This window comes from Phaethon aethereus (genome assembly GCF_964289735.1).
Source record: "Phaethon aethereus genome assembly, chromosome: 18".
Lineage (NCBI taxonomy): Eukaryota > Metazoa > Chordata > Aves > Phaethontiformes > Phaethontidae > Phaethon > Phaethon aethereus.
Genome location: NC_138594.1, coordinates 5,700,310 through 5,840,025, shown reverse-complemented (window position 1 = coordinate 5,840,025; position 139,716 = coordinate 5,700,310). Strand labels below are relative to the sequence as shown.

General features: G+C 55.5%; 1 protein-coding gene across 2 annotated transcripts; it reads left to right on the top strand.

Annotated features, from left to right (window-relative positions):
* Positions 1 to 29,063: 29,063 nt before the first annotated feature.
* On the top strand, positions 29,064 to 96,940 carry MGAT5B (alpha-1,6-mannosylglycoprotein 6-beta-N-acetylglucosaminyltransferase B; the record flags this gene model as incomplete). Of its 2 annotated transcripts, none has more annotated exons than XM_082007953.1 (17): positions 29,064 to 29,131; positions 35,697 to 35,809; positions 52,722 to 52,866; positions 64,241 to 64,353; positions 65,706 to 65,779; positions 67,225 to 67,395; positions 68,249 to 68,413; positions 69,085 to 69,254; positions 79,859 to 79,990; positions 80,912 to 81,045; positions 82,374 to 82,504; positions 85,251 to 85,406; positions 86,127 to 86,273; positions 87,881 to 87,997; positions 94,750 to 94,824; positions 95,320 to 95,591; positions 96,742 to 96,940. In XM_082007953.1, the coding sequence occupies 17 exons, from the start codon at positions 29,064 to 29,066 to the stop codon at positions 96,938 to 96,940; spliced, it is 2,382 nt and encodes a 793-aa protein (XP_081864079.1). The 2 variants fall into 2 exon arrangements, with proteins under 2 accessions (XP_081864079.1, XP_081864078.1); XM_082007952.1 differs by having other exon boundaries at positions 82,374 to 82,510.
* Between the last annotated feature and the right edge of the window lie 42,776 nt (positions 96,941 to 139,716).

Sequence of the window (139,716 nt, the reverse complement as noted above, 5' to 3'; positions counted from 1 at the left end):
TATTTAAGTATTGGTTTTGACATTTGATCTGAAGAGACAGTTCTCAGTCAAGCTTATGATGACACGATTGCTTTTCACTAATTCATATTTCTTTGATTTGTCAGGAGGTGAAGTATCCACTCAGCCATACACAGTTGTTAGTTCAGTCAAAATTTTTGGTATAGCAATATAAAGAATAGTAATGCTAACATCCATTTATGATTCCATCTCTTTATCAGCATTTACCAGCCCTGAGACTGCACCCCATTCATTTCACCTCCTTGGCCTTTGAACAATTTCATGTTAATCTGAATTGGGAGCTTACTGTTAAATTAAGTGGGATTTGAAAAAAGGCTTTTGCCGTCTTTGTGATGTTGTGGGTTTGTTTTATATCAGGGATTTTATCTTTATAAGTGAAATTACACATTAAGTTGCTTGGGTTTATTGAAAAGAAGTCTTCCTTTCATTTGTGTTTTTTTTCTCATCGTTTTAGGTTGTTACTAAGGTTTAATATTTTGACATATCACATCCTCAAGTTTTTCAAACAAATGCTAAAGAGGAAATGAAAACTGATATTCTTGACATTTGAGTGCCAAAGAAGCTGCTATAACTTAGTCTTTAATGCATATCTGTATTTTTGTCTTGCCAGTTGATTTTCATTTTGATATATGAATGTATGGAAAGAAAAAAACTTCTACAACTGTAGACCTTAATCATAATTAAGTGATATGCTTTTACTTCTGTTGTGTTATTTTCATCAGGTGCAATCTATGTTATCAAGTTGAGATAAGTAAGAGAACCATTTATAAAATGTTCTTTATAAATCTAATCTATAAATTTCTGCGGATGCAGCTAAACTCATAAGGAATGTAAAAAAAGAGGAGGAAAAAACCCAAAACAAACCTAAAAAACCCCATAACCTTTACTGAGATCTCTGTTGTAGCAGAAGCCCTCCTGTGGTAGTTATTAAAAACACGAAGTCTTGTGCTGGTATAGTTCTTTGAATTTCTGTGACCATTTTAAACTATACTGGAAAGAGAACTTCCTGGTGGAGTTCACTGGTGTAACTATGGAAAAATAATTCATGTGTAGAAAACCATAAATTTGGGACTGTGTCAGTTAACGAGAGAGAGACAGCTACACTTGACTTCTTTTGGATTCCGCAAGTTTGCTTCAGCTGGGGAATGTGTTTTGCCAGACACCAACCTGTCTTAAGGGCCTGTAATTAATGCTACAGAGGTTGCCTAGCAGCTTGCCTCTGAAGAGTAGTGTCTGAAGAGAACCTCAAAGGTTGTTTTCTAGTGCAATGATTAATTGTTTGCTGTCAGTATAAATAGGAACCACTATGTTCAACATAATGCCAGTGTAGACACGATACTCAACTTTGACTCGAATTGTGCAACTATGTTAGTTAAGACAGGACCATTAATTTTTCTAGCGAAATGCTTTTTCAAAGACTTTATCCACACCATTATTTTCCTTGTAAGTCTTGTAGCCCCACTTAGGCTAATTGAATGGCAGCAGTAATTAATACCAGGATTACCTTGTTCCTGGTAAGTCTTCTAACTTGCTGGCAGAAATATTAAAAAATGGGATAATTTAAAGGTGGAGAGGAAGTTGAGAAGTTAGCTGCTTAACAGTTGCCATTCTGCTATGACCATGCTGGTTCAGAAGCAAGGTTGAGGCTCTGTTTGTTGTCATTTTCATGGATGAATTTGGAATGATGCTTTGATAAATTTACCTTCAAAGGTTGCATTAGTACTGCGGAGAAGCACTACTGAGAGAGTGGGAAAAAACATCCTTAAAGTGCAATAGAGAGCAAATCTGGAACTGAGAAGAATTCTCAGCAGGCGCATAAAGGGGATGCTTTGTTCAGTTGAGTTTGGGCATTTAGCTGCTGCTGGCATTGACTCAACTTCTGTTTGTTTCATGCTTTCTCTGCTATCTTGGTTATTTCAGCTGTTGACATGTCCTTCTCCAAGCTATCTTTTCTCTCCTGGTTATATTTTGACACTCTGCAGAAGTCTATTTTAAATGATTGAAACTTTTTTACCTTAATAAAAGATGCCTTTGGGTTAAAATTGGTGATAATTGAGAACAGGCTCACAGAATGATTATTGTAATGAAAATGCTGATTTCCAGTGAGTGTACTGACTCTTTACTATATTTCTTTTGATGGTCACAGCCATGCAAATAAAGGCGAATCACAGACAATGGTTTTGTTGATATGTTTGTTAAGTTGTCAGAATTGCTTTTGTCACTGTCGTTTGTCCTGGTTTCAGCCAGGATAGAGCTGGTTTTCTTCACAGAAGCTAGCGTGAGGATATGTTTTGGATTTGGGATGAGAAACTGTTGATAAGGTGCTGATGTTTTGAGTTGTTGCTAAGCTGTCAAGGACAGTCCAGCTTCTCGTGCTGGCCTGCAGCGAGCAGGCTGGGGGTGCACAGGAAGCTGGGAGGGGACACAACCAGGACAGCTGACCCAGGCTGGCCAAAGAGATATTCCCTACCATACGATGTCATGCCCAGTACATAAACTGGAGTTAGCCGGGGGACGGGAATCGCTGCTCGGGGACGGGCTGTCGATCACCGAGTGGTGAGCAATTGCTGTATTGGGCATCACTTGGTCTTGTACATTCCTTTGTCGGTGTTATCGTTGTTTCCTTCTCTCTTGCTGTCCTATTAAACTGTTTTTATCTCAACCCATGAGTTTTTTCCCCCAGGAGGGAGGAGTGAGTGAGCGACTGCGTGGTGCTTAGTTGCCGGCTGGGGCTAAACCATGACACAGTTTTAAATGCTCTTGCCAGGGCCTCTGGAAAGGGGACACACTGTCTTAACTGATGGATCTCAGAAGTGCTTTGTGGCACCTGTAAGGGCTTGCTTAGGAAAATTAAAATGCTTGGTTCAGTGCTAAGCAACCCTTTTGAACCACTTAATTCTAGTCGTGGCGTAGACTAGTGAAATGTCTTGGGTAAATCGGGGTGGCTGCTTCAGTCCCAGCCCCTGTTCTTTCCCTGTCCTGTCTGAGATCCCATCTTAAGAAAACTGATGCTGTTTTTGAGAGGAGAATGTCTCTAATGTTGACTCTTTTGTGTGTGGGTTCCTCTTCCAGTATCCTTTCCCATGACTTTAGATACTTTTCTCCAAACTCAAGTGTTGTGTGTCTGAAAGACTCCACAAAATTCATCAGGATTGTGGAGTATTTGGGTCCTGTTTATCTAAAATTAAATGTAGATGTGGAGGGCTATTGTCCAGCCAGAAACTGCATGGCCAAAAGGCATGATTCAGTCCTGGCTTCAATACTGCAACTAAAGGGCATGGAGGGAGCCGCAGAGAACAGCTTTGCTTACTGTCATTTGGCTGGATTGTACGTGAAGGAATATGATTGCAGAGATGAAGATGCTGAGGGAAGGTAACAAGTGTCTCATGCAAGGAGGCCAGTACTGACAATTTTTGCCTGCAGCATTTTTTCCCCTCGAGATCCAGCCATTTGTGGATTTTTCAAAATTCACTGTGGTTCCACTAGTGTGATCTCTGGATGGCCTTGGTGTTCTGATTTCTGAGAGAAAAAATCTGTATTCAATAGCTGACTGTAAAATCCTTTATGTGAACAAACAGAAAAGAACCTTGCAGGTTAGCTTTTGCTGTGCACAGCCCTTTGAATCTTTGGATAAAAGGACATTTATGAGTTTGCACTTCAAAGTTGGATCATGAAGGAGGGGGGAGGAAGGTTTGTGCCTTAAATGAAAAAAAAAATCATTCTGTCATATTAAAGGGAAATTGCTATTTGTTACGGTCACTTAGTGAAATTAGCTTCAATTAAGCATCCTTACTAAATGCAGTGGTGACTGGTTATTGTCAGAGCCACTCATCTTGTGGTAATGCCTGACCTGTGGAGTTTGTTATGATTATTAATCTTTGTAAAAAAAAAAACAATTACACAGATAATAACCCGTTTAAAAGAGCCTCGCCACCATACATCATTATTTGTTTCGTGCTCACGAAAATGTAACTGGTACAGAGCATTTGTTTAATGGCTCCAGCACTGAAGGATTATGCTAAGGAAGTAAAGTATTTCCTCTGTAGCAATAAAACGGTGGAGGATGCTCAGGGCTGAGCCGCTCTGCCGTAGGACTGAGTGTTTGGCACTAAAAGCGAGGGGCAGTGAAAAGGATCACAAGCTGCTGGAGTGCCTCTGGCCTGTTCATGCAGCATGGTTGATGGAGGAAAACGCAGGGGGAGGATAGCAGTGAGTGCTCAGCCTTTTCCCTTGCTGAAATTTCTCCAAATGCTCATCTAAAACTTGGAGACTCAATTTCTAAACTACGTTTCTTCCTATTATATGTATTTCTGTAAAATACCTGTATAGGAAAGAAATGACCTCAGCTTGACACAAGGTAAAATCAACATTCTCTTTAGGTGTTTCCTCTGTGTGTAGGTGACCCAGGCTTGCAGCATGATGAAAGTAGCTGGGATTCCTCCTCCCCGTGGGGCTGGGATTCCTCCTCCCCGTGGGGCTGGGATTCCTCCTCTGCCTTCAGAGGCAGCATGCTAACGGCCTGGGTGTGAGCGGATGCTCTCCGTTGGCGTGTTAGAGCACACAGCAGGTAGACACAACGCACTGCTAAACTCATGACTACAATGAGCCCTTGTGCTGTAATTGGAAGTTCTGGAGGAAATAACAGCAGGAGTGAGACAGCCTGAAAAATGAGTGTTCCAGCGTTCACATTCATATGCCATCCTTACCTCACTGCAGAGTGAAATAGAGCAGCAATCACAGGCAGATCTCAATGACATTTATGAATAATTATAATAATTATACTTCATAAGAGCTTAATTCTGCAAATTCTCAGACATGTCAGTAAGACATGAAGTGCTGCCCTTTCGCAGTCAGTGGCAGAGGACGGTGCTCGGCACCCCTGTGAGTGCTCATCAGAGTCGGTGTGGAACAGCACTTGCCTACGCTTTGTGCTTTCATGCTGGTGCTGCTGTGATTTGATACACACATAAAAAAAATTTCTGTAGGGGAAGGAAGGGGCATGATGCACACTGGGTTTCATTTCATGCAGAAACCAATTGGATTTAAAAGTTTGCTAGCCGGTAAAAATATTTATGGTGATCTGCAGCAAACAAATAAACCACCAGTCTGGGGGACTGGGCGGGGAGGATGACTTGAAATGTGGCAACAGTGGAAGCTTCATGTTCAAGATATGCTTCTCGGATGAGACGCCTTTGTGCTGAGGGAGATCCAGGCATGCCATGTAATGCTGTTAGTTAAGGAAAGTGCCTGTCGGACTCCAGTGGAGAAGGGCCAGTGACTGTAAGTAGCCCCAGGATGTTCAGAGGGGCTTTTCCCCCTGCGGGCTAGCTATGAGCATGTTTGCCCATGGCCATTTCCCTAGCTCCACAGTCTGCCCGGCCACCTTGCTCTAACCCCCTGCTCCCCTCTGGAGCTGGCTTTGAGCTCAGTTCCTTACCGTTGGTCCTTGTTTAAGCTACAAAGTAGGTCTGTGCGTGGCCTCTTACTGTACTGATCCTGACCAGGTCTTACTGATGTGACTGACTTAGCCTTGGCCCTGCTTTGTCTAGCGACTGCTGGCTGTGGTAGCCCTGGCTACCATCGCTGGACCCAGTTTGGGGACTGGGCCTGTGCCCTTGCTGGTGACGGCGCTCTCCTGGCTTGCCTTGCAGAGCTGGCTCTGCTGCCGCTCCTGGGTGTTGAGCAGCTCAGCTTGCCTTGGGGGGGTTTGCTGTGGATGGAGCTCTGGGTTGATGGATGCATTCCTGGGGCTGTCACAAGGCTATGGACAATCAGACCTTGTTTTTTACTCACTGTGAGCATTTTTTTTTTACCAGGCAAGTGAAATATTGACATCCCATGATGGAGCTGGGGAAGAGGTTTCCAGGGCATAAACTAGTTCTGCTTAGGCAGTTTTACACACCCCAGTCCAAAAACTGTAGGAAAAAAAAAAAATTTTAAAAAAAAGGGTCTCATTCTGCTTTCCAACACCAGCTCATCCCCACCGTGGGTCTGGGTTCAATGTAGGATCAAAGCAAAAGATTTCAGTCTGTGAGGGAGCCAAAGGCTGTCGCTACCTGTGGCCAGGCAAGGCTGGTGAGAAGCAGAGGTGAGTGCTTAAATATGTAGAAGGAAAACAAAGGGGATTATTCTTCATATTTAGGCAACCAGGAGTTATGAAATGATCTGCTGATATGTAGCGATAATGAGGGATCAGCAAAGCTCAGATCCTGATTGTCTGTGAAAATGAACCTGTGGGCCACGCTTGTGCAGGGCACAGAAGAGCTCTCTGCCTCTCTCTTCACTGGCTTTTCAACGTGCAGCATGCCGTGGTGTGGTTTGGTTTTACTCTATGCGTGTGTGCACGTGTCACTTTACTTTGAGAGGAGCGAAGGGTCGTATTGCACCATTAAAAATTAAACTTCTTTTCAGATGGTGACAAAGTCTTAAGGTGGGCGGGGGCTTAGGCCACAGAAAAAGGAGCGGGAATATCCTGGTAAGTTCTAAGCAGCTGAAAGCACAACTTGATGGTCAATATTTTCATGAGAGGCTATTATTTAGCAAGAATGATAATGTTCCTGGGTCACTGACTGAAACTCTCAAATTAACTTGTTTTGTTTCTGGTGGAATTAAAGTCTTAGGATGTCGGTAGTACTTTGATGTGAAGACTGCTCAATATTTTCTACTGCAAAGTACTGCTGTGAAATACTTAATTTGTTTTTCCTCTGCTAATAAATTCCTCCTCCAAAAAAGACTTCATGCAGGAGATAAATACTGTAAAACAGGAGAATTTTGAAATGGAAAGTGACGTGGAATGCCCAAGCCGACAGGCATCCATCCTCAGCAGTGGAGCTGGGCTTAGCAGTTGGCTGCTCCCAGCTAATCCAGTTTGCAAATGCCCAGTCAGCACTGCTGTCCTGGGAGCTGCTCGTAGCTGTAAACAGCTTTTCCTCCCCACCCCAGGATGAAAAATACTGTCCAAAAACTGAACAGAAGCCTTCCTGTCTGAGGGCTGGGAGGTGGGAAGGGTTACATCTCTATGGGGTGATCAACAGCGGCAGGCTGTGAGGGCTCGAGGGGCTCGCTGCTTTGCGAGCCTGGGGGAGACGCTGGCTCTCGCCCCAGTTTTGCTGCCCCGACTGCTGGGGGGGGGAAGCTGCCCCCCTGCGCGGGGGAAGCTGCGCGCTTTGGGGGGAGCAGAGAGACACGCGCTGTATCCACGCTCTGTTTGGCAGCGCTGCGGGAAAACCTCTGCCGAGAAACGCCTTGAAACATGTTTGTGCGTCCAGGTGCTGTGAGGCAGAGCTTCGGGTCTCGCCGCCTCGAGACGGGCGCGCTCCGCGCCGGGTACGTACGCGTGGGGTGCGTTCCCTCTGATGTACCCTGCCAAAGGCTTGGCGCACGCAGAGCGCAAAGCAAACGGGCCCCGTCCGATTTAACGGCCGGAGCTGAGGGAAGCAGCCCAGGGCTCTGCAACCCGCCCTGAGGAACCCAGGCTCTCCGGGGTCTGGCCGCTCTCGGCGGAGCTGCAGAGAGTGCTCCCTGCTCGCCTGGCTCCCGTCCTCCTGGCCGCTCCGTGCGGAGCCTCCCCAAGGTGCCCTTTTGGATCTCGCTCCCACCGCCAGCAACTGGCGTTCAATTAAATCCAGCTCAGGTCAGCTCTTGACAGGCAGCCTCCCTTGTAACTCAAGGAGGTTACCAGCCAGCAGATTCTTGAAATGCATCTTAAAAAGAGAAAGGCTTGGGCTGGGAGCCAAGATAATTTATTATATTTTTTTTTCCTACTCCTTTCTCCCCTTTCCTTCTCTGTAGCAACCCTTTCTGCAGAGCTACGGCTCTGATGGGAGGTTGTGGGCACCGAGAGGTGATAGGGTGTGTGTAATGTTAATTAGCTGTTGTACCTGCAGGACTTCCAGCGTGTAAAACCCTGATAGACCCAGTTGTCATAATTAATGAACACAGAAATAGCAGAAGGGCTCTTAGACCGTGTGCTGGGGACTTTAAGCCAATTTCTAAGTACTAGAAGCCAGGAACAGGCATGAGTGAGGGCAGCTTGTCCGGTGTATTTGCAAAGGGTTTCTTGCATCCTCCTGAAGCAGCCAGAACATGATGCTCTGTGGTGCAGAATGTGGGATACAGCTGCTCTCAAATATGGTATCTTCTGATGGTGTTTCTGTGTCAATAAGTATAATTGCCCTCTGCTAATAAGAAGGTGCTTGGTGCTGTACAGCAGAGATGGGAGATGTGGTTTTTATTTTATAATTGAGGCCTCCGTAGCGTATTTTGTAGGTAGCAAAAGGAAAGGAATGAAGTGATGTTGTTTGCTTTGAGGCACTGAACGTGCGCAGCCCCATTCCCCTGTTGTCACGGGGCCCTAAACCAGGCATCGCTGACAGGGTGGGAGAGGAGCTGAGGCCCCTCTGATGAGCAAACTGGCATGCTGAGTTGTGCCAGCACCCGGGTGTAAAGGTAACTCCTTGCTCCAGCTAAGAGTCGGCAGGAGCTGCTGTTCCTGCTTGGATGGCTGCGGAGGCTGCAGGTCCTGGGTTTGGGGTCAGCTCGAGCGGGAAATTGCTGGAGGAACTGGGAGAGGTGTGGGGCTGACCTCTCCACTGGGAAGAACTGAATTTTGGAGTAAATCCTCCAAAATTTAGAGGGGAGCATAAGAGAGACATAGGAAGGGATGGGGAGATGCCGTAGTATCGGTGGGAAATTCATGGCCAGCTGGTAGGGGACCAGTGGACAGGATGCTGGTCTGGATATGAATTTGAGGATGAGGTTGAGCCTGGAAACTTCCCCTGCTCTTTGTGGGGTGGCAGCTTCATCCTGTTGGTTCAGGAAGGTGAGTAAGCACCTCCGAGTATTATCCTCTGAGGATATTGTGTGGAATGGGAGGCACTTTGTGATATTTTTGCATTTAATGTGATTCATCAGAGGCCTGGCTGGGGTAGGCGGTTCGTGCGTGACCTTGTCGGCACCTTTACCCTCTCGGTGTGACTGCAGAGGCGGCCACGCTCGGGGCAATGAAGCTGCAGGGTCCGTGCTGGGCCAGGAGCCAGAGGCGAGGTCCCACCTCCCTGCCCGCTTTGGGGTGGGGAAATGTCACAACGACGCAGCAGGTCCTGTCCCTGTGGCTGCTGGCTGACCGTGGGGCACGGTGCCTCCGCAGAGCTCCTGACCTCCTTTGCAAAGCACCTGCAGATGAGTGGGTGGGAATAAGCAGGTGCAAAGAGCCCGAGAGCAGCGGAGGAAACCTTTTCTAGCTGGCTACAGCCAGCAATGAAGTCCTGAACGTGGCAGCATCTCTCCTCCAAGGCACTGATGTTCCACCCACCAAGCTGGAGTTGGGGCAGCCCGCAGCTGGGGTTAGCTGAGCACGCAGCACTCGTGTCATCCCCTGCTAGGGCTGGTTTGTAGCAGCACTCACTGGCAGAGTTTATTGTGTTGGGCACGTACAGCTGCTGGCCTGCATTTGGCTTCCCCCTTATCTCGCAGCGAGGCGATTCCAGCCTCTCTAATTAATGAGTCTCTCTTGCCAGGGTCTTGGGTGAAGCATCAACACAGGAAATTGGCCAGGCTAAGTGGTGTCTGTGCTTGGATCCCGGCTGTAAAGGCAGACCTTAGCCAGCCGAGATGAATTGTGGCTTGGTTGCTGAATTCATTTTTTATCCTTGGGTCTGAAGGTGGACGCGGGAGTGGCTCCTGTGTGTGCGATCTGAGCTGCACGCTTACCACGCTGCTCCTCTGCCTGGGACCTCTTCTGTTGCAAATACCCCATGTGCAACATGGATAAGAACAGAAAGAGCAAGGCTTGTTGGTCTGTATCCCTGGGGGTTACCTGTGCTTCGGTTTTGCAATGGCATCCGGGGACCAGACAGTCCGACACCACTCCCCAGGGAGACAAGGTTAGAGCAAGCGAGCTGCTAAAAGGCAACGCAACCGCTCTGATCTTTCCTGGGGTTTGGTTAATCTCAACAGCTCACCCTGGATGTTGGTTTTGAGATGCCGTCAGGCTCCCAGGCACAAAGACAGTGTGCACCGTGGCAATCGTTTCGGAGAAAAACCAACTTACTCAGCTTGTAGTGAAGCATAAGATTAAACGTGCAGCAGGCTGCTTATTATTTAAGGAAGACTCCTGTTCCTGTACCCCCGTGCTCACTTATCGCATCTTTTTGTATGAATCTGGGTCCTGGCCGAACCCTTACCACTGCCGTTGGGGTCACCCGTGAAACCCTCCTCTCGGGCTGGCTGCCGCTGTGCAGCACAGATGTATCACGCGGGGAGACGAGTAGATGACTGTTGAATTGAATTGCCGGTTCTTTGGCATGGTGTCCATACAACCCGGACCTAGGCTTTCCGAAGGCTGTTGCAAGACAAATAATTATGTTAATGTGAAACGGCAGGTCCTGTTGCGCAGAGCTGCGCTGTGGATCCGGGGGTGGTTTTGTTGGGGAAAATGAATGTGCACGTTAGTGGAAGGGGGAGTTCTGTGCTCTCACTAGCCGAGGGTTTGTAGATCGGCAGCGAGGTCCAAAAGCGCCGAGAAATTGCAGCTGATGAGAATTGCTGGCAAAGAAAATTCAGAATCCATCCAGGTGAGGCGCCTGCTTTATTTTCACCTGTTGTGTTTGCTTTGGAAGGGAGCGGGGTAAACCGTGCTGGCCGGGATGGACACAGCTCTTAAGCAGAGCAGGTTCATGGCCAACGCTGCCTTCCCCTTCCCGCCGCTGCTGCAGGAGGTACTCGGGGAGATCCTCAGGTTGGGGTGGGAGGGGGCTGGTTTTGGCCAGCTCTTTTCTCCCCGAAGCCAAATACTGTCTGAAACGCCGTGCGCAGTCCAGCCTGAGGTCAGGCTCCGTTCTGGCTGGTGGCACAGGTCGTGCGTGGCTGCGCGGCTCTGCCCGAGCGCGACACCGGTACCAGCACGGCCGCCCCGTTCTCTCGCAGCAGAAAGCGGCAGGAAAGACTTGGGCCTGTAGAGAAAAGAAGCAAAAACTCCCACGGTGGACTCGGGGTGATGAATGTGCGGGTTACCTCCCCCCTTTCCTCTCTCTCCTTTACCTTCCCTGCTTCTCGTCTGCTGCCTCCGTCGCTTTATCTCTTTGTCCTTGCTCTCTCCTCCCCTGTAGCTACTGCTCGGTAGCGAGCTGTGGTCGCAGCTATCTCAAAGGTTCAGCAGCGTGACCTCGTGCCATGTCCGTGCGTGGTACAGATGAGGCAGGCTGTGAGCTCCGCTCCGAGCTCTGAATTTCTAATCCTGGCTCCTTTTTGCTGGCCTTAGATGCCTCAGAGCGGGGCTTGGCTTCCTCACCTGCAGGATGGGATCGTTGCTGAAATAGCCCACTTCTGGGGCATGAGGTGTGCTTGGCGGATCAGGTTTGAGGAAAAACGCTTGAAAAGGAATTTTTCAGACTTGCTGGCTAGCTTTGCTTCAGGGCTGTGGCCGGCCGCACTGGGGGCAGGCAGGACTGCCGGATGTGACCCCTGCCTTCAGGCAGCCCAGATAAGCTGCCTTGCAGCAGGAGGGGACTGTGTGACTGCTGCGGTGATGCTGCTGGAGGTGCTGGGTTAGCTCTGGAGGCCGGGTAAGGTAAGCGGGGAGCATCTGCCCTCTCGGCAGAAGCTGAGCCGAGAGGCTGGCCTGCCAGTCAGACCCAGCTCCCAAAAACCCATGGGTGTTAAAGCAATCCTTCACCTTACCGGGACGTCTTTGGAGGTGCTGCTGTTCCCCGGCCTGGGGAAGAGCTGGGCTCCCGCACCCCATTGCAAGAGCAGCCGCGAGGAGTTTGGCCCTGGGGAAAGGCTGTGGCAGTGCTGGGGACACGGGGACACAGACATCTCTACACACAGTTTCTTCTGCCCTGGGTGCCTAACTTTTAAGGTGCTTACGTTTGCTGTTGTTGGTAAATAAGGACATTTTGGAGGCTGTTGGATGGCTGGGCAAGGACTGCAGCAGCTTCCCGTCGTGTCGATGAAACTCTGCCAGCCCACCGCGAGGGAAGGAGCAGATCTGCTCGAGTCCCCCAAGGAGGAAAGATGCTGAGTGCATTCAGACGGGGTGGGTTTAAGCCTCTGCGTGCGTGAGAGGGAAAGTGCATTTTGCAGAAGTAGCTTTTCCTGGCATTGCAGTTCATCTTGTTAATAAATCTCTTGTTACACGTTCCCGCAGAGCCCTTCAAGAAACTGGCTAACCGGGAGAAAGTCGAGATCAAAGATAAGCCTCTTAATCCATTATCAGCAAATGCAATCAGACTCTCCATCTGCTACCAAAGGCCCCGGCAACCCGACAACTGGGAGCCAGCCATCCGCTGCCTGCCTGCGCACAGATGCTTGGCCACTGGTGTGCTTCGCTGCCTCTCTCTTGACTCAGCCTGGTGTCATCTTCGATTAGTGGGCTTGCGTTCGAAGCCTGTGCCTCCTCTCTGAAAGAGCCAGGTAGAGCTGTCGGGCTGAAGGAAACGCACGCACCTTGGCTGAAAAACAAGCGCCGGGTGGTTTATAGAGCCATGTTCAATTTAATGCTGTGTGCTCCGGTACGGAAAGAAGAACCTCTCTTGGCTGGGATTGCTTTTGAGAGCGTCTGCGGGAGGAGACAGAGGGAAACTCTTGTGATGGGTGTTTATTAACGACATAAGTGGGAGTGCTTGGTTTCCTTTCCCCCTCCCTCCGTGTTTGAGCTCAGACCTGGTCGCAGGGGAGCGTCAGCAGCCTGGCAGAGCCTGGGGAGCCCTGGGGCGTGCGGCTCCAGCACGTCAGGCCTCTCGGTGCCCACCAAGGGGACAGTCCTGCCTCAGAGGAATTGGTGCGGTAAGCTGAGGACCCTGTCTTGCAGGTAGGGCACAAAGACATTACCTGACTTCTCGATGGCATCCGAGCACGGAGCTGAGATTTGCAGGCGGGGCTGTGGTGTGCAGTGTCACCTTTCCTACAAGAGCATCTGTCCTGCCCTCCTGCTCCTCGGGTTGGTGATCACAGAATCCCAGACTGGCTGAGGTTGGAAGGGACCTCTGGAGGTCATCCGGTCCAACCCCCTGCTCAAGCAGGGCCACCCACACCAGGTTGCCCAGGACTGTGTCCTGGCTTTTGGATATCTCAAGGATGGAAACTCTTCCACCTCTCTCATCCTCAGGTCATCAGCATAGTCTATGGCTGACTCCATGAACAGCATGACAAGCTCTCTCTGGGGGCCACTCTAATTGAAGATGTCTCTGCTCATGGCAGGGGGCTTGGACTAGATGACCTTTAAAAGCCCCTTCCCACCCAAACCTTTCCATGACCCCTCATGCCCAAGCTGCAGAGGCTTTGCCTCCGCTGGTGGCCCTCATTTATCTCGGTGGTAGCAATGGAGCAGTAGTGGGACGGTTTGCTGGAGATCTACCATCAGTGCATGAAGTGTACAGCCACGCCGGCACGTCCAACCACGTCATGCTTTTCCCACCACCACATATTAATGTCTGGGGACACACTAACAGTTCCTACTTTTCTTCTTTCTCTATTCCTATTTCCTTTGAAATATTCATTATTCAGAATAAAAATCTATCCCAGGTAACTTCAGAATTCAACTTGCTTCACAAAATGAGCAGAAGAACAAAAATAATGGTGGGTAAAGAATGGTTTAGTTTAGTAACTCATTTTCTATAAAGTAATTATTTCTTTAAAAACCTGCCATTTGCTAGAAGTATCGCAATTACTTTTTTCATTATGGCTACAGAATAAAGCGCTTGTTTAATTAGTAAACATTTGGCATGCCTTTAAATAGGTTTTTAATTATATTAAAAGGACACTGTCAAGGTGTCTTTCATCATTTTTAATAGACCTGGATTCCACCCCCCCAGTCAGATGCAACTCTTTGGGTTTGATTGGCTGCTCCAGCCAAACACTGGAGAAGCTGTTTCCCTAGGAAAGATTAAAAAAAAAAAAAAAAAAAAAAATCTCATTTGTAGGTTTGGAGCTGAGCTGTGGTCTCCCTGCCCCCTCTGATCCTTGCCTTGCCGGCAGCAGGGCTCGCAGCCTGCTCTGCACCGTGCCGCCGGCTGGGCTGCGGGGCCGTGGGGGTGTCCCCGTCCCATCCCTAAGCGCTGCCACCCATGGCTCACCACCCTGGCTCACCACCCAGCGACCCTTTGGGCTTGGTGGCAGCTCTCCTGCCCAGCCAGCCCTCGGGCTCACCCCGTGCTGCCCCTCGGTGCTAAACCAGCAGCTCTTGCCCCACAACTCACGCTGTGTAGTTCGGGTTCCCTCCCTGCTGAGGCAGATGCTGGTACTACAGCCTTACGGCTCACGGCCGCGCCACATAGTAGCTCCTCATGGATCGCTAGTGCTCCGCTGGCCGAGCTTGGTGCGAGCTCCCGGAGCAAATTCCGCCCTGGGTGAGCTCCCCAGGCTCCCGCTTGCCTGCGGCCACGCAGCGTGCTCCTTCCCCGCACGGCAAGATGTTGGCAGAGGCCGGTGATGGGGTGCTGCTCGGCCCCTGGCTGGTTTGGGGGAGGCTGGGCGCACCCGTGCTGTTGTAAATGGCAGACGAGGCTCTGAGCAGCGGACCCAAGCGTGGCAGAGGCCCCGTGTCTGCCTCCCCCCGCTCCGCTGCACAGAAGCTCAGGTTTCTGGCCCCTTTTTCGGGGAAGGCTCTCTAACGGAAAGCGAAGGAAGCTGGTGCAGGCGGAGGCAGCCTGGCTTGGGCGAAGGCTTCCTGGGTGCCCCAAAGGGAAAGAAACAACAGCAAAACCCAGCGTGTGGCGGTGGGGAGGCAGTGCCGGCTGCACGGGTCGGCCCTGCGGGGATGCGTGACACTGGTGGCACTGGAGCCTGCTGGGGACACGCTGGTCCTTTCTGCCCCGCTCCGAGCTGGGTCTCTGCTGTGCTCCTTGTGCCTCTTACAGGCAAAGCAACCAGACCAAGATGCCTCTTGTTTAACTTCTGCCCGCGTTTCGGTTATCGTTGCTGTTGTCTGAGGAGCGGGAGCCGCAGGCAATTAAAATATCCAGTACCTTTGCTTTAATATTGTCGACTTTCTGCTCTGCTGGGTGCTGGCATGCTTCCCTGCAGCCGTCGCCTCCTCCAGTGTGGTCTGAGCACCTCCTCCGGGGTTCTGCAGCGTTTCCCCTTACTCCCATCTTTCTTCCTCCAGCCCGTCCACCACCTCCCCTTCCTCCTCCTGCTCTCTCCCAGCTCCCCACGACGTCCTTTGCTGCTCCTGCAGAGGCTGTCACCGCCCCGTCTGGCCTTGAGTCAAGGCGCTGAGTATTCCAAAGCAGATGGAGACGTGGAGCAGTGGGGGCCTGTGGGGACGGCTCACATCCCTCCGCCGCCTCGGGGAGCCCCGGGCAGGAAGGGTCCTGCCCACCACACCTCGAGCCGGGCAGCAGAGGAGCCGCGGCCTTTCATCCACCCCGCTTGCCGGGAGGGATTGCTGCACAGCTCGTCCACCCGCCGGGAAAGCACCGGGAGGGCTGGAGCTGGCAGGATCGCAGAGCTCAACATCAGGTGGTGGGTGCCCTGGGGTCCCCTCAGCCCAGCCCCTATCCCATCCGTGAGGGTCCCCGCTGCCCCGGGAGCAGCTCGTGTCCGCTTGTCGCGTTCGGCATGGCTGTGTGACGGCTCAGGAGATGTGCCTTTCCTGGGTGCCTCCCTGGGGCCACAGAGCCTCTTTGCTTTGCAGGACTAAGGCTGGAGAGGGCTGCGAGGCGATGGGTGCAGGAGCGGGGTCGTGATGGGAGCTGCGCTGCTGTGCTGGGTCCATGGCTGCCAGTGTCCCTTGTCCCCCGGTGGTACTGGGGGGATGGATGCTGGGATGGAGGGGTAAAGCCCAGCCTGTGCTGGTGCCCGGGGAACGTGGCTGCCCCGATGCTGCTCCGTGCCCTGTCCCCGGGGCCGTGGCGAGCCAAGGTCCCCGAGGTGTAACCTGCACCGCAGCTTCATCCCCGCACGCGCCACTGATGGAGAACTGGAGCGAATGGTTGTGAGTAACGATGATCGTGGCTTTGCAAGGCTTCCATAAAACGTGACTGCATGATAACTTCTGCATAAATTATTCAAGATAATCAGCACATCAGCACACAGGGGATATTTCCCTGGCAATTTCACGTGGGCTCCTGCAGCTTGATTGTCCCACCCGCTGGGTGTGCGGCAGAAAGGGAAGGGCCTGGGCATCCCAGGTCTCCCAGCTCCTCCCGTCGCTCTCCTTAGATTGCAAACTGTCCTCCCTCCCGCCTTGATGCGCTTCCCCCCAGTTCCCAGCGCCATTAACACCTCTAATTAGAGCGGCTTATTGACGTACTGCTGCTTGCCTGAGTGCAGCCGATCAAGGCAGAGAAGCCGCCGAGTGGAAGGGACGGCACCTCCCTGCCTCGCGCGCCGCAGCCCGCGCGCCCGACACGGCGCGTCTGGGCCCGGGGTCTGGGGCAGCGAGGAGAGATTCGGATAGGAAAGAAAGAGCCGAACAAGCGGGTGCCGCCAGCCACAGCCGTGCCCCGTCTCTGTGCCAGCAGCTCCGGGTTATATACTGGCGTTTTCCTCCCCGGCGGCCGTTGCCTCGGGAGGACGGTGTCCCTCGTGCGCCCGCCCGTGCTCAGCGCTGCCCCACCGGGAACGCCTTGTGTCACCGGTACGGTGGGTGCTCCAAGGGGGTGTTTTCTTTTGGGCGCTTACAGAAGCACCTTCCCCCCGGCACCTGGAGACGGACGGGCGGCTGGGTGCTCGCTGCAGGAGAGCCGTGAGCTTGGGGCGGGATCCAAACCCCCAAAAGCAGCTGGGGGTCTCGCCCCACAGCTGGGGTGCTGGGGGTCGTGGTCCTGCTGTCTCAGGTACCAGCGCAGGCACCTGGGAGGGCCTGGGCCTTTGCACCTCTGTAAGGCCACCCCCAAGGTGCCACCCCATGAGGGTGCGGCGGCTGCTGGGGTAACTGGCGTGGCGGGAGAGAAAGGAAGGATTAACGTGGCGCCGTGAAAACGCGCCTTTGGGCTCTGCCTCCCGCCAGCAGCCGGGCGAAAGGCCGTGCGCTGGCCTGCGCGCGCTGAGGCAGCTTTCCCGGTCTCCTCGCCTCGCTCTGAACCCGGCAGCAGCTCCTGGGCCACGCGCGCTGGCCGGGGAAGGTGACACTTGGCTGCGGGGCCGAGTCACCGGGAGCTGCGGGAGGCAGGACGCTGGCTGGCCCTAAAGTGTGGCAACCCCCCGGCACCCCAGCTGTCGGACATCCCAAGGACGAGGTGGAGAGGGCGATGCGCTCCGGGGGGAGCATCTCCCTTCCCCCTTGCCGTCGGGTTTTATTAACGCCTCACGCGGTGAAGTCTCTATTAGTAACGGCTCTAGGATCTGGCTGGTAAGCTGGGTAATGAGATTCTCTACCTGCTGTTCCTGTGCTGCTGTGATTGTGTTTGGAGGACAGAATTCTATGTGGATTAATTAAAATGAAAAACAAAAGTAAAAAAAGGGGTTGGTTTGAATTATTTACGAGTTTCCAGGAGACAAAGCAGTAATTGCAAGTGTCTTATAGCAGGTCTTTGGGAGGGGGGATGCTCCCTCCTCCGAGCGAGGAGCAAAGTCTGGTTATTTACTGGTGTTGGAGGAGATTTATCAATCCTCACAAATGCCAAGCGCAGCCCCGATCGCTTCTCAATTTGCTGATTCTGATTTTCTCCTCTTGGTTTTGGAAATTCAGAAGAGACGGGCTCCAGGACGGCTTTGACGTGGGTAAATGTGGGAACACACGCTCTGCCAGCAGCGCGCTCTTCCCTCGTGTGTGAGCAAACGTAAGGGAAAAAACCCAAACCATCATGCCCTGAGGAGCTGCCTGTTCTCCATCGGCTTTCCATCTCTGCCAGGGCCTGTCTGGGTCACACAGATGCCACCGTGTGTTCCTCGTGGTGTCCCTTTCTGGCCCCGCATCATGCCAGATCCTGAAGGCAAGGGCGATGCCCCTGGGATGGGGACTGGTGCCCTCCGGGGCTGCCTGAGCTCTCATCCCTAACGGACACATCTGGCTCCCTAACCTACGGCTGGATCCTACCCCAGGGAAAAGCCACTGTGGGCCGTGTCGCAGCCGTCCCACCGCCTCGGGGTCCTGCGCCCAGGGTGGCTTCGGCGGCGTGCCCTGGCCAGGCTCTGCCGGGGTGGGGATGGAGGGCAGGTATAAAATCAGGTGTTGAGAGCCTTCTTCCTTCACACACCCCCTGAGCTGATGGATCAGCAGCATTTGGGGGAATTGCTCCATGCGTTTTCCTGCTCTCTTACTCAACTGCTTCTCCCCCTGATTGCCTCCGTCTGTCTCCTCTCAACCAAGGTCCTTGGGAGCCACCTAACTGACTTCAAAGGGAACAGGACTTGCTTGAAATTGAGTTTTGCATTCCTCTCAGTCTCCATGACGGCGAGCCTGGTGACCCCATCTCCAGCTCCTGCAGCAGTTCACCTTCACTGGTTCATCTATAGGAGAAGAATGATAGAAAGAAAGAAAGAAAAATGAAAGAAAATGGTGCAAAAAATTCCGCTTAGTAACGTATGGTCAATATTCCTTTGTCTCCGTATTCAAATTGTGAATCCTGCTGAGGAGAAACAAGTGGAGCTGCCTCGCTGGAGATGAGAAGTTAATCTTTAAAGCCAATAAAGATTTATGACAGTGTAATTACTTTAAGATTTGATACTTTAGACTATTCAAACTTTCAATTTTTAACCCAATGACCTGGATCCTTGGCAATGGTGACGATTCAAGATGAGGAGCAATGACACCTTGGCATCCTGGAGAGAACCCGTGGTGATGCTCTGCGCCCTGGGCTGCAGCCCCCGTGGTCGCTCACGGCTCAGTGGTGGTGGGTGACACATGGGGGACATGCGAGAGCTGGCTGCTGCCTGCCCCCGAAAGCATGAGCAGTGAGTAGAGAAGAATGGGATGAGAAAGGATCTACTCTGGGAGGTGAAGGAAAACGCACAACCTGCATGGTAGGGCAGGATTTGGCCAGGAGCTGGTGCTCATGCGGGTGGGTTTTGGCAGGTCCAGGCTGTGATGCAGGCATGCCCGGCTTCAGGAGCCCCCCTTTGCCTCTCTCCCGAGCAGGGATGCTGCCCGTCCATTGCCCTGTGCATCTGCCCCTGCTGAGCGCCCACCGCGTTGGACCCCACAATTGCGGGCGCTGGGAGCGCCGGGGGTCCGCAGCCACCACCGGCAACGGCCAGACCCATCCTGGGGCATGGAGGCTGGAGGAGGCAGAAACACTTTTCTCCCTTCTCAGTTGTCCCCGCCGGGGTGAAGGGGCAGGAGGCCATCCAGAAAGCAAGCCACATGCCAAAGCGAAGCAAACGAAGCAGCTAATTAGAGGTTATTACTCACCGAGGAGATTACTGGGGCTGGGAGCTGCAGGGCAGGGCTGCGATGGCTCCACATCCCTCGTGGGAAGCTCAGCCTGAGTCCCTTCCCCCGGGCAAGGGCCGGTCCCCTCGGCGGGCAGGGGGAGAGGCTCCCCGGGAAATGTCCTGGGGGATTAGGTGCCCTTTCCCAACAGCAGTTGCCTCCGGCAAATGCAAGCCCTGCCAGGCTGCTGACTGCATTCCTGCCCGCAGTGCAGGCAGCCGGAGGGCGGGCAGGAGCAGCCCGGCGCGGAGGGCACCCTGTGGGTATGCCCACGAGGCTGGTTTTTGTGCAGGGCAGCCCCAGAGGTCCCGGGGGGGGTGAAAGCCCCCCCGTTTTCCGCTCAGACGGCAGCATTCCGCTGCGATTGCAAAGGCCGGGATCTTGCTCCGGGCGCCCTCCAGGAGGAGGGGGGCAGCCCTAAGGGGATCGGCAAAGCGCAGCACCCCTTTCCCTCCCCTGCTGGGAGGGGGCAGAATGAAATCCCGATCTTTTCTGCTGTTGTGATTTTACAGTGTTTATATGGTAAGGGAGCGCGTTAGCGATGAGGTAGATCATTATGTGCTTATATTATCAGCAGTAAAGCAAAGTTGCTTTTAATTCCTAATTCCACCATTGTCTGACACATTTCTCTGCGAGTTTTCTCTTCATCTGTATTATTTTTTCCTGGGTCTCCACTAATAGAAATTGCTTTGTTGTTAAACTCAATTTCACTCTTGACTGGATTGAAATATGCTTATTTCCCTTCTAAAATAATAATAATAAAATTCTAAAATTATTTCCACTCATTGTATATGAAAAGTGAACATTTTTCTTCATATGGCCTATCAGGTTTAAATGTCTGAGGGTTTCAGAGGTTTATTTTTTAAAGGTTTAATTGCATGTCTCAGCCCATAGCTGGGGGCTCTCCAATTGTTGCTTTATGAATTTGAATAAGTCAGGACAATATATGATTTCCTGGGTGATTTTTGAAGTCTTTTGGCAGAGATGGGGCTGCAAAATGAGACTTCGCCCAGTTTCTGCCTCCCGATGTAGCAGCTTTCAGCATAGCTAGGGCTGGCGGGCACCCAAAGAACTCACCTTGAGCATCCCCCCACTGCTGGCTGGAGAGGTCTATGGGTTGACGCCTCCTCCTCAGCCCCCAGCTCCATGCTCAGATAATCCCCAGCACCGCCGGCTCCCGGGGCTGAGCCCTGTGCCTGGAGCTGACCTCGCTTTCTGGATGGGGCTGAGAGGGTGAGGAAGGTGCTGGTGGCTCCCGGCGTCTACCAGGTGCTTTGTGTTACGACAGAGGCTTGGTAACAAAAGCTGCCTGTGCCCAATGTCTGTATCTGCTTCCATCAATGCTGGGCTGCTGTGCTTGCTGAGTTTTGGGGCTATTGGGGTGCAGTAGCTTTGCCGAGTCCCACAAGAGATGGGTCTGGGCAGCATCCAGAGCTTGGGGGGGGGTCTGTTCCCTCTGGTTACTGAAGGGGTGACTGGGAGGAAAGCCCAGCAGGAGGTAGGGACATCTGAAACCCAGCTGGAGGCTCCCAATGTCCTCGCTGCAATGAGGGGACCCCAGGGAGCCTCAGCCCATGCTGGGCTCTCCTGCTCCCCTCCTTCTACCAGCGGTGTCCAAAACAGGACAGCAGAGGACCCTCTTTGGGGTCTGACCCTGCCATGCCCACTCCCCAGCACAGAGGCATCCCAAGCATCCCCAAAGTACAGTGCTCCCAGCGAGATGAGGCTCAGTTCATCGCTGGAGCGAAGCATTGGCATTCCCGCCCGGCTCTGGCACGCAGTCGGACCGTCACCTCCTCCATCTCCTCCTGCCAACCCCTGGGGACCAACAGCCACAACGGCTGAGCCTTTTCCCCATTATTTGTGAGAAAAGTGAGGTAAGGGGACTGAGATGCTGGGGTCAGTGCTGTGGAGATGCCATGCTCTGCTCGTGGATAACGAACGTGTATTAATAAGCATCGCAGGAGCCTGTGTCACCTCTCTGGTTATGACGGCGTGGGCTCTGTATGCTCCCCAGCTCCCTTCCTGGGACAGCCAGGGTGAGAGGAATGGGAGCTGCCACGGGGCATCATCCCAGCATGGCATACCACCAGCCGGCCCAGGGCACGCTGGCCAAGGCAGCACCAGGGGAGAGCCGGGGCTTCGTTAGCCAAGGGATAAGCGCGGGAGCAGGACGGATTTATGAGATGTGAAATGAAGATGTATGGCTCCCGTCGCGGAGGGATGCGCTCGCTGTCCAGCTGCAGAGCCAGGCTTGCGTGTCAGCAGGAGAAGCGCTTTGCCTGGGGTGCGTCTGGAGGCAGCTTTGGGGGCTGCCTTGGCTGAGACAGCGGCGCTTCCCTCCCCTCCGGCGGGATGCAAGGGATGGGGTGCGGGGACACGCACCTGCAGCTCCCCTCTGGGTGCTCGGACTGCGGCTGCCGGGCTAAGGGACACCGTGCACGTGGGGCAGAGGCAGCGAACTCCTTACAAACCCCAGCGGGAAGGGCTGTGAGCGCCGTTCAGCAGCCGTGACTCCCCCACAGTAATTAAAAGGTTGGAGAGTTCTTGCTTTCCCAACCCCTGACTTTATTTTCATTAATTACAGCTGAAGCTTGACATACCTTTTCCCTGTTAATTTGGCTAACGCTGGTGCAAGCCTTCCAGCAGCCCGCTGCTGACTGCCCTGGCCCGGGGACTCCCCAGATGCGTTGCATGGGGTGTAAGTGTCCTGCCCAGGCTCCTTGAGCTCATTTTGGGCTGTCGATTTGAACCCTGGGCCCCTGCAGAAGTCCATGCACATATGGGGGGTTGTTGTGGGGGGTTATGAGCTCTCCCTTCTTCCCAGCCCTGTGGTGCACCATTTTGCATCCTTCTTCGTTCTTGAGCTCAAACGCTTCTACAAATCGTGCATGTTGATGCCATCAGGTCAGCAGCCTCATTTGGCTGCGCCCCGGGGCCACGGGGGATATAAAATCCATCCAGTGGGATGGCTGGGGGTGCACCGGTGGCCCCTGGACCACCTCCCACCCTCTGAGGAGGCAGAACGTGCTGCAGGAGCTCAGGGTAACGTGCTAATAAGCCTGGGAGGTTCCTCCAGCCTATTTTTCTTGCGGCCTCCCCTGCGTGATGTCCTTTCGGTGCTAATTCGGTGGCTGAGCAAGGGAGCGTCCTCCCGGGACCGCGCCGGGCTGGAAGCGCTGCTCAGCGGACTGTGACAGCGGGGCCGAGGAGGAAGCGAACCTGAACTGGCAGCTCTGAGAAGGGTGCCTGGCAAAGGGACAGATCCAGCCCTCGGGTCTGACTTTTTTTTGGAGGTGTCTGGATCCAAGCCAGAACGTGCCGCCTTGTCCCCTTGCCGGCACGGGCTCTCTGGGGGGGTGTCAGCCTCAGATAACCGCACCCAAAGGCAGGATGTGCTCTTCCCCTTGGGAGCTGTGGTGCAGCATCTCCCACCCTTTCTCCCCGTCTGCTCTCCTTTACCCCGGGCTTGGTCCCTTCTGTGTTTCCTCTTCCCTGCCTGGACCTGAGCTGGGCAGAGCTGCCCACCGCAGGCAGCTGTGTCCCCCAAGGCCTCAGGAGTTCCCCCCAGGGGAACTGCAGCCCTGTTAATGCACTGCAGCGATACAAAGACATCTCTGTAATCTGCTGTACCGCTCTCCCTCTCTCTTTAATTTTTAATTGCTGCTCTTGTTTCCTCTGGGCATCTCCCTCTGCAGCAGGGCAGCCAGGAAACCCTTCTGACCGAGAAAGCTGGTTCTGGCTTTCCTTTTACCTTTTGCCTTTTCTTCTTGGTGAAGCCAGGGTTATTGCTGGGTTTAATTGACACCGTAAGAAAAATGCACTATTTTCTTTCTCCGGGAAGAGAAAGGGAAATTCAGCTTCCCTTCTGCTCTCAAAATGCATAATCCTATCGGGAGCTGAGGAGTGACCCTTACCTCTATTATTTTCCTCTGCTGTAAGTGAATTAGCAGCTAATGAAAGTGAAGGATGATTCACTGTGCTGACAGTTTTGCAAGGGCAGGAGCTTCCCAAATTCCCCGTGCAAGGCTGTGCTGACACTGCCCCGTGCTGACGGCAGCTGTAGAACCCCACGTTTTACACCTGACCTGGCTGTGCACCTCCAGCAGGTACCTGAGCACCGGAGCTCTAGGTCCTGTGCTGTGTTACCAGCACCGTGGGCTGCCGCGCTCCATGCCGATGGCAGCCGCAGCCCGGCGAGGGTTGCAATGCTCCTCCTGCTCCCCAAGCGGCACGGAGCGATTCGGCGAGCTGGGAGAACCCGGCCTGACTGCTGAGGGCTGCAACCAGCCTCTAACCCTGCCCCATCCGTGCTCGGGGGATGCTGCCGGCTCTGACCTTTAAGCAGCGCAGAAGTGCTGTACGTCACCGCTGGGCTCCCCGCTGCTGTCCCAGGGAAGGAGGGGGCAGGCGTCAGCATCTGCCGGGGGTTATGTTGCACCCCACCGGGACCTCAGCCATGCAGACAGCCCCAGGGACCCTCGCAGTGGGTAGAACACCCCCCGGGCTACTGCCAGGCGCACTCTTGTAGCTGCCTTTTAACTGAGCAGCACTTCAGGTTTTCAGGCTTTGAAGGGAAATGTTGCACCTTCTGCAGGCTGCAATCGCAGGGACTCTAAGCCAGCAGATGAGTCTTCAACATCCATGGCTTCAGTGCTCTGGCACCCGCAAGGCCACCCGTGCCGTTTGCTGCTGGAGATGTCCCACCAGCCATGGGACTGGTTTCTCTTGGTCCCTTTCAGCAGTCTTGGGGCCCGTGTGGCTCCTGGGCATCCTGTGCATGGGGTTGCAGAGGTGGCTTTAGGACACTGCCATCCCCTCCCTGCTCTTTGCCCAGTGTCCTCTCCAAACGCTGACATAGGAGCAAATTTAGGGCTGTTTTTGCTGCCCCTGGGAATAGGCAGAAAGGCTCGATGCGTTGCAGGGGTGGAGCAGGGCTGCCTGCACGGGCATCGCGGCCCTGCGGTGCCTGCGGGAGCCCCCGGCACAAGGGAGAGCACGTCGCGGCGCTGGCAGGCAGCTCTGCGCCGGCGCGGCGGCTGGTGATGCTCGCCGGCGTGGGAGATCGGTACCAGGCTCGAAGTCTTTCCGCCTCGTTGCTAGAGATGGACAGAGGCGTGAATGCAGTAACTGAGGCTGAGCCAGTGATGGAGCTAAGTTGTTTTATATCAATTGAGCGCCTTGTACCCAGCAATGTCGCTGGAGGGGGGTGGAGAAGTTACTGTGACTAAGTGATCTTATGCCCAAAGCACTTGGGCATTGCAGCTCCCGCAATCAAATTATATTTCTTATCTCAAGGGCAAAATTGTGCACGGGGAGAACTTGAGAAAGTGGCTTGTCGTAGCACATTACAGCTCGGTGGTTTGCTGTGATTCTCCTCCTCTGTGATCATTATTTTTCCATGAAGACCCAGTAGCTTGAGGCTCGAGAGGAGGCTCCAAGAAGGGACATGGGCAAAGTCTGAGCCCCAGGCTCTGGAAAGCATTGAAGAAGGGTCCTGGGCTGGAGCGGGGATGCTCTGGAGGGTCCTGGGGTGCCCTTGGAGCCTCTGCAGCACTCAGGCAACATAAGCCAACATAAATGCTGTCACTGTGACTTGTCTGGAGTTGCCCACGGGTGTGCTGCACACAGCTGAGCAGCTGTGGCCGTACTGTCTGTGCCCTGTACAGGGATATGACATTTTAAGCCTCGTCTATGGTGATTTACAGCCCACTTTGCATTTATAACCCCTTTTCTCCAGCTGTGGTGGTCTAAACTATCCCGCTCCGCCCAGTGATGGCTGGGTTAGGGAGCTTTGGGACTCCTGGTAACATGGTTACTCAAGATCAGTTGAAAATTCCTGAGGTCTTTTGCTGGGCCAGCGGTGCAGGGTGAGTCCTGGCTACGGGGGGATGCTGGAACTGCAGCTCTGCCCCAGGATACAGGCAGGACCGGGGAGGTGGCTGTCTGGAGCCCGTACCAGAGATGCTCCATGTCTACCTCTGGCTGGGCAGGGGCTCTAACTGGTGGAAAACTGAGTTCTTTCATACCAGCTGGCTGCTGAGCTGGTTCTCTCAAGTCTCTGCTGCTGCCTGATTTGTAACGATAACAAACATATGTGTGCGTGTACATATAACTTCAGCATATTGATTTTTGTGGCCATTGCTTCTCAGCCGCCCAAGAAGATAATTCACCGCTTTATTACCATCCTTGGATTTTAGATTTATCCCTCTAAACAGACAGCAAACTGGTAGTCCATTAAGCTTTTGTTTCAAGCAGCAGCACAGGGAAGGGACCGTCTGCCGCAGCTCTTCCTCTCGGGGACGAGGGCCCCGTGGGCCAGTGAATGCCACGTTTCTACCCACGGGGTGACGAGTCCTGCAGGCGACGGCGTTGGCGGGAGCCGAGAGCGGCAGAGGTGACTCTGCCTGGCTCCCCGGCCGGCGCGGCGCGCGCAATGGCTGCTCCTGCCGACCCCGGCACCCTCCCAGGCTGTGCGGATGGGATATGCCTTTCCCCATCTCCGGACAATCCTTCTCGCACATGGACTCGGGATGAGGCTGGATGTTCTGCAATAAGAGGCGCAAGACCTGCAGCAAGGAGAGCAGCGGGTTCTGCTAGCCTCCCTCCCTCCCTCGCCCGGCCGTGGAGGTGTCCCTGCACGTCAGGGTTCCCCAGTGATCGCTGGGTTTATGGGGCTTTGCACGTTGCTGCTGGGGCTGTTACAACATCACTAATGCCTGTGTGCTGCCATGCAGGGTAATGGAGAGTTGCTGTCTAACGTGCTGGCTGGAGCCTAAATAAAAGCTTGTTGAATGGGGATTGCCAAGAGCAGATTTCTGTATTTTATTTTATTTTATTTTATTTTATTTTATTTTATTTTATTTTATTTTATTTTATTTTACTTTATTTTATTTTACTTTATTTTATTTTACTTTATTTTATTTTATGTTTTTTGCTGGCTGGCGCTGCAGCAGGCACCTGGAGGAAGCCAAGGTGGCTGAGCTGCCCAAGAAATGGCCAGGCCCTCGGGGTGCTGCTTCCAGCCCGGCATCAGCCCTGGAAGGAGGCATGGGGGGCCACCATCTCCTCCCCAGTTCCTTCTCCTCCTCTGATGACCCTCACCCCCAAATCTTACAAAAAGACTCTGTCGTTCCTCACCATACCCCGGCCTTTTCCTGCTGGGACGCTGCTGCCATTGACCTCGGGGAAGAGCTGCCACTTGGCACGACCCAGAGCTCGTGGGATGCGCAGAGGGACCTCGGCACTGTCCTTACGGAGGTGAGAGGGGCGTCCCGTCCCACAGCAAAGTTCACCCCAGCCTGGAGCTCTCGTAGCCCCCTGCTCTGCATCCCCCAGGACAGGTTTTCCTCCCAATCTCTTGGGAAGGCGCAGCCGGCTCCTGGCACAGAAGAAGCAGCGATTTGGCTGCTCCGTTGACCACTTCATGTCGTGTGTTTACGTGCGTTAGGAAGGTTTCCAGCCCCATCGTGCTGAGCTGGGCTCAGAGTGAAAGGCTCTGCCTCCCGCTGCTGGAGCAGTGCTCTCGAGAGCAGCAAGTGGGGAAACACCAGGTTTTAAGGTGGTTTTACAGCTCAGAAGGGAGCAGGCAGGAGCAAGGAGATCAGGGACAGTAGGATGCCCACAGCACCTTCATTATCTGCTGCTTCCCTCCGTTCCCAACGGCCAGGTTAAGAAAACCAGATGTTTTTTTCCAGAGGAGGCCAGATGCACCAAAAGTCTCCCAACCGCACTGAAAATGGCAAGCACTGAGGCACCCCAGCTGGAGTTAGGTGTCTGTCCAGCCCAGTGGGCCTGCATGGTCATGTCCCCACGGGACGGGCTTTGGGGTGAGATGTCCTTGCCAAGATGTTGAGCTGCCTGTACATCAGGATCAGGGAGACCTGACCTAAGGGTTTGAATTTGACTTGGCAGCGCGGACTGCTGCTTCTGAGCCACCCTTTCTGTAAGCCCTCCGTAGGTCTGTGTGTCCATCTGCCTCAGCCCAGCGTTATCCTGCTCAGACTCAGTGTGGCAATGGCTCTGTCTCTGTCCCCTGCCCATGAAGAATGCGGATGAACACAAAAGTCCTTTTGTATTTATGAAACCCTAAAGGGTATGGTTTTTCTTCTCATTTCTCCTTGGCAAAAAGTGCTGTTTCATGGAAAATTTCCAGCTGAGCTCGCCTGTGGCTGATGGTGTTGCAGCATATGCTATGTGGAGCTCTGCTGACCAAAGCTACCCCTGGTTTACATCACGGAGAAGGAAGCAGAGTGAGTGCCTATGAAAATCAGAGTTATGGTCTGACAAGTCATAATACGGCATTTCTTCTTCATCAGCCTCATGGGAAAACACTGGGATTCTGCACAAGCAAAGGAGTCCACAACTAGTTTACAAAAGGGGGGGTGGTTGGCTGCTTGAGGGTGTTGAAATTGCACAGCGCTCGCGGAGTGGATGGTTGAACCATGCCAGGTTATTGGAGCTGGAGGAACGGAGCAGTGTGGAGAAGGGCTGGGAAAGACCCTGGGAGGAGAGCGTGCCATCATGGGGAAGGCAAAGGGGCAGCTTTGTCACCCTGTGCTTCATGGTGCCCAGGGTGGTATCTAGGGCAGAGAGGGCTGGCCAGCCACGGGGCCAGCGTGGCACCGGGGGCCCTGTTTGCAGCACAGCCCCCCCAGACAACAGCCTGGTCCTGTCCCGGAGCCTGGCCAAACCTGCACAGCAAGGACAACCGTCTCTTTCCAGCTCCCTGCAATTTTGTGCTCACCCCGCGGGGCCGTGCATCCTCTCCCTCACCACTGGTGGGGTGCACCCGTGCCGGCCGGGAGCCCTCGCATCGGGGGCTGGAAACGGGGTGCTTCTGGGCTCTGAGCACATTTGGCTCCTTTACGTCTCGAGCTTTGGGAGGCTTTTTGTGCCTGTCACCTTTCACGGCTGAGCCGGGGACACCTCTGCTGAGCTCAGCAGCTGCTTCTCCTGCCTCAGCTCCCACAGCCCCTTCTTTGTCCTCCCAAGGACGCTTCCCTGGCTCCCTGACACGGCCCCTCCATGCCACCCTGGTCCTTTCGGCAGCACCCAGGGGTGCCGGGGGACATTGGGATGCCACGTCGTGGGCCGTGACTGTGACCCGCCAGAAAGAACACAGGGTGATGGGGCAGCAAAGCCGCAGGACGGTGCTGTCAGAGCCAGGCTCCAGGACCCACCGCCCCGCCCCTTTTCCCCAAAAGCGGGGCCTTCCCTGCCCCTCGCAGCCCCCAAAAGCAAACAGCCCCCGCGGGGGCTCCACGGTGGCGTGACACCCTCCCCCCCTTTTCCCAACAGGGGCCCCCCCTCGGCCCCCGAAGTCACCGCGCCGGGGGCTGTCACCCGTGCCAGCGTGTGGCCGTCCTCCCCCCAAAACCTCCCTCCCCGCCCCGGGCACCCCCGCTCCGAGCCGCGCTGCCGCTAGATGGCACGCCGCGCCCGGCGCAGCCTCCGCGGGGCGGTGCGGAGCGGTGCGGGGCGGAGCTGCCTCCGCGGGGCTGCGCGGAGCAGCGCGGAGCGGGGCTGGGCAGGGCGCGGTGCCCCGCACGGGCTGCGCGGAGCGGAGCGGCCCGGCGATGGGCTCGGCCGGCAGCGGGTAGGGCTAGGGCGGGCGGGGAGGTGCTCCGCGCCCCGCCATGCGCCCCTGCGGAGCCCCGCGCTCCGCCCGCTGAGCCCCGCTTGGGTGGGGGGTGCGGGGGCCGCCCCCTCCCCGCAACTTTGAACGATGATCACAGTCAACGCGGATGGGAAGATAATGGTCAGAAGATGCCTCGTCACCTTGAGACCCTTTAGGTAAAGTTGTCATTTTCTTGTCCCCTTTTCCCGGTTCTCCCCCCGCCTTGCTCGGCCCCTGCGGGATAGGAAGCGGTTGTCGGAGCACATTTTGCGTGGGGGGCTGCGGTTCGCCGTGGGTGGGGGGGAATGAGCCCAGGTTGGGATGCCGGGGATCCGGGCAAGTTTGCCCGCAGGTCAGCGTGCTGGTCCTGCAGCGCTCGCTCTCTGCCGGCTCCCCATTCACTCGCCACGTTGGTATTTTGGAGGACTAATTATACGGCTGTTTGCCGCTGTCTTTTTTAATACCTTTCCCGGGGATGTTTGTACTCGTGGGAGAATCAGTTCCTCTGGTTTAAATCCGCTGGTGCTGATGGGGATTCTGAAATCCACCCTGAAGCAGCAGCGGGGCTGGGGTTGATATCCAAGCCTGAAATCCAGCACACCTGTACCCACTTACTGCTTTTTTCTAACTCTCCCTGTTTTTCCCTCCATGCATTTGCTTCCCCTCCCCAGTCCTTGCTCTCCAGCTTCCTTATTTCACCAGAGGTGCACTTAGGTTGCTCCCAGGCTTGAGACACATGGGAGACTTGGGTAATTGCTTGGTTTGCCTTTGGGGAGAGGGACCAAAAACCCACAGAAGGGGAAAGTGCTGGGGGGTGAAGCACATGGTGGGGTGAGCCTAGCCCAGCAGCTGCCAGTGCTCCCTGCTGTGTTTGGGGGCTGGGGATCCCCTGGGATCACCAGAGGGATCTGCTTGCTGCCTTTTTGCTTAGCCCAGGCCATTGCTGGAGCTGGGAAGGAGGATGGGGCTGTGCCTGTGCCCCTTGGCTTGTGCTCAGGTTTGGAGATGTTGTCTGCCTCTCCCCTGGAGTTGCCTGGCTCTGCCTTGCTTGCCTGGAGGGATTCCTGCAGCTGGATCCTGCAAAGAGTGCCCTGGGGCTGGGGGACTTGGCCAAGGTGATGCTGGAAAGCAGTGGCAGAGCAGGGGAATGAAGGGTCCCCACAGCTTGGGCTTGCTCTGAGCGTGGGGTGGAGAATGACTCTGAGAGAGTTGGGAAGGACACATGCACCCCAGGGGTATGCTCTTTGCTTGGCTATTTGCTGTCTTAAGTAGGTTTGAGGTCCATGGTGAAGAAGTGACTGGCCTGAGCATCGCTCTCCCCCATGCCCTGAGCACCGCTCCTGGGGCAGGGGAAACCCATCTGCAGCAGCAACCTGGGATCAGGCTGGGGGGCACAGGGAGTGAGCTGCAGGGTGGTCACAAGGTCCCATTGGAGATGAGGATGTGTGTGGACGAGGGGTTTGTGATGGCAGGAGAGCACCAGGCTGGAGGGTCCCTTGGGTCCATAGCAGAGCGGAGCACCTGCTGGGCTGGCTTCTGTTCTCAAACCAGTGCAGGCCAGTATGGATGCCACCGGAACCAGCAGGGTTACCCTGTTGTTAACCAGTCAGGCTTTCCCTGTGTAAGAGCAAAAATTCCCAAGACCTTCTCCTAGCTGCCCCGCAGTGTCCAGCTCTGCGCCTCCTCCACGTTGGTGTCATGCTGAGCCTGACCCCTCCATGTCACGGTCCTGTGTCACCTTGCTCCCAGCCCAGCATGGGCAAGCATTGACGCTGCCCCCCACTCCAGCTGTAACCTGGTGCAAATCAGCACTGCTTCCCTAAAATCAGCACCCCACATTCTCAGCTGATGGGAATCAGGGACGACTTGCAGGAGCAGGAAAAGATACCAGCAGTCAGGATGGGTCCTGTAAATCGGGTGCTCGTTGCTGGCTGGGCAAAGCCTCGCTGCTCTGCGGAAGCCCATGGTGCGATCCCCTGCCTGGTGTAGATTCCTGGCAGCGGTGCCATCAGCAAACAGTGAAGAGGAAACCTGGCCCTTTGCACCAAAACATTTCATTAATCATGCTCCAGACATGCTTAGCAAAGCAATGCAAAGCCCTGAGCTGTGAAAGCACCTGCAGCAAGTAGGAAGGGGAGAGAGAGAAAATCAGTGTAGATGCTGTTTGTAGAAATGTCCAAGGATGGCTCTGACTTCATCTCAGCACCAAAATGTGTTTCATTTGTGACAGCTCTGGATTCAGGCAAGAATCCCCCATGGAGCTGGGAGAACCCTGGTCCAGCTCACCCAGCTCTTGGTTTTGCAGAACATGGGGAGTTCAGGCAAGTTCGTCAGCTGGAAACCAAAGCCAGACTTTGCATGCGTCTATAACGCTGGCCAGTAAGAGAATTCACTGTGGTCCCCTTCATGGAGAAAGATTCCTGTGGCTGAGCATCACTTTGACAGCGCTGCGACGGTGTTGGGCTCTGAGCAAAACAAGGTTTGTGGGAGACGGAGCATCTTTTATTAGCCTGGCTGCTGCTGTTAGAAATTGTAGCTCAGCTTTTGGGTTCAAGAGACTTGGGTGTTGAAAATTCGTCTAAAAAAAGAGAATACCTTTCCCTGTAGCCCCTGGGTTCCCCGTGCACCTGCATAATATTCTCCCCATAGGTCCCAGCTGGGTGATGCAGCACTGTGAACAGTCTGTGTCACAGCCCCGTCACGCTGGGTGCTGCTGGCCTTCCTCCCCCCATCGCCTCCCAGCTCATTGCTCAGGTCCTCCTGGCCATATCCAGCTTTCAGTTCTGTGGGCCAAAATCTGCAATGACTGGGGCATCACTTCTAATTTTCACCAAAGACTCGGATAGTTTGGCTTCCTTCTCTTTTGGGCATCAGGCCAGAACCCAGAATTGTGAACACTTCAGTTTGGGGAGGATGTGGAGAGGGGCTTGGCACAAGAACTGTGCCCAGGTGATGAATTAAATGTGATGTGTGATGGCAGGCAAAGCCAGCATGCAGAGTAGATGTTACGTAGTCGTTGGAGCTCTATGGTCTTCAGTGAGTGAGACTTGATTTTGAGGGCAGAGGGGCCAGTGCATTTGATGGGCAGTTTGGGAGATCTGGGCTCTGGTTCTACCTACTTCATGGTATTTGTTTCTGCACAAGGAGTTTCCATGCAATTAAGGCTGGGCCAAGTGTTTTTATTTACCTGGAGGAGACCTTACGGAGAAGAAGTGTAAAGTAAAAGAGATGAGGTCCTCAGGCTGCAAGCCCATCCCTGCAACCTCCCTGCTCCCTGGAGCGCTGCTGCTGGGCTGGATCTGCTTCCCTCCTAGGCACATTAGGCTCTGATCCCTCTTTTCTTAGGAAAAGAGCATCCTGCATCTCCCCCACTCTCTCCGTAATCCAGTCAAAATCAAAAAGATTTTGTCTCCCAATGAGATGCTAGAGCACAGATCACCTTTGACTCTTTCCCTTTTCCTTCCTCTTTCCCTTTTCCTTCCTCTTTCCCTTTTCCTTCCTCTTTCCCTTTTCCTTCCTCTTTTTTCTTGGTGTTTTACTCCTTGCCAGAGTATAATTATGAAGATTAAACTGTGTAAACAAGGTCTTGCATAATGATGAAGATACTGTCAATAGCAGGGGTGAGAACGAAGAGCAGGATCAGCTCTGTTTATTTAATCAGGTGGTGCTTCATTAAAATGTCTGTTGGGGGAGAAGGCAGCTGGCAGCAGGATTTGGGTGGGTTTTGTACCGTGATGTTGCTCCCAGGGAGGACCCTTGGTCGTGGGGCACAGCTGGGCTTTGACCTCCTCCTCCTCCTCCAGCTTGTGCCTTCTCCACTGTGCTGCCGTCCTCTCCTGCCAGGGAGGTGCCACGGCAGACAGCTTTCCCCCTCTCCTGCTCTAAGGACAAATTCATCCCTCCGAGGCTGAGATGGGTGCTGCGATCCCCTCCGTCATGTTCCCGACAGCCTCTTCCGGACCCAGCGCTGCGCCGTGTGGCTGGGCACAGGCTGTGATAACGGCAACAGACTAATGTCCCCAAATCACGCCTTCCCTGAGCAATTTATGGGACACCACATCGCTTTGCAGCGTCAGGGATGCTCTGCTGCCTCGTAAATCACATCCCTGCCGGAACTGGACCACGGCTCTCTGGAAACCCTTCTCCGAGGTCTGCTTTGGGAGAGGGGCTGAGGTCCGTAGCCATCTCCACGCGCAAATGCTGCAGCTTGGTGGCTCATCAGCATCTGCTGGGGTGGGGATGGCTGTAGTCCACTGGTGGCCGCTTGTAGGGCATGCCAGCTGTGCCTATAGACAGGCCTTCAGGGACCCGAGTCTGGATTAGCTGAGATGCTTTTTATAGCTTGTTTAAACTGCTTTCCACCCCCCAGGGCAGGCTCATTCAGAAATAAAAGGGGCTTGAGCTGCTTCACTCCCGGAGTGCCTGCACAGGGATGCCAGGCAGTTTTACCGATGCACTTGAACGTCCCCTCTCCCAGGTGGGTCAGCTGTCCCGGCGCCTGGCCGCGGGTCACCAGGAGGGTTAGTGAGTATTTGCACTGCGTGGAGCGTGCTGCTCACAGGGCTCGTTAGTGCTAATGAGCCCGGGGTCTTGCTTTTTCTCTTGATTACGAGGGAGGTGAGAAGGAGATGGGGAGGTGCATGGTGCTGCTTGTGCAGAGACTGTGGCCAGGTGACCTTGACCTGCTGGGTCCCAGCTGGGCACGGGGCAGGGCTGACCCAGGGATGGAAGGGGGTTAGGGGCTTGTCTGCAGTGGGCAGAGCGATCCTCCTCCGAGCCGGCGGAGGAAACCCTTTGCCCTCGAGCTGCTGGATGCCGAGAGCCGAGCTGCCCTGGGTCCGGGGCTCAGGGGCGCGTTTGCTGCGCGACAGCGGCGTCGGAGCTGATGGGATGGAGGCAGGGAGCTGCGGGGTCCCCTGGAAGTGCTGTGTCATGTCCAGGAGCCTCTCTGGGCAGGGACATCCTGGCTGTGCCCTGCTGGGCAGCCGGGACCTGCCCTGGGAGCTCCCCCAGCAGATCTCCCCAGGGAAGCCCAGTCCTTCCTGAGCCGCTTGAGGCCGTACTTCAGCTCCCCGCAACATCTCCTGCAGCTAACGAGTGCTTTGAAACAAGTTCTTTTATTTGCCAGCCCTTTCCAGCAATAGATAATTGCAGTGCTGGCATGTCATAGCCCCGGCTTAACGGCTGACTCTTAATCCTCTGCCTTTTAACTACACAGTCGTGATTAGATGGAGGGCTGCGGTGTTCCTTCGCAAGCCTTTCTCCGGAAAAGCCCGGTTTCGGTGTTCGCTGGCCGCACTGTTTCTGCACGCGGCTCCTGAGCCCTGCGGATAACGCTGTGAACTTGTAAAGCAGAGTTACTGGTTCCCGTCGTCGGTGGTTTGCTTCCCTTTGGCTCAGAGACGCCGAGAGGCAAGAAAGGCCAGCGGGCAACCCGAAGGGCTTGCTCAGCTCCCTGTCCCACGTAGGATTTATATATTTTGAAGACAAACCTGTCGTTTCACGAGGCAGTTGTCTCTTCTCCTAGCCCTTCTTGAAATTTCCCTTGGGTTTGGCGGGCTGAGGTCCCCGGGACGGCCGCGGCTCTGGGAGCCGTCGTGCGCGGCGCCTGGCAGCGGCTCTGCCGTGTGTCTGCTGGAGGATGCCGCACCTCCGCGGAGGCGCGGAGCCGGCGGCAGCACCTCTGAGCCGTGGAAAGAGGCCAGGCGTCCGTCCCTCGGCACAGCGCGCGGCGCGTGCGGGCTGGGGAGACGGGAAGGCTTGGCTTTACGGTGCATGAGAGCCCCCCTGCTTGCACAGGATTCCTCCCTTCAGCCGTCTCACCCCCCAAAAAAGTTACCGGCCTGAATTTGGCCTGAACAGGAGCGGCGCCGCGAGCTGCCGCCTCTCTCGCAGCTCGAGGTGACCACGTGCTGGGCTGGGAGCGACGTGGGGGTCGGCGTCCTGCCTGGCACGTCCCCACGGGAGCTGCCCCCAGCCCGCCCGTCCCACGTTCTGGACGAGCAACGCGGCCGTGGGACGGTCCCAGGCCACCGCGTGAGCCGCCAGCGCGGGTCCCTCCTCGTCCTGCTGTGCGCAGGGCTGCGCACGCAGCCGGTGCCGGACGCAATGGCGGATACCGACACCCTCGTTACGGGGAACAAAAGACTTTTTTTGGGGGGGAGGGTTTAGATCCTTTGGGAGGAAGGGAAGGGACAAGGTGTCTCTTTTCTCTGGTGTCTCCCAGGAGGAATATGGGAATTGTGTATTGTCTGCGGGGGCTCGTGGGTCTGGCAGAGCGTCGCATGGGCGGTCGTGGTCTGGCCCGGCTTCCCCACCCGAGGTGCAAGTCCTTCGCCCCCTCTCGAGGCCGCCCGCCGGAGCATTTCGGGGATTTCGGAGGGTGTTGTCGGGCAAAACCCGCCCGCTCGGTGCCAGCTTTGGGCAGGAGCATCTCGGGGCTCCCCACGAAGCGTGCGCGGGTCTGGCCGTGGTTGGGGTGGGGTTCTGCGTGCTCCCACGGGGCTGGGGCAGCGGGGATGCTCCTTCCCTGGGCTGGAGAGGACGAGCCGTGGGGATGGAGCGGTGGGGAAGGAGGCAGGGATTGCTCGGGCTGCCTCTTCCAGACTTCCCCCCGCAAAAAGCAGCTTGTGCTGCTGTGCAGGGGGGTTACCCTGGGCGGGCGAAGGATGGCGAGGCTGTCCCGGGGAACAAGCCGGTTCCTCATCGCACCTTGCTACAGCTTTGCTTTCCCTCCCGCAGGATATTCGTGCTGGGCATTGGATTTTTCACCCTGTGTTTCCTAATGACCTCGCTGGGAGGGCAGTTCTCCGCCAAGCGCCTGGGGGACTCGCCCTTCACCATCCGGACCGAAGGTAAGCGCGGCTGCGTGCCCGTCCTGACCCGCGTGACGCTCGATGACCCCACGCGCGTGGTCCGGCCGAGCTGAGGAGCGCCAGGACCCAGGCTCACAGCAGAGGGATGGGAAAACATCGGTGACTGGGGCTGACGGGATTAGACCTTCAGCTGCTGGTGGCAGCGTGGGTTGCACAGGTCTGATGTGCTGAGGATTTGGCTCGGGTGCTTGGAGGGCTCTGTGGTTTTGGGCAGTTTTGGTCCGCAGGGAGTGGAAATTGTTCCTTAGGGATAAGAAAATAAAAGGCCTTTGAGGTTTCGTGGAGGTACTGAAACGTAGAAGAGAAATATTGTGATTTTTAGCAAGTGTGCTTTCTGTTACGTTTTTTAAAACACCTTTTTTGGGGCGATGTGCAGTCAGCTCAGGAGACAGCTGCCGTGGCGGGAGGGTCGTGTCCTGCCCTTGCTCGGGGAGGACTCCGCTGCACTGAACTGAGCTTCGCCCTGACTTTTCTGACTTTTCACCACCGAATTGCACAGAGGGAAATATCCAGCTTGAACTGCGGTGAGCGGGGTGAGATAGGCTCGGTCAGGCCACCGTGGTTTTCTCCTGCTCCGTACCAAAGGCGTGGGGGCATTTGAGCTCCGCAGCCTCACCTGGAATGTGAGTTTTGGGCATTAAATCCTTTCCTTGCGGCGCTGGAAGAAGTTGCTTTCCTACAGAAGGAGAGGACTAACGTGGTGGTTTCCAGAAGTCGGATGGTGCTTGTAAACTGCTTAGTTGACTTTCAGAGAGATTAATGCGCAGCCCGCGGCGGCTGGCTTTGTTTCCTCCCCCGCGGAGGGCGCACGCGGCGGCTCGTGTTCCCCCCCCTGCGCTCCCCTAATTGTTCCCGTCACCAAGTCCATTAAGCCCCTTCTCCAAGGGACTGGTGTTTGCCTGGCTGACCACAGCCTGAGCCGGAGCAGGTTGCAGGATTGGTGCCTTTGGGTGTTTTCTGCGCGTTTTATCGGGGTCAGGGTACCTGCCCCTGCGGGGAGGGTGGGTGCTGCGTGGATGTCCCTGACCCCACGCCAAGCGCAAGCTCCCAGGACGGCTGGTGAGTGAAGCCTGGTTATATTGGGGATTTCTTCCCGCTCGGAATGAGAAGCGACACGCGAGGGAGGTGGGCAGAAGCCCGCTGACCCCCGGGTCTGCCCCGCTTGGAGGGGAAGGCTGGGGGGGGGCCGCCGGAGGTCCCTCCCGGCCGGGGTGGTGCTGAGCTCAGGCGGAGCAGTGCCGAACGCATGGCCGAGTCGGTGCGGCTCGGTGGGAACAGCGATGGATGTGCCGCTTCCTAGCGCTGCGGGGTCTCAGTAGGTCCGTTTGAATAACAAACCGGCGTTTAATTAACGTGCGTTATGGATCCCAAGGAAACCCAAGAAATATTGCTGGCTGTTATCGTTGCCGTTAGGCGCACAACGCTGGTCTGAAGGCGAGCTCAAAGGCGCGGGTTAATTTTGCTGGGGTGATTAGCTCTTGATGTGAGTAATGGTGGGAGTCAGGCCAGCACGCACACGACCCTGGGCAGGTTCATGATGGGTGGCGTTGGAGGAGTTACTGGGTGCGTGGCCTCAGGTCTGCCTGAATATCTCCCGGGACTGGGCTCCTGGTGCGAAACCCGCTGGAGGGCACTGGGGGTCCTGCCCGGGCAAGGAGCCCGGTCCCCGCTGCCGCTCTCCTCTCCACACGGGCTCATCGAAGCGTTGGGTTTAATGGGCCCTTTTGAGCGTTATTCACTACTCGATTAATTTGGCATAGCAAGCTGGCAGCATCCTCTCCCCACACGCGCTGGGGGAGGGCTGCTTTACCGGCGTAGCCGGTGTATTTAGCCGGGTAGGTTTGTGGCTCGCGAGCGTCCGCTCCTACGGCCCTTCCCGGGGGTGATCCTGGCTTTTCCGGCTGTTGGCTCCGGTCCTGTTCCCACGTGTCCTGCCAGGCCCGGCAGCGACGCGGTGCGAGCGAAGCTGCCCGTGCACTTGCACTGCCGCAGGGCTGCGGTGGCTGCAAAGAGCCGGGGGGTCGAGCCCAGCGGCCGAGCACTTAAAAATCATTTGCGTGGGAGAAATCCTGTTGGGTTGTGAATAAGAGGCAGAGCTCATGGTCCATGGTCCAGTCTCGGCTGTTCCTGCTTCTCCCTGGGTGTCCCGAGCAGCCCAGCACTGAACCTCGGGAATTGTAATCCAAGGGGAAGCTTATGAAAACGCCCCAGCCTTGCCCAGAGCTTTCGTGGCTTCTGAACTGTGCGAGCAGCCGATCAAAACCAAAATGAAGATAGATGTGAGGCAGGAGCATGGAAAGGAGGAATGGATAATGTCACAGTCCAAAAGTTAATTCCATTTTTAATTTTATTTTTATACGTGAATCCCCTTCTCAGAGGCTCTCTCCAAAAGCCAAGTTTCTCGCTGTGTGCCAGAAATCGTTCCTCAGATGGATTCTGTGCTTGGTGATTCGATGCAGCAGAGGCTTTGCGTCTTAACAATAAATAAAAAAACCTTCTGAAATGCAAGTTATTTTATCCTAATCTACTGCTGTCAAGTAAACACAGACAAAAGGTTCCTTTGTTTTGAAATGGCCACCGAGAGAATTGTTCTACAAACAAAGATCTAGATATAAAAAGAGAACAAACAAGTCTATAAATTTTGAATGTGGGAGATGCTTTGGGCAGGGCTCTAGACTCGAGAGATTGAGTGTTTTGTGCCCTCTTCTCTTCTCCTCGTCAGAATTTAAAATGTTTGGGTGTTGTTTTTTTCCCCAAGCATCTTTCTTTCAGTTTTGTTTCACTGCCAGAGCCAAGCTGTCTTGGGGCAGCAGGCTGATCCTGAAAAAGCACCAAAATCTTTACTTGTGGCACTCGCAGTGCGGCTGGGGAGGGATTTGGCAGCCGTCCCTCTGCCCGCGGCTGTGCCCTGCTCTGGTTTCGGTGGTGATGTGCATCCCGCCGGTGGAGCTTGCTGCCGCAGGGGATTAACGGAGGAAAACAGGTTATTAAGTGTTAAAACGTGATTAGATGTGGCTGGAATATTGCCTGCAACTGCTTGTAGCTAGTTTAAAAAATGAAAAGACTTCTGGTTTCTCCAGCTGTTGATTCCTGCATGGTAGGGTACGAGGTGCTGGAGGAATTTGCTGCAGGTTGAGGGGACGTGTAGGACAGGTCCTGATGTCCCAAAATGGCTGGAGTGGAGCTCTGCCCTCTCTGTGGGCTACTGATTCTTGCAAGAGGGCTCTGATTTAATTTCAGCTGACCTTGGTGGTACTTTGATACAAGTGCTTTGAGTGGTTCATATACCTTGGTGCTTGGGGTCTGTGTGCTGCAACAGCAGCTCTCATGCTGAGGTCCGTGAATCTCGATGCCTTTGGGAAGCGGTGGTGTGCTGAGCACTGGGGTTGTGTGTTTACTGTTCCCATAACTGTCTTTTCAAGCCATTTTCAAGTGTTTCCTGCCTGGCTTGGTGCTCAGCTTGAGCGCTCAACATCTGCCTTTTTCCACCCCAAAACGAGCTCCCCGCAGCACCTCCAGCTGGTTTCCTGTTGATGGCCACAATCGGGCTCCTTGTTGTGTTTCCTCAACCGCTTTGGAAACAGGATCGGTGGGGACAGGGGACAAAGGGAGGGCAAGGGTGGGGAAGCGCTGATTTTAGAGCGTGAGCTGGAAAATGCAAGTGAGCAGGGGTGAAGCACATCCTCTGCAAGGCTGTTGCACCTTGTCCTAGGCTGCTGAGATGTGTTTTGGGGTCTGATCTCCTTGGGGCTGCAGGATGTGGATCCCGATGGGATATGGAACAGCTTGTGGACTGGGACGGGGGATTTTCCCAGTCCTGTGCCACTGGGACTTTCTGCAGCTGGGCAATGGTAACTGGCTTGACCTGGAGTCTGCCTGGAGGTGGGCAGTGCACCAGCACCTGCGGGGACTTCCCTTGGTTTGTGGCACAGCAGAAGTGCAGGTGGCCAGAGAACAGCTTCTGCTGCAAAAGAGTTGGTCATTTACTTTCATTTTGTAGTGGGGAAAAAAAAAAAAGTTGAAACATTACGGAGAAAGCCTGCTGGGGGAGTCCTCCTTCTTGGCTTGGGGCATCTTGTCCTGGATGCAGGCTGTGGGTGAAGCTGAGCACCGCTGCTTTCCTGGGGCGTCGGAACGGCTCTGGTTTGCCGAGCCGGGGCACGGCACTCCTGGGAGAGGGCCAGCAGAAAGCAGCCACGGCACGCTGCGCTGGAGAGGGTGTGTAACCTCACCCGGCAGGAACCCTGCCCGCTCGTCCCGAAGCCAGCAGCGCTCCGCCTCTCCTGCGGCCCGTGCTTGCTCCAGTTCCTGGGGTCTCACCTGCTTAAAGCAATTTCTTCCATCAATGAACAGAGAGGAGGAGAGAGAGGGAAATGGTTTCACACTGAATACTTCGGTGTTCGCGGCTTCTGTTTCTCTCCAGAGTAGGGATGTTGGTGGAGGGGGGGCGAGGGGTGGGAACTGTGCTGCAGAAGATAATGTTGAAGGTTGCTCGGGGTTTTGTAGGTCATATTCACCGTTCCAGAGTCATAGTACCGTGAAGCGATGGGGTCTCATGTTATTTCCATCCCTTGAACCGCTCCCTGAGGAGCGGAGCAAAGAGGCCAAATAGAAATGTGAGAACCTACATGATCTCCTCGGAGGGGTCCTTTGCTCCCGCTGCTGTCTCTGCTGGTTTTCCTTCTGCTCTGGCAGCATCCCAGCTGGGTCGGCGTGGCTAGGTACCACCGCCGGTTGTTCTCACAGAAGATGCAGAAAAGGTCAAGCTCGGGTTTGCTAACGATCACAGCGAGCTTGAACAGCTCTTGTCATCCTTCCTTGCAGTCAACTCTGCTGAGGGAGGAGGAGGAGGAGGTCTGCGCACGTGACCCTGACCCACCGCATACCCTCTGCGTGCGGCTCATGGCGAGGGAGGGCGGCAGAGGAGGGGATGGCTTGGTTCGGCTCTGCCGGCGAGGTCCTAGCTGCAGTAAGGAGTTGCTCAGCCTGGAGGAGCTTTAAAGGAAAACACAGTTGTGTTCATCCTCACATCCCAGTTCCCTCTGTCTTGGGAAGGGTAATTTCTGGACCCATTTGCAGACTTGGGTCGCTGCCGCTTGTGACAGATCCCAATCTGCTCCTCAGTTATTTCTTCTCGGCAGAGCACGTAGTTCTTCTGACAGGAGCTTGAGCTGGGCAAAATACCTGAAAGTTGTTTTGTGGTTTTGTCAATCCCTTTTCTCACCTGACCTCACCTGGAGAGAGCACCCGGGCGGGGGGGCTTGGGCTGCTGCCTCCTTGAGACGTGATGCACAGGCGCGCGGTCCCAGGGATGCTCGCGTTCCATTTGCCTTCAAAAAGTCATGCGCGTTACAAATTTATCTTGCTGCCTCCAATGCTCAGGGAAGGTGACGGGAGAGCCAGTTGCAAAGATTCGTCGAACCAAGTGATGGGGGGGGGGGCACCGGCAGAGCTGGGGTGGGAGCCGGACAGACTCTGCTGTGCCAACTCAGCACTGATTATTCCCAGTTTCTTCCCGAGTGAGTTATAACCCTCTCGCGGGCTGCTCGCCTTACGTTTTGATGTTGCTTGCCGAGCAGCTCGGGGTAACTGTCTGCAGCGGCTTGTAAGCAGCTTGTCAGGATCTGCTGCTTGCGGGTGTCTCGCCGGCCGGCGCCGGCGGCGGCCGGGTGCCTGTCCAGGCGGAGGGATGAGGCTGGCCCCGTGATCTGAATCCGGAATCTGCTTATGCAAAACCCCCTGGGAAGGCAGCGGGAGGTTCCCCTCTCCGATCCCCTCGTCCCGCAGCGCCTGTGGGGCCCCGGCCGGAGCGTTTCCCCCGGTCCCCGCGGGGGGGCTGTGGGTAAGCGGGTGCCTGGCACCTCCCTGGCACCAGCTGGGACACGTACGTGCCCAACGCTTAATTCTTCTGCCGCAGCATCCAGAGCCGGGTTTGAGCCTCCCGGGGCCGCGGGCCGCTGGAGGGGTGCCAGCCGGGCGAGGCCGTGGCGGGGAGCGTGCTGTGCGGCTCTGCAGCGCCCGGGGCTCGTTTCCAGCCTCGCCGCGTCTGTCCCGTCCAAAAGCTGCTCCAAGCAGCTCGGGGGCTGGAGCAGCCAGCCGATGCTGCAAGAGGCTGCCCGCTTGGTGCTTAGCCGAGCTGGTCGGTACTGGGAGCACGTCCTCGGTGAGGAGCTGTGCCGGGGGAGGTGGGCTTTTGATTCTTGCTCGCCTGGAAGGATGCTGGGGCGGCGGGGCCGGCTCTGCAGCCGGCCCCGAGACCCTGTGCTCTGCTTGGGACCGTTCCCTAGCTTCCTCGTTGGGGAGAAGGGGGTTAATGGAGACCTCAAAGCAAGGCAGAGCCCCGATGCAGCGTGAGGGCTTTCTGCCCCAAACGCTGCCTCCCCGGCCCCGCTCCCTGCCAGCTCCGGCCGGATGCTCGGTTGCTCCAGGGGCTCTTTTAAGTGGGTAACACCGCACGCGGCAGCAAAACCAACTTTGCTCTTCCTGTTGAGTACGGGGAGGCTTCCTTAATTATGGGTTAAAGCGGCGGCCTGTGCTGAGGAATGGCTGTTGGCGATGGGTGCCGCTGGGGCTGACCGCGCGTGTCAGCCGCACCCCGGGGTGCGAGTGCCGTCGGCTCCACCGTGCCGCGGCAAGAGGCTGGAGCCGGGGTCGCACCCCCATGGGCAGTGCAGGGGTGTCATCAATCTGCTGCTTTTTTTTTTTTTTTTTTTTTTTTTTTAGCAGACCATCGCTTTGCCTGGGTGGAGAAAATGGAGGTTGATTAAAAGCACGTGTCCTCTCCCACGCCTGCTGCTGCTGGTGTCCCCGTGGGCCGTCCCACTTCGGTCCCGGAGCACTGCATCCCTCGTCGGGGTGCTGAACATGCCCTGTGCTCCCATCTCCAACCCACGCTTGGAAAGGGAGTTTAAAGTGAAAGTGTAAAACTTTACTGCTCTTATTAAATTGCTATTGCAGGCAGTTAAAATAAGGAAAATTATTGCAGGCTATTACTGCAGTTAAAATAAGGAAAATAAAGGCATCCGAGGGGGTTCCGCGTGACACCAGGGGTTACTGCCCACTTCTGCAGGGGTGTGCTGGGAGGGTAAGATGCAGACTGGTGCTTTGCAGGGCACGGAGGCACAAGAAGTAGTGTAGGAGCTGCTGTAGTGGCAGTTAAGGCTTAATCCACCCTGGGAACATGTCTCTTACTGAAAAAGTGCCTGTTTGAGACGATTGCTGCTCGGAACTGGATGCCTGCAGGCTTGAAAAGAAAAAAAAAATAATGCCACCAAACTTATTGGAAGATGGAAGTGTGAATACATGAGTCTTAAACTGTTGGAGCAGCGATGAAGAGCTCGGTGCAGTGATGATCCCTGCCGCCGCCGTGTTGGAGGAGGGAGGAGCAGCATCCCGCTGGCCCTGGCCTCTGTTGTCTCCATAAGCAGTGACTCCCAGGGAGTGATTAAATCAATTAATTGATTTTCTACAGCTCATAAGGAAGTCAAATGGCATTTCCATCAACACGTGATGAGCAAACACCCCACCACGGCCAGGAGGAACGTTAATGACTCTTTATGCTTTTATTACCCCTTTTCACTCCTAAATCAGAATTCATCTGGAGCCTGGGAGGCAGCAGGTACTTCAGAAAATAAAACTAGCACAGTGGGAACCATAGCAGCCTCTGTAAAAGCTGTTTTTTCCCCACTGATTTATTTGTTTCTCTGGCCTAAACGAGAGACCAGGGCTCTGTTCAGCTCAGGCAGAGATTAGCCGAAGCTCGTCCCGCAGCTCTGCCAATGCCCCCCGGCTCCTGCGGGCTCTGCTTTGGGCTGCTGCCCTGCTCTGCTGCTGCTGGAAGGATCCGGCCGCTGGGCTCGGCAGAGGCTGATGGGTTTGGAGGAAGGGGATGATTTATTTGCCCCTGGAAACAGAGTGGCAGGATGCCCGGCAGTGTTTGGCCAATATTTTTGGCTGAAGGAAAAATGGTAATCATTTTGGAAATGTTAAATTAGTGAGTTCTGCTGTTTCTGAAACATAATGTTTCGGGGCAGCTGTAAATAAGGCTGCGTGCTCGAGTGCTGGACGTGCGGAGCCAGGAACGATGGTGCTGCCGAGCCTCCCGAAGCCTTCCTCCCGCTGATCTTGGGTCGGTCAAATCCTTCCTCTGCACCAGGGGTTTGGGCCGATTTCCTGCAATCCTGGGGGCACTGGCTCCTGATAATACAATTTTCCCCGGGTCAGCAATAGGGGATGTTAGGAGGAGAACTAGTTGAATTAAATGCCAATGCCCTTGGAGAGATGCCTCTCTTGTAAAGACCGAGAGCCGAAAGGAGGGTTGGTGACGGAGGGGGTCCCTGGCTCGTGGGTCTGTGGAGCTGCTCTGGGGCTGCCCCTCCACTGCGGGACCGGTTTGTGCTGCTCGTCGCCTGGAGCTGGGGGTCCTGGCTGCAAAACTTCGGTCCAGCTTTGCCCCTGGTGCCCACAGCATCCAGCCCAGCGTGGGGTCCAGCCGTGCCCCAAGAGCCCCGGTGTCCTCTGGGCTTTGCTACCAGCAACTGCCCTTGAGCCAGCCCTGTTTTGGAGCCCTGGTGTTTTGGGAAGCAGTTTAAAATCGATGTTAATCTTGTAGTTTGAAAGCCTTGCCTGCAGCGTGAGGTGTTTGGAGCACTGCAGAACAGTTTAAAAGGCAATTTTAAAAAGTGCTGGCTGGCAATAGAGGAGCAACTAAAAATACCCTGCTGGTACTTTTTAAAAAAAAAAAAAAGTGAAAGGAGGATGGGAAGGGGGGAAAAAGATGGGGTTAAAAACATAAAATAAATAAAAGCTGAACTGCAGCTCGTGCTGGGGTTGTGCATATTGGTCTCCCCCAGCCCATCTCCTGGGACTGCTGGGGAGAGGAGGGGACGAGCGAGCAGGTTGTGCCTGGAGAGTGGTGGCTTGTGGCAGGACTCGTGGGACTGTCCCTGCGTCCCACAGGGAACATCAGGCCTCTGGTGTGTGTTTGAGGGGGGTAAGGAGTGATAAAAGTTGGGGGGAACAGCCCTGCACTCTCCCTTGGGGTAATGAAACGTTCCTGTCTGTGAATGTAAGTGTCTATTTGTCTTGCTCAGCTTCCTGCCTTTTCCTATTTACATGGAAAGAGGGAGCGACCCTGTGTTAGGGCGGAGGTGGAGAGCCGCAGTCCGCTCCTCAGGCGTGCCCTCGTGGGTGGGGGGCCGGGGGAGCTGCTTGGGGTGCAGAAGTGGCAGGAGCCCCTTCTGCAGGCTGAGCTCAGGGCTGCCCCGAGGGAGGGAGCGAGACCCCAGACCCAACCGGGCTGGTACGGGGACACCGGGCTGGCTGGTGGGACCGGGGAGGTGGTGGAGTCGCCATCACCGGAGGCGTTCAAAAAAACACGTAGACGTGGCACATCGGGACGTGCTTGAGTGGGTGGGCACGACGGTGTTGGGTTGGCGGTTGGACTTGATGATCTTGAAGGTCTTTTCCAACCTTAACGATTCTGTGACCCTGGGCGGAGGCTGAGGTTTGCTCAGGACCTCCCTGTGGCCTCTCTCTAACCAACCTCCTCTGTGAAACCTGCTGCGGCATCGCCCTCGCGGGGGAGGACCTGCGGCGTGCGGGGGCACGGGGCTGCGGAAGGGAAGCGGAGGTACAGCTCGTGGCTCGGGAAGGCGTTGGCAGCGTGGGAGAGCGGCGGCCAAGGACGCGGCTTTGCCGTGGCCGCCCGGCGGCGGGGTGGGCAGGGCAGTGCCTGGCCGTAGGGGTGGCACGGTGCTCGCGGGAGTGATTTATGGGGCTGTGCGGGTTTGCTTCCCACCTGCTGGCACCGTTTCGGGCAACGTGCATGCCACGGCACAGCTGGCTCTCGCTTTCAGCCGGGGAAATGCTGCAGCACGTCGGTCCGCTCGCTGCAGCGTCTCGCCCCCAGGCACCGCCGCTGTGCGGGGGCTGCAGGAAAGCCGGGGGGGGGTCTCTGGAGCCCGCGGCAGCGTCGCGATCGCCGCTGTCACACGGCTGCGTTAGCAGAGCCCTGGAGCAGCTCCTGCCTGGCTCTGTCGCGGCACACGGCTGCCAGCCCCCGGGTGCTGGAGCTGGCTGTGCAGGGCTCTGCCTGCTCGTGGGTCCGGTGAGAGGGAGTGAAAATACCCCCGAGGCGGCACGTTTGCTGCTGATTGCACAGGAGTGGACGAGGGGAAGGATAAATCCAGGGGATAGATGATGGCAGGCAGGCGGGACATGATCCGCTTTACCAGCGGTGACTTAAGGCTGCTTAATTTGGCTGATTACCGGGGAACCAGTTTGTTGCCGGCCGTTTCCAGCGGCTCAGCAGTGGATCGATGGTGCAGCTGGAGCCGGACCGAAGCATCCGCCTCGCTGGCAGCCCCCAAGCCGCTTCGTGGCCTCCAGCTGCAGATTGCTGCTGCTGGCGTGACAGCTCCCTCTGAGGCTCCTTGCGCTTCTTGCCTTGGGGCACTAGCTAAGCAGGTCCGTATTTTCTCTGTATAACTTAAAGTAATAAATCCACAGCAGTTTAATGGCAGATGCGGGTGGGTTTGCAGGAGGCAGCGACTGGCTGGGTGTCCGTGCTGGTGAGTGGGTTCAGCCACCCGGAGGGACCTCGTCCATCCCTGGAGCGGCGTCCCCCGGGGTGGGTGCGGAAGGGATGGAGACGGGAGGTGGCCATCGCCGCCAGCCTGAGCCTGGCCTCGGGCTTTCTTGTTGGCAGTTAGTGCTGGGTCTCTGGGCTGTGATTGTAATGGATTATGTGTCAGGGTTAGCCGGAGCCCTTGGCTACTTGGCCCTTTGGTCTTTTAATCTGCTTGAATCAAAATCAATAGTGAAAATGAATAGAGGAACGTGCGAGGCGGAGAGAAGCGAAGGGCCGGTGCTTTGCTCGGTGGGAACCGGGGGGTTGCTGGTGTGGGGGCACCCCCAGGAGGATGGGGTCCCCAGGACAGCCCCGGGGTACCAGCCGCCCGGGGAGCCGGGCAGTGAGGTCTCGGGCTGGCTGCACCGTCGTGGGGACCCTCCAGCTTCTTTTCCAAGAAGTCCTTCAAGAGTACGTTGCCCTTTGGAGGGGTTTAAGTAGCCTGGAGTTGTTCTTTAAAGGAGAAGAACGAAGCAAAGCAAATGATCCTGTAGATTGAAATTAATTCAGCTGGTATTTTCAATGGACATAAGTAATATCTTACCATCTCTGAGCAAATTCCCTTCTTGTACTGGAGCATTCAGCTGTGGCGAGACAGCCGGGCAGGGATATGACTTATGTCTGAGAAGGGGGGGGAAAAAAATCAACAACAAATCAGCCATGTTATGAATAGCAGGGATATGTTGTGGATTGCATTTTAAATGTCAGGGGATGTTTCCTCACCGTCCACGCTGGTCTGTGGAGATGTGGGTCGAGGCTGTGCCTTGGTCTCCCCCCAGCATGGTCAGGGTCACGGTCTTGTGGCCGCTGGGTGAAGGAGGCTTTGCTGCTCTTGAAACCGGACTGGATTTTGGGTGGAAAAGTTCCCTGTAAGCGACAGAGGTGGGGTGGCACCTCTGCACCCGTGGGGTGGCATCGGGGTCCTGCACCCGCCAGGAGGAAAACACAAGGGATGCATTGGGCTGGGCAGCAGTGTGCAGCTCAAACCCCATTTCCCCTACGTGTTTCTTTTTCCCCATTTTCTTGGCATGAAGCTGACGCTGAGCAGTGCGAGACCCCCGAGCAGGATGGGGCCAGGGAGCTGTCGTCTGGGTCCAGCAGCGATGCAGGGCAAGGAGGTTTGAATCAGTCCGAGTGGCTAAAGGGAACGTGCCCCCAAAACGCAATTTCTTTCTCCCAAAGGGTTTAATCTCCTTTTGAAAACCTCAGCCCAAGTGTCCCAGAGCCACACGCAAACCGTGTGATGGGGTGACATCCCGCACGCTCCCTCCGTGCTTGTGAAGTGCTGGGTGGAGATGGCTCCCAGCAAGGGCAATGGTGAGGCGGTGTGGGGAGGATGCTTAGTATCCCAAAACATGATGCCTGAGCACAGAAACTACTTCCCATCGTCTCCTTCCCCCGTGGCACAACCTGGGCTTCGCCAGCACCATTCCGCATCATCTCTACTGGTCCCAGCCCCACACCGGGCTGCCCGGCAGGGAGTCCCCCGCGCCGGGGCAGCGCTGGAGACGCTCCGTGAAATGCTGCTTTCTCAGCTGCTCTCCGCTCCGGCGCGGTGGCCCTGAGGCATCTGGCATTGAACTTCACCCTCCCGTCCAGGGCAGCCTGCACACGCAGCAAAACTGATCCCCGCGTCCGTCCTGGCTCCCGTTCCCGGAGGTTTCAGTGGCAGGTAACGGCACGGGTTGGGACGCCTGCCCAGGGGTGTATTCACCCCAAGAAGGTATTTTAACAATGAGTGTATCGTTAGTGAATTCCCCAGGGTTTCGACCCATCCAAATTTGAGCATATCAGCGGTTGGCTATTCCAGTGGTTTTGCAGAGAAACTATTTCTTTTTTTCACCAGACCTCACCCTTAGGGGATGCTTTCTTTTTTTTCCCCCCGATTTCATCCAATTACTTAGCTGTATGCTCTTCTGAAGCACCATAAATAATTCTCCTCCCTCTGCTGTGTTTACCAGCATGTCTCATGAAATCCAGTAAGATATGATTGATTGCAATCATTATTTCCTAGTGCTGCTATGAAAACCTCTGTCAGGCTCAGTGATTGCCTTTAAAGAGTGGCTGCCACTCAGGGAAACTGTCAAAAACCTGTCATACTTTAGCAAACTCCAATTAAACTGTTGAGCAGTTTTACTTGTGTTTTCTTTCCCATCATTGCTGATTATCAAGGGTAATTAGAATATTTCTCCTTTGTAATTAGCAGCTTGCTTGCTTTTTAAGAAAAAGCGGCTCGCAGGACTATTTCACTGGGTTTTCATGCTATTGAGTTGGGTTTTGGTTTATCCTGTCTGCCTGCAGTGCTGGTTGTGAGTCGTTTGGGAATCTTCATCGCTGGCTTAAGGGGAGAAGCTGGGGGTACCGGCCGGGCTCGCCTCCATCCTCCGGATCCCCGTCGCTGGCACACGCTGTCAGGCAGCCGAGCAGCCGTTCGGCGGCTGTCTGGGTCTCCACTTCAGGTTAACAAATTAATCCTGGCTCTTACATTTTTAAAAGAGTCGCTTCAGCACTTTTCTTCCTTTCTTTTGGTTTTAATGAGACACACTTTCCAAGAGATGTAATAATCATTGCCAAAAATGTCAAATCGTTCTTGTTATCCTCTTTAAGCTTCTGGAACAACAACAACAACAAAACCAACCAAGAACAGAAAAAGAGAGGTGTTGATGAGGAAGGGCTTTGACTTCATCTCCAAGAACCAGGGGAGGGCTGGGGGTAGGTGTGCCCTGCAAGAGCTCTGCTTTCTGGCAGGGTGCCCGAAAAGATAACCCAGTGAAGGCTGAGATATTTTTTTATTACTATTTTTACTTAGGATTTGGGGTGGTTTTTTAATTCTTTATTGGAGAAGGAGTATCTCCGCTCACTGTTGACAGCCAAGCTCAGAGCTTTGCTGTAGAAAAGAATCCTGGAATCACTCGAAACCGGCTGGGAAATTGGATGATGGCAGTGACATGAGGGGAAATCTCGGTGAAGCTGCTGGGAGAGCTGGGGTGGGCTGGGCTGGTGTTGGGGGCTCGGCTGTGGGGCTCGGGCTTGCGGCTCTGTTTGCTGCTGGCTCCAGGATCCGGGGGGAAGCGGTTTCATTTCCCAGCAGGAATACCCCCGGCTCCCCTTATGGATCTGGGAGCAGAGCTGTCCTGTTGGCTGTGCCTCCGTGGTGCGGACTCAGAGCAGGCATCCTCGGCAGGATTGCCAGGGCTGTGGATGTAGCCCAAGCAGGGGGAAATTTCCGTCTCCTGCTCCTGCTTGAGCATGGGGTGATCCCTGAGGAGCTTCGCCCGGGCGGTGGGGACGTGGCGCTGAGCACCCCTGGGTGCCTGGCGCGGACATCATCTCACCGCTGCCTGCTGGAATCGTAAGCCCTGTGTGGCTCCAAGCCTCGGTTTCCGCTGTGCTGCTGCCCAGGGCAGGATTAGGCTCCCGTAGTGGGTCTGGGGAGGCTCCCAGGACCCATCCTGAGCCACTCGGGAAAGGGCTTTTCCCAGGTCTCCCCTGCGGCGGTGAGCTCTGGACGTGTCTCTCAGTTTTAACCGGGGCCAGAGCTGTTTCTCTGCCTGGGCTTTGTGAGAACGCATTTAAATTTCTGATGAGCTGCACCACTGAACAGGCCTTCTTAATTAAACGAAGGCAGCCTGGCTACAAACTGGAGCGACAGCCCAGCCCTGAGTGGCAAAGGCAGCAGCAGCTCTCAGTCATCTCCATTGCCTTCCCAGCCATGATCCCAGCAGAACCTGAGCCCCCAAAACAAGCTGGGATCCAAATCCTTGAGCCAGGTGTACTACTCCATCCATGGAAATGTCGTGATTATGGTTTACGCCCTTCTGGCCAGCTATCGGGTCCTTTTCCGTCCTCCAGGCTCACCAGCCAGCACAGGAGCATCCAAGAAGGTTGCACAGTCTCCATCTCACTCAAAAACTGAGTTCAAGGTCTAAGCTCTGACCTGTTGGCAGTGCCGGGGTGTTGGAGCAGGAGCAAATCCTGAGCAGAAATCCCTGTGCGGGGGGTGGTCAGTCCTGGAAGCCGCACGGGGCGGGTGGATGGAGGGTGCCGGGGGCTGCGAACCGCGAACACAGCCCAGCCGTGGTGGGGCTGTCATAGGGGTGGGCTCTGTCCCGGGCATGAAAGCCCGTGGGGAAATAACCCATGTGGATTTTCTGACTTAAGCTCATCTCAGAGCTTTTCTATTTTTCTTGGCTGTGTCTTTGCCCCGTTTGCTCAGCTGTGTTTGGGGAAGCCCCTGTACAAACTGAGCTCCAGGGTCCAGGTTTCCACTTTTTCCCCACACAGCGTCTTTTAATTGCAAGTTCATTAGCACTTCTGCTCTTTAATGGGACAGGCTGTGGCTCAAGTCCCACCCAGGGGATTGGGAGACCTTGCTGCTGGGATGGGCAAAGGTGGCTCCTGTGACCCCAGACTCATCCAGGGAGGTCTGGGGCTGCACAGGACCTCGGGCACCCACCCATTCAAGCAGAAGTCACTGCCGCCTTGCTGTGGAAGTGCAGGGAGCGTTCGGGGGAGAGCCCGGCTTCAGTCTTCGTGAATGCGGTTTACTGGGAGGGGGCTGCTTTTGCTCTCAGTTTTTCTTCCATTTTGTTAGCTAGCCTCAGGGAAAATGATGCGTTGCCGATAATCTCAGCCAAGCGTGGGAGGCAGCTCTTGGCGAGGTCTGGCTGGCCCGGCGTCAGCCTCTCAGAGGGGTTAGGGGTTGGCTTGTAATCGCGTGTTCACGCGTCGCGCGTCCGACTGCTACAGGCAGCCGCGGTGATGTGATGCTTTCACAGTGCCTGCCGGCGCGAGCGCCTGGCAGGGGGACGTGCGAGTGCCAAAGCCCCCGGTTTGGCTGCGGTCCCCTCCAGCGGAGCTGGAGAACCGACCCCCGGCAGCCGGGGCTCCAGCGCCGCAGCACCTGGAGCCGGAGTTAGCGGCTGGGGAGGGAGCCGGGGCCGCGTCTCTGCAGCAGCGGGAGCTGTCACGGTGAGCGGGTTCCCACCATGGCTATACACACCGCTCTCATCTGAATAGCACAACCATCTAGACCTCGCGTTCAGGCTGTTTGACGCGTGCAGCGGCTTGAATCGGCTCCTGCGGCGAGGAGGTGCCCGTGCCGGGGCTGCCCCCGGCGCGCGATGCTGTTGGGATGCCCTGTTCCATCCCACTGCCGGGGCTGAGGGGGTGCAGGGTGCTGTGCTGGGGCGGGGGCAAGACCCCGTTCTGCATCTGTCTGGAGGTGCGCGAGATGCCTGTAAGTCCCTGATAGCCACCCGGGGTGTCCTCGCCTTCCCAGTGCCGCCCGCCCCGCTCCTGCTGCTCCCTAAATGAAATCCGTGCCGCCTTTTGAAAAGCACATGTGAGTGGAACGGTGGAGATAAGCTAAACGGGACAAGTTCGGGGGATTATGCACTGATTAAGTTATTACTAACATGAAATGAGTCGCGCGGAGATGAAACAGGAGCTTTATTTTCTCTTCCCTGGCTTCAGGCTCAGGGCTGCCTGTCACTAGACAGCAGATCAAACCGGGAGCCAAGGGCTCGTGTATCCGCTGGCGCGTTCAGCGCAGCAGCAGGTCGGGGCCGTGCAAACCCTTAGGAAGCAGAGCGTTAAAAGGGGCTGGGCATCGGGGGCTTTCCCTGCCGGGTGGGTTTGCTGAGATGCAACACCTGAGAGCTATTTCCAGTGCTGGGGCATCCACCCTGTAGCAGATTTGGATAAAGAAATTCTTCTCTGCTGGGAGGATAAGTTGGGGGAGGACCATGTATTTGCTCTGTTTCCCATGCTTTTCCTTAAGCATCCCCTGCAGGCTGCTGACAAAGGCAGGATGCTGGGCTCGGTGGACCTTGGAGGGCGAAAAATAGAAGCAGAATGAAAGGCTGTTTGGTTAGTGTTTGGTTTCCCGTAAGCGCTCCGGACAGGCTGGATGGGATGGCCAAGTCAGGGATTTACGCCCCGAGAGGCGGGCGGGGAAGCTGGGTCCAGGGCCGATGTAAGCGCTGGCTGTCGGGACCTGCAGCTGCCCGGCCGGGTTCGGGGACAGGCGGGGATCGACCTGTGCTTGGGCAGGACGAGGGGGCTGCGGGTCTGTTGGCAAAGCCGTGGAGGGGACAGCAGGCACAGCAGGGCACCGAGAGGGCCCATAAAGCACCGAGCCGGCCGGCGGGGCTTGGGAGCGCAGGACCGCGGGCGGCTTTGGGGAGGGGGGGGTTCTCGGTCCGACACGGCAGCGCCCAGCCCGTGACCGTGTCTCGCTTGCTGTTTGTGTGCCTGCAGTGATGGGCGCGCTGGAGTCCCGAGGGGTGCTGCGGCGAATGAGCGACATGCTGGAGGTGCTGATGAAGAGGATGGACATCCTGGCCAGGCTGGAGAATAGCACTGACTTCCACAAAGGGGACGAAGCGCGATTCCCTCTGGACAGGTCAGTCGGCCGCGCCAACGCCCCGTGCAGACCCCGTGGAGCGGTGCCGGGGGTTCGCAGGAGCGAAAAACCCCAATGTGCTCTGCAGGGTCAGGCTGAGCTGCCGCATGGGGGTGGTGGAGCCCACCGCCATCACGGCGTGGGGCTTGGGCAGACCTCTTGCAGTCTTGTTGCTTGCCATTTCTGGAAACCTTTTCTTTTGGGATTTCTGAAACTACTGTGATTTTGAGGGTTTCCTGTAGCACCTGTCCCAGCTGCTAGTGTGGGAGGGCGTCTCTTCGCCGCCGTGCTGTGGTGGAGCTGGAGGTGGGACTCGCCGGTGGCTGGAGCAGTGCCCGCTGCCTGGGTGCCCTGGGCTGCGCTCCCTCTGCCATTAAATCCCAGCGCGAGCACGGGCCGCTTGCTTTGTGCCCATGTTGCTCGTGTAGCTGTCGAAATGATCGTTGTTTGAAGTCCAGGGCTGGTATGTTCATCCTTGGAGCTGGGCAACGCTTGAAATGGAATAGGAGGAAACTGTTGGGCCCCAAAACGCTTGCTGGGCAGAGCTGGCGTCCTGGCTCCCCGTGATGCGCGCACCGCATCCGTCCCAGCCGGCAGCTTGAGAGATGCTGTCAGACCTTCCCGTCATGACATGCTGATTTACTGAAGAGCCATCTCCCTTTGCTCTGAGAGCCTGTAAACATTTATTAATACTAATTTGGCTGTCGTGCCAAGACCTGCAAAAATGGCAATTTGAATGTGCAGGGGCAGAGATTAAAAAAACTGAGGGCCAGCAACTTTGCAATGTGGAGAACATGCCAGCGTAGATTTTGCTGGAGCGGCGTTGCAGGTGACACGTGAGCAGCGGGTGGCAGGGACGTGACATGCAGTGGTCTCCGCTGCCCTGTTGTGCCAGCAGAGCTGCGGTGCATCCCGGCGGCTCCTGCCTGGAATTCCCACCTCCCACCGTGGCCACACTCGACAGCCGGCGTTGTTCCTGTGCCTCCCTGTTTCCATCATCATTCCCATTTCTCTCCCTTGCTTTCCTTGCAAGTCTCTTTTGCGCCTATAATGGAAAATAGAGTAAGTGATCCTGTAATTAAAGGCTGTGCTGTGCTGTACTGTGTGCACACATGAATTAAAGCTGCAAAGGCAGCCTTGGAGTGCATGGTCTTGCCTTTTAAGTAACATAATTTCAGCCACTGAAAAGTATAATTTACCTTGGTAATGGCAGATGCTGGGGATGTTGTCGTTGTGAGGCTGGCTGGTACCCAAGCGTGCAAGCAGGACAACAGTAATCCCAGAGAGGAATGGACGGGACTATTAGAGCCAGTGACTGGAAGGCACTCGCTCACATTTGATGATTTTCTTGGCCCATCTCTCGTTAAAAGAACCAGTAATTTCAGGTGATGGTAATTTCTGTACACCAGCAGCCAAGAGACAACATTAAAAGCATTTACGTGAACTGGCGGCGATCGCTGCGGCTGGTGACCTGCCATGCGGCTGGTGACTCTGGGGCCATCGCTTGGAGAGACCGGAGAGGATGGGGGTTATGAACCCGGCACATCAAAACAGCCTCGGGTTTTGTGTATGTGCTGAGATGGGCTTAAGCGGTTGAGATTACGGATGTCTTAATTTTCAGGGATAGGGTATTCCTTGTCAGGGGCAGCTAGTTTATCACCTCTTGCTCCTTATAAATTACCCCTTAAGAGCATTCAGGTCCCTTCACTTGATCCTGCAGCAAAACCGATCTGCGTCATCTCCTTGTTCTCACCTAGCTTCTGAAGATCAGGTTTTGGTCATGGGGCAGAGCACCTCCAGATGAAGCAACCATCACGGGGGTGTTTCTTGTGGATGTGTTTTTGCTGTGAGGCTCTGTAATGAAGCATTGGCAGCGTTTGCAAACGCTTGTGAAGCATTTCCCAAGCGCTCCCCTCCTTCCCTGCAGCCCCTGGGTTTGGCTGAGGTCTGTGGTCAGAGGTGGCACGTTGGAAGCGTTACCGCTGTGCTGGGTCTCGGCAGGTTTGAGCGGCTCCGTCTCTGCTGCCAGGCGTGCTCCCTCGTCCCTAGTGCACTTGCTTGGCTTGTCCCGGTCCCTGCCCCGCTTTGTGGGGTGCGCGAGGCAGCTGGGAGGGTGCAGAGCCAATACACCCTGTCTGCTGCCCTGCTCCGAGCGGAGCCTGGCTCCGGGCTGACCCCGCTGCATGGAGCATCCCCGGGGGAATCGAATAGCAGCCGGCGCGAAACCCAGGCTGAGAACCCGTGGAATGGGGTGCTGAGGTCCCCGTCCCTGGGTGGTGACCAGCTGCTGCCCCCGGGGACCCCCTGTGCCGCACGGGAACGGGCACCACCGACCGCACCAGGACCGAGCAGTGTCTCCTGAGCCCAGAGCAGCCCTGGGGCCGCGGAGACGCCCTGGTGCTGCTCGTTATTAGGACCCCCAGACTCCACCAAGGGCTTGTTTCTGCCTTCCCTCCCTGTCTCTGTCTCTTTGATCACCAGTGACTGGCTTGAAGCTGTCAGTGGAAGATAATACAATTAAGGGGTGCTAATTTCAAAGAGATTTTATTCTTCAAAGCGTCTCTGGTTCGCACGGCGGCTGCCTTCGTCTCCTTCCCTGCTCAGCAAAGCCACGAGCGTGGGCTTTGCAATTCCGCCTGCCCAAAAGCGGATTAATTCTTGTTTTTACAAAGTGCTCTCCTGCTTAATGCTGGATCTCTGATGAAACTGGGAGGGCTTGGGTTTGCCAAGCCCAAATGAAGAGGTGAAGGCTTTGGTGGTCTTTACGGTATAGCCCCATAATTAATCACTCGCAGCCCCCATGAGTGCTGTCTCCCTCCAGCGCCGCTCCAGCAGAGGGCAGGGATGATTTCCCACTTGGAAAATACAAGGAGGAATTTAAATATATGGAGGGTAATTAATGACCTGCCTTGGAAAGCCTCTCAGCTGCCAGGGCAGGCAGCTTTATGGGGCTGAAAGTTACTCCAAGATCTTTCTTGTTCCGTAGGTGCTGTCTGAATACTCTATAGGTGCCTCTATATGTAGCCCACCAGCCTCTTACAATGCTTTGGATAAAACTCTTGGAAAGCCCAAATGTCCAATGTCCTCCTTGGAAGAGCTGCCCAGGGCTTTTGTGGGATGTCACGCCGGGGTAAGGGGACACAGGCTGCACCCGTGAACCAGCCTGCTGTGCCCCCCCCGGGCGTTGCTGGATCCCTTCTCCAGCTCCCCCCGGGCTCCCCGCTGCCCGCACCCTGCCCGTGCTGGGATGGCGAGCGATGGGTTCCCTAACGAGGGCGAGCAGCCTGCCAGTCAGCGGTGGAAAAATCAATGCTGCTGTTAATTGAATGCAACCCTTGTAAATCATCAGAGGGGAAGGAAATTAGAAGTACTTCGGAAGCCTCCCGGAGAGCTATTTACTGGGCAAGGGAAATAGTAGTTTGCAGTGGAAGTGTTGGTCCCCGCTGGAAAGTGCTTGGGAGGGAGGGAGGGGGTCTGAAGTGGCTGACCCAAGCCGGCACCGTAACCCGACAGTGCTGGGCTTCGGAGAAGCCCTTCTCCGGGGGCCGGGCTGCCCCCAACCTGCCCCATGCCCATGGGGAGGTGGCAGCAGGGAAGACTGGGGTCTGCAGCGCTGGCGTCCCCGGTCGTCCCTCTTCCCCACATAGTGGTTAGCCTGCAAAGGGTGTTACTTGCTAACGACTGATTAATCTTCAAGCTTAATTACTACCAAGGCTCAGTTAATTTCCACACACTTTAAGTATTTGTTCTTGTAATCATTACATGACTCCATATTCCCCCAGTAATTAAAAGTCTCACAATATGACACTAAATGGGTGATGTTCCTGCATCCTGCCAGCCTGGCTCGATTAATTCCTGAATTGTTGCCGTTGGTAAGCTGGCTTTAGAGAAATCACTGCCAGATTCTGCGGTCCCCTGCTGTCCAGGTGAGCCCGGAGCGGTCTCGGACCCCTCCACGCATCCCCTCCCTGTCTCCTCGGCGTGCTGCGGGGCTCCGAGAGGGCGTCCGCAAGGCGAGGCTGGTGCGGCGCGGTGTGAGGGCTGCCTGGAGCGGGCAGAGCCCCGAAGCAGCCCGTGGGGAAGGTAAGACCCGTGCCGTGATCCAGCCCTGGCGCCTGAGGCCGCTGCGTGCTTCGCTGGGTTGTTTTGTCGAGCGGAGCTGGGAGCAGGGGCCGGGATGCGGCTGGCCGGGGAGCCCGGCGGTCAGCGCCGCCGGAGCCTTCCTCCCCGGTGCTCTCCTTCCTCACAGGGTCCGCAACCCACTTCCTGCTGGCAGAGGCAGCCACTTGTTCCTTTCTTGCCAGCTCCTGAGGACGTCTCCAGCCTGGCCCTGGATGCCTTCGGCATTAGAGGGGACGGACACAGCACAGGGGGTCTCTGAGGACCTCTCACTTCTGGGGTCCCCACTGGGGGCAAGGGAGGAGACGCACGGGGAAATTCATGCCTGGGCAGCTGAGATAAATCACTTTTCTCTCCGAGGCAGAGCGGAACGGCGGCTGTGTACCACTAGCAGGGCGACCAGGGGAGCAGAATCCATCCATGTGCCCCCACCTTGCCCGAGGGGCTCGGGCTCGTCAGGAGAGACCTGCAGCCGGAGGGCGATGGACATTGCCAGCGTGGCGGGGGTATAGGTGCCCATGCGTGCCTGGGTCACAGCCCCCACTCTTGCATCTCCCCAAGAAGCTCCAGCTCAATTTGCTGAACCGGATTCTGCAGTAAGCTTTGCTCTGCGTTCCTTTCCTGCCTTTCCATCCCGAAAGACGGCTATGGCGGGGGCCGCTGTGTCGCGGGGCTGTGCAAATGGGGCTTCTTGACGCAGTAACGCGTGGAAGCGAAGCGCTGGTGTTTCTGTGCCGAGGTTGGTTGTGTTGTCTCGGGTGGTTTGCACGGGGAAAGCACTCGGCAGCCTGTCCCTCGGGGTGAGCGGAGCCCAGGGTGTCGGGGGGCTGGTGATGGTGCTGTGGGGTGGGGAGGAGTGTGGCAGCAGCCCGCCTTTGCCCGGGCCGTCTGTCTGTCTGACTGACCCTGCCAGGAAAACCAGATCCCCTTAACCCTCCATCCATTTGGGAGCAGCTGGGAACAAGCAGCCCCCTCCGGAGGGATGGGCTTGGGGGGCTTGGCAGCTGGGGGGCACGGGTGTGATGGAGGGGGTCGTCTGGGGAGGCTGCAGTGCTGAGGGTGGGTACACAGGCTGCCAAAATGAAGCAGAGCGTGCCCACAAAACACCCAGCTGGCAAAGAAAACGCGAGGCTGAGGGCTGTGGAAAAGCACAGGCTCAGGAGAGCATCTCCCCCAAGGGATCCCCATCCCCAGGGATTGTGATCAAAACCAGGTTTTTTTGGTCTAACTTTTGGGCAGGTCCCTCTTAGTCGAGGCTGGCAACGTCTTCCCAGCTCGCCCAAGGCGGTTTCTCGCAGCCTGCATCAGGCTACTCGAGCACACGGACAAATAGGTCTGATTTATGCCCTAATCAAGTGAAGATTAACGTACATCAAAGTGACTGATCCCGTACCCCTCCTGCCTGTCACCCTTTGTGTTCACATAAATAAAACCTGCTGCTGCCTGGGCATGTGGCTCGGTGCTGCTCTGGGAGTCAGGAGGAAAGCGACGGTTTGGGCTTGTGGCTTTGGCTTCATGTTCTGTTTGGGAAAGAGCTCGGAGCACTTTATAGCCTTCATAAAATATTTTAATTAATGATCCTGGTTATACTTTGCTGGCAAGTTCTCCCTGTGTTGGCGAGATACTGGCTTTGGTTGGAAAGTTGGTTTTCAGAACTTTTTTCATGAGATTTATTGCCAGCCCGCTAGAATGGCAGCGTCCTCCCCTGGGGTGTGCAGCCACGGGGTCTGGCGTAGCTCAGGGTCTGGTCCTTTAAATGCATTTGTGTGAGAAATGTCACTCTCAGTAAACTGAAATTAAAATAAATGGAAGTACCTTCATGGGTAAAATGCTCCGGTATTTTTATGCCATTTATTCAGTTCAGGCAGGGCTCTGCCCGTGCATCATCTGATATTCCGATGAGTTTTCAAGGAACGTTCCCGTCCTGAACCACGTCCTCTGGCATCTTTGCCCAGGGTGAATTCCCAACGAGCGCAAACGTGGCCAGAGCGAGCTCAGGTCTTTATTCAGGTGTTTGTGGAGGGGAGACTGAGCTGTTTGTCTGGGCCCTGAGGTGTAAGGGAAGAGATTGCAGTATACAGAGGTACCAGAAATTGATTTGGAAGCATACACTGTTCTGTGATTATTTTTTAAAATATTTTTATTTTTAAATTTTTATCCCATTGACTGGCTGGCGCTGCCTGTGAAGCACAAACCCACTTCTCAGGGGTATGGGCCTCTCGTACGTGGCTCTCGGGGAGGTTGCAAAGCTGGGTGCTGCATCCCTGTCCTCGTGAGATGCCAGGAAAGGCTCCGAGGAGCTGAGCGACCCGGCAGAGCCCGCGCTGGGAGCAGCGGAGCAGCGGGTCCTGCGCCTCAGCCCCGGCGCTTTTTTTGTTTTCCCCCCGCCTAAGGTTGCTATAAACTTCTGCCAAGCTGACAGCAGCCAGCGCTTCGGGCTTCTGCTCTCCTCCCTGGGTCTGAGCCTTTCCCAAGCAGAGCAGGGTGCGGGACCCTCCCTGCGCTCCCCATCGCAGCACCCCGTGTGCTGCCCCCCCAGCGTGGACCACCACCTCCAGCCGAGCCACGGTTGTTTATCCCGGCTTAGGGTAAGAGCTCCTGCACCGCCGTTAGCAGGATTAAAACCAGGATTACAAGTCAGGTAACCACAAAACGCGTAGCTGAGCCTCCTGAGCGGGACGCCCGCCCGGCCACCGCTGTCTCTCCTGCTACACCCCCCATTGTGAACCTCGGCATTGGGGGACAGGCACCCAAATTTTGGGGAGGGCACCAGCCACCCAGTAACCCCCTTGTGTTGATGTTCCCGTCCGTGCTGTTCGCCCCGCGGGCAGCCCTGGCTCCCAGCTCCGCGGCTGCAAGGCGCCTCGGAGAGGACGCAGAGATGCGCGCGGCGGCGCGGCTCCCCGAAAAAAGTTCTGCCTCCCGCGTCGATGAGATTTGCTAGGATCCTCTTACACCAGAGGAGCAAAGTTTGTAACCGCTCCCTCGTCTTGGAGATTTAAATCACCTTTTTTAGTTATCCAGCACTTGGATGAGGGCTTTTCCCCACATCCCTGGGGAACCCTCGGCTTTGCTCGGCGTGTCCCCCACCGGCTGTTGGGCGACTCCGAGCTCATCTCAGCTGGGTGATGGGGAGAGGAGCCTGAGCCCGCGGGATGACCTGCTGGAGATGGTTCCTGCAGGGGTTCCTTTCTTCAGGAGCTGCCCCAGCTATTTTAACAGGCGGCACCTTGAAGGCTGCAGCAGGAACCAGGAGGACGGGAAAGGCCCCTTTCCCCTTGCCGGGAAGGGCTGCCCACCCATGCCGCCCCCGGGGTTTCGCCCCCTGAGGCTGTCGTGGGGCTGGGCGCCGGGGACGCGTGTCCCTGGGGCAGGGGAGCAGCGAGAGCCGAGCACCGGCCCTGGCTCCCGGGCACCCTTCCCAGCTGCTTTCTGCTCTGCCTTGGGTCTTTGGGCCAAAAAAACAAAAAAAAAGACCTTTAGAGAGGCAAACGGCAGCGCAGACGCTGTGATGAGCAAGTTGAAATGGTGACTGCTCTGTGCAGATGTTGCATTTGCTGATGTGCTATCTTCAAAACATCTGCTTTCCTCCGTCGGTATCGGTCTTCCCAAAGTCACTGCTTGCACCAGTTAATAGCGAGAAATATCAGATGAGCAAGCAAATACGTTTAGGGCTTGTATTATGAAGACGACACACAAATAGAAAGAGATTCATCTTTTCATAACGCCACTTTTTATAAAGGCAATAAAAATACAGTGCCTTGTAAAGGGATAAACAGGCTGAATCTGAGCTGCTGCTGCGGGGTTGGGGACAAGAGACAAAGTGAAGGGAACCAAATTAATGCATAAAAAAGTAAAGGAAAACGCAACCTCTGGCTGTATTATATGGCAAATGATCTGCCAGTGGGGAAAGATACATCTTAATAGCAGTTTTTGAAACAAGATGAATACTGTATACAGTGCATTATAAGGCACAGTGTGATCTGAATCTTAATCAACATGGGGGAATATAAATCTGAAAATAATAAAGATGAAATCAATATTGATGGTTAGGAGTAAAAGTACTGTATTTGCTATAGTAAACGGTTTTAAGGTCCCAGGGAAAAATTTGTTCTAGAAAACCCATAGTAATTTACCATAGTTTCAATAGCTGGCACAGCCCCAGTGCATTTTGGTGGCATTTATATTGTCACTATAGAAAAATTTAAAAAGCAACAAGGAAAAAAAAAAAAAAAGAAAGAAAAAGCCCGTTGCTGGTGCCTGTGCAGTGGTAGCGCTGGGAGCGAGTTCTTCTTTCCGCTGGGCTGGCAGAGGCCGTGCTGGCATCCCAGCTCGGGTGGAGACACGCGGTGGGATGTTCCCCTTCGGCTTCGCTGTCACTGAGCGGAATAAGCCACTTACCTTGTCCTTCCCAGTCTCTCCAGTTACTAAAAATAAGGCATCAAATTCTGGTGAGCTACAGAAAACCTTTTTGCGTTTGAGGTTTTGCTTTAAATGTCTTATTTTCTTGTCCTCTGCCCAGGTGACAAATCACTGTAATGATAGGTGATGTAACTTATGCTTAACCTTCTTGTCATCTCTTTAATAGGTTAAATGAAATTTGCTGCTCAAGCGATAGCCTTGTTGCCCAGCAGGTACACGCGCTGAGGTGGCTGACTCGGCGCTGCCCGCGTTAGTGCTCCCGACGTGGGAGCATGGCTCTTCACCCCGAGCATGAAACCCCTTGCTCAAAGTCATGGGGCTTTGGGGAGAACTAGTTTGACAAAATAAGGGTGATGAGCATGCAAGTGGTGGGAGATTTGAGCCTGGTTGCTTTTTTTGGAGAGACGTTTTCTAAATTTTTTTTTTCCGTCTTTTTAATCTATGCCAAGAACCATGAGGGACGTCTTTCGTGTTGCTTTTCAGTAACTCTGCATTTTGGGGGAAGCCTCGTGGAGCCCATGCAATGAGGCTGCCTTGTTTGTGAGACCTGGAAGTCTGAGTGTGATGATCAGACATACATTTTACATCAAAGGGCTCCGAGTTGAAATCTTTGTGTTTGGGGAGCAGCTGTAGCTCACACGAGCTGGGCAAGCTGGCGTAGACGCTGGGCCAGGTCCATCACCCGGTGGAAACCGCAGCTGTGGCCAGAGCTCCAGCAGGGCTTGGGCTGGCTGCAAGGCTGAACCTGGAAGAAAGCCACTTATTTAGGATAACGATCCTGATTTTTGTTTGAACGTATTTATGGGTGCCCAGTGCTCAGCCTTGGCTGAGCTGAGGTCTGGAGGTCATCAGGGAGGAGACGGGGACCGAGGTTGCTGTTGGCTTTTGAGATTCGCTTAATTACTTGGGTGTTTGGGAGCAGGTTTGGACCCAAGTGGGAATTGGGATGGCTTCTGGGAGGAGGCAGAAGTTGGATTGTGGGCTGCTCTAGGCGTTCTGAAGCGTGGGAGCAGGGCGGCCGCGGCTGCGCTTGTCCTCCCTCCTTGCCGTGAGCCGTGGAGAAACCTGAGGAGCATCTCCACTGAGCTGACGTCCCTCTCCTGTTGTTGGAGCAGGAGGTTGGGCTCTCTGGCTCTAAATTCACTGCACCCTTGGGACGTTTGCTCCTAAACTGCCCACGCCAGCGGTTCCCTGAGCGCCTGTGCATCACCTGCCCGGTCCGACGGCTGCTTGCCAGTGGAAAAAGGGTTGCAGAAATAGGGGAGCTGCGAGCTTTCAGGGCTGGCTGAGGTGTGCAGCCCTCAGACCGGGAGCATTTTATCTGCTCGGAGCCACGCTGACACGCAGAGCTTATCACAGGTCATTTTTGTGCCCGTGTTTTACCAGGGCCTCGTGAGCAACCTCCCTGCTGCAGCGGTTACAGCAGCTGGCGGGATACCGGGGGTTTATTCTCTGCAAAGGTTGAAAGTTACTTGGGGGCAATGGTGTCCTCTGCATTTAATTATTATTTCTTAAAAGCCCAAGATATGTGGCTCCCTGTGGAGGTATGCAGGCTGAATATTGATGATCATAAACCACGCTAGAAGGAAAAACGTGGGCTGCTCGCTGCTAGCGAATGGACTTTAAATCAACAGCTGAAGCAGTATCGGTTCATAAAACTAGGATTTTTTTAGCCTTGAGGACAGAGGTACTTTAAATCCCAGCCTTCGGGTTCACTGATTTGCTGGAGAACAGACATAAAACTTCACCGGGAAGGACCTGACATCAGCACATATTTTTTGTGCCAAGAGTATTCAAGGTAGCCCTTTTGGTTTTGCTCACTGCTTATGACATTTCCTTGTATGATAATGATCTCGGCAGCAGCAGGAGGAAAATCTTATGACCCAGATGCTGCAGAAGGGGAAATTATTCACTGCGATAACCACGCTCATCGAGATGTGGTGGTTGTTTGCGGTGGAAATAGCAGGCGAGGCATTGGAGGTGGAGAGCGTGCTCCTTGTCAAGGCTGGCAGGGCATCGCCGCTGATGGATTGAGTTCTCTTGCTCTTTTATATATTACACCAGGTTTTAATTGACAGCCGGCCTCTTTGCAGTGCTCTGTCTCTCCGTCTACACCATGTGTTACGTAGATGAGTTTAATGGTGCTGTTTACCCCGGACAGTATCGATCGCGAGGTTTAATCCCATAGACGGCGTACGCAGCTATTCAAAGCGGTGGAATCCGATCTCAAGCCTCGGTGGGAAGGTGCCCGCAGGCTGTGCTGGGGCTGCGGTACCCAGCTCAACCCCGGCTCATGCGGTGCTGCCAACGCTCGCGCCGGCACCCTGTCCCCGCACAGCCCTCGCCGCGGGACCTGGAAATCTTTGGTGGATGGTCTGCTCCAGGCCCACAAGCTCCCTCAGTCCTCCTCCGGTTTTGCCTTCATTTCTCTGTATTTTGGGTTTTTTCCTCTCTCTTTTTCCCAGCACAGCTTCCTACATGCACCGCAAGGCCAATGATCACAGCAGAGGATTTCAATCACAGCACATCTGAAATAAGAAAAACATTTTTTCCCAGACTATTTAATATTTCTCCATCTAAAATGCACAGATGTATCCGTGTTTATTGGCGCACTGTGAAAAACGGCAGAATACTGATTTACACAGGTTTTTAATCAAACCTCTTGGAAGGCAATGCTCTCTTTGCCCAGCACGCGCTGGGCGAGGTGTTCCCGTGTTGCATCTTGGAGCTAAGTTCAACCTGCTGGCAGCTCCCAAGGAGCTATAAGCACCCTCGGTGTCACCCCTGGGAGACAGCAAGTTTTCAAGGTCTATTTGGTTTTTTTTCTCCCCAGATTCCAGCCAGCAGCTGGGTTGATGGAGAGGATCCAAGCTATAGCTCAAAACGTCTCAGACATCGCAATAAAAGTAGATCAGATTCTCCGGAACAGCCTCCTGAATGGGAAAGGTGAGTGTCCCCGGGGGTCCCCCTGCTCCAGACCTCCTACGTGTTATGCAGGGAGATCCAGCCAAACCTGCCACAAAAGATCTGGTAAAAATGCAGGGGAATGGATGCTGATCTGCAGTTGCCCAACTCACTCGGGTCTGCAGGACTAAGCTGGGCACCTGAAGCTCTCCGGCAGTCCTCCTAGGGCTGTTTGCCTCCAGCTCTGTGTGGATACAGCACATGGTCACACCATCTCTTTGAGGGAGAGGAGGTCCTGAGTGCCATCTGAGCCTTCTCAGCAGCTTCTAGGACTCTCACCTTACTACTCCAGCCAGGAAGGCTGGAAAAGGAGGCTGCACAGGGAACCACCCTCCCTGGGCTCTGGCAGCAGTAATGTTCTCCTAAAAGCGTTGCCTCGCTTGGCCCAGGAGGACTCGAGAGCAGAGGAGATCGGTCTGCAGAGGAGCAAGACCTGGGAAACTCATGCCTGCAAGGGGGAGGAAGGGTGACACGTCTGAATTGCTGTCAGAAATAAATGCCACAGAATTAAATGCAGAATTAAAGATGAGCAGTGGTGCCAGCACAAACACCTGGAGAGAAAAATGTGGCGGTTTGGATCCAAAGCCCAGGGGCTGGGATCCAGCACCGGGACAGACGTTCCCATCCCGCTCTGGCAGTGCTGGGAGGGCCGCTGGGCTCTCCAGATGTTTCTCCGCGCAGCTGCATGATTCCTGGGGTTTGGGCTGGCGTCATCACATAGAAGATGCTTCTGTTGCCTCTTCTGCCTCACGCTTTTTCAGTTACAGGCAAAGGAGGACTTAGAGGAGGAGTGGTGTATTTTATTAGTCCAACCACAGAGGAAGAAAAGATCCTATTACCTTTTTAGCCACTTTCGTGCCTTATTCCCTGGCTGACCCCGGGGGGCTGAGTCTTTGCTTGACAGCTCGGCAGGACAATTTTTATTGCAAGTTTACAGCATAAAGGCTGTCAGGTGCGTCCTTAGGTACTGCAGCCTGCTTACGGATGGTAACAGGAGCGTGGATAGGTGGGACCTGGGGTCTGGACCAGGCTGAGAGCAGCAGGCAGGTGGTATAAAGAGACCTGCTGAGATTTAGGAAAGGGCAACGCGCTCTTGGCATTGAAGCAGGGCTGGGGGATTTCCTCTGTTGCCTCCCTGACCTTGGGGAAGATGCTTCACATCTCGGTGTCCCGCTCCATCAAGTGGGACAAGGCTGTCTGCCGGCCCGGCTGCGGTGCCGACGAACGTGCTCGGGGGGCCTGGCAGCTCCATCCCATCCCCTCCTCTCCCAGCGTCTCTAGCGGCTCCGCCGGCATGTCCTGGCTCTCCCCATGCTCGAATTGTCTTTCTGCAGTGATGGAAGGCAGGAGGGAGCAGTGCGAGGTGCCAAGGGACCCCAAGTACCCTGACTGTGCTGGGAAAGTGGAGGTGAGTCGGGGTTCCCTGTCTGGGAGAGGGTCTCGACCTGGGATGGAAGCTGCTGGAAGGGAACAAAGCCAGGACTCCAGGGGTTAAACTGGGAAGGGCAGTGGGGAGGGGGGTGCTTTCCAGAATAAAACCGTTTTCTTTAAAACGGGAAAGGTGCAGCCCGCTGCAGAAGGAGCAGAGCCAAAGATGCGGAAAGCAAAGCATGGCTGTGCTCTGAGGAGAAAACACGAGGGAGGTGTCCGACCTCCTCTGGGAGCCTTTGCTACACGAATGTAACTGTTGTCCCCTAATAATAAGGCAATTCCGTTTTAGTCGTACGAAGCACTGAAGCCGCAGTACCCAGAGGTACGCAGGCAGCAGCAGAACCAGCTCTGTGAGACCACCTCTGCCTGCAGCCCTCCCTCCCCGCCTGTAGTTCCTGTGTTTAATGACAGAAGCGCGGTGAGGAGGAAGCGCTGTCACATCGTCTTTAAATATCTGGAGCGTTAGCTGGTGTCTGGGGAATCATCTCGGCACTGCACAGAAGAGGATCTTGTTAAGGTGGCCAGGACCTCCATCTCAAACAGGGTGTCCTGCCTGACCCAGCCGGCTCTTTACACCTGAACGCAGCCTGGCCTTTGGCCGAAGCATGATTGCTTTATCAGAGAGCGTATTTACATGAACTAATTAAAAGCATCTCCCTCTTCCCTCCCCTTCCCAGCCTCCTGCTTGAAGCTCGGGCTTCTGCAGGGCTGCGTCTCCCTGAAAAGATGTTGAAGAGTATATTAAAATGATACTGGGGGGTTGTATTTTCCTCTTCCCCTGGCACTAGGCATCCTTTCCTTCCACAACTTGGGTAAATTCGGAATGTAATTTAATTGTGGAAGGCTGTAATTCGATCTCCTGTCCGGGTGATCGCCGCGTTTTACATATTGGGCGCAGCGACCTGTCTCCCGAGTAGATTTGTTTTTGTAGTTGAATTAGGAGGAGGCTGGCGAGAGCCCTTGCAGGGGATGATAAATCACCGCGTCGGTCGCGGGTTATTCTCCTTCACGTGAAATCATCCTCGGGGACCGCTGGTGGATCTGTTTCCTTGCCCCGCTGCGCCGGGGGCGATGAGATCAGCAGCTCAGCTCGCTCCCCAGCAAAGCTAAGGAGAATAAAACCCTGCAGCGTATGATTTCCTAAGGATGAACGGCTGTGCCCCCGGGGAAGGCACGTGTCGATGCTGGGACCATGCTAGAAGCCCAGGGAGCCCCCAGCAAACCCTCCACGTGCCCTGGGGGCACTGGGTGGGCAAACATCGGCGCCGCGGCACTGGCGCTGGTTTGCAGCCCTTTATCCACCCTCAGCTAGAGGAAGGTGACGGAGGAGAGAGGTTGCCCGTATCAGGGGCAGCTTGCAGGGCTGCTGTGTCCCCTCCCGGCCGGAGCATGAGCCCCCCATGTTTCTTTGCCCCCTTGCAGTGGATGAGGGCCAGGTGGACCTCCGACCCCTGCTATGCGTTTTTTGGTGTGGACGGCACCGAGTGCTCATTCCTCATCTACCTCAGCGAAGTCGAGTGGTTCTGCCCTCCCCTGCCCTGGCGAAACCGGACGGCGGCTTTGCCTTCCCCCCCGCCACTGCCCCGGGTGCAGGTAAGGTGGGGGCAGCCTGTGTCCTGCCGGTCCCGGGGGGCTTGGGGGGAGTCGATGGCGTCAAGGCTGCTGGAAAGAGGTGTTCCCAGAGTCAGCAGTGTCAGCAGGGCCATGACGCCTCATGTGGGTCTTCACAGACTCACGGAATGGTTTGGGCTGGAAGGGGCCGTTAAAGGCCATCTCGTCCAACCCCTGCCATGAGCAGGGACATCTGCAACCAGAGCAGGTCGCTCAGAGCCCCGTCCAACCTGAGCTGGGATGTTCCCAGGGATGGGGCATCCACCACCTCTCTGGGCAACCTGGGCCAGGGTTTCACCACCCTCGTTGTGAAATATTTCTTCCTTCTACCTAGTCTGAATCTGCCCTCTCTTGGTTTAAACCCGTTACCCCTTGTCCTATCGCTACAGGCCCCGCTGAACAGTCTGTCCCCATCTCTCTCCTCAGCCCCTCTCAGCCCTGGCAGCTGCAGGAAGGTCTCCCCGGAGCCTTCTCTGCTCCAGGCTGAGCCCCCCCAGCTCTCCCAGCCTGTCTTCCCAGCAGAGCTGTTCCAGCCCTCGGAGCATCGCTGGGGCCTCCTCTGGCCCCGCTCCAGCCTGTCTATGTCTCTCCTGTGCCGAGGAATCCGGGATGTCACGCGATGCGCTGGGTGCAGTGGGGCCCCTGGGACCTGGTGCGTTAGCGGAGGAGCTCTGGTGTCGGGGCTGGTGGTGCCCGGGGAAGCTGTCCGTCCCGGAAGGACCCACCACACCTCAGCTGCGATGGGCAAACCTCCCCCAGCCCCCGTGGCAGCCCAGGGCCTCCTCTCGCGGCGGCTTGCCCTACGCTCAAAATGCAGAGCGTGCTCCTTTCCTAGGCAGCTTTCCGGAGCGACCTGGCTCACCTCCTGGAGCTGATCGGCACGGGCAAGGAGTCCCTCAGCTTCATGAAGAAGAGGGTCCGGCACTTGGCCCAGCAGTGGCTGCGGGCGGCTCGGCGCCTCGAGCAGAAGCTGAAGGACCGGCAAAGGGACCAGAAACACGTACGAGCAAATTGCACGGGCGGGTTGTGGTGGGGAGACGGAAAAGCTGAGCCCTTGGGGACACGGGGAGCGGAGGCAGCTGGGATGTGAGTGAGCTGGGAGGAAAATTCGTCTGTGGAAGTACGTGGGTCTGCAGCGTCGGTCTGTGGTCCGTGGGCACGACTCTGCGCGCATTTGGAACGTCGCAGGGCTGGTGTTGCTGAACAATGGGGTGGATTTTGGAGACCCGTCCTGGCGGGTGGGCAGCGTCCGGCCGGCAGGCAGCCATCGACAGCGGACAGGGAGTCTGGCATGTCTCCTCTGCGGCCGTGACGAGGTTGCTGGCCCTCCTGTTCGTGCTTTTGCGGTGCTCTGCGCTTCCGTCCCTGTGTGCCGGGAGGTCCGTGGGATAGGCTGCGGTGTACGTTCGGGACGTGAACCCGGTCCCACGATGCAGAGTGCCGGTCGCTGGGGGCTGGTCGCCTCGGACTGCCGGGGCTTTGCTAATTGGGTATAGATCTCTTGTCTTTACACCCCACGGATTTCCCTGAGTGATTACAACGTGATTACAACGTGGAAAAGGAGCTGGAGGGAATCAGGGACCATACGTCATTTTGGGCTGGAAAACCCAAGTTGTCCCTTTCCTCCAGCACCACTCATCCCAGCGCTGACCCCTCTCCTTGTCTCTCCAGATCTTGATCCATATCGGCTTCCTGACGGAGGAGTCGGGAGACGTTTTCAGTCCGCGGGTGCTGAAGGGGGGCCCGCTGGGCGAGATGGTGCAGTGGGCTGACATCCTTGCTGCCCTCTTCCTCCTGGGACACAGCCTGCGGGTCACGGTCTCCCTGAAGGAACTGCAGAGGTGGGTGCTGCGGTGCTACGGGTGCACAGCCCCCCCGAGAGGGTCTGCCCCCCCACGTGTGTGTGTTGCATCGAGGTCTTGCACGAACATATGAGGTTTGCAAAGGCTCAGGGGTGGCTTTTCCCCCACCGGTGTCTCGGGCAGCACTGGTGCTGTAGTGGTGCAAGCGTTGGGTGTCACGGCTAGGATCGATCCCATCCCTTCTGTATCCCCAAAAGTGGGAAGGACTGGTGCAAAGTAAGGGTTTGCATGGGGCTGACGTGGAGATGTCTGGGGCAGGGCTCTGCCCTCGGGTCCCGGTGCTGTTAGTTCCCTGCTGTCAGCACGCAGCGTCACTCGTGTCCCCTGACGCCTGCCTAGAGCCGGGTATGGGAAAGACTCCCTTTTACACCCCATTCCCTAGGGATGCTCTCTGCGGGGCTGTGTGGCTGCAGGATGCAGGTGTCCTGCGGGTCACTGGCTCTTCCCACCGTGCATGGCTGCTCTCAACCCCCGTGGCTTCACTGGCGTTGTTTGAGCAGCGACTGTGCTTCCTTCCTCTCCTTCCTCTCCTTCCTCTCCTTCCTCTCCTTCCTCTCCTTCCTCTCCTTCCTCTCCTTCCTCTCCTTCCTCTCCTTCCTCTCCTTCCTCTCCTTCCTCTCCTTCCTCTCCTTCCTCTCCTTCCTCTCCTTCCTCTCCTTCCTCTCCTTCCTCTCCTTCCTGTCCTTCCCCTCCCCTCCGGTCCCGTAAGGCAGGCAGCTGTGGCAGCTGCCAAAAATAACCGGCATCCCTTGCAGGGGGGTGGCAGCCACCAAGGAGTCCCCCCTCAGGAGGTGCTGGTGGTGACCTGGGGACCTGGGGCGCGTCCCACAGAGGGATGGGCTTTCTCTGCCGTGGGATATGGGGCGATGCAGGGTGAGAATGTGCAAACAGCTACGCCGGGCCACCCTCCAAGTGTCTCTAGACAGCACCTTGTGTCCAAGAGGGACCAATACGAGATGGGAAGGGTAAAAGGGAGAAGATAACCGTGTGCCGCGTTCCTCCCTGCTGATGCGGTTCTGTTTTTACTGGGCTGCCTCTGCCGCCTGTAACCTCGCAGGATTTCCTCGCCTCTTACGAGATGTCTCGAGTTGGAGGGCAAGTGCCAGGGAACAGGCGAGGTAGGATGGGTTATAAAGCGAGAAAAGCCTGAAGCTGCCTCAGGGACTGGGCAGGTATTGGGCGATGCTAAGCCAGCATCGGCCACATAATGAGCCGTGCTGAAAAGGGAGTGAATAAAAACAACAATCCTGGGGAAAAAAAACAGCAAAAAACCCCAACCCAGCCCCTGCGGCATTCAGAATTAATGAACAGAATTAGCTCCCAACTAATTAACTCAAAAAAATAATCCTGGTCCCAATGCAAAAGGCAGCAGATTTTCAAAGAGGCGGGCATGCATCACGACGATCTCCACGTGGCGTGCTGAGCTGAATTGACGTGTTAAATAATATCTGTGTACTCAAGGATGAAAAAAGTTAATGGCTGGGAGGGTTGTGGTGGTGTTGTGTGGTTCTCGTTTGTGTTTTTTAACGAAGAGCCTCGCGGTGGTCGTTTAATGAGGGGAAGGAGCTGGCTGAGTCTTACCGGGGGTTTTGCAGCATCCGTTTCCCCCGCGAGTGACTCTGGCGAGAGCTGCGTTGCTGCCTGTAGTATTTTGCCTTTCTCAAAAGCGCGGGAGCTTCGACATCGGTTGGCAGTGATGAGACCTTTTCTGACGTGGATATTTGGATGTGTCCCCTGGGAACGGCAGCTCCATCTCTTCCCCGTCGTAGCTGCAACGGGGAGCGAGCGAGCCGGGCTGGGGCTGCACATCTTGCACTTCTCTCTGTCCCAGCGATAGAAACCGGCCCCACCTCCCCGAGTGCCCGGCTTTGATGACATTTTAAATGCTGGACACCCTCGTTGTGGGTCCTCCTCCACGTTGATGGGGCTGGGGTGAGCGGAGGCAGGACCTGGGGCTATAGCTGGGTCCCCTCTGTCCCTTTGGAGACCGAGCCTGGTGTTCGCTGGGACCCTCCTGCAGCCCGTCAAGAGATGGGTTAATGTGGGTGTTGGAGGGGGAGCAGGGGTCCCCCCGAGGGGACCAGCACTCTTGCTCTGTGCTCGCCGACCTCTCAGCAGCGTCCCTGCTATCGGGCTGGTACGGCATTAGCTGTGGCTCTGAGGAGCACCGAGATAAGCTTTTGCCCAACCACGAGCGAGCAGGAGGCTTAGCAGAACACCGGTAATTAATCCTGAGCTGTGCTAATAGTTAACCTTGCGTACTTCGTTAAAGCCTGGAGGGGACTTAAGCTGTAGTCGCAGCTTTGGGCAGGGGTTGGTACGCAGAGAGCTGAGGGACGCGCAAGAGCTGGAGCTGGGACGGGGGGATGAAGCGAAGCTCGAGCCATGTCGCTGTGGAAGGGTCAGCCCAAGTGACTTCTTATCCCTCCTGCCCCCGTGTACCTTCCTGAAGCAGCAAAGCTTTGCTCCGCTATAGACCGGGAGTAAATTTGTCCTCTCCCATCCTGGGTACCTCTTGCTGAGCTTGCCGCAGGGCAGGCACCACCATCGGGGTGGGTTTGGGGATATTTTGCTCCAGCAAGGTGAAATTTTGAGTCCACTTCTTGTTCATTTTTCTTTGGCACCCCCCGCTCCCTTCACAGCTCAGAGCTGTGGCTGCTTCTGCCCTGCACGGCCTTCACGGAGCAAAGGCTGGCATCCATAAATTATTCAGCATGGAATAACCTCTCTCCTGGTTTGTTTTTTGTCTCTTCGAATTTCTGAGCTGATTTTTCTAGGTGTATTGATCATGGGCAAGGGATCACTGGAAGGTTTGCCTGCCTACACTTCAGCCAGCAGTTATCTGAGCGCTGTTCATTATTAGCATCTATATTGATTGCAATGCAGCAGTGCCCGGAGGCGGTGGTCAGCATTGGGTCTGAAATGCTGGGGAATCAGGTAGACCAGGAGGAAAAGTGAGTCCCTGGTCCAAAAAGCTGGTGATGGAGGGCTGGGGGTGAAAACAGGTCGGGAGCGTGACCGTGTTGCGCTGGGCACCCCTCCAGGCCAGCGGGCTCCGACGGGAAGAGCAGCAGATGCCAAGCGGTGAATAGCGGGGGTGTTAAACGCTTCTTCCCCCGGTTCGGGGCACCAGCGCTTATCTGGAGCGGAGCCAAGGGGCTCCGGGGGTCTGCAGGCTGGCTCCACAGCTCGGCTCGGCACCGTCCAAACGCCCTGCGAGGTCTGAGATCGGCACGGCTGAGCTCAGCCCCGCTCTTCTAGGGCTAGCTTATCTTTTGCCCACTGTAGCCCTTAAAGCGTGAATTCCGCTGCCGTGTCCTACCAGGGGCTAATTTTTCTCCTGTGGTTGAACTAAGTGCAGGTGTTTGTCCTCTTTTGCATTTCCCGGTGAATTCGTGAGCTGCTTCGGACGTGTCTTGACACAGGCAGGAGGTGAAACACGGGATTATCTGGTGGCTGGTGCAAAGCATCGCTGGGCTCGTGCCGCTCCCGAGGGGAGAGCCACGCGGCGAGCTGGAGCAGGGAGGCAGGAGTTGTTTTCCGTCGGAGGTTTGTGCTGGGTGGGTGGGAGCAGCGGAGGGAGCCGGCAGCATTTTGAGCCCTGTCTTGAAGCAGGGAGGAGGGAAAGATCCCAAATCTGAATGCAAACACTTGATTCTTGCTAAAGACCCCTTGTGCCGCTTTGGTAGCTAAAACGTGCTTTCAGGGGAGTGAAAATCAAGGCCAGTGTGTGCGTGTTGATGGGCAGGGGAGGAGTGGGAAGTGCCTGAAAGACCTGAGCTGGGTTGTTAATGAGGCAGCTTGGAAGTAGATGTTGGAAAATGACAAGCAGCGCCTTCGGAGCGCCAGTGCAAGAGCCGCAACAAGCCGAGCCTCTTCCTCCGGAGCGCCCGTGCCGCAGGGGCAGGCGGGGAGGGCTGCGCTCAGCCTTTCACCCAGGAGAAGGGGCACAACGGGCGCTGCGGGGGCCGCCGGGTCCTACCCCCATCCTTAGCTCGTGGTGGGGACGCTCACGCTTGGCACCTCCGGCTGCTTTTGCGGGGCTGAGGGGGAGGTTTGGGGAGGCGGGGGTGCGGTGCTGCGAGCTGCTGGAGCCACGGGGAGTATCGATCTCTGCGATGCTGAAAGGTGCTTTTTGCAACGTCCCCCTTGGAATTAACTGCTCATAAGGCAGGACAGAAAGTCGAAGAAAATGGGATTTGATGCCTCCTGGGGTCAGGGCTTTACAAAGTGTTCTCGGAGCTTAATTGCTCCAGTGTCAAGTTCTGGACTCCCAGTACTGGCCGTGGCAAGGCACTTAATTTTCAGCACGTGCTTGTGTCCTGTGCCGGCAGCCCTTTCCCTGCCGAGCCGTAGCAGTGGTCTGCGTGTGGCTTGAGTGACAAGCTGCCCTCCGCGTTCCGGGAGGGCTGGCACCGCCGCGGGACGAGGCTCAGCTCCCACTGCCGCCGCTCTCCTCTTGTTGCCTGGCGCATACTTGACTATAGCTGCTATTTTCCTGTGCTTTCCACAGTCACTGAGATGTATTCAGGCTGCAAAAAGGGCTGTTCAAATGGAAACACGATGTCCAGACGAAGGCATTTCTAATTATTTCCTGGCAGATAAAAACCATCTTTCTGGCTTGCATCTGTTCACATGAAAACTCAGGCGATGCCCAAGCTCTAGGCTTCACCTTCCCTCACCAGCTGGCAAATACAGCCCTGAGGTTGTGCGGGCGAGCCAGGAATCGCTCATGGAAACAGCCAGAAGTGACCAACTGCGTGTGGTCCTTGATGGAGCTGCGTGGTGTGCCCATGGGATTTATCAGCTCCACACTGGTGCGGAGGAAACCTCAGCCTTTAGCGTGGCATCGGATGTTCCCGTCACTTGAGACCGAGTGTTTCTGTAAGCTATTAGGGTGACCTGGCCAGGCTGGTTGTTCGTGCTGGGACGCGGTTGCGTATGGGATGCTGCGGGCTTCGGAAGGGCGCGATGTTTGGTTACAGGTCTCGGTGGGAGCTGAAGGTGATGCCTCTTGTAGCGGGTACTCGACCGCTGCGAACCCGTGCAAAGGCAGAGGTGATGAAGGCTGAACCAAGGGGTTGCACAAATGCTGCACATTGTGCTCCACTGCGTGTCTGAGCTTTAGGGGATTCTCCAGTCCGTAGTTTAATCGGGACACATTTCCAGCAGACGTATCTTAGCTGATGGGGTAGCCAGGGGTCTGGGGTGTTAGTGGGTAGAAGCTGGCTTTGCTCTAGTGGTGTCTGTGAAGATTTGGCTAAAACTGTCCCTTTGAGCAGCTGGAGCAGTTGGGACAGCAGGGGACAGCCCATCTGTCTGAGGGTCTTGCCCAGGTGCCATGAGCACGTGAGTGCTCAGCTTCTGCTGCTCCCTGGAGGAGCCCATGTATTTATTTCCCTTCCTGGGAGGTTTCTTCATTATTTGGTGAAGTTCTGACCAGAAAGAGCTGTTTGCTCTGGCACCCGCCTGCGCTCCCCCAGGGTCTGACTCTGCCCGGCAGGGAGGGTGGGTCTCGCTGGTGGACGGTGGATCCCATCACCTCCCCGGCTCCTTCTGCCCTCTTCCAGCCGGGTACAGCTGCTTGCAGAGTTGCAGCTGCGCAGCTCCGCAATTAAAAGCCAGGTACCTCGAAACAAGACTGCAAAAGCTGCTCCCTTTAATTACAGCAGCTTCCCGATGCCTCCGAGGAGGCGGCTCGGAGCTTTGCCGGCAGCAGCCACGTGAGGAGCGGGGATGAGCCGCCCTGCCGGGGCGAGGAGCAGGGAGGGATTTCTTCCACTTTGGAGGGCTTCATTTTGTAGGAGAGGAAGGTACATAAATTAGCAGGAATTATGGAGCTGTTAAATTGCGTTCCTTTGTGAAATATGTTTATTTTGTAGCCAAATGATGACTCCCTCACCGGCTTCTTTGCCGTTGCAGAAACCTCTGCTTTGTTCCATAAGGAACAAAGAGCCCCTCTGGGCGGGCAATGATGGAGGTTTCGGCACACCCGGAGATGGTCCAACCAGGAGCCCCTGGATCAAAACCAGCCTCCAGCCCTGCAGGACTGTTGACTCCCCGTTTCTGGAGGCTTTCAATCCCCTTGTAAGATGCAAAGCATCCAGCAGTCATCAATCCTCATGGCTTATCTTGGCAGCCCGAGGGATCTCCCGGCGGAGGGGATCTCCCGGCAGAGCCCTGCCCGGACCTGCTGGAGCTGCTGCTGCTCAGCTGACCAGCAAAAACTCGGAGCTAGCTGTTTTCTGGGGACATGCTGCAAAGGTTTCCAGCAAGTGCTGTGTCCTGCCATGACAGGAAAACAAGTTTTTGTTGGACCTTGGAAATAAATAAATTAGTTGCTGAACCTCCCCGCTCGGCTGGGTAGGGCTGTGTCACAGGGGACCGATGATGGGCCACAGAGACGGTCCAGAAGCCTGTTGCAAAAGTAAAACCATTGCAGGTGGCTTAAAAAGCATACTGTAATTGCTTGAAAAACCTCGCTTTTGAGGTCATCAAGCATCAAGCGTCCCTTCTAGCAGGAAGAAGAGCTGGGAGCAGAGGCCGTGCAATGGGGTGTTCGTCTCAGTGGCTCCTATTTACACCTTAAATTGCTCGTGATGGGCTTGTCACAGCCCCCCGGGAGCCGCTCGGCTCAGGCGCCTTTCATCCTCTGGACGACGGCCCTGTGCTTGCTGGGCTCCTGTAGACAGGGAGAAGCCAAGGGAGCAGAAAGGACAGAAGCCCTCCTCCATCTCCCCTGCTGCCGTCTGCCTCGCTGACGACAGCAGATGCGGGCAGAGAAGGTGCAATTAAATATAATATAGCATAATGGCCCAGCCTGCCAGCAGATGCCCATGAGATCCATTCAGTGCCGGACTTTTCAGGCGCAGGAGTGATAACGTGGAAGAAAACGTTGGGTTAATTTGAAAATAGGTCAACGGGATGTAAAGATAACCCCGCAGTCATCTGATTTCAGAGAGGCTGCACCGCGCTCGGGAAGGGAATGCATCCCCCGGCTGATTAAAGTACCTATAAGGGGAAAATAGGAGGACAAGAAGCTGCTGGAGATTTATTCTGGAGTAGGCACAGCTGGTGGAGGCAGCTGGCGGAGAGGCGAGCTCGGCGCTTGCATCCACTTGGATTGAAGCTGCTTCGGCTGCTCCCTCCCAAAGGGGAGCGAGGGCTGAGCCGACGCACTAATCCTGGGTGCCGGGATGCGACAAGCCCCCAGGGCTGCACGAGCACCCGGAGGTTTCTCCAGGAGCTGGGGTCAAGAGGTTTTCAAAAAGAAATCTCTTGGCTGCGCTGGCTGAGACAAGGCATTTGCGCTCATCAATTTTATTTGTGTAATTTCAAGCGCCATTAATAGTACATGGCACAAGGAAAAATCGGGGAAATTTCACTCCAGCCATGAGTGAAATTGGGTTTAGTAGAAAATTAGTTGACTTAACTGGCAAATGATGAAAGCTTGAATAAAGAATGTTTAAATAAGGAGGACTGGAAAAAAAAAAACGCCCCACCTTGGAGGTGCAGCCTGGATTTGCATGATTGGAATATTAAAATCAGAAGTTATAAAGTGTTTAGGAAGGATAAGGGGTGTAAATGAGAGAGATGCTCTGCTTCAAAGATGCCAGTCCTGCTTTTAGATCTATTCTTGCCTCGCAGCCTTGGCGCTGGGATTATAAATGGACGTGGCAAGTCACGAACACCCCGAGAGGGGATGCGCGGCAGATTGCGGTGCCGAGGGGGAGCCGGGGGAGCCAGACCTGCTCTGCCTAACTGGTGGAAAGTTTTTTGGAGGCTTTGTTATGAGATACACTAATTGCCGTCTCCCGCAGCCCCTTGCCAAGCTTGGTTAGGACTTTTTAAAATTTTGGATGATTTTGTAACGCAGCGGCTTGTGTGATGCCTATCAGTGAGAGGATGGGGTATGCTGGAAGAGAAGAATTATGATTTGGGGATTTTCAGTTAAATACAAGGTTTATGGATCAGCTTTAGCTAAAATTGAGGGGTGGTTTGAGGGGCACCCAGGGGAGCAGAGCACGAGGTGCTGCCCGGCCTGGGGGGTCAGCAGAGCTGTGCTCATCCTCCAGCAGCAAAGTAATCGTAGCTGTTGAATACACGTTCCTGATGACTGAGGAAAAAGCAGTACATGTGCTAGCAAATGTGATATTTAGCATTAAATCTCTATAAAATCCTGGAGTTTTTTACTGGCTTAAAAGTTCCTCTTCTGCTTCAGCCTGCCCGGGAGGGGTGGGTCTCCTTGTTGCTCTATTTGTTGTACTGAGGTGGCTGTTGGAGGTGAGAGCCTTTCCATTCCTGCCATCTTCCCAGTCAGCCAGGTTGTGTAAAATTGTGCGTAAAAGTGATAAAACTGCCACCCGTTTCCCCTGCGCGGCCCCGGCCGGGCTGCCCCGAGCTGACGCTTATCTTCCTCGTGACAAGAGCAATGAAGCGGCTGCAAATGCAGCTCTTTGCCTTAAATCGAAATTCTGTTTTCCCTGCCTTTGGCAAGTGATGTGGTTCCACGTTTACTCGCTCTCTGGAGTCACAGTCATGGTCAGGAGTTTGGGATGACCCTTTACCGGTCTCAGGTCGGGATGGGGCTTGAAGAAGAATCCTGCTGCCCAAAGCTGAAAGGCTCACAAGTCATATCAGAAGAAGAGGGAGATACGGCCAGGAGCAGACCAAGAGCCCTTTATTGGAGCTATAATGGCCAACCGGTTTCACTGGCTACACATGACCCTTCTGGTGGTGTTGGTGAAGACTAGTGAGAGATTGGAGGGCAAATGCTTGTGATAACTGTATAACTTGGCTGTTCCCGGGGTGGGAGAGCCATCAAATTCCTCTGCAAGCAGCCATGGGATCGATAGGTGAAATGCTGTGCGTCGTCGTGGGTCTGGGCAGCGGATGAGGACCTTGTGGAAGTGCTCCTCGAAGGATGGACCCTTGGACTGTGGGTCCGTTTGAGCTTCAGCTGGGTGACAGAGAAAATCCGGGTAGGGCTGGAAAGAGGATTCTCAAGTTCAGAAGGGGAAATGCAGAGAAATTAGGAGAACCAGTAAGAGAGGTCACAGAGTGAAGGCTTCAAAGCCTGGGAATTTAAAACCCGGCCAGGCCTTTTATTTCTAAGAAAAGGGAAAATACTGATAGGGGCGGCTGGGATAAATTCCCATCTCCAGATAGGTGCTAGGAGTAAGTGAAGAGCCCAGAAGAAAACACAGACAGACAGACATCTTGGCAGGCAGGAGCGAGGGGTGAGATTTCACACTGCCTGAGCTCAGACTTGTAAAATAAAACATAAATCCCTCAGCCCCGTTAGAAGGACTGAGGACAAAGCGGAGCGACTGTGGGAGTGTGGCAGAGCCTGGGCAGACCAAATTGTCTCAACATTTTGGTTTTCCATGAGGATATTGCTGTTGCTCTTGGGGTGTGAGTGGGATTATGAGGGTGAGGATGAGGAATTACTGTCTTTAGGAGGCAAAAAATACAAGAGCATTGAAACTGAGGGGTGGATCATTTGTATTTCTGAGCAAACTGGCACTCAGAAATCACAAGTACACGTAACAAGGATTTTTGAGAAACCTGCTGAAGCTGGAAGGTGTCACAGTTGTTTTTTTTCTGAGAAGGAGGAGGCAATGTGGTCCAGACGAGCAGATGGGCTGTCAGGCTGACATCAGTGGTACACTTAGTGGAACAGCTTTGGAGAGGGGGATTCATCAGTTCACAGAGGCAATTGAAAATGGAAGCAGACATGCTGCAGGTTTACCAGCCTTGTATCGTGCCGTATTAATCACATATCACCTTGGCAGCAACGCAACTGATGATCTTGATAAAGAGCTTGCAGTCGAACGAGTTTATCTGGATTTTCGTAATGCATTTTATCGGCTGGAGGAGGGAAGCGGGGCTGAATACGGCTGCTGTAAGGAACTGGCTGACAACCCACTGGGCGAGACCCCAGGCCCAGCCACCCTGCCTTTATTGCACTATTTCGTAAATGGGACAAAAAATGGGGAATAGTAACGAAGTGTGCACAACATCCAAAGACAGGCAGTGCCACCAGCATCGAGGAGAATCTGAGGGTGCTCAGGGGTGCGGTGGGTACCTGGAGTAAGGACTGGAGTAAGAGAAGGGGTGCGTGGTGTTTGCATCGGGCGGGATACGGGACTGGGAGCAGGGAGATTTAGGCTAAGCTGGGAGCCTTGCGGGCAGGGAGGAGGGAAAAGACGTGGCTCTGCAAGTCTGTCGCTGGTGTGATTGCAATGAAAGCAAACGAAATCTGGAGAGGTGCGGGGGGTGTTGAACGAGATGCTGGTGAGCCCTGGCTGCGAACGCTGTGCAAAAGCCTCATCGTCCGTGTGTGAGGAGCAGGAACTCGGCTGGAGCAGGTGCAAAGATGGGGAGGGACCAGGACTTCCCAAACCCTCCCATTTTTGGCCCAAGAAATAAAGACTGGGGAGAGGAGAACGATCTTCCTCCCGCTCCGTCACCTGGGGAGCTGTTGATGGCCCCTGTTAAGCATCGGGCAGGGAAATGAGTGGTTGTGTTGCAGGGCTTTCATGGTGCTGGGGGGCTGATCGGTCCCTCCTGCTTCTCCCCAGTCATTTAGGGGTGCCTCCAGGACGGGGAAACTGCCCCTTGACCAATCCTTTGCCTTTCGACCTGATTTACACCGACTACCACGGTCTCCAACAGATGAAGCAGCACATGGGGCTCTCCTTTAAGAAATACAGGTAAGCAAAGCCACTCCCTTCTCTTACTCTCCATTTCATTAATTAGCAAGCAAAGACTAATGCTAATGACCTCGAAGGGTAGCCCCACATCCCAGGAGTTGGACCCTTTGATTGCACCTTTGATTTTTGCCTTGCTCTGCCAGCTGGTGCTGTGCCGTGTCCCCGGCTGCCATGGCACGAGGAGGTCTGCTTGCTCCGGAGCCTCACGTGTTTGAGATAAAACCTCATTAGAAGAGACTGAATTGGGGAAAAAAAACCCCTGGGTGTGCCTGCGGTGCACGTGTGCTTCCAGGTACTGCGCCTGCAGACAGGGGTGGCCACCCCACAGAGGAAAGCGCGAACCTTTTCTATTTGCAAGAAGCAGAGCCCCATGCCCGGCTCCTTCGGCATCAAGACAAATGTCATCATCCTCTGGTACATCATCAGCCAGGAAAATATGCGATTTAATTTAGTGCTGATAGTCCTGCTATTTATTATGTTTTCTCCCATCTCTTCCACTATCCTACGCAATTTTATTAGAGAGAAAAATGACAAGCAGGGTTATTGCTTTTATTATAAATGCGTTTGCTCTCGCATTCAGCTTGTTTTGCTCTTCCCTTGCTTGATGGTCCCCTTTTCTTCTCGGTCTTGTGCTGGTAATGCCTGCCTCAGCATTCCCAGGATATTGGGAAAAGCATTAACAAGTCTTCAGGAGATATGTCATTCTCACAACCCTCAGGGAGATGAAAGCCCTGCAAGGGGAGATTGCTCATTTTGGGAGGGAGCAGGGGGCTAGGAAGGACTGCTTGGGATGTCCCTGCACCCTCTGCTGGGGGAGCAGACAGGGGATGAGCTGCCCGGGGACACCAGATGTCCCTGGCAGCGGGACCTTCTCCAGCGGAGCTCCTTGAGGTGTGACCACGGTCCTGCCTCCTCTCCCAGGTGCCGCGTCCGGGTCATCGATACCTTCGGGACGGAGCCGGCTTACAACCACGAGGAGTACGCCACGCTGCGCGGCTACCGCACCAACTGGGGCTACTGGAACCTGCAGCCCACCCAGTTCATGACCATGTTCCGTAAGTGGGGGACGGGGGCGCGGCGGGGCGGTTTCGGGGGCTCGCAGGCACCGCAGAAGCAGGTCTCGCCTCCTTCGGGAGGTGACGCACGGGCAGTGCCGTCCTCCCTGGTGCCGCACCGGCTTCCCCCGGCCTGCTTGGCCACCTCTTGGGCTATGGAAACGTTCCAGGGGAGGGAGACCTGGCTGCTTCCTCCGTGATGGGTGGCTGGCTCCAGCCCAGCCCGGGCCAAACACGGGGCACAGCTGGGAGCTTGCAGCTCCCGGGACGGGAAACGCGGGGTGGTTTTGGTTGCGAAGCCTGGTTTTATTTCAGCTGGGGTTCTAAAGGCAGCTCAGTGATTTGGATCTGCTTGTGGCAAAGAAAGGAGATGTGCTTGGTGAGAGGAGCCTGGTGACCTGTTGGGTGCTGGTTAACTCAATGTTGCTTTTTTCTGGCTGGATAGAACCCATTTGGATGCCTTAAAAATGCCGTACCTTTTAAAGAGCCGCTTGGGCGGGTTGCAAAGTCTGTGTTTTATGAGCTGCTTGGGTGGGGATTCATATCACAGAATCACTAAAGTTGGAAAAGACCTTTAAGATCATCAAGTCCAACCAGCAACCCAACACCACCATGCCCACTAAACCATGTCCTGAAGCGCCACATCCACACGTTTTTTGAACACTTCCAGAGATGGCGACTCCACCACCTCCCTGGGCAGCCTGTTCCAATGCCTGACCACCCTCTCAGTGAAGAAATTTTTCCTAATATCCAATCTAAACCTCCCCTGGCGCAACTTGAGGCCATTTCCTCTCGTCCTATCACTAGTTACTTGGGAGAAGAGACCAACACCCACCTCACCACAACCCCCTTTCAGGGAGTTGTAGAGAGCGATGAGGGCTCCCCTCAGCCTCCTCTTCTCCAGACTGAACACCCCCAGTTCCCTCAGCCGCTCCTCATAAGACTTGTGCTTCAGCCCCCTCACCATCTTCGTTGTCCTTCTCTGGACACGCTCCAGCACCTCAACATCCTTCTTGTAGTGAGGGGCCCAACACTGAACACAGGATTTGAGGTGCAGCCTCACCAGTGCTAAGACCAGGGGCACGATTCCTGCCCTGCTCCTGCTGGCCACACCATTGCTGATACAGGCCAGGATGCTGTTGGCCTTCTTGGCCACCTGGGCACACTGCTGTCAACCAGCACCCCCAGGATTTCCTCCAAGCTCCAGCAAGGCTCTGGAGCCAGGCTTGTCTCAGCCCCTGTGCTGCGGTGGGGCTGAGTCCTCAACCCTGATGAGGTCCCCAAAAACATCTGTCCAGCCATGTGTCTTCTCCCCTTGGTGTCCACAGCTCACACCCCCGACAACTCCTTCATGGGCTTCGTGTCGGAGGAGCTCAACAAGACGGAGAAGCAATTCATCAAGTCCAACAAAGTGGGCAGCATGGCGGTGGTCTACGGGAAGGAGGCCAGCATCTGGAAGGTGGGTGTCCTCGGCGCTGCGGGGAGCACCCAGGCGGGCAGGGGCAGTCATGGGCAGCGCTGCGGGGTAGAAGCAGCCTCTGGCTCTCACCCTGAACTTCTGAGGCACAGATCTCGGTGTGTTTGTAGAAAAGCATCCTTGTCCCGTTCGTAGCTGAGGCCGCTGCAGTGATGGGACATGTCCAGCGCCTCTGACCAAACCAGGCAGAGGCTGGTGAGACCCCGTCCCTTGCTCTTTGCTCTAGGCGACACTTCCTCCCAACAGGCTGCGTGGGCTGATGATTTCATATCAATGATTTTATGTGATTAATTGCGATGATTGCCCTTAGGCGATTTCCTGCGTTATGATGGGGATGGTTTGTCTCTCAAGCACCCTGTGAAAGGGCGTTGTGCTGCTCTCCTGCTCGCCCACGCCTGTAATGCCCAGAGAAAGAGGGGTGGGCAGCGGCACGGGGCTCTTGCTCCATCCTTGGTGGTGGCCGGCGCTGCTCCTTGCTGGGACCCCACACTTGGGCGCATTAGTGCATCCTGGCTCAGGCCACCTCTAGGCCAGCAGACGGAGGGTAAAACCCTTCGTTGTCTTCCCCCAGCCCCAAACTGCTCTGCCAGTGAGCAAAAAGACCAACAATACCCTCCCAGCCCCCCGAAACGTCCCCCCTGCATCTCCTGTGGTGGCCAGGGGACGTGTGTACTCCCCTCTCTCTTGCCCACAGCTAGCCAGCTGATTTCCCTTCAGGGCTTAAAAAAAGGAAGCTGATTCTCACTGTCTCTTGATTTATTTCTTTTTTTTCTCCCCCCCCCCTTTGTGCACCGCCTGGGGCTGTTCCAGTTGCAGGTACTGTACCGCACCAGCCGCCGCTGGGCTTTACCTCTGCGCACCTTCTTGCAAAAGAAGAGGTTTTGCGGGGGTCAACTTTGCCTCGCCGTGGGCTCGGTCCTCCCGAGCTGCTGGGATCGATGCGGGTTGATGCAGCCGGAGGCTGTATCCCCTCCCCATGCCCACCTTTCCTGATTTAGCGGCGCTGCCCCCGCGGGGATGCCTGTGGTGGGCCAGGATCTGGCTACGCCACGCCACCTCCTCCTGTTCGTGGGTGTTTGTGGCTTTTCCGTCACCCCCCGTATCTGAGAGCAAACTTCCGCCAGCATCGACATAGCTCAGGGGCTCCCCAAAACACCACTGAAACTCACTAAATCTCATTTTTCTACCATTTCCTCACCCTTTCTTATCCAGAAGTTTCATTCGAGCTTAGTTAGGTTAATTTGGGAAGGCACTAAAGAGGGTTAAAACCTCAGAACGGACATTTTCCTCCACTCCTAGTGCTACAAATGTTTGCTCCTTTTAGCCAGAATTCACAAATAACATCAGTTTCCCCAAAACTGCATATTGGGGGTAATTTATTACAGGGTGAAGGGGCTGGGATTGGTTCTTGCTGGTGGCTGTTCCTCGAGGCCAGGCTGCCTGGGCATTGCTTCGCGTCTTGTGTAACAAAATAAGGGGGAAGAAGAGGTTTTCCTTATTCTGAGTGATTTTGAGGTCTAGGAAGGAAAAGAGCACCTCCATCTTCTAGAGCCAGGTGCTTATGTACCAGCCTCGGACCAAGCACCATCTCCAGAGCAGGATCTTTTTGACATTTAGAAACATTTGATTAAACTGACCTGCCCGTTATTTCTCGTTTCCTACCCCGATGACCGCCTCGCCTCCGGCCGTAGCAGGAGCCAAAGTTTTAATAAGCTGGAAAGGCTGTTTTCATCGGGCTGCTGCCCAACGTCCAGGGGTCGAAGCGGCTCGCGGTGCTCGGATGGAGCAGTGGAGGGGGTCTCCCATGCCAGCCCCCCCGCCCCGTGCAGGGGGCCGTGGGGCTCGGTCCCCCCGATGATGCTGGGTGATGCCAGGCGCTCCCCAGGGACTATAAGCTGTGTTTCACTCCCCAAGCCCTTTGCCTTAGGGAACCGGTATCAAAGTGATGCTGATCTGGGTGTTAGTGGCACTGTAGCCAGGATTTCACCCTGCAGCATCATCCCACCAAAAGCACTTATTTTTAGCCTTAAAGAAGTCCAGGGATACCTGTCTGAGGGCAGAGATACAGTGTTCAGAGAGGCTTTAAGGCAACATACGGAATTTTCTCAAATTCCCCATTTATACCTCCTTATTCGCTCCTGGTCGTGGCTCTTTTCCGGGCCTATTGCAGCACTGAAACAAGCTGAAAATCCAACATCCAAAGGATGGTCCCTGTGTGGTTTTTCCAAGCAAAAAAATTCTGCCATAGAGAAATTGTTAAAAGGGAAGGTTGCTTTGGAGATCAAAAGGAGGAGAGCCTCCAGAAGAAGAAAACTGATGACCCCCTTGATTTTTCCAGGTAGTAAAACAGGCTTAAACCTGAGTGAAAAAACCCTGGGGGACCTGTTTCTTGGAAGAAGAGGCCGTTAGCAAGCTCTGGTCTTTGCAAACTTCCCCCTGAATCCCCTGGAACCTTTAGTTCAGCAGCTCCAGAGTGGAAGTTGCCCGTGGAGGAGGCAGGGAAGGCAGGGGCTCGAGGTGCCGATGTTCAGGGAGCTGGATCCCGCAGCCGTCCGGGCTCGCTGGGAGCCTGGGGCGGTCCAGGATGTGTACCCAAGGGATGCGGAGGAGGGGGTGCGGGTTTGGCGTTGCTGCAGGTTGGGCTGAAGCATCGCGGGTGCTCCCCCCATAACCCGGGGGGGTCAGCCCCATCTTCTGGTGTGGTTCACACCTCCGCCTTCCTCCGCAGGGCAAGGAGAAGTTCCTGGCCATCCTCAACAAGTACATGGAGATCCACGGCACCGTTTACTACGAGACACAGCGGCCGCCCGAGGTCCCGGCGTTCGTGAAGAACCACGGGCTGCTGCCGCAGCACGAGTTTCAGCAGCTGCTGCGGAAGGCGAAGGTGGGCGAGCACCAGCTGGGGCATCCGTGGGACCCCACTCACCGTCCCCCATTAACCAGCCAGCAGCAAGGACTCAGTTGCCTTGAGAAAGAAAACCTAATTAAAGGAGGAGGCGGGGGGAGAGGCCGTTATCTGGCTCCTCCCAGGCTTGCAGACGCTATCAGCAGGGCTAATTAGCCAGGAGCCGAGCAGAGCACATCATTTCAAATCAAGATGTGTCTGATGAGTTTCTCCTTGCAGACTGTCCACAGATGGAGCACCAAGTTTCCCGATTAATTAATTTATTGCTAAGGGGGGTGGGTTTTTTTTCCTCCCCACAGCTGTGATGATAGAAACAAGGGGGATTCTCGGAGCGAGTGCACCCGGCGCCGGGCGCGTCTCGGTCACCTTCAGCCGGCGTCTGGGGGAAATGTCGATTCACCAGCCAAATAGCTTTGGCAAAGCAGTATTTCCCCATACAGGAGATAATGGTTGTAGCCACCATGGGGGCACTTGCAGCTCCTGAACACCCCGTTGCCTTGCACAAGTGGGCTGTGAGCCACGGAGCGGGGAGACTTTTTAGCACGTTTAAGCTACGGGGTGTTGAAATGCATGGAGCTGCCTTAGAGGCTTGGTGTGCAGGACCAGAGCAGTAGAGAGGGACGCTGGCGGGTTATTCGGGAGACTTTGCTATGGGGTTGGCCGCGTTCGCTCACCAGCACATGGGTTTCTCCGTTGCAGCTCTTCATTGGCTTTGGGTTCCCCTACGAGGGTCCTGCCCCACTGGAGGCGATCGCCAACGGCTGCGTCTTCCTGCAGGCGCGTTTCAACCCCCCGCACAGCTCCCTCAACCACGAGTTCTTCCGTGGGAAGCCAACGTCGAGAGAGGCGAGTCTGGCAGGAGGACAGCGGACGGGCTGGATGGAGCCACCCCTTTACACCGGGGTTCGGGCCAGCCTGGGGAAGAGCAGCTGCTAAACTGAGATTTTGGGTTTTTTTTTTTTTTTTGGTGAAATTTCCTCCAAATGCAGACGTGTGGATACCTGCAGATGGGGTGTCCTCTCCCATCCTTGCATTGTCTCCATCCGGAGCGCTTGGATGCAAAGGGGCCCTGCCACGGGCTTGGGGTTGCAAAGGAGAAAGTGGTGCAGGAGACTTCTGCAGACCACAGACCCCAGCTCCTTCCCCATCAGCACAGATCCACGCCCAGCCCGTACCCTGCTCCCACACCGAGGTGATGCTCCCCCGTTCATCTTTCCATACACCCGGAGGGACGCCGGGACCTCGGCGGTGTTGCAGGGGTACCAAATCCCTCCCAGGCTTGCCCAACACTGGGAATTCAATCTAAGTGAAGCAGGAACTCTTTAAAAGTTAAAGGGTTGAGAAAATTGCCTCTTTTATTATTAATAAAGCGGATAATGTAGTGGAACGCTCGCTCTCGCTGAGAAGGGCTTTGCTGGGGGGCTGAGCCGGCTCAGCACTGTCGCAGCCCGGCTCAGCGATGGCCATCATGGGTTTTGGGGGTAGGGCTGTCCTGTACCCCCGTGTCTGTACCAGGCCCCCCCTTAATGAGCTGCCGGTGTTAGCACCCATCCCGGGTGGGTGCTGTGGTTGTGCTTCCGCCCGGAGCCAGGAGGGCAGTGGGGGGCGAGGGCCGTGAGATGTCCTGGGGTGTTTATATAAATGCCGGAGGGGAAGGAGGTGATCAATCTGTTGGCAAAAAATGGGCAAGGACAGCGAGCTGGAGCATAAAATCCAGAGCACGCGCTGCTCTCCTCCTCCAGCCGGCAGGTTTTCAGGCCCCTCTGCAACGCTTCGTGGTGCCTCCGAAACGCCGCCGCTGCTCAGCACCCCCTCTCTGCCCCAGGGCTCTGGGCTCTGGCTGCCTTGCAAGCAGCGTGGGGCTGAAAAGGCAGCTCGGGGGCTGAAACTAAAGAGGCAGATCCCCAAAAATTGCCTGGTGAGAGGCGAGTGGCTGTGGGGTGCCGGCACCCGGGGCTGCCTGCGGCTTCGGGGCCGTGCAGCTTCCAGCACCACTTTCTCCTGGTGCCAGACTTCCCCAGCCTTCGGTGGTGATGGATTTTCTCTTTGCCTCATTTGTGGAGCTGGCAAACCTGAGAGACACGGTGCCTTCCCAGAGATTTGCTGTTTCGGTCTATTTTTGCAATTCCAGGCCCACAAGTGGTTCAGGTCGAAGTTGGGTTTTACCCGTATTACGGAGATGGAGATATTCAGGGCTGTGGAGGTGATTTCAGTGTTGATGGGGATGGGGCATCCCAGCCCAGCGGCAATTCTGGACCATCAGCCTGATGTCAGGGCACAGCTGGGTTCAGAGGAAACCACCTTTTCCCAGCCCATCTCTGTGTGCGATGGTTGAAAACCCGACATGTCTGTGCCTGAGCCTGCCGCTCCTCTCTGCCGTCACGGCTGTGAGTGGCAGACAGCAGCAGTTCTGGCAGGGACTGCCAAAACCAGCTCACGCTGCTGTGTTTTAGGTGTCCTCCCAACACCCGTACGCCGAAGACTTCATCGGAAAGCCGCATGTGTGGACTGTCGACTACAATAACTCCGAGGAGTTTGAAGCTGCTATCAAAACCATCATGAGGACCCAGGTACGGCTCGGAGGACGTATCTCCCCGCTGCTGGGTTTACAGGGACGGACAGCAGCAGCGGTTGCTGGTGCCTGGTTCTCCCTTTTGAGCATTAATTGTTTTTTCTTCCTTGCTTCCCCTTGGAAATTATTTGCACACACAAGGCAGAAATCCTCCTCTCCTGCAGCTTCAGGGAGGCTCGTGCTCTCGCCTTGCTTTGGTACCGAGTACCGTAGGTGCTTGCCCAGGGTCGTGCTGTGCCTTTGAGCGATCCCCTGGGAATGCTCCGAGCAGAGCTGGAGCGAGGGAAAGCTGAGATAAGGGAGATGAGATTTGGGACCAGGAGGTTGAGGTTGGTGGCGATGGGCAGCAGCGCTGGGACCTGGTGGGAAGCAAAGAAAAACCCAGAGAGCGTCTCCCTGCAAGTACCCCGAGAGCTACCGACCTCTGCGCCTGCCGTTCCCCCCTTTCGTTGTTCATCCTGATCGTTTGGATCGAGCAAATCGATAGGAATAGCCCCGGGAGTTGCCCTTGTGAAGGAAGCAGGGCTGTGAGGCGGGGATGCGGGGACCCCCGGGAAGGCAGCGCTGCCGTGCGCCCGCCCTGGAGACCCTCCCTCATGAATATTTACCTCCTGCCCTGTGGCAGGAGCCTTTCAAGTTGTCCAAATTATTAAAGTCAATTTTCCTGGAGGGGAGGAAAGTGCTGATCTCCGTTTTGCTTGCGATTTGCTTCGGCTGGGCTGAGCCGTCCCCCCGTGAGGACTGCGACGCGCTGTGAAACCGGGGCTCTGCGTCAGGCTGCGGGGGTCCGGGGCTCCCGGTGCTGGGCGGGATTTTGGGGGGGACAGGGGTGATGCTGGCCAGAGGGGTGTCATCCTTGCTTTTCGCTGCGTTAGAGGCTGCAGAGGTGGGTGTCTGTGACAGGCTGGGGACTTCATTCAGCTGACGTGGCTGCGCCGTCTGCCCGGGTCTCGCACGGTGTCGTAGGTGATTGCCGCAGCTCTTCACCTCGCGCTGGTTTTCCCTACGAGTTTGCAAACCCGACTTACAAAAACAGTTGTTGCTTTGCACATTCGCTCCCGTATCTCGATTAAAATGAAATTAAAAATAATTACATCCCTGCTGCTGTGCTGCCGGGCCAGCTGTCAGCGCTTGACCCGCCGTCATCTGGGCTGGGGAGACAGCCCCGAAGCGAAGGCAACGCCGTGGGCGGGCGGCCGGGAGCTGCTGGTCTCTGTTTCAGGAGAGAGAAGGAAATTTTCAGTTTTTCCAGAAAGTAGAAAGAAAATAGTGGAGCCTGGTGCTGCTGTGCTATTAAAAGAATTAATAAATAATTGGCGAATTAAGCGGGGAGGGGAAGGGCTCTGCTGGCTCCTGAGCGGCTGTGTTGCGCTGCAATCCCGACTGGATGCGCAGCAGGTCATTTAGATGCTTAATGATAATCTCTGGTTAAAAATGAAAGAAGAAAAAAGGTTTTTAGGAAAGGATTTGGCGGTGTGATGGAGGAGCCGGTGTGGGAACCCGCTGCCTCCAGCACCGTTGCTGTGCCGGTCCCTGTTTTGCCCAAAGACGAGCTCCCGCCTCGGCTTTTCCCCCGTTCCCACCGGTGTAAATGCCGTTGTGGTGCGGTCACACCACGTCCTGCCTCTTTCCCTTCCTTAACGTCCCTTCGGTCGCTGGACGGCTGGCGGAGGGCAGGGGAAGCGGGGCTGGGACGAGGGGGCCGTAACGCCGGCACGGCGTGCGGGCAGCGTCGGCAGCTGCCTGGGCGGGCGGGCGGCTGTGGCCAGCCGTGCCGGGGACGCTGCTCTCCCTTTTCCCCCCCAGCGGATAAACTCTGTCTCCCACGGACCGCGCGGCAGCTAAAGCCGCCTCTCGAAAGCCTTATTTTGGAGGGGTCTGGCTGCACCCCTCTCTGCGGGACCAGGGACCCCCACCCCGCGGTCCCCTCCCACGAAACGTCCCAACCGCTGTAATTACCCTCGAGTGCTGGGAGGTCGAAGTCCTAAATTTGCCTCAAATGAATAAAACCAGGTGCTGATCTCCCACTTGCATTGAAAACGTGCGGTCGCTCTGGAGAGAAGTTATTCCTTCCCACCAAGAAGTGCTCTGGGTTAATCCCACAACTCACCATTCTAGGTTTTTTTTTAATATATATTGTATAAATCCTCCTGAAGCAGAGCGGGGAGTGAGTGTGAATAACTTACAGCAACTTCTCTTTTTTTTTCCTTTTTTTTTCTTCTAAATAGAAAGGTCTGCTTTATTAGAGATGCTGTCAAGGCAATTAAGCCTAAAAATTGACCTACCTTACAGGTTTAAAAGCCTTAGCATGGGCTTTGGCTTCAGGAATCCCTTGGTATCCTGTCTTTAAAATACTGTTTGTTACAGCAGGAGTTGAAAACAAGGGCATCAGCAGGAGGAGCGGCAGAAAGCCGGTGGCTGGGCAGTGTGCTGTTGTGTTGCTGTTCCCAGCCAGGTACTGGAGCTCAGAGACACTATTTTTCTGACTCCTTTTTTTCCCTGAAAGGCAAAACGGGATCTTTCGTTATCAGAATATTTAACAAATTTGCCTGTGTTTCCGAATAACCACCATCAATTTATTTTTTCACTCAAAACATTTTGTTTCAATATTACTGGAATGAAATAATATGTTTTTGTTTCCCATCTGCCTGCCTTTGTTTGAAAATACCAGTTTATTGAAAGGAAGGCTCGTATCTGAAATGATGCATTTCCCTTTGCTTCACCAACCCAAACAAATTGCCAAACCTGAAACACAGCATTTTTCTCCTCCTTGATGGGTGGAAACATCGGGAATTGAAAACGGACCTGAAACAAATTCTATTTTTCTTTTTTTTTTTTTTTATTGTGTGACTGAAAAATCACTTCTCCCACAGCTTTAGTTTTGCGTCTTTCAGGCAACGCTCAGTAAAACATTTTGGGGATTCTTGTGGGAAGCTGTGAGATGTCTCCTTGGCTCTGCCTCTGCCACCGGCTTTTCCTGATGGCTGCTGGGCACCAGGACCCCCTCAAGGACTTTGGGAGCTGGTTTCGTGAACCTGGTAGTGATTCTGATACGGCCAAGCTGACAAAGGCGCTCGCTCTGGTTTAGAGCGTCGTGGCTCGGGGGGATTTGCCGGTGCTTCAGCAATATTTTAGCGTGACTTTGCGGCCGCCCCAGCCTGCCGTGGCTCTCTGGGCCAGTCGCCGCCAGCGTGGCTGTACAACCACCTTTATATCGCAACCACATCTGAGTTATATCGCGGACGTGCCACCCTGGCACCTACAGCCCTGCCCCGGCTCCCGCCGGGCTGGCAGAGCTGCCTCCGGCGCGTTCGGAGCTGGCAGGGCTGGTGAGCTGGAGGTGCCGCCAGCGTCCTTTGCCAGCCTAGATTTGCTTGAAAGAAACTCCGTCCTGCTGGAGGGAGACCTGAACCGTGGCTTGGGTTTGCAATTTGGGTGTTTTCCCCCAAGAAAAGCCCTTGTGCTCCCCTCCCTCATCCCTTTGGAGGTGGCACCCGCTCCTGGTCACCCTGCAACTGCTGGGGAGGGTTTTTGGCAAGCCGTGCCTCTGCCACTCATCCCCCCTTGGAGCAGTTTTGGGTTTCCCCAACGCCTCGCATCCCTGACCTGTTTATAAGGAAAACTGAAATGATGGAAGCACCGAACCCCTCTACCCCAGAGATCAAGTCCCAGCTCAGTCGCACGAGGCCAAGGGACAAATTGCGTCCCCCGGGAAAGGTGATGCTTGTCCCGGTGATGGATTGCGGCCGTTAGCCAGGGGTTAGAGGCTGGAGAAGGAGAGAGGTTTGCAGGCACCGTCATTTTCTCGGCCTTCAGCTTTTTCCATTGTCAAAAATAGTCCTGGCACAAGCAATTTAATAGACCCAATATTCTGGTGTAGCGAAGGGAGAAGGCTTCATTATATTAAAGTCAAACGTACAGGAATGTAATGGAAAATTATACATTCCAGTCTATGCTTGAAAGAGTGGCGTATTAAACATCGCAGCGAAAATAGCTGGTTAAAGTGTTCCCAGCCTGCTGTTACGTGCCGGCAGAGAATTGCATTATTTTTCTACTTATTTGTCTGATGACGTTTGGATTTCTTTTTTTTTTTTTCCTTTCTTTTCCTTTTGAGTGAGGGAGACTTATTGCTCTCTTCAGCTCTGGGATTCCTGCCCGACACTATAAAACCAGGGCTCTTGCAGCAGGATCCCCGTGGGGCACCAGTAACTCCCCATTTGGCTGATGGAGCACCCTGGGGCGGGAGAGCTCTGGCCCTGTGTTCCCCACCGATGCCTGGGGCGAAGGGTGGCAAAGTCCATCGTCCCCGCGCCCGCCGCTCCCTCCCGTGGCATCCCACGCGGTGGTCCCCGCCTCGGAGCCCCCCTCCTCCTCCCTGCCACGTCTCCGGGGGGAGCCTGAGCGCCCGGCGCGGGGAGCGGCATTAACGCCGTGGCTGTCGAGAGGAGGCCAAGCCTGTCGGATTTTAATTAAACAATTATCTTCCTGAAATTAGCATGTTCATCAGTCCTGGGCACACGAGCTGAATCCCAACGAGACCGGGAGAGGGGAGCAGGGGGGAGCAAGCGCCTTTGGGGGAGCCCCCGGGGGAGAGAGGGGCACATGGGGGTGTCGGAGCTCCGGCCGCAGCCTCCCGGCGCCCGTGGACCTGCCAGGGCTCCCGGGAGCCCGCGGGCAGGTGGGATTGCGGCCGGAGCATCACCTCCGGCTCCGCGTGCAGGCGCGGGGAGCTTTTCTGCCTCCGCCCCGCTGCGGATGTGCTGCGTCCGGCGGCGTTTTGGGGGAAAGAGGCTGGTTTACAGAATTACGTCTGCACCACGCCTGGCGTAACGGGGCCCTGGGAAAAGCCCCTCGGCATCGCGGCCGTGCAAGCAGCGGCAAGATGAGACTGAGCGTCGGTGGTGCCGAGCGAGGGGAGGTTTGTCCCCCCTGAATAGGTGCCAGGCAGCGCCCGGCACCCGGCGTGGCGACCGAGACAGGCGCAGTTTTGCTTTGCGGAGGGCCGTGCCCTGGTTAACTGAGCGCCCGTCGGCGGCTCGGAGCAGGATCGATGCCTGTCATCGTGTCAGCCCTAATTACACGTCTGTAATTAGAGGGAGCAGCTGTGATTTCCAGCCTGGCTGAGATCTCAGGTGGGGGATATTTATGGCAGGGAGATGCTCAGAGGATCTTCCAGGCAGGCTGAGCCTTTGAGCTTGGGTTTGACAGGTACTTCAAAAGGAGTTAGCTATTTTGGAGGTGCAGAGCTCAGAAAATGGAAGAAACAGTGTTTTCCGGGTGAATTATCTTTGGGGTGTTTTTCCTTATAATCCTTCTTTTGCATGAAACTCTGCAGAGATGCACATGGGAAAGGGGGGGCCCAGGACCAGCCCCTTCCATGCACCGATGCCCTGCGGCTCATCTAACATCTCCCTGGAAAAATAAGGGAGTGCAGAAAAACCCGTCTTCCCAGGGCAGAAAGTTCCTGAAAAAATAATTTGTTCTGGAGGAAAGGGGTGCATTAGTGACGCAGCGCTCGTGGCAATGCTCTTCCCGTGGGGGAAACCACCGCTGACCCCGGGGCAGCGGCCACACGCCCGCCCCGCTGGAGGACGGCGAGCCCGGCTGCCTGCTTCTGCCTGCTTCTGCCTGCTTCTGCCTGCTCACCCCGGACCCGGTGCCGCTGCCGGGCCGGGGCCATGCTCATTTGGGGGATGCTGCGGAGGAGGGGGTTTCCCAACGCCAGGACCCCAGGGCAGCTCTTGGGGCCAGGAGATGCGACGGGAGGTGAGCGCAGGCAGAAGTCTCCCGAAGACCGGCAGTGTTTCGTAACTCACGCTAAAAATACACCCATGGTTTAAGCGCTGCCGGCTCTGTATAAACAGCAGGTATCAACGGGCGAGCGCAGCGACAGCGCCGGCATCAACGTTTGCTCCATCCCGGTGTGCAGCCGGCTGCTGCCTCCCTGCCCTGTCCCAGCCTGTGCCGGCGGCAGCGCGGGGCACCGAGCCTGGGAGGCTGGGGGAAACGCCGGCTCCCAGCCCACCGCAGCCATCCCTCCGCGCTGGGCAGCAAATCCGCGGAGAAGTGGCAGTGGGAAGAGGGAGATTTTTGTTTTCCTGTACTGTGCACAGCCAGTCCCAGCCCCGGGCTTTTCACCGGCCGCTTTGGTGGGTCGTCGTGCCGGGACAGTGAAGCCCAGACCATGCTCTTCCTCTCCGGAGCAGGCAGAGCGGTGCTGAGGTCGGAGCACACGGGAGCAGAGGAAGAGGGGATGCTAGACCAGACCCAGGGCACCGCCGGAGTGCTCTTGCTCTGGATTAGTTTGGTGTCTTGACCAGTCTTAACTCCCCCCCCGCCCCGTATTTTAAAATTACCCCCCTCTCCTTGCCCGCAGCTGTGGAGTGTTTCTTGGGCTGAAACGGTTCATACTTTAATTGGAAGTGGCCTATTGCGTGAAAACTGATTTTATTTTATAACTTACCAAAAATGAAGAAAAGTGAGACTAAAATGGAACAGGGTGACTTCATTTTCACCAGCACATGGGCTGAACCCAAATGAATCCTTCATCCTCTTTTTCCCAAGTGCTTTGTGGCTTGTGAAGTTTTTCCAGTCGTAGTTCTCTGCCCTGCTTGCTTTGGTGGACAGAGACGCGCCGTGGGCTCCAGCGGGTGGGGAGAGCCGTGCCCAGGGCTGTGCTGTCCCCAGGCCCCGGGGAAGGACAAGGCTGTCCTCGCTTGCTGCCTGCGCTCTGCTCTTCCCCCTTCACAGGTGGACCCTTACCTGCCTTACGAGTACACCTGCGAGGGGATGCTGGAGCGGATCCACGCCTACATTCAGCACCAGGTTGGGGAGCATCCCTGTTCTCCTGAGCGACCATCCCTGTCCTCCCTGGGGGAGCATCCCTGTTCTCCCACGGGTCCGTCCCCCTTTCCCTGGGCACGCAACCGCTGACCCAATGCAGCCCCCCCGACAAGAGACCCCGAGTCCCAGCCCTGTGCAGCCGGTGGCCTAATCGCAGAGAGCCCCGGGAGATGGGGGCTGGGGGGATTTGTTATGAACCGAAGATGCCGGCGCGTTGGGGAGGGTGGCGGGGTGGGGGGGGGCTGGGTCGAGGCCTTTCTGCTGCAGAGAGTGAGGCAGCACTGGGAGAAGAAGCGGTGGCTGGTGCCTTCGTCTCCCACAGCAGGAGATGCCATCCATGCGTGCAGGTGACTTCAACCTGAGGAGCAAATTCGTCAGCCCAAGTGTCCTCCTGTCCCACCAGCAGCCTCCCTTCCCCATCTCCAATGTCTTGCCCTGTCCCTCCAGGCACTGACCTGTTGTCTTCTCTCCCACTAGGATTTCTGCACCAGGTCATCTCCTCTGCCTCCCAAGGCCAAGAGTCCTGCTATGCAAAGCCCTCTGAGCCCGCTGGCCCTGTCCCCCAACGCCACTCACCTGGTGTGGTCACCCAGCGCCAGCCGGGACCCCCGCGCCTGGCCCCCAGTGGACTCGCTGCAGGTGTGGGTGTCGGAGACCCGGCACGCCTGCACCGAGACGTGCCGGCAGCACGGGCTGGTCTGCGAGCCCACCTTCTTCAGGTTCCTCAACAGGAAGGAGGTTTTTCTCCAGTGAGTTGTGATCTTCTCAGCCAGCTGGTGGTGGGTGGGAGCCATCAGCCAGATGATGGTCCTCCTGCTCCCCCCATCCCCAGCACCCATTTTCCTCACGTCCTCCCTCCCGAAACGCCATCGAGGTGCCTTCATGCCCCAAGGCGATGTAGGCAGGGCGCTGCCTGCAAAGCAGCCTGTTGCTTGTGTGTGTTGGCCTTGACCAGCTTCACGTTTCAGAAGGCAACGATAGCCTTTGCAGGCATGTTTCCGCCTCTCCTACCCTGTTCCTCTCCGCCTCCTCCATGCTCTCTCCCTTGCTCTCTTTTTTTAATGCCTTTCTCTATAAAACTGCATTTTGAACACACAACAGTGAAGTTTTAATAGGGTATAAATCTGCCACCGGGCTCCGCGCTGCTCTGCGGGCAGTTAAAATGTGAGCATTACCATTGCTGTCACGCCGGTCAGGCAGGCGCTGCGAGTCCCGCTGCCATTTCTATGTGATAAATTAGAGCTGGCGCTTGGATTTTACTCTCCACCCTCCATGTCCACTTCCAGACCTTAAAACGAGCCGGCTCAGGGACTCACCGGTTGCGAGGGCGATGCCAGCACCGCTGCCCCATCTGCAGACGCGGGCACGGGGAGGAGGAGGGTGACGCGAAGGTCTGCACCGGGCATTTCTGCTGCTCCTTGGGGCGTTTGCTGATGCCCACCCCTGTTTTGCTGGCCAGTCCTGGCTAGCAGGGGACACATGGGCATCCACTGAACTCGTGTGCCCTTCCAGGGGACATGAGCTGCTTTGAGAGGTGCCCATGGAGAGTGGACAGACCTCTTGGTCAAGGGGAGATATAGAAGATTTGGGTGGATTTTTGCAGGCGATTTCCTGAGCCACCCATGGCCCACGCAAGGGTTGGGGTGGTCTCTGGGCTGCAGGATTGAGTTGCAAGGGTCACCCTTTCCTGCGTGGTGTGTTGGGCTGGTGACAAGCGTTCACCTCTAGCCAAGGGCTGCCAAACGTCGCGCTTATGGTTCATGGTGCAAACCAGCAAAGATCTGCCCAACGCTTAGCGAAGGAACCTCCCAGGAAGGACAGAGCAGCATCAAAAAGCCTTCCGTGAAACCCCAGGCAGCCTCCCCACCCGAACCGACCCACTTTTGTCTTTGCTCCCAGGCTCAGCATCACCTGCGACAGCACCGAGTACGAGATGAACCATCTCTACCCGGCGGTGGCCGAGAACGTCCACGAGTGCTACCTTCAGAAGGAGCCGCTGCTCTTCAGCTGTGCAGGCTACAACACCAAGTACCGGCGCCTCTGCCCCTGCCGCGACTACCGCAAAGGACAAGTGGCTCTGTGCAAGGACTGCTTGTGACTTGGTGTGTGTCCTCCCCGTGTTTGTGACACACAACATGCAACGAGTGGCTTTTTCTCAAAGCTTCTGCAATAGCCGAGGGAGGTGGGACAGGTCCCTCCTGTGTCAGACTCTGGGGGTTATTTCATCCCCCAGTCAACTGTGAATGACCATGTCCTCACCTTTGGTTTCATTTTCTTCTCGAGGAGCATCGTCCGACCGCATCCGAACCCACCTGGACCTGGTGGCGCTGGGACAGGGTGGTGGGGAAAGGGGGGACTGGAGACACCCTTCCCCTCCTCTGGCAATGGGACAAGCCATCAGCAGACTGCAGTTTCAGGGTCTTCATCCTCTTTCAAGCATCCTAGGTTGTTTTATTTATTGATTTTATTTTTTTTTTAACCTTCCCCCTGACAAGTGGTAAATTAAAGGGGAAGCAACATCCAGCCCTTCTGTGGGAGTTATTGGGCAGAGCTGTGTTGGGGGGCACAGGGGGGGCTGCCAGCGCCCACCTTGGCTGTGGAGCTGGGGGAGGACGAAGCCCAAGGACAGCAGCTGTGTTGGATGGACACAGCGGGGTCTGCACCCAGGGTGCCCCCAGGGCTGGGTGGCCCCCAGGCTGTCCCCGGGAGGCGAGAGGCAGGACGGGGCCGGGGAGGGCTCCCAGGAAGGATGCTGGTCCTGAGGCAGTGCTCCTGGCAGGGCAGAGATGCCCGAAGCGAGTCCCCCCCAGACCCCGGGCTGCTCTCTGTCCCACTGGGCCGTGCACGGAGCTGTACGTCCCTCCAGGGACCGAGGCATCGCGGGCGGTGGCGGGGGCACGGGGGCTGCTCGTGGGAAGGACAAGGTGCTGCAGCAGCCGAAGGGGGTTGCTGGCGGGCACAGAGCGAGGCCGGGGGAGCGGGGGCAACTCAGCGGCTGCGAAACCAGCTTCGCGTCTCTGCGTGCCCCAGATGTTGCAGCCGCGGGAGCTCCAAGCACCCGTCTTCCACGCGCTGTCTTCACTTCTTTAACTTTCCTTCATGCCATTCATCTCACTTTAGGGGAGTTTTCAGTGCTGACGGTATTTCACCGCCCGGCACATCCCCTTGCTGGGTTAGCGCTGGCTGGGGTGAACGGGGTTGTTTTTGTAGGGTTGCTCACTGGAGCAAGGCTGCGAGCGTGTTGCTGTCAGGTTGGTGCTGGGCCCCCCCGTTGCTGAGGAGCAACTCAGAAGACACTCAATGGTGAGACTCCTGCATCCCGTAAAAAGCGTGGCTGGAATGTTACAGGCTGGAAAATCCCTCGCAGCCCTTCCCTGCACAGAAGAGCTCCCTGCCCCAGTGAGCGAGGCTGGTGGGCTGGCAGCCTGTCCTGGCAGTGTCACCATGGGACCCCAGGCCCTGGCAGGCTCGAGGTGACCGACGGGGAGCGGTGGGTGGCAGGATGAGTGCGTGAGGTCTCCCCCACCACCCAGCCGCTTGCTGGAGCTGTGCTACGCGACCCCAGCACCTCCAGCCCGTCCTTCCCACGGCTCGGGGGCTCGCAGCTGGGTGTTGGGAGAAAATCCTACTCCTTCAGCTGTGCAACAGCATCAGGCAGACCCCAGCTGCCCCCCAAACCCCCCCAACCGTCTCCCCACTCCGGCCCCGGCAAGGGGGATGCCACACAGTGCTTGTGTGCTCCGGGCACCCCTTCGGCCGAGCCTGCGAGCCCACCGCGGCGAGACCGGCTTCACCCCGTGCTGGATGAGGCAGGAGCTGGAGACGCTGCCATTATCTCAGAGCAATTTGTCATCTTCAGCGCAAAATTGCGTAGGCAGCCTCCATCCCACCTGCGACGCCAGACAAGGGGAAGGATTGATTAAGTAATTTTTGTGTCTTGCAGCCAGCGTGCGTATAAATAAAAGCAACGCAAACCTCTCTTTGCGGAGCTGAACAGCAATACCTCGTGCCTTTCTGCGGCACCTTTCGTTTTGGTCTCAAAGCATTGCCCGGCAAAGGCTCCCGCGCCGCTCGCCCCGGCTGCTGCTGGCGCTGGGTGGGCAGGAGCCGGCCCAGGAGAGGCACGTGGGATTCGCGAGCACAAACCGCCAGTGATTCACTTCCCAGGGTTGTAAGGACCAAATAAAACCTGGTTTTACAGGGGATCTAAGCCAGCTTGAAAGACCGAGAGGCTCGGGATGCCGCTGGCGGCAGGGCTCGTTGCACACCGGTTTCCCGGGCAGCTTTCTCTGCCGGTTCTGCTCAGCTGCTGTTAAAACAGCCTTCACCTTTCGGCAGCCCGGCGCCTGCCTCCCGCTGCAGAGAGTCCCGATTATCCCCTGGCAGGAGCATTTTTCTCCAGGCTGAAATCAAAGGCGGCTGGCTCACCTTCGCCGCTGTCACGGGAAATAATGATCTGTCTGGAATCTTGTTGGATCTCGAGCCGGCTTGTAAATTTGGGTGATGGGGCTGAGTAACGCTCGGGTATTACCTGTCATGTCTCTGCCCCATCAGCTGGCACCGAGTCCTGCTCTCGGTGCTGCCCCGAGGGAGGATACTGCCCAGGGAAAAGCCTCTCTTTTTGGTCCGTTGGTGATTGCACATCGCTCGTGGATGCTGGATGTAACGGGGACCGGCGCGTGGGTGCTTGGGGCAGCCCCTCCTGCCTCGCCCCGCGGGGAGCCCCTGCTGCTGGGAGCAGGGGGATGCCCTGCTCTGTAAAATCCCGCGTAGGAGCAAGGTGGGGGCTTGGCTGGTTCGCTAACGCCGGCGCTGGGTATTAACCGTGGCTTCGGGTGCAGAATTGGCACCGAAGGGTTTGTTACGTGGGGGTGCGTGTGCCAGGGCTGTGGGCGGCTCGGGGTGTATCGGCTCCTGCAGCGCTGCTGGTCCCGGGCACCCCGACACGGAGGCAGCAGCAAGGGATGGAGCTGCTGGACCGGCAGCAGCTCCCGGAGGAGCTGGTGTGAAAGAGAAGGGGCTTTGTCACCTGGAGATGCTTTTTCTCTGCCTGTTTCTGGCCCCAGCTGTGCCTGAGCGATCACTGGAGCGTCCTGCCGCCTTCCCGAGCTCTTGCCTGAGCAGGTCTCCTCGGCCAGCACACATTTCCATCTGGAAGGGAGATCGGAGGATGATACAGACATTAAGTTCACATTTTATTAAGTAGAAGCATGGAAGAGATTTAAAGGGAAGATGAAGCGCTGCCATATGAAAGAGATTCTAATTACCACAGCTAATTACCAAGAATAAATCGCCGGTTGGGAGGAGGAAGAGAAGGCGAAACAGTGTCAAGAAGATGAATAAAATCACACAACTAAATATCAAATGAGGAGCTGTCAGCTACATGGACAGGCCAGTTTATTTAACAACTGGAGCGCGTGTGGGGGGAGCCCCTGAGGTCTGCTCAGGGGGGACACGGGCCTGTTCATGGCATCTCTGGTGGCATCGCAGTGGGCAGAGCCTCCTGGAAGGTTTTTTTTTTAACCTGTTTTCCTCTTCTGGCAGCTGTGAAACCAGGACAGGCGTGTCGAAAGAATGATATTGTTCTGGAAATCCATTTTCTGTACCTAGAAATGGAGCCAGGGGTGATATTTGTTCCTCTTTGAGCCTCTCTCTTCTCGGGAATTGCACTGAGAACTAACTTTCTGGAGGTTTTTTCCCCTCTGTTTTTAATGTTGATGGCATCAAAACCTTCCCTTGCCAGTGCAGCTGGGGCAGCGGGGGGTCTGGCGAGAGGGCGGGGGTCCCTGCCCCGGCGTCCCCTCGCGGCATCCCGCTCCCCGCACCAGCACCTTCCCCTGCAGAGGCTCCCGGAGCAGCACTCCGGGCTGTAAATCCCAGCCGGAGGGAGGTAATCGGGCTGCTCCGCTCTTATCTGGGGTTTTATTAGGAAATCGTTAAGCGGCTTTTCGCTCCCGCTCCCCTGCTTATCAGCAGCCGGGTAAAATGGCAAATTGCATCCATGATGTGGACAGTCCAGGCAAGAGAAACCCATTTATTTCCCCTAACGGGTTTATCGCTAGATCAAGGAGCTGCTGAAGATGTAAGCACCGGTGGTTATTTCCCCAGGTGATGGATCTAGCTGCCACACAGCCTCCGGTAACCAAAGCACGCCGCCTGACAGGGATGTCTAATGGACCCGTGGTCGGGACTACTGGCTCATGTATTTCAAGGTCTTGCTTTAATTGAGTCCCGTCTCCTCGGTGTCACGCTTTTTTTCTTTTCTTTTTTTTTTTTATTATTTTTTTTACCCCCCTTTAGAAAGACTTCCCAAAGTAAACAAATGCATTTAATCTCCTGTCCCCTTCCCTCATCTCTCCCTCCCTTTGGCAAAGCCAGAGCCATAAAGGAAGTTAACAGATTGAAAGTCTGTCCTCAGACTTATTGAGTGAAAAGAGCACTGAAATATTTTGCCTTTTTTCTTTTTTTTCTCTTTTTTTTTTTCTTTCTTTTTCTTTTTTCTTCTTTCTTTTTCTTTTTTTCCACTAGAAAGGACTCGGAGGGGGGGTAAAACCCCCTTTCAAAGCTGTGGGGCTGAGTGTTCCCTTTCTTATCAGCTCAAGCAGTGATGCCCAGTGACACTCATTGTGGCTCGTTAGCGGAAAGCCGTTAAAAATCCCGATCGATATTTTCTCGGGAGAGATAGGCCCCATTCAGTATTATTCCCCAGGCAGGCAGAGAAATACCAACACCCCATCCACAAAGCAGAGCAGAACCGCTGAGGATGCAGCTTCCCCTGCCAGCACCCACGGGGGGCGCGGGATGTCCCCCAGCCCAGGCAGCGTGGGAGCCGAGCCAGGATCCGGCCCTCGGCATCCAGGTCTTCTGGAAAGGAGGGAAAACTAAAGGTTGGGAGGATGGAGAGAGGGGGGAGTGTTTGAGGGGGGTGGGTTCGGTGCCTCTGTGGGGCTGGGCCCCCAGCCAGGGCTCCTGGTTGCAGGTGGAGGGCAAAATTACATGAATAATGTGGCCATTCCCAAAACCGCGCTGCTGGCTTTGGAAAGCCGGGAGGAAAGGGGCTGGCAGGGTGCGCAGCCCCTCTCCTCGCCGTCTCTCGAAGGGCTCCCACTGCCCCTCGCCCTTTGGAACCCAGCTCCCAGTACGGACCAGTCAGAAACAGGACAGAGGTTTGCTTTTAGTTTTAGAGCAAGCTACCAGATCTATCAGCTTTTCTACAAATACAAACCAGAAATCAGGAAATAACGATCTGCCCTAATTTAGTTCCTTTCATCTAGAGATTCAAAGCATCTGACAGCATCTCGGAGAAATAAAGACAGACTTTGCAACCTGCCAGGAAATGCAGCTGGTTCAGGGGTGTGCGTGCAACTTTTGCTGAAGGTTGCGTTGCAACCCCTCACTCGCCAGCCCCAACTCCTTCCTAAATTACCCCAATTTCATGGCACTGAGACTGGGACCCGGCAAGTCAGCATGGGAACGGGTGATGTTCCTGCAGCTTGACGCGGTGCACAGCTGGCTCAGTGCCGCCGAGCGTGGAGGATTGTTTATTTAATCAATTAATTGAATTAATTAATTTTCAGGAGACTGTTGAGAAAAGTACTAGGCAGCGCCAGCAGCTCTGCCGGCTGCCTCGCTGCCTGCAGCGGTGGGAGCAGGGGCATGATCCGTACACGTGGCTCGGGGGAGCGAGGGGAGCCCAGCCGCGCAGCGCTGGGGCAGACGTGAATCACAGACTCACGGAATGGTTTGGGCTGGAAGGGGCCGTTAAAGGCCATCTCGTCCAACCCCTGCCATGAGCAGGGGCATCTGCAACCAGAGCAGGTCACTCAGAGCCCCGTCCAACCTGAGCTGGGACGTTCCCAGGGATGGGGCATCCACCACCTCTCTGGGCAACCTGGGCCAGGGTTTCACCACCCTCATGGTGAAAAATGTCTTCCTTAGATCTAGTCTACATCCACCTCCTTGTAGTTTAAACCCGTTACCCCTTGTCCTATCACTACAGGCCCCACTGAACAGTCTGTCCCCATCTCTCTCCTCAGCCCCTCTCAGCCCTGGCAGCTGCAGGAAGGTCTCCCCGGAGCCTCCTCTGCTCCAGGCTGAGCCCCCCAGCTCTCCCAGCCTGTCCTCCCAGCAGAGCTGTTCCGGCCCTCAGAGCATTGCTGGGGCCTCCTCTGGACCTTCTCCAGCAGGTCTTTCCAGTCTTTCCTGCACAGTCATTGCACCTGGGGACAGTGCAGTCCGCACTTTTCCAGCAACACGCTTCCTTCAGGGAAAGGTCCATCCAGCTGCGCTGGCTACTGCACAGAGCCCGGGCACCCGAACCACTGCCTGTCCCCTTGCCTGGCATTGCCAATCCCACGCCGTTGCTGCCCGCTGAGCCCCCTCTGTGTGCTTTGTCCCGCACCCTTTGCTCTCACCGAGTCTGGCACGCCGGGATTTCCTTGCACGGTTTGCCCTGAGAAGTAGGGAAGATGTTGCTCCAAGGATCCTTCTGTGAGGATCCTCCATCACCGGCCCCTCAGTGCATCAGCTCCGACGCAGCTGCAAGGAAGATGTTCCTCGGCCACCGCTGGCCCCAGGCTCTTGCCACATACCTGTCCCTCTGCAAAGGCTTGTTCAGGTTTGGCGTTGAGGTTTGAGGCACCTTGGTCCCTGTCCCCAAATCTTGCCAGCTCTCCATCTAGGTCAAATGAAGAGCAGCTAAAGTGGAGCCCGGCTGGCTGTCGCCAGCGGTGGCTGTGCCACAGCGTCACACGGTAGCCACCAGCCCTCTGCCCTTCCAGCTGTGGCCAGATGTGGAAAGGCAGGGACTGGATTTGGGAGCAAGAAGTTCATAAAAGAAGTCTGGGAGGCAACGGATTTCCCCATTTAATTAACTCAACAAATTAATCCCAATTAGAAGCTGTAATTAGGATCAGAGCGGTTAATCATCTTTCCCCCCCCAAGCAACAGCTGCACTATCTGCCTTAACTTTGTTATAAAAGCAGAGGACGCAGAGTTACGTGTCCCCGACACCAGCGCTCGCACCGCGGCTGCCCGGACACCCCGGTGGGGACTGGGTCAGGTCTGGTCCCCTCAAGGTGCAGCTCCCAGGATGGGGGACAGGCGGGGGGACAGCACCGTGTGACCCCCCTGCGGCTGCCAGGGTGTGATGCGCTGGATTGCATCGTCGCCGCTTTTCCGAGAACCTTGCGAATTTGGCCGTTTGTGCTCCTCTTTGAGCAGTTTCCTACCAGAAAACTAAACTGTGGGGAGATTTAATTGACCTTTTTTGTCCTTCTCCAGTGCTGTTTTATGCTAAAAAGAGCCTGTATGAAAACATCTGCTTGCTCTTCTTTTTCTGAGCACGTTAATTAAGCAGCGTCCTCCCATGACGGGTTGGTCTCAGCGGGAATACAGAGCAGTCCTTTCCTCCCACGCCGCTCCTCATTGCACTGGTTGTCCCACGGGTGCCAGTGGGCTCTGGACCCCTCAGAGTCCCAGCGGCCGCTCAGGGCTGAGCCCAGCCGCAGCTCCAAACCCACCCTGCTTCCACCCGCCGCTCCCTAAAGCCCACCCAGCCAACCCCCAACTCCCCTTCTCTGCCCCCTCTCCTGCTCGTGGGAGCTCCCACGGGAGCATCGCGGCTCGGCTTTGCTATTTCCATGGGGAATTTGCTTTTGGGGCCGCAGGGTGAGAATTGTGCCCAGCAGCCACAACCCCCTCGCCTGCCTCCTGCCCCGGCACTGGGAAAGGTGCTGCTGGTGCCAGTTTGGCTTCGGGTCCGTTCCTGCCCTCCTGAGGACCAGCTGTGGGGCTGCAAGGGGAACTCCTGGGGAGACTTCACCCCCAGGGCTGGATCACAGCATGATCCCAAAGGAAATGTTGGGTGCCCGTTGTCCAGGATGCATCAAAACAGTTGGGCAAAGCTCTACTAAATGCCCCAGAGCGGACAAACTCGCTGCAGCAGTCCCCAGAATCATTGCCGCCCGTACTTAGCCGCACAGGAAATATAGGATTATGCTCCTTATATTTGGCTCAGGCTTAGCCGAAGCCGCAGAGGAATTGGCACCGCAGATCTCGGGGGCTGCCCTCAGTGGAAGCGTGCTCCGCCGCAGGGGAAGGGCGACGCGGTTTGCGTCCTCCTCCGGCCGCCCCACGCGCCGCCGGCGCCTTCGCAGCTCCCCGCCTCCAGCCCCTGCCATCGCCCGCGAGGGGCTCGGTCCGGTTTTGTGGGGGCTGTTTGGGTTGGGTGTTTTTGTTACAAGTGTCTTTGAAGGGGAAAATAAAAACTCGAGGACCCCGGTGTTATTTTTAGCCCCGTATCGGTGACTAGGTTGAAATCCTCAACAGGACCGTAAAATAAAATTAATCTGCATCTGCCATACGTCATTTTTACAAAGCTTGTCTCCTTCTCCTACCAGAGGGATGGTTTACAGCCCTGTGCTTATTTCGGTTTGGGAGAGCACATATTACCTGCCAGCTGGCCCCAGCTCCAACAGACAGCAGTGGGAAGCCCTCAGGTATGGGGATGAGGTGCGGGGGCAGAAGGAAGAAAAATTGATGTTGCCTCTCGTCGCATTTGCAGCAAGCTTGTGCCCCATCCGGCTGCTCAGGTACCCGGGCGGATGCTGTCTGCGCAGGCGTAGCGAGCTGCACTGGTTGTACTGGTTTGCTTGCAGGGCAGAGCTGCTGGAGGGATCTGGGGGATGTTCTCCAGTGGGGGGGAGCTGCTGCAGGGACCCCTGAGCAATGCCCCACCACCCCGGATGGAGAGAGAGAAGGCTTATTGCCATGGAGACTGATGAGACAGTTGAAAATTGGCTGCCATGGAAACCAGTTTGGGAGTCTGTGGGGCCATCCCGCCCGGGCTGGTCCCTGGGTGGTGGGGACGGTTGCTGGTCCATGTGGCATGGGATGGCTGGGACGGTCAGATGCTCCAGAGCAGGGCTGAGCCCCCGCTGCATCCCCCAAAACCAGTTACCAGGGGGCCAAACTGGAGTAATGCAGCCCCAAACTGGGGAACTGAGCAGCCCAAACTGGAGTGGTGCGGGCTGGTGGGGAAAGAGCTGATGGGTATTTCTGGGCTCTCGGCCACACAACCTGCCAACACTCCGGACTCCGAAACGTGCAGAAGCACAACCATTAAAGCGGCGGTGGGTGGCAACGTGGCACAAGCCCCATCTCCCAAGAGGAAACGCACGGAGGCCGGGAGGGAAGAACAGGACTGGGATGAGGGGTGGTGGGAGCAGCGGGAGGGTCGGGGGATGCTCTGGGCTTGGCCAGCGGTGAGGTGATGTGAATAGCGCTGAACAGCTCTTCCTCCCCACCCAGGACCAATAAAGCATCCCCTGTCCGGGTTTTGTGTTTGGTTTTGCTTCCTAAAAGAGGACTTTGGGAAAACGAGGGAGGCCCCGTCATCCCTGGGCTGAGCTTCTCCTTTGCAAGAGGGAGGTGTCCTCAGTGGGGACCGAGGTGGCTTTTGTCACCCTTCCCACAGGCCGTGCTCACTGTGCCACGCAGAGTCTTTTAAACCCCCGGGGACGCCTCCGTGCCCTTCCAGGCGTGCTCCTGGCGCAGACCGGGCCGGCACGCGTGGGCTGGCGGGGTCTGAGGGTCACCTCCCCGACGCCCGCGGCGGGGGAGACGTCTCCCACCGTGTCCCGTCCCCGGCAGCTGGCAGCGGGATCCTGTGCGCGCGGGTGACCAGCACCTCCTGGTAATTCTCCAACCCGACGCCCGCTCGCCCTTCGCCAGCATCGCCAGCCATTTACCGCCTGCCGCGGAGCTGCCCGGCCGGACGCCGCGCTCCCCCCACGCCCCCTCGCTCTGAGGGTCTGGAAGCCGCCTCACGTCAGGACGTCCTCCCACCCCACGCGTGCCCCAGCTCTGTGGGGCCGGCGGACGCTCTCGCTGCAAGTTTCAAGACCCAGCGTCCCCGCTTGCGACGGGACGAAGCGATGGCGAAGGCACGGGAGCGCGCACGACCTGGGCGGGGGGAGCTGTGGTCCTAAAGCACCTTTCCGCCCTCGTCACCTATTCCCAGGGGTCCACGGGCAGCAGCCCGGAGCCAGCCCCGCCTCCAGCGAGCCCACCCCGCGGTGCAGGGAGGGTGGGAGCAGCTGGAGCCCACAAAGGGCTGTTAGAGGGGGCTGGGGCCGTGCTGCTGCGGGGGGGGGGGGGGGGGCTCTGGGCTGCTCCCGGAGCCTGGCTGTGGGAGGGGGACGGTTGGGGGCCCCGAGGCTGGCTCGGTGAGTGGGTGTCCCCACCCCTGTACCCTGTGGGGAGGGTCGGGGTGGTGTTGGCAGCGACATAGGTGATGGTTTGGGGGCTGTCAGGGGTCCCCCCCCATCCTGAGGTAGGCAGCCTGGGTCTCAGAAGCCAGGCTGAGCTGGGCAAGGCTTGTGGCTGGGACCCCAGGTTTGGGGGGGGGTAGATCCTCCTGTAGCTGCTGATCCCCAAAATCTAACCTCTGGAGCAGGGGGAGGGACGGCGAGGCCGTGCCCCCCCGCTGCTGGGCTGTGCCCAAGAGCGCGGCTTCCTCCTACCCGGGGCCAAACGCAGCTCCCGCACTAACTGCAACCTCAGGCTGCCCTTTAATTTTTAATGCTTCAATAAAACAGTAATTACAGGCACTGCAACGGGAGCTTTTAAGTAGAAAGTATTAGCTTCCCAGGGTTTAATTATTCAACAGAAATTAATGAAAGTGGGGCTGGATCCTGCTGGCTGTCTTGGCTTTTCCTAGCCGGGCCGGCATTGATCCGCTTTGCAGGGGGGAGGGCTGGGGGGAGGATGAAGCCCATCCCCGGTGCCTCGGGGCTGCCCAGGAATGACTGGGTGCCTTAGGAGCCAGGGCAGAGGTGTGGAGGAGCCTGGCTGGGAGGGTACCAATGCGCTGGGCTGGGTTGGGGTGAGGAGAGGTCCGGGGAGGCAGCGGGACCCTCAGTAAATGGCTCTTTCTCCGCTCCCTGCAGGATTTCCAGCTAAGGCGGCGCAGGGTGCCGGCTGTGGGGCACAGCTCTCCGGGAACTCAGTGACTGCCATGATCCGGTTCAGTGCTGCGGGAGACCGGGCGTTAACCAGAGTGGGGAAACTGAGGCAGGTGCCACCCCAAGGAGGTAGCGTGACCCTGCGACTGCTCCCCACCCATTGCCCGCACCCATCCCCGGCCTGGGAGGGGACTCGGGAGCTCTGAGTCTTTGTTTTCTGGAGCTTTCTGCAGCCTTAATTGTGCTCCGAGATCCCTGGGAAGATTTCAGGCTTACGTTTAATTACTCGGCTATGGCACGGCGTAGTTCAAAAGCACCTTTGCTGGGAAATGGGTCTGTTGAGATGGAGTGTGCTCCCAGGGCTGTTTAAATACAGCAAAACAGCTGGTGTCTTGGCAAAGCTCATGGATTTGGTCTGGCTGATGCTGGACCCCCACCCTGCACGGGGTAGCGGTGGGGTTGGGAAAGCCTTGATGGAGGAGGGCAAGGGATGGGGAAACAGGGATAAAATATTCCCTGCCAGGAGTGAGCAGTGGGGCTGCAGGAATGGGGGCCCGGGGGGAGCATCACGCTGAGATGGGACCTGTTGGGGTTCTCAGCTCACTGCACCCACATCTCAGACCTCCACGCTCCTCCTGCATCCACAAAGCCCCTTTTCCCCGCAGGCACCAGCCCATTGCAGCATCCCATCCATACGGCAATGGCCTTCAGCAGCTGGCATCGGATAAGGTCTCAGGGAACCATGCTGCTTAGAAAAGCAACTTGTTATTAGTGGTTAACTGTCATAACTTCATTTATAAGCAAACCTGCCTGATCGACCCTCTGCAACAAGACGGTAAGAACACAGCAACGACCAGGGCCCGTCGCAAAATGGAAATGGCTGTTTATCGGGGCTGGGCGAACAAACTGAAGGGAGTGGAGGAGAAGGCTGGTGGGGAGTGGGGTGGAGATGACGGCTCCGCTGATGAGGTGCTGGGGATGGGGAAGGAACGGGGCCTCATTTGCAAGGGAAATGAAATTATCGCCTGCTCCATCTGTAGCCCTCGCATCGTGGAGCCTGATTGAGCTGCGCGGCAAGGGTGCTGGAGCGGGCGGCCCGGGGAGCACCCCGCACCGTGCGTGGCGGCACAGCGATCGCGCCTGGGTACCTTCCTTGCGGGAGCAGGTCCTCGTGCAGATGGGCTGTTGTAGCCCCCCGAGGGGTCTGTGGGTGATCTGCTGCCCGTGGGGTGGGCTTGCTATCTCCTTTGCCACCCCTCTGCACGTCAAAGCCTTGTCTTGCGCCGTGCATTTAGGAAGGATCACAGCAATGAGTGTTGGTCAGCCATTCCCCAAACAGCAGCGGCGGGTGGGGAGAGCAGATCGGGACGAGACCTGGGACGGAGCAGCCGAATCCGGGCGCGCTGGCACGCAGGGCGCCCGTGCTGTGATGCTGCTGTCACCCAGAGTCACGTCCCCGAAGGGGTTTCATCACACCTGGGACGACAGTTAGGGCCCACCCTGAAGGGAAGCTGTGGGGCTTTGCAGGCAGCTTCTGCCTGCGGCTGGGCAGCACGCCTGTCCCCCGGGGCATGGGGCAGCGCCGGCAGCCCGCGTGAAGGACGGGCTACAACCAGCTCCGTCCCGCGCTGGCGACGCTCTCCTGTAACATGAATATTTTCCGGCGACGCTCTCCTGTGATACGAATATTCTCTCGTTCCCATCCCATAAAAGAGGGCGTCAGCGGTTCCTGGGTGGTCTCAGGTCTGGCACAACTCCCTGGTCTCTGTCCCTCAGGGCGATGTCTGCTGGGCTGGAGGTATAAAGGAATCGGGCTGAAATGAGGAGCATCGGTGAGACAAGGGATGATTTAACGGGTGCAGTTAATCAGTTGTGGCAGCGCTGGTCTGGGTGAGAGACCCGGCTGCTCCCCGCCGGCTCCACGGGGAGAGCTCGCAGAGCTCTGTCGCCAATCATTCAGGCTGTTTTATTTGGGTCTTAACTTTGATTTAACTTCAGTAGATTATAAAGACAAAAAGTCATTCCAAGGCACTTAATTCGGGGGTGGGGGGAAGCCAAAACGGGTAGTTTGAAGTTGTTGAAATGATTTTTCCACTCCTTCAAAATAATCTCACAAAACTGACCCAGATTTTACGAGGCACTCTGGCTTTCTGAGAGCTGCCTGTCAGTGCACAAGATGGGTCTGTAAAATAGATATTCTTATTTTTTTTCCATTAGTAGTTTTGCAAAACCTGTGCCTTGCCGTGTTCACGTGGGGCCTGTAAGGGCGCGATGTTCTTTGGGAAACCCAGCCCAGCCTTGCAGCTCATCCCGGAGCAGTGAAGCGGCTGCGATGCTCCCAGGGAGCAGGAGAAGTGTTTTGGTGAGAGGTTGCACGTCTCCACGTGCGGGAAGAACTGAGGCCCCCAGGTCTGCCGCGATGCCACTAGCGATGGCCGAGCTGGAGGTGTGCCGGGGACGGGGCAGACATCCAGGTAACTGGGTTGAGCTATAGGATCAGGGACAGAGACTGTTGAAACGCTGACAAATTTGGCTGAAGAAGGACCCAGCTCTGCCCCAGGGGTGCTCAGACCCGGGGGGTGCCGAGGACCACCCATGGGCCACGTGTCACAGGGGCTCGGCTGGCACTTGAGACGCACCCGTAGGCACTTGCATCTGCAAATCTTCCCAGGCCAGGAGGCCATGGGCCAAGCAAAGCTTTTTGGGTCTGACTTCCCTCAAAAGGCTCCACCGGGTGCGTTTCGGCGAGGGCGGCAGGCAGGAGGGGCCGGGAGCCGCAGAACAGACGGGATGCTGGAGGGGGGCAGAGGATGAAAAATTATGGCTGATTTCGAGCCCTCAAGCTCTCCGGAGTGGCGGGGGAACCTGTTAGCTTTCATTCGAAGGAGGAGTGCGATTGCTAGCAGGGTGCTGGAGAGGCCAGCGCCGGGTTAATTGCTGTTTCCTTGTTTGTTTAGTTAATCGGTTGGGTGCTGGAGAAGAAGGAAAAGGCAACCCTGGGCTGCGCATCCGGAGAGAGAGCGGGGCTGGCTGGCCCTGCGCTCCTGGCGTCGGCCGCGGGACCCGTGCCGCCCGCTGGCTCCGCTTGCCGCGGTGCTCCCCGTTTTCGGAGAGCGGCCGCGAGTTCATGATGATCCTGAACGGATCTTGCTGATCGTCCACGGATCCTACCGGCTGGAGGTGTGGGGAGAGCTACGGGAGCAATTGCGGTAGCTCCGGTGCTTGGATGCCCGGGGGTAGCTGAGCGGGGAGGAGAGCTCTTGGATCGGCACCATCCAGCACCCGTGGGGAGCCTGGGGTGCTGCTCAGGGCCTCTCCTGCCAGATTTGGGTTTGCCCCCGGCAAAGGGCGTTTCTGGGTTGTAATCCTGGTTGTGGGATGCTCGCGGTCCCTGCAGGAGAGGACCAGCTGCGACGGTGGCGGGTGGCTTTGCCTGGACAAAGCCCAGCACTGAACATCCCCGCCCAGGACGCGCACCAGGAGCTGGACCTGCGCTGGGCAGGGGGGAACAGGACCCCAGACGGGTCTCCGCAGAGCCCTCGTCCCCAATTCTTGCTCACCCTCCGGAGCTGAGCCACTCACGAACTGTCCATGGGAGAAACTAGATTTAAACCTGGGATTTTTTTTTTATTTTTTGCTTTTAAACTTAATTTTTCATCTGACCCCATTAAAGCGCTGCTCATGCTGGCTGCCTTGCATCTTGGTTATTCATTTCACCCTATTCTGCTTGCGTTGCCTTCATTTAGCGGCGGAGCAGTTTGCCCACGAGCCGAGCAGCCTGGGAGCAGCATCCCAGCACCGGTCCTGTCCTTCACGAGGGTCAGACCCTGTTCTCATTTTCCTTAAACCTGTGAAGCTCTGAGACCTGTTTTTATTACTAGTGTGGGTGAGGGAATAGTGTGTTACTGTCTCACAGAAAGAGGGAGAAGGTGAGGTCTGCAAAGGTGCTGGGGGCCAAAAACTGCATGGAGGAATGGTAGATTTGTTGTGTTATTGGAGGGGGGGAGAAAAGAGAAGGAAAGATCAAGTTCAGGAGGGATAAGTGCCAGTCCCAGGCGATACTGACCCGCAGCTGTGGCAGGGAGCCGAAGGAAGGTGCTCGCAGTGCTGCCGGCTTCTGCTGCCAAGAGGCGACGGCAAAAGGGAAGCGCTGCGAAATCTCTCCGGGACCTTCCTGACCCTCCTCCTCTGTGGTTTTTGGGGTAGGACCCCCTGAACCACGCAGCCACATCAGGGCCTGCTCGAGGGCAGCGTGAGCAGCACTCGCCTTCTGAGCACCAAAAAGCCCCAGGAGGAAGAAATGGGGTGACAGGAGATGCTCACAGCATGGGGGGGGGGGTTCTCCCCAAATAAGCTGCCCTGTCCAGAGCCTGTGCAACTGGGAAGAGGCAAGGGGTCTGGTTTAGCTGCTGTTTGGAGGCGTTAGAGCTTCTTCTATGAAATTTTTTTTTTTTTTTTTTTTTTCCACTGAAGCATAATGCGGAAAAATATTTGCTGCTTCCTTAGACGGACGATTACTGACGAGGCAAAAGGGGTCTGCCGGAGGGAAGGACCCTCCGCTGCCCGGCCGCTCCTTGCCTCACCGTGCTGACGAGCGGGGCTTTGGTCCAAGCCAGAGCCTGCGAAAGAGCTGGCAGGGCTGCTCCAAAAGCCCAGGGAATAAAATGAATGTTTTCAGTCTGTATTAGTTCTTCGTTCACGTCCTTCTGAAAGCTCAGCAGCTGCAATCTACCAAATATAAAAGCATCCCTACAGTTTCTTTAGCTGGCCAGGCAGAGAAAATGGCCCAAGGGACAAGGGGGTGGCCTCAGTGTCTGTCTGTCTGTCTAACGTAGCCCGCGGGGTACCAGGCACCCATCCAAGGCTGGACCTTAGCGCACCCCTCACTGCTGCTTCAGGGTGGCATCATTAAAACCAAAGGCAAGGGGGGGTCTCTTCATGGAATTTTGCTCAGGCACTTTTGGTGTAAGATGCTGTAACACCCACTGGCACCGCTGTAGGAAGAAACCCGTAGCTCTCCCCGTGGGAGGTGAGAGAAAAGGGGGAAGATTGTTGCAAAAGCCTGATCCCGTTTCCAAATGGTTTCTTGGGGGTTTGTGCTTCTTCTGCAGAAATGCACCCATGCATGCAGATGGTTTGGGAGACAATAAAAGGAGGTTGAGGATGTTTTTGGAGCCAAATTTGATGTTGCAGGTGTCTTTAAGAATGCAATGAGTTAAACACTGAGCTCATTTGTTATGGACATATACATTTTATTTAACGCCCTATAACTAAACGGCCCAGCTTGACCTGGGAACACAAAGCCTGTGGGCGCATGGTGAAAAAAAACATAGCCCTAAGAATTTAAGTGAGCGCAGTAAGGACTTTGGATGCATCTTGTAGGCTACAGCAGCTCCGTGCACTGTGCTCGCCTGCCTTGGCCGTGCCAACCCGAGCACTGGCATTGCCCTGGCAGGAGATGGAGCTCAGGATCATCAAGGGCTTGTGCTCTCCTGCCTTTAGCAAAAAAAAAAAAAAAAAAAAGCCAAATGTATGGATATTTCCAAGGAAGGTTGCTGTAGGCAGGCTGCCTGCAAAGTAGGCAGTTATATTCCAAAAATGGGGAGGTGAGGGAGAGAGGAAGAGAAAAATAAGCCACAGGAAAGCAGGGACTGTGCCAAAAGTGCCTTCTATTTATGATTTCACAAGGTCAACAATAATCCCCGCAGCTACAAGCATACAAAAATCGATTCTTTCCTGAAGAGATTGATGGGTTCATGGTCAGGGCATTTTCTCTGATCCTGCTGCCCTTTGGACACTGCTGAAATTTATGGAGACGCTGTGCGTTCCTCTGCAGAGGGCTAAATAGCTTCTCGAAAAGCGAGCAAATGCTGTCAATTCAGACCTGGGGTCCCGGGAAGCTGCTGTAAATAAGGGAAACTCTTCCTCCAGCTGCTGGGCTGTATTTCCACGGGTGAGCAGCTTTTGCCTTGCAGTCTGCCTGCTGGGGGTCGGAGGCTCTGCATCCTGCCCCATCCTCGGCGTGGGGCGAGCGGGGCTGATGCTCACCCCACGGCACACACACCTCTGCTCCTGCAAGAAATCTCACCTCCCGGCACCCCGGCGGTAATTTCCCACCCGAGCCCACCGCAGCGCCGAGGAGCGAGGCCGTGCGATGCAGACCCCATGAGGCTGAAGGCTCTTTCAGTTTGTCCTAATGCTTTCATGGGAGGGAAGAAGGGATGAGCGTCTCTAAAGCCTCCAGCTCCTTCCCCAACACTTCTCCAACAAGCTCATCTCAGCACTCAGATGTCAGCTGGAAGTCTCCTTCCATTTTTTTATTTCAAAAATACCCAGCTTTAAAATCCCAGCATTTGAAATCACTTTGTTTTCCACCAGTGGCAGGAAGCTACCAAACAAAGCCCATTTATTTTTCACAGCTTTGTCCCCGCAGCTATTAAATCCTCGACATCATTGAATTCCTGAGAAGTCTGCTGGGTAGCGACGGGGCTGCGCACAAGCGGCACACACGAGCCGTAATAGCCCAGTAAGTAGTTTGTGCTCTTTGTATCTCCCTTCCGGTGAAGCAGCAGCTTTAGGTGTGCTCCAAAGACATTTCTGCGAGTCCTACCGCATAGCTTCATCGCATTGAGTGCATTATATAAAATGCTGCCGTACAAAGGGATCCCAGCGCTGGAGAAGTGGCAGGTTTGGGAGGTCGGGGAGGGATGAGCTGGCGGGGATGGGCAAGGAGAATCGATGCCGGGCTTTTTAACAACCACACGTGTATCAAACAAAGCTTTTTAAAAGCCTTTCAGACAGCAGTGGGCTCCCTCCTTATAATATGCTGGGCTTTATCGTGACAGAAATAGGAGCACGTGGAAATGCTGCTTGCTGCGCTTAGAAAGCGCTCGGTGTTCGTCCTTCCCGTCTCGGTGGTGGCTCTCCAGGCTGCAGCGTGAGGTCGGCTACCGGCACCGGCAAAGCTGCTCTCAGCTGGGGCCGTGCAGCCCGTGGTCCTGCACGCCCTGCCCGGCCGATGGCTCTGCCGCGGCCACGGGGACCTGCTGGGTTTCCGTCATCCCTGGTGCCCATGCTGCCTCCAGCCGCCCGCGCCGCTGGGGAGAGGCACGTCCCACCTCCGTGGCGAAAGGACGGCGCAGGCAGGAGGGAGAAAGAGGAGCCCAAGGTCGGCTGGAAAGGAGCGGAGCAGCTCGCAGCCAGAGGGGTGAAAAAATGAAGCAGCCTGGGCATAGGCAGAAATTTCACGTTCAGAAACCGTGGTGGGAAATGTCGGTGTTGCTTTGACGTAGGTTGCTGGCAGTGCGGGAGCGGTGCCGCTCGCCTGCCAGCTCGGTGCGGGCTCCTCGGCTCCGCTCATCCGGAGCTCGACGTGCTGGACGGGAGCGGCCCCTGTGACCTCCCCCAGGCTGCCCTGGAGCCAGGGTCCCCTCCCGTGCCCAAGGACCCTGCAACCATGCCTTCAGGCGGTGGGAGGGAAGACGGTGGGCTCGATCCCTTCCTTGACCCAAATTCCAGCCTCTTTGGAGCAGTGCTGAGCTTCCTCTGTGAGGGCCTTGCGGCGACGCATGCTCTGCAGCTCGCGCGCTTGGCGGCCGTTACCTTTTTGCAAGCTTTCCCGGCCGGCGAGCGCTGCCGTCGCCTTCGCCGCCGTCTCCGTCCTTGCGGCGGCACGGAGCGGTCCCCGCAGTGCGGAGCGCTGCAGAGCATCCCTTGCCGTCGGACCACCTCCTCCACGCGGCAGGTTGCCCTGGTGCTTCGTGCTTTTGTCCCCCGGCTCGTGACCCACGGGGAAGCACAAGCCAGGATTAGAAAGCAGCGGGTAGAGGGAAACGCCGCTGAGCCCCAGCCAGCCTTGGGCACCAAAATGCGGCGGCTTTTCACCCCCGGGTTTCCTCCCCACAGCGCCTTTGCTCACGACCAGCCCTTCTCCTGCTGAACAGAAATCCCACACAAATCCTTCGGAATAAAGCTGCTTCCCAGAGGGGTTTAGATCAACGTTGGATGCAGCCTGGTGATGACCGCTCTGGTACCCAGCACCAAAAAGCCCCGTGTTTTCACCTGCCTTCAGGGAGAAGCTCTTGCAGCGGTGAGCAGAGCTCCCTGCCGGGCTTGCAAACCGGCTCTTGGTCCCAATTTAACCTCCTCCTCCTTCCTACAGAAAAGCTATTTTCTCCTTCACCTCTAGCCCCGGCTCGCTGGGCTCCGCTGCCAGCTGGCAGCAAGTGAAGGCTCTTCTGCCCGTCTGTCCCGCCAGCGTGTCACGGCCGTGTGGCTGCAGACAGAGGAGAAGCTATTTCCCATCCATCTTCCCGGTGCTTTGTACCATCTGCACCGGGAACCCGCGGGGCTCGGCCGGGCGCTCGAGGTGCCGCCTGAATAAGCAGCATCCTTTGTAAGCGTAAAATCGGAAAGGAGGAGCGCCGGATCAAAGGCGGTCGGTGCGTGTAAACGCGCTGCCGCCCGCGCGATGCGGCCAGGGCGCATCTCTGTAGTGTTGCTTCCTTTGTTCATCCCCCTTCACGTTTTTTCATTGTCTGTTGACGGGTGCTAAAAGCAGCCTGGCCTTGGAAGACACGTTGCACGTAGCTTTTACAGGTGGCTGTAAGTTTTCTGCTGGAGGAGCTCTAATATGAATGTTTGCTGCCTGCAAATGCTCTTTTTTTTTTGGCCATTTTCTTTGAGGCCGTCGCAGCTTCATGGTATTTGACTGGGGAAAGCTCAGCCTGGGCCAAAGAGCAGCCAGGAGCCCTCGCGAGGGCAGCGGTGCCGGGGCCAGAAGCTGCGCCGGTGGGGAAGGGACCGCTCCTGCCCCGCTCCGCCGGTCACCTCGCCCTCGGGGCCGAGCCCCGCGGCCGTGGCCAGCTCTGCAGGGATGCTCGTGTGCGCCGCAGCCTGACCCGCACGGGGACGTGGGGTCAGGAACCGCAGTGAACGCTCAGGATGGGGAAATCTGTTGCCCCCCTTGGGTTATTTCCCGGAGGACATAACCCAATTTTCCCCTAGGGCAAAGCCAGCACCTGCTCTAGTTTTATTTGCCTTGGTTTTGAATATTTGTTTTCAAGCTGAGAAATGGGGGAAAAGCATCCTGCTGTGTGCGATGAAGGGGACAAATAAACCCCAGACCAGGGGATGCTGAGGAAATACAGGGTATATCGTGGTGACACGTGAGAACTGTCACACCCAGAGCCCAGCTCACGCTCTGCAAGCAGCGGAGGAGCCGGTCCCTGTGCTGCAGAGAGGATGAGGGGCCCTTCCACGCTGTTCTCCCTGTTTTTAATGAAAGCTGGGACGCTACAGGAGACAGGGATGGTGCCTGTGGCTGTATGCAAGGTGCTGGTCAGGCAACCCCTACAGGATCCCCAGCCAGTTCCCCAGACGGGAAAGGACCCATCACAGGAGGAAAACCGAAATCAGGTCTGTGTCAAAAGCACGAGCTGAATCCGCTCTGCTGATTTCCCAGGTGAGATCTCTGCCAACCTTTAAAAAGGATAAGTGAGATGACCTGGATAATCACAGGCCTGTCAGCTTCACTTCGATCCTGGGCAAACTGATGGAGTGGCTGATGTGGGGATTGAATAATAAGGAATTAAAAGAGAATAACATCAGTAAATGAAAGTAAAGGTGTTAATGTCTATCCACAGGTTAAATGCAGTAGATTTTGCAGAAGCAGCTTGTGGTTGCAAAGGTGGTGGCTTTGGAGAGGTGGCTCTGTGCGAGGTGTATTACTTGGAGGACAAACAGGGTGAGAAACCCGGGCGAGACCAGCCCAGCAAGGCTGGATGTCATGGTGGGGCAGGAGGTCCCATAGGCAGCGGGTGGGCTGTGACGGACGGGCAGCGCCGCGGGTACCCGGGGCTGGTACCCGAGTCCCTGTGGCTAAATCCACGTCCCACTGAGCGCCTGTTGCCTCCAAGCTCCAAGCGCCGCACGCTGCGCCCCGCTGCGACAAGCAAAGCACCATCCAGCATCCCGGCGGAGCCGCGTCCCGGCCACGCACGGACCCAGCACAGCGCTGCTACGGGATGACCGGGGGATGGAAAACACCAGGAAAATGTGTTCCTGCCCTGTCCCTCCCAGCACTGAGTATCCCCCCATGTTCTTCTTGCCTCCTTGCAGCCTCCCCGCTGGGAAGGGGTGTGAGCACCCGTGCAGGATCCGTCCACGCTGGCTGCGGTGCTTGCCTCTTTTTCCCGTTGCCATAGGAACAGACGAAGGCCTCTAAAGCATCGCGGTGGGGTGTGCGTCTAGGTCATGCTGTGGAGCAGGCAACCATTTTACAGTGATAATAAATTCAGGGAATTGGGAATTTGGCCGAAGTAGCACGCAAGAAAAGGACTTGAAAAGGCAGAATGGAGATAAATGAGCAAAAATAATTTTATGACAAATGACCATACGTTGTGCTAGACCTAAGTGAAATCCTTCTCTGGAGTTCGGGTGAAAGGGTCCAGGAACACAGATTGTAAGGAATGATTTGTCCCTGAATCATGAAGATGGAAAGGCAAAGGCAGCATCTGAAAGTGTTTAGGGACTACTGGATTTCAAAAACCTTCATTATCTTCAGTCCCTGTGATGTCTAGATGTGAATTATTGCTGGCCAAAGATTTACCATCCTTCCATTTGCATGACAGGAACCGGAGAGGCACCAAATCATTGGAGATGAGAGCTGGCCAAGCAGAGAGAACCCTTTGAAGGTCATTGAAAATCTGCTGGAAACGTCTGTACCGGGGGATGGAGGCAGATGGCTTGCTGGACCTCTGCAGATCCATGCTGACGTGGAAGACCCTGAAGGTCTCCCAAAGCAGCACAGGGCTAGGGGGTCCAGGAGCTCCCCTGGGATCCCCCAAGATCCCAGGGGAGCTCCTGGGTCGGCTGGTGTTGGCAAAAGGTTGACTTCTGGAGCTCTCCTCGCTGTGCTCGTGTTTGGCTGATCCTCTCCTGCATCATGGTGGGGAGATGCTCACCTGCTCCAGCAGCTGAGACGCTGCTCAGGTGCTCCTCACCAACAGGGCAAACTCCGCTTACTGCCCGACCTACACGCCATGCGGCATCTTCCCTGCTCATTCGCCCCGGGCTGGTGAAGCAAAAGCAAACTCTTTGGTGAACCGCTCTTCGCTGACAGCGGCCGTCTGTGTAAACGCCGGCTCTAACGCATCGAGCTTCCACAGCGAGAGCTTGGTGGCAGGAAAACACGCGGGCAGTAGGTGTGGGAGCTGGTGGCGGGTCGTTGACCAGAGCTGGCACCCATCGCAGCGGTGTCCTCGCGTGCCCTCATGGGTTTGGCGGGGCTGAAAAACAGGTGAAATCAGGCATATTAGGCAATCTTTGTGTTTCCCCAGCCCTCAGAGCACTAACAAAGCAGGTAGGGCTGTGAGTTGACGCAGACTCCCTGTTCGCCCCGACCCGGAGCTGCTGGCGCGGCACAGCGAGCTCAATGAAGCCCACGCAGACGTCCCCCTTCCCAAACCACGCTCCGTCCTTTCCCTAATTGTGCTGAGATCTGAAATGCAATTTGTCTCGCCGTGTCCTGTTGGCTTCAAGAAGCAGAATTTCTCATGCTGATTTAATCACCTCATTATGTCAAACAAGTTAGAGTTATTTTGAGGATGGCTAATAGGTGCCAATTTATACCCCTTGGCAGCGCGAGGCCCGTGCTTAGCCTTAGCGCTTGTTTTTTGGCAAGACAAAGAAAGCCTCGAGCTGCTGCTTTTTATGGTAGACAAGGCTCACCCGGGACCTGGGACATCTGGTGCTGGTGCTTTGCAAACCGTCTCCTTGCCATGGCTTGCTTTCAGCTTATGCCTACTTTGGTTTAACAAGGCGGTTCTAAGAACTTGGAAATTACTGAGCTGAGTTGTGGCCAGAGCTCAAGTCAGGCAGGCACCAAAAATCGTGGCAGCTCAGTCCCTGCTGCCGGCTCCTCAGGCAGGGAACCGGTTGTGGGGTCTGCACCCTCCCGGGGCTGAGCCCTTCTCAAGGTTGGGTGGTGCAAAGGCACCTCTCGCCCCTCCCGAGGACCAAATCTCTGCTTGTGTGCTCCAGCAGCGGTTACACTGTCCTGGTCCTTCCGTCGTCCCATCGCCGGCAAAGAGCAGCTCCCGCAGCCCCGGCTACAGGGCAGCTCCCCCCGTGCTGCCTTGGGGCGTCTCCTCTCTCTCCTGGGGCAGGAGGGTGACGGGGAGGGGGTTGAAGGCCTGCAGCGTTTGATGGAGAGCGTGAAACTCAGATGCTCAGGTCTCCTTTTGGAGGTATGGCAGGGGACCGACGGTGGGAGCAGGCGGGCGCAGCTCACCGCGGTCCCACCTGCAGGCACCCGGCTTCAAACGGGGGCTTCAACCCGGCCGCGCCTGGGCTGCCTGCCCCGCACCCTGGTAGTCACGCGGCACCCTGCGGGCACGCGGCGGCTCCCACGGGGACGGTGGCCCCGTCCCTGCTGCGGTCCCGAGGAGGGGAGGGTCTGACAGGGTGCAGCCCGGCGTGCTGCTCCTGTGCCGCGCACTCGTGACGCTCGTCCTCTGCAGCCGCGCCGGCTGTTGGCACGTGGGTGCAAGACGCCGGTCGGGGAGCAGACGCGAACCCAGCTTCCAGAGCAGAAGCGCTGGAGCGTCCCAGCCCTGGGGTGTCACGGCTGGCTGTGACGGCAGATGCCCCGTTGAAGCCTCCCACCTCTTCCAAGCGGGTGCTGCCAGCTGTCCCCAGCCGAGTAAATGCGTAGGGTGTTTCGCGCTGCCCGCACCCAACCCCTTTCCCTGGGATAGCAGTGGGGAAGGGGAATGTTTGCTCTATTCCGGGTTTTTCTTTGTTCCGGAAGGTTTCTCCAGCTGCACAGAAAGTCTGCCGCTATTTTGAGGTCCTTTTCCTTCCCCGCCATCCCCAGAGGCTCCTCGCTGAGCAATGGAATAGAAAACGACAGATTATTGCTGCATCTCGCTGAGTCTCTCTCTTTCATGGGAAAGAAAGATGGTCTGGCTTGCTCAGGGGCGGGGGTGCGCTTTGGAAGCGAGTCAGAACGAGAGATGCCAGGAAGGAATCGTGTTTTTTTTCTAACTCAGTATCTTCCCGGGATGCCGCCGTAGCCAGCGGGAAGCTGCACCACCATGTCCCTGCACGTCCCCCGCGCTGCCCCGGGCGCTGCTGAAAGCCAAAATCATCCCCTCGGGCATCCTCCACTCCCAAAAGACTACGCTCCCGCGAGAGCAGCGTGAAGGACCGCGGGAGCCCGCCGCGGAGCCCTCGCTGCTCCCCAGTGGTGGGAAACCTGCGGGGGGTGGCGTGGCCGCGTGTGCCGGCCGGTCCCGGCGTGGGTACTGCCGTGGGGCTGGTGGTTCCCGTCTCCCGTCAAGGTGGGATGGGTTAGCTGATGGGGCTCTGCCATGGGGCCGCTGCCCCTTCTCACCCCGTCCGGCTGGCAGGACACCTACCTGGGAGCATCCCTGTTAGTGCCTTCCTGTAAAACTTCCATATCCCACTCAGATAACACTTGGGAGCGGCTAGGTTCGGTGCCTGGGACCCCACCTCCCCGCTCCGCGGCTCTGGGCCATCCATCGTTTCCCAAGCACCACGGGATGCGCAGCAGGACCGGGCGGCGACCGTCACGCCGCTTCTTTCCGAATACTCCGGGCTTTGCCTGAACCCCCGGCTTATTTTCTTGACCCCTGCAGCCAGGGACGGCCGCGGAACAAGTGTCTTTCCAAGCGTGCGGCATTCGACGGAGCCAGGGCTGGGACGGATTTAACGACGCTCGGCAGCTCTTGGCATGTGGCATTTACTTTTTTGGATCCGTGAGGGCTCAGCCCCAGCCCGACAGCCGCAGGCGGGGTGGGACGCGGCGGATCCCCCGCCACCATCCCACCACGTCCCGCCGTGTCCCACCATGTCCCGCCGCGTCCCACGGCATCCCCGGCGTGCCAGGAATGCCCCCGCCCTTCCCCAGCCCTTCCCGGGGTGGAAGGAGCTTTAGAGCTGAAGACTCCAGAGATTATCCGTTTCGGTCACCCATTTTAACCTGGTTTAAATTGGCAAAGCAGAAAGTTTGGTTTCAATGATCAGCTTTAATCTTGTTTCTCATTTGTACATTTTATTTGTTTTCTTAACTCGATTCTTCTTGGTTGGTAACCACTCATCTGCAGGTTTACTTCTTTTACAACTCCTTTCTTTGCTAAACGGAAAACACTTTACGTACGCGAGGTTACTTAAGCAATTACGTAGCTTAATGCGTATTTATGGCAGTTCTTCGTATTTGCATTTTATTATGTTATAATATAGGAAATAAGGCTTCTCTTTTTTATGAGGTTATTATTAATTTTGGACTCACAACGTGTGCCATGGTTTATTCAGGTGGAAATTAGTTTTCAATTTAAGATGCCCAAAAACCAGCGTCAAGAATGGTTTTTATTAGTTAAATAAACCCATTTAAAATGTGCTAGCTACAGACAAAAAAATAGGCTTATCTGAGCATGCATTTAAAACTGATTTCCTAAACAAGATAAGCACTCTCTGCAACGAGGGAGCTGAGCGCTTTGGTCCTGATTTTCATATTCTTTATAGTTTTAAAATTAATATATTACTTAGGTTTTATTCACAGGCAGGAAAAGGCAAAAGAACTTCTCCATTTTTTCTCATCCCAAATTCCTCTGTTTTGCAATGACTAAATTAGTGGAAAATGTCGATGCAGACAGGTATTTATTTCGCCTGCACTTTTGGAGGATAGTGATGCTGGCAGGCGCTGGCTCCGGCCCTTCAGCCAGAGCCTCCGAGCTCTTCAGTGGTTTTAGAGCTTCTCTATAGAGCTGACAGCAGCCATGTGCTGCTTAATGTTTTTATATACAAGCTGCTTAAATTACAGTAGGTTAGATCTCAAAAATACACGTCTCTCTTTTCAATAGAAAAGTGTACTTAAGTAAAGAGAAAATGGTCTGAAAGTAGAAATGCTCCAAAAATAAAGGTGGGGACCTGATGTGGCCGAGCAGACAGGGAGCACTTCAGCCCCTAATCTTTCCAGATATAGAAATAATAATAATAATAACAACAACAATAATAATATATTATAATTATATATAATAATACAATAATATATACTATAATAATAAGTAATATATCGTATAATATATAATTATATACAATAATATAAAATAATAATTATTATAATATAATATAATATAATATAATATAATATAATATAATATAATATAATATAATATAATATAATATAATATAATATAATATAATATAATATAATATAATATAATATAATATATTATTATTATTATTATTATTATTATTATTATTATTATTATTATTATTATTATTATTATTATTATTATTATGTCCTTTTCCTTCCCCACCATCCCCAGAGGCTCCTCGCTGAGCAATGGAATAATTTTTTATCATTGTTATTAGTATTATTATTATTATTAGGCTTGCTACAGCACCAAGTCCAGTCCGTAACTTCTCTTTCTCCTTCCTAGGAAGGGGAATTTTTCCCCATTTGCAGGTAGGGGCTGACAGTAATTGGCCACCGCTGCCTGGCTGGTGTTTTTGCTTTAACAATACCACACAAAATAAATGGCCCCGTGTTGTTATCAACAGTTTTCTGCACACCAGGTCCGGTGTGGGTTATATTATCGCGTGGAAAGGAATTCTGCAGATCGCACATTAAGAGGGACAGCACCACCCTAATAAAAATAATGGATTATTAGCACCATGCTAATAAAAATGCCACCTGGGTGGGTAAGCTCGCAGCTTTTTGGAGAGGCTGGAGCAGTTTTCAGGGCACGTCCTGTAGCTTCACTGCTACAGGGCAGCGATGCTGGAAGGGAGCTCCCGGCGCCGCGGCCACATCGGGCGCCTTCGGTGCGGAGGAATTATTTGGCATTTCCAGGGACCGCGTCTCCTGCGAGCTCAGGGATGCCAGGGGACCAGCCTCGGTCCCCATCTCAACCTGGGGATGTTTTGGGAGCTCCTCGGGGGTCTGGCTGCAGATGCACCGTCTGCCTTCATCCCTGGGCATCGCTCGCACTGCACAAATTTAATAATAAAAAAGGCAAAAGAAAGAAAAAGGAAAACAAGGCACTTCTGTGCTTTCAATTCTCCAGCAATTGGCAACAGTTTAATGTGTATATATCATTAACGCTGTTTTATGAGCTCCAGTCCCACTGGCATAATTTTTTTAAAATCCCTTTTCCGGTGTAATTGCTGTTTGTTTTGTCATTTCTCAGTGGACAATTACAGTTCAAAAACAAGAGTGCCTTTGAAGAGCACAAGTGGTGTATGCAGGCTTCATTAATACACTATTAATACACTATTGAAACGCACTTGAACTGTACCTGCCCGAGGCCTGAGACACAAAAATCTGACTTTGCAAAGCAATGATTATTTGATCTATTTAAAGTACTCCCAGTATTAGCCTGGTCTCCTGGATACATTTCAACGTCAGCAGTTTGGGAGGCTGAAATATCTCCCGTAGGTTTGTTCCATTACTTGGTCATCCAAAAAAACCCAATGCTGCAAAAAGCAATCCTATTTTTTTCTGGAGGAGGGAAAGGGAGAGACAAACCTGGCCGTGGTGTGGGACACCTTGCCTGGCCTGTCCCAGGACAGGGTATTTTTCCTGCATCTGATATTGGGAATAAAGTCATAGGAAGAACAGAAAAAGATTTCGATTCAAACAAGCAGCTCTCCAGGCAACAGTGGCCAGGGTCACCCCACCGAGGCTGCCGGCACATGGTGCCTTTGTGAGTGTATCAGGAGACTTTCCAAGCCCTGAAGGCGCAGTGATGTCAAAAATAAGAAGAGCTGTTAAAAAAAGAAAAGAGGGAAAAAAGCAAGACCTCATCGCTCTCTAAAACTACCAGAAAGGGGGTTGTGGTGAGGTGGGTGTTGGTCTCTTCTCCCAAGTAACCAGCATTAGGACGAGAGAAAATGGCCTCAAGTTGCGCCAGGGGAGGGTTAGATTGGATATTAGGAAAAATTTCTTTACTGAGAGAGTGGTCAAGCACTGGAACAGGCTGCCCAGGGAGGTGGTGGAGTCACCAGCACTGGAGGTGTTCAAAAAACGTGTAGACGTGGCACTTAAGCACACGGTTTAGTGGGCATGGTGGTGTTGGGTTGACGGTTGGACTTGATGGTCTTGAAGGTCTTTTCCAACCTTAATGATTCTGTGATTCTGTGGAGTTTCCTGGCTAGCCCAGTTTTACCATTTCTACTGTAAGGGCATGTTTGTCCTGGTAAATCAGGGAGTCGTGGTGCTCATCACCCATCCATCCATCCATCCATCCATTGCTCCATCCATCCACCTGAGACTTATTTAGGTGTTTAATTGCTCATCATGAATATTCTTCCTTAATTAATGTTATTTGTCATGATGAATAAACCTGTTTGCTGAGAGTTAGTGCTCAGGGTTGCTGCAAGAGCTGGGTCCCGCTCCTGAAGCAGTTCCCAGCAGGGCTGGGGAAGCACCCACAGGTGCTCGGCCTCTCTGCTGCATCATGGCGCACTGCACCCTGTCCCCCGCTGATCCCGTCCTGCTGCATCCCATCTCACTGATGCCATCCCACTGCATTCCGTCCCTCTGCATCCCATCCCACCAATCTCATCTTGCTGCATCCCGTCTCACTGATGCCATCCCACTACATCCCATCCCATTGCATTCCATCCCTCTGCATCCCATCCCACTGATCTCATCCTACTGCATCCCATCTCAGTGATGCCATGCCGCTTCACGCCATCCTGCTGCATCCCATCCCACTGTATCCCATCTCATTGCATCACATCCCACTGACCCTATCCCACTGCATCCCACGCTGCTGATCCCATCCTGCTGCATCCCATCCCAGTGCCCAGGCTGCTGGGATGCCACGCGGAGCCCGGGTGCCCCGGGGCTGGGAGGAAGAAGAGGTGCCTGGAGCAGGAGTTGAGCAGGCAGCAGGATGGCCCCGGGGCACTCTGCTCTGTTGTTTTCCACCGCTGCAGGTTGAGACATTTAAAAATCCATGAGAAGCCCCAGGCACCGTGAACTCTGCATTAACAGCTTTAGCCCTGAGTTTTCTGCTTGTTGTTGCTGTACTCTTTAATAAAAAAGAATTGCGCTTTGGGGAGTAAATCTCTGGCAGTGACTGCACAGGTCTGCAAGCAGAGGAGCTGCTGGTGCTCGCTAAAAGGGACGATGCTGCCAGGTACATCATTTCCCCTCGGCCTCCAGCCCCTGAGGGAAGCAGCGTCACTGCCTGTGCTTGGACCTGTTGGGAGCACAAGGGCTGGCTCAGCCTGTTTGCGAGATTTTGGTGCTTTTCCTTCGGTTTTAGAGCACCCATTTCTCGCAACCGCAGCACTTCCCTCCAGCCCACGCCACAATCATGTCAGACAAGAGCCAGGCTCAACTCCAGCTCCGTGCAAAGCCTGAAGAAGCACCTATTACTTTTGTAATTCATTTTTAGGAGGGGAAAATGGGCATATCTTGGGATCTTTTTGTTCAAACAGGTCCAAATGTGGCCCCCAACATCACCCACTACACCCTTGAGATACAGAAAATATCAGGACGTGCTGACACTCCCCCCAAAATGAGGTTTAAAGTCAAAACCACTGCTCGAACCTCTGCGGCTGCCACGCTGAGTTCCAACCTTGACTTGGTGCTTGGAGGGCAAAGATGGCTTGTAGTAAAGGTGCAAATGTGGTTCCAGACTGTGTCCCAGGGCTTTTCCCAAAGCGGAGGGGAGGACTTTTCTTCCTGCTTTGCAAATAGGGGAGGTGGCCCTAGAGCAGGAAGGAGTTTGCCCGAGGCCGTTGGAGCTGGCAGTGGTGGAGGTACCAAGCAGGCGAGGTGGGAGCAGGGTTAGCGACGGGCTGCATCCCTGGGAGATGCTGTGCCAGCCTCCCGGGAGAGCTTGGGCGTAACGGGGCAGCAGTGCCATGGTTTAACGCACGTGTGGGTAGAAGCTTTTGGCCACGTTTCCGTTATTTCCAATATGCTCCTGTTGCAGGGCGCAAGGCTGGTGCCTGGGGCCCCAGCAAACCCCTCCATCACCACCCAGCATTGCTGGGCAGGGCGAGGAGATCGCAGCAGGTGACTGGAAGGGCTGGGTGGAATAGGAGAGGAAGGGAAAAGGGAGCTGCTTGAAACAGCTGCCGTTAAGCCATTCTTTTAAAACTGAAAAAGCTTCCTCCAGTCAACCTGACGAGGCTTGAGAGACTGCGTCTAGCAGGGAGGTGAGCAGCCCTGGAATTACGGCACTGTAATTGCTCGGTACTTAAAGTCCAGGTCTAGAAGATCTCCAAGTAATAACTCATTGGGAAGATATTGAGCTCTCATCACAAAGAGGAAATATGTTCTCTAAACAGGCAGCTAATGGCATGCCATTTATCTGATGGCAAATCACCCACGTTCATTACTCTCTGCAGCACAGCCAGAAAGAGAAATACAAAATTAGCTGAAGGGGAGAGGGAAGGAGGGAAGGACACATTTCCTTCCAGTCTTTCTCCAAGGGTGGCTCCTGAAATCCGCGCAGCAGCTTTTTGCACCCAGGGCTGCTGCCAGCACGACCCGGCCAGGAAAAACCACTTTATGTGCATCTTCCTCCCTGGAGACAACAAAAATGTTTTCCATTATTATTTTCACACTATTCAGAGTTCTTGTTGAGAAAACCCTTAACATTCATCAAGGAAAACCTAGGAGTGGTGGAAGTTTTATTGTTCTTGCTCATCTTTGGCAAAGCCGTGGCTCCAGGGGTGAACAAAGACCAGATATTCTTTTATTCCTTTCCAGCTCCTGAGCGTCGCCGTACTGAGGTTTTGAACGCTGTACAGCTTCCTCTGCTTTATAGCTTCCTTCCTCCCTTGCTTCTTTTGCTCTCTTCCAGGTATTTCTGGTAGAGGAAATGGCTTTCTGGCTGCCCCAGGCTTTTTCTAAGGGATGGGTAGTGTTTTCTAAAAAAAGAGTGAGCTGGGTGCCCGGCTGTGGAGGGACCGGTCTGCGGGAGATGCTGGGTGAGCCCTGGGAAGGAGCACCCCAGCTGGGCACCCCGAGAAAACAACCACAGGCTTTCTATCCGTCATCCTTCATATAAACATAAATCTCATTTCCCACCTGTGTTTCCTAGGAACTGCGGGTGTCCTTTGCAGTCCCGACCTGCGGTGAGGTGTCTGAGGCAGATGGGGAGGAGGGAGAACCTGCGGGACTGTTAAAAGCCATCAGTGATGGAGACACCGGCCCTGACAGACCATGGACGCATCTCCTCCTGCCTCAGGCTGATGCTTTGAGTTGAAACGTAGCTAAACTCACTGGCTGATTCTAAAAAATACTCACTTGTGCTACCAGCTGCTGCTGAAACGCCTGAAGGACTGACCCCAGCTCAACACCTACAAATGATCCACCGCCGGCGCAGCAGCCCCTGAGGATTGAGCGTCTGCCGGTTGCACACGCCAAAAGAAAAAAAAACCTGCTAATTATAGTTGGCGTTTCTTTGCAAAGTAGAGTAAGTGCCTTCACAGACAGAGGCTCCTTCATCAATTAATTATCCTTCGTCTTGGAGTTACAGGGGAAGATTGGGAAAAAAGCAGTAGCGCTTCGTAACACTTGATTTGCCTTTTCTAGGAAGTCAGAGGGACACAGTGGGCTGGGGCACGTTTGAGCGAGGCTGCTGGTTTTGCCTCCTGTTTTCTGATGGCCAACGGGAAGTTATAAAACCTTAAAATAACCTTAATTTTCTTGGGGGGGGATGTTTTGCTTCAGAGAGTACCGTTTCCTTTCAGCACAACTAAGAGAATGATCTAGAAATGATGTGAAATCTTATTTCCTGTTAGTCATGGACAAACCGCATCCAAGTCATCATTTTGTGCTTGCCACAGGTTGGAAATTTGTCATTTTAATGTGACTGGAGATCCTGCCGCAGTCCTGAGCTGTCACAGCCGGTGCCGGGGCTAAACCCGTGGTGGGACTTTCCCCCGGCGGTGGCTCAGCCCCGGGCCTCTCTGTAACCCTCTAATTCATCTAATCGTGTACCTGGCAAAAACCAAACAGCTCAGGGCAGGGAGGGGAGACATTTTTTTCTTCCTTTGCTTGGCCACCATCTGTTTTTGGAAGGCGGCTCAGCAGTGGTGCTGGTATTTTCTGCTTTTCATCACCTTTCCTCAGATTCCCAAACAACTGCCGCTTCCCTCCCCTGGGACAGATGCTTTTTGGTGATGGAAAGAGGACCTTGGAGTCAAGAGATGGGAATTAATAAATTAGGTTAAATTTGGGGGCAGTTTCAACAGTCTTGTTCTTGGAGACTTTCCTAACAGGGCTGGTTGCTGGTCAGGCTGACCCTGCCTGACTCGGGTCACCACCAAAAGTGGCCACGAAGATCCCCATGGCACCAGCCAAGTTGCCACAAAGGCTTCATCAACCCACAGCAGAGCCCTCCAAGCTTCAGTCCAATCTCAAAACCTCTTGCAACGATTTTTAATCATCTACGGCTGGCCATGGCTGGAGCTTAAGAGACATCAGCAATGGGTGACACCCCGGCCTCGTGCACAGGTAGCGGGACAGCCCAGAAGCCCTGGGGATGGCCAGAGAAGGCAGAGGGACGCTGGCACCTGTGGTGGCTGCATCCCCTCAGCCCAGGTATCGAGACAGGCTGGATTCACAACGGCAGCAATAATTTGCAGAGTGTATGCCAAGCCAAGAACATCAAGGATAAATCACTCATAACTGGGAAGACGATAATATCAGAAGCCTCCAGGGAAACCTGCACTGCTGAATAGTGGATTTTATTTGGTTTTTTTTCTTTTTCACTTGAAGACACTTAATGAACCCTCATGTTGAAATCTTCAGAAAGACTCGCCTTGGAGGGTATTGGGAAATATGGATAAATAGTGCTTGGCACTTCTGAGGCTCTCAGCAAGTGGCACAAACATTGTCACAGCAGTTGGACTGGATGCCTCCGTGTTTTCCCCTCCCTGTGGTTCTTCCTACCTGCAAGGTGCAGGCACGGTCCGGCGAGAGGGCAGCACCCTCCGGCCCAGCCCTCCGCTCCGCATCCCTCACCAGCACCTGATCCCCGAGGAAGGGGCTGTTAACTCAACAGAAAGACTCATTTAATCCAAAACTTTCCCAAGGAGCAATACATCAGCTGTAAAGCAGCTTCCACACTTTATTTGCTGGTAATTTACAGCCCACACTGCGAGACAGTGTAATATTTGCAAGCAATTAAACAGAGGATGACTCAACAACAGCCACCCCGGGTCAGATTTTCAAGTCTTCATCGTTCATAATTGAGAGGGGATTTGGGAAGGCAGCGGCTGCCGCCCTGCTTGCCGGGCACCTCTCTGCCCCAGCAGCTCCTGCGGTCAGGCCTCGGGGGCTCCTGCCTGCGCAGGCAGATCTGCCGCTGGAGGAAGAGGAGGTACTTAGTAAAGAGAGGAGGAATAGTCTCAAGGCGCTGTAAGCACAGATGCCTGATAATAAGTAAAAGGGAGTCTTTGGAGGCTGTCTGGGGCAGTTTAAGCCAAGCCTGGCAAGCTGCAGCTGCGGTCAGTGGGGTGTGCTGGGTCTGGCACAAGGGTGACTAACGCAAAGGGAGGTTTTCACGAAATCCTTCAGGCAGCTGCCCTCTTCTAGCAGCCCGTTGCCTCTGACCATCCCGCTCGCTGGCTCCCACCCCACACGGCCCGGCCACGCTCGGCCGCAGGCAGTACGGAGAGCTATTTGAAACCCGACCAAACACTGAGCAGAGTCCAGGGGTGCGAACCCCTGGGTTTAACAAGCCCCACCGTGGGTGAAATTGAGATCCTCTGGCATGGGGCAGGACCGGGGAGCTGCTTGTGAGCCAGACTGTGCTCCTGCCCTCCTGCCCGCTGGGCTCCTGTCAGGGCTAATTGCCATCTGATCTTCCCCAGAGGTATGCAGAAGAAGCGTTTGACTTGGATTTACATCTCTCTGCAGCGGTTCTCACTGTACTAGGGACGTGTGACATGTCACTGCCGACACTGCTGATAACTGAGGTTAGCCTCCGGGTACAAGGTGGGAAACTGAGGCACGGCACTTAAGCGGTCACGTCGCGTTACCCAGCAGAGCACGTGCAGCCCCGGCAGCATCCCTGGGTGTCCCCGGGGCTGGGGCCAGCCCAAGGCTCCCGACACAAGGCAGTTTGCGTGTTGGATGATACCACAGCAGCTGGCTGGAGCGATCCCAGGCTGCTCTCCTCTTCCACTCGAGGGCATATTGCGCCTTCCTTCCCTGCCCGCCATGTCCCCCTGACTCCTTGATCCTCCAGACAGCTCCATTTGCCCCTCTGCTGCTTATTCTCCGGGTCAACCTTGCTTCAGAAAATGAGTTTATTTACCATCTGCTTTTTCTCGTCCCCGCTGGTAGCAGCCAAGCAATGCCCTGGGTAGCGACGGGGGCTGGGAAGGGAAGAAATGGGATGGGATGGGACCGGCATGGAGGCACCAGCTCTCCCCGCGCCGTCCCCTTGCTGCCCAGCCCGGGGGCAGCTGGTTACAGCTGCGGGCAGGGGACGGTTAACGGTCCCTCCCTGGCTCCGGGTGCTGTAAAAGGGAGGGAAGGGGAGAAGGAGGGCTTGCATCTCCTTTCTTTTTTGGGGAAGGAGGCGGCCAACCGCAGGTGCTGGTCACGGGCAGCGCAGGGCTAAGGCAGCCCCAGCTGGGCAGAGCTGCCTGCCCCACGGCTTCCCCCCGCCCCACGCCTTGCCTTGCCCCACGGCTTCCCCCTGCCCCACGGCTTCCCCTGCCCCCCGCTGGAGGGGCTGCGAAGCCGCTGGAGGGATCCCGGTCCTGAGCCACCTCTGTGCCGGTGCTCTGAGGTACGTGGCACACGTCTGCCTCTGGAAACGTGGAAAGAGGCTTCCAGAGGCTTCCAGAGAAGCTTCTTGGCGTGGGTGGGAGCCGCCTTCCCTCTTCTTGGCCGCTGAGATCGTCCTTTAGCGTGCGCTGGGCCCAGGCCAGGCTGCCGGCGGCCAGAAGGGGAGCGGGTTTGGGAGCAGGGACGGGGCAGCACGAGCAGCCACGTCCCCTCTGCCAGGGCGTGGGCCCGGGGGCCGGGGCGGCAGGAGCTGCTGCGGCAGCCGCTAATGGCCCCGGCGCGGCGGTAGCTGGGGGAGGAGGAGCGGCCACCTTTGGCATGAGGGTAAGAACTGGTAAGAACTGCCGGGCACCCTGGGGCCTTCGGGAGGGGAAAGCCCTCCCCCGCTCTCCAGGGACGGCGGGCGAGCTGGGGCCCTGGCCCTTGGCTGGCAGGGCCGGGGTAGCCCAAGGGATCCCCCGGATCCAGGGGAGCAGCCAGCAATGGCGGGCGAGACGGCGCTGCCCCGTCCTGCCCCGCACGGGCAGAAAGCAAACACGGGCAGGATTAAACCCGCCTCGCTCTACCTCATGGCCCCCACCATAAATAAAGCGGCAGTTCCCAGCCCGGGGTAACACGCTGGAACAAACGGCAACGGCCGCAGAAGCAGGTACAGCTCAGTGGCCACAGCAGGGACGTCGTGGCGGGCAAGGCTGGCGTGAATTGTCGCCCCTCGAGGTGACCTTGTGTGGTTTCCCTCCCGGGGACCCCAGCTTTTCAGCTGGCCGGTGGTCCACGGCACCTTGCCCAGCCATTTCCAATGATTAAAGGAAACCGTGGGGCCAGTCTATATAATAGCTGCTGAATTATCAGTTTTGCCATAAACCATTATTCATTATCTGCGTTTCACTGGGTAACCTGGGCCCTGTTGAAAAAGTGCTATTTCTTCTGCAGTCAGCTGTATTTTAATAAGTTACGTTATGGGTAAAACATCCCCAGAGAAAATCCAAGCATCGTTCCATTTATCAGCCATGCAAAGTTCAGAATAAAAATATTCGAAGGTGAGGTAATGTACTGTGACATTGTGCAAGTTAATTTATAAAAGAATTAACTGTGTTTAGAACAGTAGGAGAGAGGAAGAAACTGCTTTCTTCAGCCAGCTTTGGTGTGCCCCTAAAATGAAATGTACTGGCAGAAAAACATTTCTTCCTTAAAGTATGGGTTTGTTTTGTGGGGTTGTGTTTTTTTTTTCTTTACAAGTTCAGGTGCTAAAAGTGCAATGAGTAAAACAAGAGTTGAAGTGGAATTGCAGCTCCCTGGGCAGGTCAGCCCGGGGAACTTTTTGGTGTTGGGTAATTCCCATCAGCTGGGAACTGCTGCACTGCCCGGTATCCTTGTGACTGTTAATTAAGGGGTGTTAATGAGAGCTCTGGGGTGAGAGAGGCTATCAAAAGCTTGCCCGGGCTATGGCAGACCTGTGGGGCTGCTCCAGGAGGCTCGGGGCAGGGGGGCTCGCTGGCACCAGGGCGTCTTGGAGCTTCAGGCTTCTCCCAACCAAAGCTCGTGGCTACGTGGCTGTGGCGAGCACCCCAAGTGGGGAGGGGACGTGAGCACTGCCGTGTGTCCTGTGCCAGCCAAGAGCGCTGCAAGCTGTGGGTGCCAGCTGCAAAAGGCCTGGAATGCAATTATCCTGGGAGGTTTCCATGCTGCTTTCTGTGGCTGCGCTTCCCTGGGCGCCTTCAGGACACGAGATCTCCTTTTGGGCAAGTGCCGGCGCCTTCTCGGGCTCCTCTCCCCTCCCTCCTGCCCTCCCCGGCACAGCTCCCGCTCCCGCCGCGTGCAGCCGGAGACGCAGACGCATCCCAAGGCAAATCCGCAATGCTGGGGTGGGGGCACGCATCAGGCCGGGCTTTGCAGTACCTGCCTTTGCTGGTGACGTTCCCCCTGTGCTTTGGGTCTGGCCGCAGGGATGCACGGATCCTGCGCCGCCGGCGACGACCGATGGAGCCGGGAGGGACCCTCCAGGGCTTTTATTCCAATGACTGTTTGCAAATAATTTTTTCCCCCTTATCTGTCAGCTTTTGCTTCTGCTTTGCAAAAGCAGTGAGGAGTCTCTATTTAGTAGCTATTTTTCAAAATAATGATTTATAATAGATCAAGAAAATTAAATTGCTGGAGGAAGAGAGGATCAGTTTGGGTGCTCGGATGGCCTAATGAAGTCCCATCGAAGTTCCCGTTTGTTGTCAGCTATTAATTCTCTCTCCGATTCAGTCCCCAAATTACTTTCCCTAGAACTGAATCTAAATATGAAAATCAATTAAGAAGGGAATGAGTAGCTACGTCTGGGAGAGGGGAGAGGAGGCAAATATAATGACAAATCGCCCAGTTCCTTTCGAGCATGCAAATTAACATTTAGAGTGTATTCTGAGGAAGGGGAGCTTGGATACGCTGCTTCACAGAAACTGCTAGATCAATTTTCTGAGTCTGAGTGCTAGATTCTTCAAAGTTACCGAGGGCTCTGTCTCGGGATAAAAATATAAAAAAGACAAGAAATCAATGCTGATAATTAATTTAACAGAATCTATTCGTTCTTTCTCCTTCCAGTCAATGCAAAGAGAAAATCATACAGTAGCTGAATTTTACATTTCCACAGAGATTGGTGCTGGGACAAAATGAATAAACGATCATAAATTACTTCAAAAGCTCTGCTATGTTGCTGGAGTGGGGCTTTTTAATTAACTGGAGGAATTTGTCATCACTTTCCCCCACTGCCCTCACAAGGGAAAGCGATTGCCATCCGACGTGCTTGGGCAGCCCAGCTCTTCTGAGATGATGCAACTACGGACCAGAATTTGGAAGAGCTTTAAGCTGGAAAACATCAGTGCCTGTTCCCCGGCAACTTCTTTAGCGAGATTTTTGTTTTAAAGCACTGGTTTCACCTCGTGCTGGGCTTGACTTGCAGCCGGTACATTGCAAAGCCCAGCGCCCATCCCAGGAGCTCATGTCCCAGCCGGGATCCCGTGTGTGTCCTGCCCTGTGGGGTTTTGTAGGGCTGCTCTACTGGGGACAGGCTGTTCAGCGGGGCCGGTTGCGATAGGACAAGGGGTGATGGTTTTAAACCAAGAGAGGGCAGATTCAGACTAGGTAGAAGGAAGAAATATTTCACAACGAGGGTGGTGAAACCCTGGCCCAGGTTGCCCAGAGAGGTGGTGGATGCCCCATCCCTGGGAACGTCCCAGCTCAGGTTGGACGGGGCTCTGAGCGACCTGCTCTGGTTGCAGATGTCCCTGCTCATGGCAGGGGTTGGACGAGATGGCCTTTAACGGTCCCTTCCAGCCCAAACTATTCTGTGATTCCATAAACAGTTCAGGGTTTTGGAGGGTTACTAAATAGTTTGGGTGTTGTAGGGTTACTACACAGTGCTGTGCTCGGACCCTGGGGCAGGGGCGAGCGGGCAGAGTGGTGGCACAACCTGCGCTCCGTCCAGCAGCAAGCAAGCAGAGAGGAGCTGCCTTTTAATTATTCAAAACTCATCTTCCCTCCCGCTAGAAACAAATGGGAAGTGGATGGATTTTGGTAATGAATCCCCAGTAGGGTACTTAGCTTTAAAGCAAAACCTGTCCAGTTAAATGTATCCTGTGGAAATGGATTTGATTGCTCTAATCTTCTAACTTCAATTTGGTGGCAGTGTTAGCATATCGCCAGACAGAAGGGCTGTGCAAAGAATATGAAAGATAGAAAATACAAAAGAAAATCGGTCTTGGGCAGGTTTCGCTTTTGGTCTCGGCATCAAGGGCGAGGTGGAGGCGGGGGGGTGAGAGGAGCTGGGCACTGGCGGCTGCAGCGTCCCTCCAGGTTTGCCTGGCTGCCCTCCTCCCACCGAGCAGGGTTTGCGTGCAGAGCTGCCTGTGCTCGAGGAAGGAGAAGATAGGGATTGATTTTTCATATCTATTTAGTGGATAGTTTGCTGTGGCCTAAACCGTGCTGGGGCGAAAGGAGGGACCTGTCCGTGCAATGCAGCCGTGGAAAAGGGGCCATGTGAAAAGCGGGGCTGGTGAGAGGAGTTTGCTGCTCTTACCATGGGCATTTGGCCCCTTGCTCCACCTGCAAATTGTTCACAAGCTGATTGATTTCCATGAAAATACCCCATATTTCTTGGTTAATGCATGGGAAGCTCAGCCAAGGGCTGTCTAGGGGTTCCGTGGCCCATCCCAGGCAGCGGCTCCCCCGGGAACCCTGAGAGCTGACCTGCACCTCCAGTAAACCCCAGGGTTTGCCCACCCTCTGAGGGGCAGAAAGACGGTATTTTCCTCATGTACAAACAAAACCTGTGTTTTTCATATTGTTTGTGTATGAGCACAGGGGTTTCTCCCCGCCGAGGCGAAGTCCTTTACTTCCCATTGCAGCCTAGGGACATGGGATTGTGCTTCTGGATCCCGGCTCACTGGTTAACTTGATAACATCCATGAAGGATTAACACACAATATCAAAATCTAAAGCATCTGGAGCCAAGTCCAGAGGATGCCAGTTGAAAACACACAAACCCTTTTAAGCCCCCTCAACACAGCGGTCAGAGCAGTTTCGTTTCTAGCCTGGCTGGCCCAGTGAGGAGCGGCAGCCATCCATGCCGTGCGCTCACAGATTTCCATCCTTCGTGAGGATCCCGTCCCTGAGATAGACCCAGATGCTTTGAACCAAGCTGAGGAAAAAAAAAATGCCACGCCAGGCAGCCGAATCGGCTTGGTATTGAACAGGACAAAAAACTCTCCCAGCGCTTTAGAGTAAGGGATGGCTCCTGGAACTGGAAGGGTAGTTGGGGAAAGGTTGCATTTATTATCCTTGTCATGTCTTTTATTAACGAAGTTATATTATAGACATTTTTCTCTTTCTGCTTTCTCGTTCTTTTTCCTTAAGAGCACTGGGCTGCTCCCCACAAGTTGGGTAATGAGGGTGCAAGGGTGCAAACCCCATTAATTAGAGCTGGAGGATGGGCCCTGAGATATTGCCTTAACCAGCCTCTTTTAAACCCTCCATGCTCTGGCATCCCAGAAGAAACCACCATCCCCAGTTCAGCCAGAGCCCCAGCCTTGCTGGGATGGGCTCAGGTGCCCTCTGATCCCAGTTCACTTGGTGCAAACCACACGGGCTCCAGGGCTGGGTTTTGCAGCAGCAGCCCGGCGCCGCTTGGAGCAGAACTGAGCCTTGCACAGGGTTCCCCCCCCCCCCACCCATTAACAAATAAATCTCTTGGCAGATAAGGTTTATGTGATGGATATTGGCCGTGATCCGAGTAGGGCAGCCGATCATGTTCAATTATTTTATGAGCAAGACTAGGCTCATCGCCGTGACTCCATGCGCCGGCTCCGGGCTGGATGCAGCAGGTCGGTGCTGCCGGCGGGCTCAGATGCCGCTCGCGCCGGCAGAGCGGCCAGTCCGGCCCCGGCCCCCCTACCCAGGGCTTCTGAACTGCATCTGCCCTCGCCACTGGCCTGGGCCACATGACAACTGCTTCAAATGAAGGAATTTCTATTTTCTTTATGTTAAAAACAAATATAAATGATATATCAAAACAGAGAATGATCAAAGGTTAAACTTTTTTTTTTTGGCAGTTCAGTTGCCATGTCTGTATTTCGAGTTTTTGTCGAGTTCCTGCCCCCAGTCTTATTAGCAACAAACCCCAGCGCGTTTGTCACGGGGAAGGAGAACATCAACTGACGTTTTTAGGCCAGGGCCAAATACATCACTTGTCAGGCAGCTGCGCAGCCGCCGCCGTGCGTTTGCCGGGGAAGATGGAGGGAATGTTCCTGGCCCAGCTCTGCCTGTCCCTGTGGCCGGTGATGGGGCAATGGGGACCAAGCCAGTCCCACGTCACCTGCCGGGATCCCCGTCCCATCTGCCACCGTCCTTTTGTCCTGTTTGTGCTTAAGCACATCTTGCCCAGAAACCCCCCAGCCAGAGCCCGCAGGAGCAGAAATCCCTCCAGCGCGGGGGGATCTGGCCCACCCCGCGGGGGCTGCGGCTGGGCTCTGCAGGGCCAAGGCACGTGCCAGGGAGCTCAGAGGTTTTGCGTAGCTCTGTGTGGCCCCAGCGGCGATGGAAACGCGCGTCTGAAGGGAAGGCGAGCTCGCGCTTTGCTTTCTTTGCACGCAACGCCGAGGCAGAGATAAAACCCACGCAGGGCTGTGCCGCGGGCGCTGGCCAGACCCACCGGGACATGTCCCAGGAGGAGGCAGGACCCCCCACCAGCCCTGGCCTGTCCTTTTTTCCTGCGCCATCCGTACCGGAGGGCACATACAAATCAGTTTTAGTCTATTGCCACTCTCGAATAAACCCAAGTTACCACTGAGCCTCCTCGGGGCCCTGCTACCCCCGTCTTGCAGCTGAGGAGAGGAAAAACCTCCACTGGCCGCGCGGATCCGAGCAGGGAAGGGAGCACACGCAGTCCTTAACGTTGCCTTGAGGCGAGCAGCGCGGAGGAGGGGAAGGCGGGGAGGGAACACCCCGTTAACAGCCTCAGTATTACATGCCAGGCTGCACAGCACCCTGAAAGCCGGAGAATTTAATCCAAAAGACATTGTCAGGCTGAAGAGCATCAACGGGAGAGGCACCCGGGCTTGGCGTCTCAGCGGTGGCAGCGAAGCCTTTCTGGCTGCTGTTGTCCCCACTTGTATTTTGGCAGGTCGGTTCCCACTGATTTTTGGGGTCGGTGCAGGAGGGTTTTATCCTGGGGTGAAGCAAGCCCTGCAGCCCGCCTGGGTCAGCGTGAACGTGGCAGCTCTGGGGTTTGTCCCCCAGCATGTGACATGTCCACGCTCTGCGGTGACAGCGTGGAGGTGGGGAGTGTTACTGTATTATATACTCTATATTCTTCTATATTATAGAAGGCAGCTGTTTTGGAAAATAAGAAACATGGAAAGGTTTGGTAAGAGGTCGTCTATGGGGTGAATCCTCTTCTTCCCGATGGGAATCTCTCTGTTAAAGCCCAGGGGTGATGCTGCTGCTGCAGCCAGCCGGTCCCTGGCCAGGACCCGGGGCGGTGCCAGCCCGGGGCTGCCTGTGCTCCCTTCCCTGGGTGTCACCTGCAGCGGTCACAGGCTTTTTGGTGCCAGCAAGGATGCTCCAAGGGGGATCTGCCTCCCCGCTTTGCTCTGCCACCCTGGGCCCCTGCCAGCCCTCTCCCTGTATGTGCTGGGGTTGAAATTATTCATCCCTCCCCTTTTCTCCAGGCTCCATAAGAGGAAAATTGGTTGATAGCTTTGCTCTCAGCTTGAGTAACACGGTGCTAACAGCACAAGCAGTTTTATTTGCCATCAGGACACGGGGTCAGGGTAGGGAGTGCTGACCCGTGTGGACCATTATCTGTGCATCAAGATGCTGCATGTGTGACCGTTCTGGCGAGCGAGACTCGACGTCTCCCTCCTTTTCTGCTGCATTTGAGTGTTGCCCTTGACTCTTCCACTGTCCCATGTCCCCTTATGGCTGGGAAAACCAGCAGCACTGCCCGCTGCTGACCCCCGAGATGCTGTGGGGAACCCGGGCCGAGCCATAGGGTTTTACCTGCCACACGAACGCTTTGCAGGGGTTTTTCTCCGGTGCAGCCAGCTCTTGGCCCGCTGCCCAACTTTTCGGGGCACGAGGGGCTCTCAGCAGCAGGATGGATGTGGAGTGGGGGCAGAGAGAAGAGCAGGAGGGTCTCAGGGGGCACAGGCAAAGCCAGTGCTGGCTGCGTCACCCAGAGCAAATGCTCGCGGCCGTAGGTATTTACCTGTGCCTTTTTCAAATGTGTTTTCCCTGGCTGTCTTTGAACCTTTCCTTTGGGCTGGTGTTTGGGAAAAGGTCTTGGGCAAACGGGGGCATTAGCAGGCAGCAGTGCCAAAAGCGGCTGGAAGAGCCCTTTGGGAAAGGGACTGGGGGACCCCGGATGCTGAGGGGCACAGCAGGCTGTGAGCAGGGGCTGTGGGTATCCTGTGCCCTCAGGCAATCTCCCTTTCTGTCCCCACATACTTTCGCTCTGTCACAAGCCATTATATTCATGCATACATGCACAGCAGGACTTTTTTCCTCAAGTTCCTGGGCACAGCAAGGGCCCCATACGACTCACAGCACCCACAACCACTGAGCAACCCCGGGTGC